Source organism: Schistocerca nitens, chromosome 5, assembly GCF_023898315.1.
Source record: "Schistocerca nitens isolate TAMUIC-IGC-003100 chromosome 5, iqSchNite1.1, whole genome shotgun sequence".
Taxonomy (NCBI): domain Eukaryota; kingdom Metazoa; phylum Arthropoda; class Insecta; order Orthoptera; family Acrididae; genus Schistocerca; species Schistocerca nitens.
The window spans coordinates 287,491,153-287,635,331 of NC_064618.1; the positions used below are offsets into that span (position 1 = coordinate 287,491,153).

At 42.6% G+C, this 144,179-nt stretch overlaps 1 protein-coding gene across 1 annotated transcript; it reads right to left on the reverse strand.

Annotated features, from left to right (window-relative positions):
* Positions 1 to 43,736: 43,736 nt before the first annotated feature.
* Positions 43,737 to 106,830, reverse strand: LOC126259268 (nascent polypeptide-associated complex subunit alpha, muscle-specific form-like). Its single transcript, XM_049955903.1, has 2 exons — positions 106,703 to 106,830; positions 43,737 to 48,497 (listed from the first exon to the last, which is right to left on the reverse strand). Exon 2 carries the CDS (start codon positions 48,493 to 48,495, stop codon positions 43,885 to 43,887), a length of 4,611 nt encoding a protein of 1,536 aa, XP_049811860.1. The 5' UTR covers positions 48,496 to 48,497; positions 106,703 to 106,830; the 3' UTR covers positions 43,737 to 43,884.
* Positions 106,831 to 144,179: the final 37,349 nt, after the last annotated feature.

Sequence of the window (144,179 nt, forward strand, 5' to 3'; positions counted from 1 at the left end):
ATTTTGAGATGGAACCGCCGAAACGAAGTAACAATGAGCGATGTGCGACTCGCCGACACGATGATTTTGACTATAAGCTGTTCTTTACTACACGTAAATTCAAAACATTTAAGAATTCTGGCAACGACATTCATCCACAAGCGTGGCTCCATCAATTCTCTCATTGTTTTCCTCCCAACTGGTCATTAGAGCACAGATTGGAATTTATGTGTGGTTACATAGAGAATGAACCAGCTGTAAGAATGCGATCGGTCATTCACGATTGCCACAGTGAAGGAGAATTTTACCATGCCTTCCTCTCAGCATATTGGTCTCAAGCCACACAAGACCGAGTAAAACATAGCATCATGATGATGAAACACTTTGAACAATTCGAATTTTCCAGTCTTGTGAAATATTTTGAAGACATGTTGCACAAGAATCAGTACCTGTCTAACTCATACAGCCCCTCAGAACTCATCCGCATTTGCTTAATCAAGCTGCCTGAACATTTACGACATATTATTTTAGCAGGACGTTGCAAAGACGACATTGAAGCTTTTCATGGACTGTTACAAGAACTGGAAATTGACACTGACAATTGCGGAACGCGAAAACAGGAGCACAACAATTACAGGTCACATCTGTCACAATTCCGCGATGACAGAAATAATACACGACAAGGCTATTCTTACAACGTAAATTGTGACCAAAACAGACACCACCCGTATGACAACCGTTGGCAGAATAATAGTTACAGAGAAAGATCGCATTTCCGTAGTAATCAATATGACAGAGACAATCACAGAAACAGACAATATGGCAACCAGAACTATTATTATCACGGGAGACAGAATAACTTCAGACACAACAATCCACCGTGCAGTGATAATTCAGGGAGAAATTCTCCACCACTTAACCGACAAGAAAGAAACTACAGGAACTACCGACATGACGACAGACGATATAATCATAACGACAGACCTGAATTTCATCAGAACTGGCGGGATTTAAACAGGGCTGGGCCCTCTGGGCAAGGTGAATTTGTAGAAGTTAGGTCTCCTAATCCCTATAACGACTCACGCCAACAAAGAGATAGCAGGCAGTGACTCCCACCGCAGGCAGCCACGTGCGCCGGCTGGCTCAGAGAAAAATAACATACACGCTAACCTCGAGAAAAATTCCACTATTCTTTACCGACATATACCACACGATGATTCTGTTGAAGCTAAAACTCTGCATACTAGGAAGAGTAAAGGTTTACACCACATTTCACATGTAAAACCATTTATTGAGAGATAATCTGCTTTTTAACTTAGTCTTTGCTATAAAATTTTTTCACTTCATGTTACTAGTACTCTTTGTCACACTTAGAAACTTCACATGCAACTATGTTTTAAAATTAACTATCCAGTCTAGAACCTAGGGAACATATTTAGACAATAATTACGAATGCATTGTTATAGTGAACAGACGACACAGTGTTATTGTGTGTGTACATTCTTGCTTGTTAGTTGCACGATTACGTAACGACTATAAGGCTTACATACTTAGAACATATACTGCTAATGAGATTTTAATGCAACATTTTGGTTTATTTGAAAATACATTCTGGATTTCAAGTACTTTCTGTGAGATTAAAGATGACTTAGTATTTGGTTTCTTTGACAGCTACACGATTATATCACGATGCTACTAATATGTGACATAATTTACATTGTTGCTTTTGCGGTGTATCTGTTTTATATCTGCACAGTTTTTCTGTATTATTCTGGAAAGTAAAACATGTTTTCGTAGTAACTTTTGTGGTATAGCTACAATGAGACAGCCTTTTTCGTAGCACAACAATATGTTACATTATAGTACTTTCTTGATTACGCTAAGTTACGTAATAACTACGATATATATACGCAAAGCATTTCACTTTCGTTTATGATGAGGTAAGTACATTGACTTCAGCAGAATTTTGCTTACAGAGGACGATAACTACGACAGTTCCACAAAATTATCTTACAGCGAGACGCACATTTAGCGCTACAGGACACGTATTTGAGTGATTAATTTTATACTTCAAACATTTATTTCTAAAGATTTATAATTGTTCAAAGGGGACGTTTCACAGTGTTCTTGTAAGACCTACAAATCTGCATAGTGTTCACATAAGAATTAAGAATCTATGTACAAAGAAATTAAAATTACTCATATAAAAAATTGACTTTCGTTACTTTATAAACACAACCGGTCGAATTTCAACCACAGGTGACAGTAATTCATTTAATAACACAAATTTCCAAATTCAGGAGACGATTGTACAAGAGTCATAGTCTGTGCCAGTACTTTCTGGGGTTAAGTCTACAAGGTGTATGGGACAAGTAATGAGACTGATTTTTTCTATCAAAGTTTTTATTTTTTCAACCAACAATTTTACCTTCTTCAAAGTAGTTCTATTCGGCAGATATACACCAGTGCAGACGTTGTTTCTAGACTTGGTAGCAGCGCTGAAAGGCTTGAACTGGTAGGGCCTGTAACATAACGCCACATTCTTTTGAACGTTGTCCAGAGACATAAAATGACGTCCGCTTAAGACGTTTTTCAATTTCGGGAAAATAAAAAAGTCACATGGACTAAGATCAGGAGAATAGGTGGAGGGGTCTGTGTAGCAACAAGAATATCTTTCAGGGTCGACAATTTCGTGATAGCAGTGTCTGCGTGACACAGGGCGTTGTCACGATGCAGCAACCACCTGTCTAGAATCCGATTTCACTCACTTCACTCTTTCCCCGAGTGTTTCAAAGACATTTTTGTAAAACACTTGGTTGACAGCGTGTCCTGGAAGAACAAAATTCTTATGGACGATACCCCTACTGTGAAAAAAGCATATCAGCATAGTATTGATCTTTTATTTACTCATACGAGCTTTTTTTCGGTCGAAGAGATATCACAGTGTAGAACTCCTCACTTTGCTGCATTGTCTCAGGGTCATACTCAAAGAAACTCAGGATTTATCACTTGTAATCACACGACTAAACCATTCGTGGTCATTGGCAGTTTTCTCCAGAAGATCGACACACAGATTTCTTCGGTTGTCTTTCTGCTCACTTGGGAGTTTTGTCGGCAACATTTTGGCACATATCTTTCATTATCCTTAAGCAGCAGTCTGATCTCACAAAAGCACGCACACGTTTTTGAAGTTGAATGTCTCCCCGAGCGAAGTTCATCTTGAACGTGTTCTCTCCATTCCAAAAATGATGTGTGCGAGTGAAAAACTTGTGCTCTTGATAAAAAATGTTCCCCAAAGGCCTGTTTGAATTTTTCATAGGTCACACTCTCAGATTCTCCAAGTTTGAGACAAAACTTGATCGAATAACCTTGCTTTAAATTCCGCTGTTCCATTTTCGGCGCTCTCAAAAATCACATGGCTGCTGCACAGAGCTGAAATTCGGACTGTGCATCGGGAATGAATGAATACACCGGTCTACAGTAGTAGAACAACACAGCATTGCCGGATCGTTCGCATTGTTGCCAGTTTCGTTACTTTTCTCGCACACCTCGTAGTTCGGTAGTGGAGTCACTTCCCCTGATGTGTCAGCCTTCCTGTGTAGCTTGCCTGGCTTGAAGGAAGCCTAGCTTGCAGGAGTTGCAACTCACAGCCACAATAGCGTACTCTTTCCAGTTACCGGAGCTCATTTCAGACTAATGGCTGGCCAGGTTAAAGACATTGTTGCTGTCTGAAGTGGCAGTTGTGTGTACAAAATCTTTAACCCTGTATTCGCTATAATTCCTTAAAAATTTTAAAATGTATTGTTCATACTGCGCTGTATACACAACAATAAGGAATATTCCGTTATTTTCTATGCTTCCTCTAATGCCAGTAGTATATTTTCCTCAATACCTTGTGGCATAGTTAATTATGCTGGTTACACGACTTCCGAAAATTGTAGAGATTTTACTGATGTGCTACAGCCTACAGCAGACTGTGCCGACTTCAGAACGTAATTGGCAAAGCGTTTTGGTCTATAAGCGATTCAGAACGCAAGGTGCCGATGATTATGGTGACATAGCAAACGATATTACTATTTAGACAGAGATTGAGGAGAACCATAGACCACTAGCGTACACGTGGATCAGGTTGTAACAGCAGCAACGATTTTTAATTTAAAAAGTGTTGCTATCATCAATAAATATGCTTGGTAGAGTTATTTTATCTTAATGCACCAGTTTGTAATTTTTAGTGATTTGCAGCTACTTAAAAAAACAAGAGAGTAACTAGAATGATCACTTTCAAATACTGTTAGATATAAAGTATCACAGTTTTTAAGGGTACTACCTATCAGTAATGTCCCTTGGATGGCAGTTCGAAATGGGTCATTGGCACATTTGGATGCGTATCTGCATACAGTAAATTTTTATAGTTGTAATGGATGTTTATTCTAGTAGAGATCTTGAGATCACATTTAAAATTTTGAGAAGTGAAACAAATTCAATTGTGAAAGCATTTTGTGAATATTTTTAGGTTTTCTGTGTATTTTAACTAATAAAGGTTTGAAGGCACATTTGCAGGATGGGCGTGGATATATAGCAAAAACGTAGGTTTAAGTTCAGAATATAAATAAAGAATTACATAAGATATTAATTAGTATAAGCGGTTGTATCGATTGTGGCGTGAAACCGCTGAAGCATTTGAATAATTCCGCAGTTCAATTGTCCTCCCGAGAAGACGGCGCCGCTTTGTTCTGGGAGCCGTCCTGATCGGATGCTTATCTTCCATCGCTGCTGATAATTATTTGGAACACCGCATGAGACGCAATTTCACTAGGCCCACTCAAAGTTACACACAGCAGCAGAACTGATATATAGGGTGAGCACAAAGTCTTGCCTGATTATAACAATTTATTACAGAATAACCGTTTGACATAATAAGTTACATTTGACGCCGTTACATAGGTTAGTGTTACTAGTTTTTTTGAAGACCACTTACGTTAGTAAACCTCAACGTGTGCTCCCTTGGTAGCTCGGAGAATGTCGAGGCGGTATTCCAGTTCCCGCCAGGTGTTTCGTAACGTGTGTTCTGTCACAGTACCCACAGCCTCAGCTAGCCTTCAGTTCGTCGACGTCAGCAACTGGTGTGACGAAGACTCTGTCCTTGCTATAGTTCCAAAAAAAAGTCAAGGGGCATAATGTGTGGAGAGTGTGGTCAGGCGTGTTTATTACTGCTTTGGATACTGTGCTTGGTGATGAGTTAGTTGAGACTATTACACATTACGTCGATGATCGTTTGATAGCTACTAAGACTTGGAATGAACATCTTGACACCCTTGAAACGATTCTGGATTAATTTGCGCAAGCTGGTGTAACAGCTAACCTGAAGAAGTAAAAATTTGCTTGTAGTGAGGTTAGGTATCTTGGACACATAATTAATGGACAAGGTACACGCCATGATCCAGGTAAGTTGGACGCTTTTAGGAATTTTCCTGATCCTCGCACCAAAAAGCAACTGAAGTCATTTCTAGGACTCTGTTATTTCTTTCGACGTTTCCTGTCACAACAACTATTGAACAGTAAGCATCTCCAAGATTTACTTGAGAAGAATTAGGTATGGATCTAGTCTGAGCAATGCAAGCAAGATTTTGATAACATTAAGCACACATTGGTGGATGCAAACATTTTAGACCATCCAGACCTTACTTTAAATTTTTGTATGACGTGTGACGCGTCATGCAGTGGCTTGGGTTGTTGCCTATTTCAAGTATTTAAGGACGAAGAGGAACAGATAAAAGTAATTGGATTTGCAAGCTGTACTTTAAGTGAATGTGAACTTACTTATTCAACCACTGAACTTGAAACTCTTTCTATTGTCTGGGCTTTCAAAAAGTTTAACTGTTATTTGTATGGTAAAAACACGAAAATTTATACAGATCACCAAACTCTGACATTTTTGTTAACATGTAAGTTTGTTCATCCTAGCATCTGCAGAATTACTGATTTGAGATTGTATACATTAAAGGTAAAGACAACATCATTGCTGATGCTTTGTCCCATCTTCCACAAAGTATGGACGGCTGTAACACTGATGTAGATAATGTGAACGACTACAGAATACTCCTAACGTGGGATAAACAATATTACCAATATAAGATTGATTTGTGTAGAAATATGGCAGCTTTACAAAAATCTGATCCTCACTGGAACAAGGCAACATGACCATCCACTGTCTAGACGTTATCTGATATATAACGACGTGTTATTCTATCGTCGTCATCGTGATGGCTCTAACTGGTGTTTATGTATTCCCAAGGACTCGGAACACAACTTAATCTGGCCACACACTTACTTTGGGGACATTGTGGAACGAAGAGGCGCCTTGCAAAACTTAGCACGTATTGTTATTTCGCTAATATGAGACGAAAAATTCACAATGTGCTTAAAACATGCATATCTTGTCAGAAATCTAAACCTCAGAACCTATCTTCAAAGACAGATCTACATTCCATACAACCCAGCAAACCTCTGGAGACTGTAAGTACGGACATAAGTGGTCCACATCCAGCAAGTAGTGGTGGTGTGCAGTATATTTTAGCATTTTATGACATATTTTCTAGACATGTTAAGCTGTACACCATAAAATCTGCAACTGCTAACGCATTCATCAGACATTTCTCACGTGACTACATTCCTCACGTGGGAAAACCCTAGGCAATTTTATCTGACAGCACCACGTACTACACAGGGTACAAATGGTGTAAATTCTTAAAAGACAATAGCATTAACGGCATCTTTATCTCAAAGTTTAGCCCACAATTTAACCCTACTAAATGAATTTTCAGAGAACTGAACATATTCATGAGGACATATATACCTACACAGCATTCTAACTGGGTAAGTTATTTGTCACTGTTTGCAGAAGTTCACAACTGACACGTAACGAGCTTATGTTCGACCGCAAAGAATCAAATGAGTGGAGCAATCCGCTGTCAAAGCTTTCATCTCAGCAGCTGTCGCATGATGAAAAAGTAAGAGAAGTACTAACCACGCTGACGCACCATGCTAATGCAAAATCAGATACTACTCTAGGACTATTAAGCGAAAGCAGGAATTCAAGGTGGGCATGCAAGTACTACTGTGTTCTCACGACAAATCTTCTGCACTAACGCGGCGTGCCGTCTGCTGTACGACGGTCCATATGTAATTGTCAACATACCACACCCTGGTGCATACCTGCCGCAGAACCAAAAACAAATAGAATCATTGGGTTTTACGCTAACCGAGACTTAAGAGTATTATCTATTAATAATGAGTAAGTAAACTGTATATTTATAAAACATGCGTACTTCTCAGTACTACTACAAGGAAATTAGGTATCGTAAGAAATTTTATTTCAGCTGATCCAGCCAACAGCAGAAGAAGAACGTACATAAACAACATCAGCCTAAATTTTAACGCAAATGTTATGACGATATTTACGCAAATGTTATGACGACATTTACCCAAGTGTGTTGAAAATATTTTTGAGACACATATTTGATTAACTATAGCGTCGGTCAAGGACTATTAATGGCTGATTGACTTATACACAAAACCACACGAAATCCAAACGCTATCACCTAGGAACGGATTAGATGCACTTCATACTGCATAACACATTTTTATGTGAAGCCAAGGCCATATACACACTCGTAACGCGAGAATCCTGTAGGTTTGATTTTAATGTGTTGCTTTAGACGTTTGTTCATTAGTATATGTGAGCTTGCGCTTGTTTGCTGATGTATCCAGATGTTGTGTCTAATCTTCCCCATTTCAGGTGACATCATTGGGCGATGCAAAATTTGGTTTAAAAATCTGTAATGTCTGTAAAATTATGTAAATACTTGTATTCCATATAAAACCAAAATGTAATATATGTACTTACGTGTAATTTTCTATATTGACGCAAAGTAAAATGTAATATTTTGGTATGTAAATGTGATCAGAATTTGTAATATGTATCAAAATGTGTATAACCATGAGATTTATGTGAAAGGGACTGCTTCAAAGACAATCTCCATACATCGCAATGCCTGTAACCGGGATTAAGTATGTGTGCAAGATTGTTAAAAACTATTCTTTATACATCGGCATGAGAATGATCACTATGAAATATTTATGTAAAAAAACTTGTTAACGAAAATTCATTGTACATCGCCAGGTAACCTGTGGGCGTGATAGAACTGTGCATGTGAAGTGCAATAACATTCGTAGTGCATCGCCTAATGACATTTACTGCAATGCAATTATGCAAAATAAGGAACTGGTAAACCACTGGACCTACGGTCACGAAGCACAAAAGCATTGAAGATAACTCAAGGGGTGGAGGAATTTTGGATGGGACTTCAGGGAATGTAATGGTTTCGGAATACGACGGCCACTCTCACCTGGACAAATCGATGATGGAAGCCAGCATTTTGCCGTCCAAAGTCTTGCATCCATGCCTTCACGAAACTTTTGTTGTGGAATGGAAATCCACTGGTCTTCAATCACGCTACGCATGACCTAGGAAGACCAGTATTATCAGTGAAAATAAACAGTGCAACGAGTGAATGTGCCCACATATCGGTTGTCAAATCTGTGCACAGTAACGTCGACATGAAATAACATTTACGTTAGGCAAACTACCAAAACAATGCTCACCTTTGCGCTATTATTGTATGTATTATGTATATGAACTGCAAAGGACGACAGTCGTACAAGGACAGCTAATCTGAAACAGAAATACATCTTAAATGTTACACTTTCCATGAGAGACAATGACCAATAATGAAATGTATTTTGCTTTAACATGTGTAGTAGTTTTATGATTATTGTACCTGTTTTAGATGTTAGGGCATTTTTTTTTTTTGTAACAACTTCTTGGAATGTCCTGTCACAGTGATGCCTTGCACACACGCACGTACGAACTGTATACAGGGTGTTACAAAAAGGTACGGCCAAACTTTCAGGAAACATTCCTCACACACAAATAATTTCCATGTTAGAGCTCATTTTAGTTTCGTCAGTATGTACTGTACTTCCTCGATTCACCGCCAGTTGGCCCAATTGAAGGAAGGTAATGTTGACTTCGGTGCTTGTGTTGACATGCGACTCATTGCTCTACAGTACTAGCATCAAGCACATCAGTACGTAGCATCAACAGGTTAGTGTTCATCACGAACGTGGTTTTGCAGTCAGTGCAATGTTTACAAATGCGGAGTTGGCAGATGCCCATTTGCTGTATGGATTAGCACGGGGCAATAGCCGTGGCACGGTACGTTTGTATCGAGACAGATTTCCAGTACGAAAGTGTCCCGACAGGAAGACGTTGGAAGCAATTGATCGGTGTCTTAGGGAGCACGGAACATTCCAGCCTATGACTCGCGACTGGGGAAGACCTATAACGACGAGGACACCTGCAATGGACGAGCAATTCTTCGTGCAGTTGATGATAACCCTAATGTCACGTCAGAGAAGTTGCTGCTGTACAAGGTAACGTTGACCACGTCACTGTGTGGAGAGTGCTACGGGAGAACCAGTTATTTCCGTACCATGTAAAGCGTGTGCAGGCACTATCAGCAGCTGATTGGCTTCCACGGGTACACTTCTGCGAATGGTTCATCCAACAATGTGTCAATCCTCATTTCAGTGCAAATGTTCTCTTTACGGATGAGGCTTCATTCCAACGTGATCAAATGGTAAATTTTCACACTCAACATGTGTGGGCTGACGAGAAACCGCACGGAGTTGTGCAATCACGTCCTCAACACAGATTTTCTGTGAACGTTTGGGCAGGCATTGTTGGTGATGTCTTGATTGGGCCCCATGTTCTTCCACCTACGCTCAATGGAGCATGTTATCATGATACTCTACCTGTGCTGCTAGAACATGTACCTTTACAAGTACGACACAACATGTGGTTCATGCACGATGGAGCTCCTGCACATTTCAGTCGAAGTGTTCGTACGCTCCTCAACAACAGATTCGGTGACCGATGGATTGGTAGAGGCGGACCAATTCCATGGCCTCCACGCTCTCCTGACTTCAACCCTCTTGACTTTCATTTATGGGGGCATTTGAAAGCTCTTGTCTACGCAACCCCGGTACCAAATGTAGAGACTCTTCGTGCTCGTATTGTGGACGTCTGTGATACAATACGCCATTCTCCAGGGCTGCATCAGCGCATCAGGGATTCCATGCGACGGAGGGTGGATGCATGTATCCTCGCTAACGGAGGACATTTTGAACATTTCCTGTAACAAAGTGTTTGAAGTCACGCTGGTACGTTGTGTTGCTGTGTGTTTCCATTCCATGATTAATGTGATTTGAAGAGAAGTAATAAAATGAGCTCTAACATGGAAAGTAAGCGTTTCCAGACACATGTCCACATAACATATTTTCTTTCTTTGTGTGTGAGGAATGTTTCCTGAAAGTTTGGCCGTACCTTTTTGTAACACCCTGTATAAACTATGATTACCGTGTCGCGAGTTCAATTAACAGTTACTGCCTCACTGAAATACACGCGACTGCGCAAAAGCCGTAGCCGCACTACTAACATTGAAATCTGCTGTGCGCACGTGCCTCATTGAAATAATGTATACCATGAACTGTATTTTAATATGTATGTAAATATTGTAGTGAAAGTGCTTTAGGGTGAATTGCTCGCCTTCAGATGCGTCCTTTCGCCTCGCAATTCAAGGGGCAATTTAAAGGCACATTTGCAGGATGGGCGTGGATGTATGGCAAAAACGTAGATATAAGTTCAGAATATAAAAAATATATTAATTAGTATAAGCGGTTGTATCGATTGTGGCGTGCGACCGCTGAAACATCAGAATAATTACGCAGTTTAGTTGTCTTGCCAAGAAGACGGCACCTTTTCGTTCTGGAAGCCGTCCTGATCGGACGCATATCTACCTTCGCTGCAGATAATGATTTGGCACACCGCCATTATTCTATGAGACGCAATCTCAATAGGCCTACTCTTAGTTGCACACAGCACCAGAATTAATGTAAGTGTCTAAGTAGTGTAATTTAGTATAATATTTTGTGAATACAGTGATTATTTAAGCTTGTGTTTCATTTATATTGCAAGTTATTGTTCCAATTAAACGTCGTCTTGACAAGGCTAAAGGCTCCGTGTTACAAATTATATCAAAGGTCCAGCACGAACCAAAGCTTTGGAATTATTCAATGTACGAAGTCCAATAAAGAAATATTTTCAGAAAAATCTCTCACGATCAAACTTAACAATGATCGGACCTTACGCAAAAAGCCATTGTCAAGAGCGCAAAGTCTGAATAAATTGATCACATACTATTATCATTACTTATTATTGTTTGTTTGTTCTTCGATATTCTCAAACCAGGCAGGAAAAGCAACGATAAATCAAAAGGTTATGCTACACCAAATATCGAACCTTTTATGTAGCAGCACTGCATCACTGCCGCATACTAATATTCATTTCATGCGATGAGGCATGATTCAACAGCTTGATTTTTCTTTGAGCAGCTGGACTACAATCTGCGAACTCATCTATAGATGAAGCCAGGTTACAGCTTAGCAGCGTGCATCAGGATTGAAGGTGGTGCGAGGTGCAGCGAGTAGGGTTGGGTGACACCGTCTAATGACAACGGATCGCGCCCAGCGACGAGGCAGCACAACTGTAGATCCACAGAAGTGTCTGGACAAGCAGAAGGAACCATAACCATTTTCACCCTCTGCGGACAATGTGTGCATGCTACTGAAAGTGTTAACTTAAGAGAAATATGCTTTAATGTTTTTATAAAATTTCTATAAATATTACGCGATAATGAGAGTAGTATTTGGTGTAAGAGCGAAAGTTAGGGGATGCCACTCTCTTATAAAATCATTGAGCGACTGTCCTTCCTTCTTTAGTTCTCAATCCGAGAACTGGAGAGCAGCAGTCTGGTTGGCAGCAAATCTCCCGTCTAGCCTTCTTCTTCACTTCTGTCGCGAAGCTAAATCAGTTCGTTTATAATTCGATGTATGTGCTTGTGTCGTGGTCTAGTTGTAGTTCTTTTGCCATTGACATACACCTCTATTAGTTGTTTTAGGAGACCCTCATGTCTGCACAAACGATCATTTATCCGAAGGACTCCTTCTACAATTGTGTTCCATAAACTCCTCTCCCATCCCAGTCATTAAAGGACTTTACCATTCAGGATCTTAGCAGTCTAATTGATTTCCAGGATGTGCATGTTACATCACATCGCAAAGGAAATCAGTGCCTTCCTTCCCTCTGTCCCCAGAGTCCAGGTCTCACAGCTGTACAATGCTACACTTCTTATGCTTATAGAAACATTTTCCTGATTTAGGCTGTTAGTTTTTGTGGTTGATATCTTCTTTTTATTGAATCCACTTATCGCTTGGACACATCTACTTCTTACTTCTTCCATCTCTGGTGATATTACTTCACGTACCAGTAAATTAGCCAGCATCTTTGTAGCGAACAAGGGTCTTGGAGTAGGAAGCTGCTGAGGACAAAGAAAATCATCTTTAAATTATTTATTTATCAGTCGCCAAATTTAAAATTACAATTTCTATAATAACACAGATTTTAAAAATCAGTCGGAAGTCACTGAATTACATAATCGCCTCAGAGACAATTATTGGAACTCAATAACCTTTTCAACTTAAAAATCAATGTTCCAAAGACCACAATATGCATACACTTTGATCATAAAGCAACTTTCAAGGTAATAGAATATACAAGATAAAAGATATTGCTAGACTGGCTTTAAATTAACAAAGTCTGAGTCAGTAAGTCAACAAGTACAATTATTCGCTACAGCAAGCAAGGACCAGTCCATAATAATGGGACCGAAATGCATGTGTTACCCATGGTAAGATAAATGGCTTGAGCTCAGCTCCACATTCTATACAGATGCTCAGTTTATTTCAGATTCTAAGGCATACACCCAGGTAAATATGTTAAAATTACCTAATATATAAATAGCAAACAGCACGTGGGCACAAACACGACAGAGGAAATGAGGGCAGACAATCGAGTCCTTCCTACCCAAAAGTACTTTAGCAGAGAGGAATTTAAATAAACAAGTAACTACAACACACCTGGATCTTTTAACGTTAACTGACAATGAAAAGCTACAGATAACTGAACTTAGAAGATATTGGCAGTGGTAGTGCAGGTAGAATTAATTTTTCTAGATAAAAATAAACTAACAATGAAAAATTTTAAACGTATCTAAACCCAGAAAGTGCACACACCAGTAGCGCAGGGAAATCAAGTCCCTTTGTATCAAATCTTACAGGAAATGATTTTAAAAAATTATAGATGCTTACAACGAAAAACACAGGCACTAGTAGTGCCGGTAAAGGCAAATCTTTGCACATTAAGGTAAACTGACAATAAGAACTTTTAAAAATATCGAATTTAATAAAATACGCACACCACTAGTGTACATAAAACAAACCCTTCACAAAGAGGCTTCTTCTTACTGGGAGGCCAGTTCACGTAAACGGCGTCCAAATAACGGCCAGTAGAACAAACCAAGATAGCTTACAGCATGAACACCAAATGAAACTCAGTAGCAAAAACCCAGATGTTTCCACATGCCCACCGTTATTCCTGTTTCAGGTCCAGGATAATCAAGCACTGCGTACGTGGGCACATCCACCAAGCAAGGCAGCACGAAGTAGGGCTAGATGAACTCCAGAGTGTGTCTCAGCGCCTCGCAAAACAAAAGGAAGTGGCACCCTCCAGAAGCCATAGGCATGTTCCCCACAATTAACATATGCCATCCAAATGCAGAAAGGGGGTGTCCATGGCTAGAAAGGCCAGGCTGCATTCTAGAGAGACTCCTTCCGGGACCATCAATACTCAGAAAACAGCTTCAAGTGTGAACTGCTCATACTCTTAAATTCCGCTCGAGGCGCTACAAAGGTGCCACCACATGAGACGCCAGAGAAATCGTAGCTAGGCAACGAAACACAAAGAGGTTCCACAAACACAGATTGAGCGCGTGCACGGTTCAATCTAATCTTGTACATATATTAGAGCGCAGAGGTGCCCTCCTTTGTCAGAAACGCTAATCTTCTGGTAGAGTCATTTATTTATATGTTATATTCCTTTCCCGCAACTTTATCCATTATATTTCGCATGGCTTGAAAGTCGTCTTCACATTCAGGCAAAACTGCTAAGTCTTGGCATTACTACATCTCTATATCTCTATTCCTCTGACTTGTATTACTAAATCTGCCTCTAACTTTTTTATGTACCTCGTCAGTATGCAGATTAAAAATAACTGGTGCTGGAGCACATCCTTACTAGACTCCTTTCTTTATATGCACTACTTCTGCCTTGAGCGCCCGCTGGTAACAGCCACCTCATTTTTGTGAACATTGCATATCTGATGTCGATCTCTGTAGTGTACTCTTTATTTTCTTCGATACCCCAAACATATCAAACACTTTCTGTAAATCTACAAAATCCGTATACATTGATTAATTCCTTTCATTTTAAAGTTATTGTTCCTTCTGTGGGTTCTAAGCTTTCTCGGCAACCACATTGATCTGAGAGTGTGACTTCAGATTTCTGTTGCATTAGTTGAGGACGATATTGGTCGTTATTTTCGATACATTTGCATCTAGGTTATGCATTCAGTAATTTTCAGGTTCTAAGGTATTCGACTGTTTAGGGATGAGAATGCTAAAGTTTCTCGCAAAATCCAGAGGGACTTTTATCTGTTCATATATTTTAAACATAAGAGTGTATAACTGATCTCTAATTTCCTTCCCTCCAACTTTCAGAAATTCAGCAGGAATTTCGTTTATTCCTGCAGTTTCCTTAGTTTTCAGAGACAGTTCGGGTTCCTCTTTTAAATTGATTGATAAAGCATTCTTTTTCTTTTTTAATAATACTTACAGACAGTTTTTCCACGTCATACAGTTTCTCTACGTACTGTTTCCATCTTCTTGCAGTTTCATCATCATCATCCTCGTCATTATCCAACAAAACGCCACTTGCGTCCACAACTACTCTGCCTCTGTTTCTTTTGTCTCCAAAACAATATTTTACAAGTTTATACACCCCCATCTAATTTTATTTTTTCGTATTATCTGTAGGGAGAAAAATATTTATTGTAAAGGCGATTTCTATACACTCTAAGACAACGAGGGAATTATCCGAATGGGTCTGAAATAGGTATGTGTCATATATATGTACAGACAAACAAATGATTGCAATTTCAGAAAAACTGACTTATTAGAAAGGAAGTTTTGGGCAAGCCAAGACTCGTTGGTTCACCTCTGCCATCATGTGATCATTCGGCGTAGCATTGGTTGATAAAGTTGTTGGAGGTATATCGTGCCAAATAATATCCAAATGGCGCGTTAGATCGTCAAAATCCCCAGATGGTTGGAGGGCCTTGCCCATAATGCTCCAAACATTCTCTGTTGGGGAGAGATCCGGCGACCTTGCTGGTCAAGGTAGCGTTTGCCAAGCATGAAGACAAACAGTAAAAACTCTCGCCGTGTGCGGACGGCCATTATCATGCTATGAAAAGCAACTAAATGGGGCGTAGAATATCATCGAAGTACCGCTGTGCTGTAAGGCTGCCGGGGATGACAACCAAAGGCCACCTGCTATAAAAAGAAATGATAGAGTTGTCTTCTGTGGTGAGTCTCACTTCGAACTGAGATCCCATGACGAGCACATGTAGAATGAGTTAGCAAGACGCTCTGAACCACGTCCATTTGTACCGACGACCACACAGCAGCTGCAAACAGCAGCGACGGAGGAACAGAAGACCCTACCACAAGAAATCCTTACCAAACTTGCAGCCAGAAGTGTAATTTCTGTTCGTCTCATTGTGTATTTCTTTGAGTTATCTTCTGTACTATAGCGTCGTAGTTCCTCTATGTACGCTCCAATTCCATCGCGTTATGTCACTTGGCAGCGACACTTCATACGAAACTTATTTTCGTCCTTAAGTTTTGCACACCACTGTGTTTGAAAGACCCAGATAAAGAAAAGTATTTAATGTTTTAATAATGTTACTCTCTTCAGTACAGGAAAAACTTTTATGGATACCAAAATAAAATGTAGTCAGTATATTATCAGCTTTATATCTTGATTCATTAGCACAACGACATCAGAACATACAATAATGGATCATTTGTGCTGTGAAATGCCCACGACAGTCGCATAAGGGGAGAAATTACTGGAGTTGAACAGCGTAGAGGTAGTAGAAGTACGCCTAGATAAAGTAGAATTGTAGGGGATCGCGAAATGAGCTACTGAGATTTTCAGAAAGAAAGTGGAAACGAAGTAAACTGGTCGAGATCAGTAGAAGCTGTGGACTGACAAGAAAGATATCTGCTTCGTACTTAAAGTTACAAAAAATTCGAATGTTGTCCAATTGTGAACACAGCTGAATGAGTCATTAGACATTAATTTATTTTGGATACGAGGCATGGGACAACATGATAGAGAACATATGGTATGATGGAGAATTTCAAATAAATACGTTTAACAACCCATACTACGTATGATATTGGATGAATCAAAAGTGATTATTATTATTGACAAGGGATGTAAAGTATCGGTATCGTAGAAAGCATATACGAAAAAGTTAGGGAAGCCAACAGGATCCCAGAATTACCAGACAAGGTGTGTGGATCACAGGAGCGATCAGGGCGAATGTTAAACTATTAAGAAGTAAGTATTAATTCTCTGAGTTTTTCGGGATTTCTGCTGGATGACATAGACATCTTGTTACGATTTTTCGCCTAATCACCATTCAGCCATCTTCACCTGAATGAAGCTGGTTGGTTTTCAGCCAAAATATCGTTGCAATATGTCGAAAACATCTAGCTACAATCCTAAAACCCCATAAAATACTCATTATGCTGGGAAAACTTCAAGAATCACCTGGACGCCGTACCAGAAGGGACTTTGAGAATCGATGTTTAAAGATGTTAATGAAAAGAGGAGGGTTACATTTTGATGGCTGCGTAGTGCCAAAGGGAAGTATGCATATTGAAATACTGAAAGGGCCTTTTTTTTGGGATAAGAATCACCAACACAGAAAAGAAAGAATTAATGGAAGTGCAATCAAGAAGGGGGGAAACATAGATATAGACATTATGGAGAAAACAGCAGATATACATGGGGTTTGGTAGAATGAAAAGGAAGAACTACAAAGAATTTTTAGAAATCATTATGGGCTATCTGAGAGAAACTAGGTCTCATAAAAAGATAAGAAATTTTCTAAATTGGTATCAATTCCCAATTACTTCATATACATTAGACAGGAGGTTGTTGAACATCTTCCCATTAGAGTATATAGTTCTATTCTGAACCCTAGACAAGGAGGCAAAGCCTAGAAGATAATTATTTTTGGGTCTTGTATTATGACCAACTATATCACAGTTCTTCAACTGAAACTGATTTTTTTTATCAGCAGCAGAAACCATTAAGGAGTAAATATATTGAAAGTGAGCTTAAGAATTCCAACGTACTTAAAAAAGCTTCCACAAGATGCACAGTTATCTACTTTACACAATATCCTGACTACTCGCTTCTGCTGAACAAACATGTCATTTACTTAAGGTGCACAGCCCCAGGAGATAATTCCATAAATCCACAGCGAAAGCGTATATCCAGAGTAAGTCAACAGTATTGTCTTCATGTGACAGATGCTTCTAAAGGCATAACATGTTGTGCTGAGAATCTTGATTACTTTAGCCAAATGCTGACCCTATTGTAACTAGTGTTCCAGGTGGACCGTAAGAAATTTTGCACACTGTACTTCATTCAGTGTATGATCTCTGTGTCTACTTGTGGTGCTAGGTCATTAAGGTTTAAAAAGCTGTGAACCACTTATAGAACTGTTCAGCTATCATCTGATCTGTGTCCAATAGGGCTGAGTTTTGAACCTCCGTTAGTATACTTGTGTCACTGGCAGATATTACAGTTTTTGAACTGCTTTTTAAAGTCACTGGAACATCGTTTATGTGGGTTAGAAAGAAGAGCAGTCCAGTAACTATCCCTGTGTCACGTCACATGTTGTGTTCCACATTCTGAGGTTATTTTCATGCCTGAAATGCAGTCTCTTAATGAGAACCTTTGCTTTCTGTTATGAGGGCAGATTCCTTTCATGCAAGAGCATCACCATTGATGCCATAATATTATAGTTTGCTACATAGAATTTTGTGATACACACAATGAATAACTTTTATGAAGTTACATAATATATCAGCAGGAGACTTTTTCTTGTTTTGACCTGCTGAGACCTCATTTGTAAAGTCTTGCATTGCATTCTGTGTGGAGAGACCTTTACCAAAGCCATATGGTTAATATGTTCTGCTCAATTAAGAGTGTCAGTATATTATCAAGGCCTGTTTTTCAAACACATTTAAAAAGACTGGAACGAGTGATACAGGCATTTAATTGGAGGTTTCTTGCTTATCTCCAGTTTTGTAGATGGGTGCTATTGACAGTATATTTGAGTCTGTCAGGAAATATCCCTGAGTCATGTTTGTTTACATGGATGCTTGATGTTAATCCTACTAAATCTGCTTAATAATTTAATGTTCTTCTAAAAACACCATCATAGCCAGCTGAATCACTGATTTATAGTGACCTGGTGAATTCTATAATCTTCTTTGGGGAGTGGTGCATCAAATGTCTGCACAAGTAAATCTAACACATCTATATTTAGCTGTTTATTACTGGGTACATTGTTTGCAACCATTGTGAGGAAGTAAACATTGAAATTGATTGCCAATCATTTGAAAGTTTCACAGTTTCTGCTAGAGCTATTCTCTCGATTTCATTTGAAGGGCCAGTTTTGTTTTTTCTTGCTTAATAATGTCCCAAACAGTTTTTCTCTTATTCTTGGAGTGTTTCTTATTGAGCATGACACATGAATTTTGCTTTCTTAGTGACGATGTCGCTTGTAATGGAGTTTCAAATTATGATTACTGCTTGTTTTCTGAATTACATAGCACAAGATAATCTACCGTAATCCCTGGAGTTATCCACCAGTTATCTTTGCTTCTGTTCAATTTTTGCCCAAATTTACTTTAGGGAAAATCAAGACTCAAAGCAATGTAGGAAGGTGTTTGAGAAAGAGTTAAATTTCCTTTATGAGTTTGTTCCTAGTATTTGTCCCATAATTTCTCTCTAAATGCTAAAGATTGAGTCACTGTTTATAAATGTGCGATACAATACTTTTCCTCTGTGGTCTATACCTAGGAAGTCAGTAAATTTTATTGACCATCACAGTCAGATAAACCACTGACTATTGGTGTTACAGATAAATCTGTACAAGTAGGTTCTGAAAAGAACCACATCTTTCAGTACTCTAAGAAAATTCGGCTGTGGAAAATAATCCACCACTGGACATCAATATCTGTAGGTGCCCCCCATTAGTAGTATATGACAGAAAAATCAATGCTAAAGTCTCCAAAAACAATAGTATTTAATTAACTCTACATAACGCTATTAAAACTGTTACAATCTGCTTCATGGAGCTTAAGATACTTCCTGCTGGTCAGTACTACCAGCTTATATGTTTCCTAATCCACTTTTGTGGCACAGCTTTTAAAAAGTTATAAAAAGCTATTCAACAAAATATTCATTGACCTGAAGGACCCAGGACTTGGTTTCGTTTTGTGCATATATAGCCACTCCATTTTTTATTGCTTCTACAGCAGTTTGATTGTAGCTGGTATCCATCAAGATGAATCTGTCGAATTTCATTGGTTTCCTTGTGATATTCTGATATGCAAAACTAGTCCGCTGAAATTCTGTCCGGTATGGGTATCAGGAACTGATCTTTTTTATTTACAAGGCTTCTGATGTTTTGATGGCAGGCAATAAATACATTCTCTTTAATGTCATTGGCTCCATAGCTTTGTCCAAGCAGCAGTATTTTGTTGTGCTAGTAGCTGTTTCAACCGAAGTAACATTTATTCTGTAGTTTTGTCTTTCAGATGAATTTACCCTAAAAAGCCGTAATGAATCCACTGGAAAATACTGGCACAGGATTGGATGCTGCTTTGGTCAGACTAGATGTTCCCGGCAATTAGCCGTGCAAGTAGCCTCTTACCGGAAGTGTTCAGATGCAAATCATAGCCGTGTATGATGCGACCAAGTGAGGGACGATGAGTGAATCACAAGCCAGCTTCAGCATCCCTCTCTGCTGAGGAATTTTTCAAGTCCTGCATTAATGCATTACACAGAAAGATCCATCCTAGGCTTATCATATCGTTCAAAAATGACACGATCTTCACATTAGTACAAGGAACATTCTCAGCAATGTACTTGATATCATCCCCAGTTGTATAATTGATGGTCCAAACTGTTGCCTGCACCCCTACGATTTTTAAATGATCTTTCCCAAGAGCCCTCCCCAACCAATTCAGAAGTGACATCACTCAGCCCTGCACTTGGCTTAAAAATACTAATTGCCTGGTAATTACTTCCCAAATAGTTCTGGAGCAGTTCTGATTTTCTCCTGCCGTGACTACTACCCAGCAATAAGATGTTCTTGGTCTTCTTCAAACTTTTATTCCTGCATTTGGCTAGCATCTTATGCTCTTTACTGTCAGACTGCTTTCAAACTTCTTGGGATATCTGAATATTTTTTTTTATCAGGCTACAAAGCTTTGAATGTGGAGACAGATAGATTAAAGCAATCATACTTATAATGTATCCTGGAACTTTTCACTGATTTGCATAGCTTGACTGCAATCCAGTCTTCGGGTCTACAACTTGTCATTTCTACTGCAGACTGCAGCACGTGGAATTCCTAACTCTTGTTACACCATAGCAAAGTCAGCTCAAAGTTCCAAGGTAAGCTGATCTTTTTCTAGCACTGTGTAGCGACATTGACATTCACTTTATCTACACAAGTGACCAGCATAATTCCCCATGTAGGTTGCATTACAGTGTCTCATACGAAACTAAGCTGACATTCCTCACATTGATTGCCATTTCTTATGACCATGCAACAGTTTTTACACTTGTCCATAGAGTCAGACAACAGCTTTCTCGAAAGGAAGATAACAACTAATTGATTTCCAAAAATATTTAAGAGTGAGAATTACTGAGCAACAACTGCGGTATGAAATTTGCATGTGCCTATCACTTAAGCTCAAATATTTTTCGTAATGTAATTTATTTACGAAGAAAATTAAAATTATTCACGAAAGATAAGATCATTTACGAAATAAATCAAAAGTATTTACTGAATAGTACTTTCACGGTGCAAAGAAAGAACAATTTATTTGATCTTAAGTATCGACTGTTGAAGCTTTTACAATAGGTGCTAATAAAGATGTAGAGTGTTCACTGCCACTCCAACGGAAGTTAGTTTACTTCACAGCCACTACACAATCGAGATAAATCGTTGTATCTGTCACAATATTTTCAGCTAACTGTTTTGTGAAATGCTGAAGTTAAACAAATATTGTATTTACTCAAATTTACTGAATATTCGTAAAACTGAATATTAAAACTTACCTTTGTCGTACAATAATGTTGCGTCCTATTATCTTCTAGGTTTGGATATACTACTACGGCTTTTGCCGTAAATGTACTGAGATAAAAACTTTGTAACTACGAAACTGTAAACAGCAGCTTCTAAAGTATTAATTTCTTGGCAACAGTTCCTGAAATTATAACAATCACTTTAGTGTAAAGAAAGAACTTGAAGGACTCTTTCCCTTTATTCTTTACAGGATGCTGTAATCCCTACAATAAAGTATTCCTAAAATCAAAGAACATTGCTCCTACCTTATAATTTCGCATTATTCTGGGAGCTACATTTTGGTCAACAGGTCTTTGTATTTTAACCGCCTTGTCTGTAGAGATGTCACTGCATCACATAAACATTTACACAATGAGTAAAACAAATTCCAAGAAACTTTTTGTTGATACCGTACTGTAGTATTTTTGATGAATATGTAGTGGTTTCTTTGATGAATACAATCTTTACAAGTCACTGTAAAATGAATTCGCTACACATAGCCCTCACTGTACATCAGATTAATTAGTCTGATATGAGCACAGAATTGTACACCTTTGCTGCATTCATGTGGAATGAGCTGCTCAAGGCACAGCGGCACAGCGGCTGAATCATAAAACGTTGCAAGTAAGCCATTGAGTAGAAATCCACTTCCGATGCAACTTCTCATTTGCAGTTTTGATATGCTACTAGATAATATATCCTAAACTAATTTACATTGGCGAGCAACCAAGTGTGAGTCAAAGCAATAAATACAATATATTATTTATGCATATCGTGATGGAGCTCAGTTCACATTGTTTCTGTGTTTAATACAGATACATCTCTGCTATAGTTATTGAGTTCTGAAGACAGACCCAAACTAATATTTTAGACACTACCTCTGGTTTGCAATATTGATTTTTTCTATAGATTGTAAGTTAAACATCCATTCCTTCTTTATGTACCATTTCTCTGTGTGTGTGTGTGTGTGTGTGTGTGTGTGTGTTTTTCCGCGTATGTGTTTTAAAATAATAGCAGCTCCATTGGAAAAATCACTGCTCGTCCTCATTTGATCATACTAAGAATCTATGTAACTTCACCTGTTTCAGAAAACACCTCAGCTTCCTACATGCTGGACTATTTGAAACCTGTTTAAAATGAGCTTTTGTGTTAATCTAGATTAATTCTAATAAGTATTGCTTACGAAGTACTGTTCTGCTTCGCTTTTGAATATTTGGGGACTTCCAGTTCCCTGCCTGGCGTATACTGGCAAACTTTTAAAGACTTTTGCCTCAGAAAATAATTCTGAACCCTTGGCAGAGACCTCTAGTGAATGTAGAAATCATTTTTACTTCTAGTGTTATTGTTATGAATTTCACATTTCATCTAATTTTCACTTTCATTACTAGCCAAAAATACTATGAAAGAGTAAATGTATTGACAGTTTAGCGCAAAAATCCTAAGGTCCCTGAAAAGGCTTTTGTTAAATGTTTGGTTTTCGAATTCACATTATTTTGTTACTGTACACTTCTTTGAAATAATTATTTTTGGACCTTAGATACTTTTTCCCATAAGATTATACCATATTACAGTTTTTAGTGAAAGTATCCAAGGTATGTTAGCAATCCATTCTGCAGGTCAACGTAATCACAGACTATTCTGTGAGCAATGGACATTCTGAGCATTTTGGATAGTTTATCCGTGTGCTGGTGCTACCTCAGTTCGTTATGGACGCATAAGAATTTCACTCATAGAGTTTTTAGAAGGGCCAATTGATATCTACTATGGGCTCCTGCAAGTCGTTTTTATTTGTCTGGATTCCAAATTTATGAGTTTGTGTGAGATTAAGTATGAAACTATTTACTGGAATTCATTGTAAACCTGTCACCTTACTTGTTTGTTTGTGTCTGGCATGGATGTGTTTGAGCCTGTACTGTTATCCACAGCAAACATCACAGTTTTTCTAGAGTACCCATACCACCTTTAGGAAATCGTTTTTATACGACCAGGACATGAAGCTTACAGGTCACCATATGCAATGTTTCCAAACTCTGAATTTAGTTTGCATACTGAATCATAGTTAGTAGTAGGGTAAAGAGAATTCTGCCCAACTTTTGATATCAAATTGATATGCAAATTAATTAATTGTGACAGCTGATTGATTTATGACCTTAACCTATTGTTGTGCTAAGTGATTTTTCATATAACCCCTCCCCCACCCTTTAACAAAATGTTATACTAATTGATTTACAATCAGCTGGGAATAATCTGTCCTTCTGAGAAACCAAAAGCCCTTCCCCTTCCCTTAATCTGTTGTTATGCTAATTCATTTCTGTCTCCATGCAGATTAATTTATGACCCCCTCAGGATAATCTTTCTGGGAAACTCCCACCACATACCCCTCTCCTCCTCCTCCACCCCTCTGGGAAATCCTCAACCTCTACCACTTGCCCCTGACTGACACCAGCACACTTTTGATATCAAATTAACTGACTAATTAATTTAGTCGATAAATTAATTAACCTCTCCCCTCAGGCGAACTGTATATACAATATACAATAGTACTGTATATTGACATGCATGGCATGTACTATACATTTTAAGTAATGGCTAATATAATATGGTGGCTTTAACCATTTTAACCCTCATCCATGAAGATGGTCCAAGACTGGAACCAGTTGATATTTGGGCTTAAAATAAACGCAGCTGATGGTTCAAATATGCATTTTATACAAACAGCATTTACAATGTGCCTCTGTGCACACTCTACCAATCACCACCATGAACTGTCAGCTAACAAATACCTTTCAGAACAGTTGCTGCATGGTTTTAACAGCATACTGCTGTACACCTATTGAGTGCATACCAGTTGACTGCTGAGACCTGAGTTTCTCCTGGCGTATACAACTTTCAAATAACTTCCAGGAATTCAGCCAGATAACACTTTCAGCAACCGCCGATATTTCGGCGGGAGAACACCCCGCCATTTTCAAGGCAAACTGCAACGGACAGGCGGCGTACATGCAAATTTAATACCTCGGTTCTCCGACAGAAGCAGGAAAGATAACACACACACACTGAACACTAGTGCCACCAAAGATGACCAAAGTCAGAGCTATCGATAGTGAGACTATGAATTCGCAGGTGAGGCAGCATTGACTCTGTTCCTCTGTTTTTTGACAAGGGAGAGAGCCGGATTCCAAACAGAGTTTAAGGGGCTCCGGAACGCCCTATACTTGCAATGTTAAAATAACGCTTATAAATTACATCTTTCCTCACAAAGTATTTGAGGTAGGAAGTTGAACTTTTTACAGATTATTTATTGGAATATGGGCTACAACTTAACACAGGGATTTTACAAAATTTTAGTTCAGTTATTAAAGATGATTTTTTTTCAATTGTAATGAAAATTCACAACATTCTTTTGCAATTTTTTATTTATATATTCAAAAATATACAGTTTTTTGGAAAAAGGCTGTGTTAAATTATGCAGAAGGTACTGTGTAACATTTACTGAAAGTTTGAAACAAATATGTTTGAAAGATCCTTAGAAAACATGTAATTAGTATGAGAAAATAAAAGTTTTGGGAATCGAGCGACAAAGATTGGATTAACTTTTTAGTGCATTCCAGGTCCATAGGATGGATTATCTTCATCCTCCGCAAACTCCTCCTCCAGCTTCCTCTTGTTCCTCCTCCTGTTTACTCTTGCTTGTATTTCTAGACTCTTTACAGCCCTGTCTGCAGCCCGAAGGCGTTCCTTGTCTAAAGCAAGCGTCGCTCGTACCATGTTAGAACCTATCTTCATTCCCATATTTCTAAATACCTTTGGCTTTCCAACATTTCTCCTTTTCTTAAAAGCCTTCAGAGGATTTCTAATAACTTTACTTTTACTCATTATTATACTTCAACAAAACAGAGACTCAAGAAACAGAATTAATTACGAATATTTTCGAGATAACGACAGAGTAAATAAACATGAAACAATCGACAATCACACCAGCGATATACAGGGTGTTTCAAAAATGACCGGTATATTTGAAACGGCAATAAAAACTAAACGAGCAGCAATAGAAATACACCGTTTGTTGCAATATGCTTGGGACAACAGTACATTTTCAGGCAGACAAACTTTCGAAATTACAGTAGTTACAATTTTCAACAACAGATGGCGCTGCGGTCTGGGAAACTCTATAGTACGATATTTTCCACATATTCACCATGCGTAGCAATAATATGGCGTAGTCTCTGAATGAAATTACCCGAAACCTTTGACAACGTGTCTGGCGGAATGGCTTCACATGCAGATGAGATGTACTGCTTCAGCTGTTCAATTGTTTCTGGATTCTGGCGGTACACCTGGTCTTTCAAGTGTCCCCACAGAAAGAAGTCACAGGGGTTCATGTCCGGCGAATAGGGAGGCCAATCCACGCCGCCTCCTGTATGTTTCGGATAGCCCAAAGCAATCACACGATCATCGAAATATTCATTCAGGAAATTAAAGACGGCGGCCGTGCGATGTGGCCGGGCACCATCTTGCATAAACCACGAGGTGTTCACAGTGTCGTCTAGGGCAGTTTGTACCGCCACAAATTCACGAAGAATGTCCAGATAGCGTGATGCAGTAATCGTTTCGGATCTGAAAAATGGGCCAATGATTCCTTTGGAAGACATGGCGGCCCAGACCAGTACTTTTTGAGGATGCAGGGACGATGGGACTGCAACATGAGGCTTTTCGGTTCCCCATATGCGCCAGTTCTGTTTATTGACGAAGCCATCCAGGTAAAAATAAGCTTCGTCAGTAAACCAAATGCTGCCCACATGCATATCGCCGTCATCAATCCTGTGCACTATATCGTTAGCGAATGTCTCTCGTGCAGCAATGGTAGCGGCGCTGAGGGGTTGCCGCGTTTGAATTTTGTATGGATAGAGGTGTAAACTCTGGCGCATGAGACGATACGTGGACGTTGGCGTCATTTGGACCGCAGCTGCAACACGGCGAACGGAAACCCGAGGCCGCTGTTGGATCACCTGCTGCACTAGCTGCGCGTTGCCCTCTGTGGTTGCCGTACGCGGTCGCCCTACCTTTCCAGCACGTTCATCCGTCACGTTCCCAGTCTGTTGAAATTTTTCAAACAGATCCTTTATTGTATCGCTTTTCGGTCCTTTGGTTACATTAAACCTCCGTTGAAAACTTCGTCTTGTTGCAACAACACTGTGTTCTAGGCGGTGGAATTCCAACACCAGAAAAATCCTCTGTTCTAAGGAATAAACCATGTTGTCTACAGCACACTTGCACGTTGTGAACAGCACACGCTTACAGCAGAAAGACGACGTACAGAATGGCGCACCCACAGACTGCGTTGTCTTCTATATCTTTCACATCACTTGCAGCGCCATCTGTTGTTGAAAATTGTAACTACTGTAATTTCGAAAGTTTGTCCGCCTGAAAATGTACTGTTGTCCCAAGCATATTGCAACAAACGGTGTATTTCTATCGCTGCTCGTTTAGTTTTTATTGCCGTTTCAAATATACCGGTCATTTTTTAAACACCCTGTATATTGAACCATCACAGGTTAGCCACAACACATACTTTATCTCACATCACTAAAATGTACCTGATGAACACGGACGTTAATAATAACACCATTTGACAGCAGTTTAACAGCGCCACAGTGGGTCACGCCCATGTAGAACACATTTCAAAAAAAAATTTAAAAATAGTTGTGGTCTTCGGAATTGAATAAATTATATATCTATTAAAAGGTAATAGTCTGCAGATTCAGAAAACGCAAAAAAGTAAAAATTGAACTTTTCATGATTTTGAGCCTTTCCGGAGCCCCTTAAACAGAAACCTCCATCCCTGTTAACGAGGTTGCTCGCTAATTTAATCTCAACTGCCTCCCTAATGACACTGTCCCAATAGCTGGACGTGCATGCCAATATCTCGGTGTTATTATATAACATGGGGTTACCAGTATCCAAGCAATGTTCGGCAATAGCAGATCTATTTGGCTGCTGTAATCGTGTGTGCCGTTTATGCTCAGTACATCTGTCCTCCACGGTCCTGATAGTTTGACCAATATATGCCATGCCGCAGCTACAAGGAATACGATATACACCCGCCTTACGCAGTCCAAGATCATCCTTAACGGAACTCGCTGAATCAGATAGTAAACGTTGCATCTTTTGTACATAATCATGTTTATTTAAAACATGTCACCATTCGGCTCAGCGTGAAGGGGTACTTCATGTACATGTCGTTTCTGACGCTGAGACTTTGCCAGCTGAGCTGTCCCATCTTGAAGTTACATTTCGTCAAAATGGTTATAGTTATAGACAGATTGAACGTGCGTTGCGCTATCGACCAACTGTACATCGGGTGATTGATGATAATTCTGAGTCAACACCTAAGTCTACTGCCTTTTTGCCTTACGTAGAAAACACATCCAATAAGATCGGTCGTATTTTACGGAAATACGATGTGAAATGTGTTTTCCGACCTCCATCTAAAATTAGAGCACTTTTGAGTTCCGTTATGGATGATCTTGGACTGCGTAAGGCGGGTGTATATCGTATTCCTTGTAGCTGCGGCATGGCATATATTGGTCAAACTATCAGGACCGTGGAGGACAGATGTACTGAGCATAAACGGCACACACGATTACAGCAGGCAAATAGATCTGCTATTGCCGAACATTGCTTGGATACTGGTCACCCCATGTTATATAATAACACCGAGATATTGGCATGCACGTCCAGCTATTGGGACAGTGTCATTAGGGAGGCAGTTGAGATTAAATTAGCGAGCAACCTCGTTAACAGGGATGGAGGTTTCTGTTTAAACTCTGTTTGGAATCCGGCTCTCTCCCTTGTCAAAAAACAGAGGAACAGAGTCAATGCTGCATCACCTGCGAATTCATAGTCCCACTATCGATAGCTCTGACTTTGGTCATCTTTGGTGGCACTAGTGTTCAGTGTGTGTGTGTGTGTGTGCTATATTTCCTGCTTCTGTCGGAGAACCGAGGTATTAAATTTGCATGTACGCCGCCTGTCCGTTGCAGTTTGCCTTGAAAATGGCGGGGTGTTCTCCCGCCGAAATATCGGCGGTTGCTGAAAGTGTCACCTGGCTGAATTCCCGGAAGTTATTTGACGGTTGACTGCTGTCTTTTATGATTTCCTGGAAAATGGAACCATCTGCCTCTAAATTGACATGGATCTGCAGTAAAGGATGATAGAAAGTAGATGGAGTAATCGGTTGAGAGGAACAGTAACATGGTACGATTTATGGGTAGACTGATGATGCATTCTAGAAAGATGGAGATTTTGCAACAGGTCATTCATCACACATTTCACCGCTTTTTCCATTATTATCTCAGGTATTATAACCTGCATTTGACTCGTACACAACTGCGTATTCCATGTGTGACTTAGAGCGTTATCTACCTGTGATGGTTAACAGCAAACCTGTTCATACCACAGTCTGCAGATGACTTCGAGTGCATGTGTGATGAATCTTGCCTGCCAAACTGATGGAAACCTATTTTGGTACCATCCTCTAGACGAACGAAGATGTTTGCGAACTACTCCATTACCCTGCCACATCTTGGACACAAATGACGTCTTCAGTTTCATAGCTGCAGTGAATCTAAGTTAACGACAGGAGTTTGTGAGGTACTGCAATCCCTGTGTATGCATTTGCTTCATAGATGTCGTGCGTGGAAGAGACAGTCTTCTGTTCAAGCAGTTAGAGCAGCATGACGTGTGATTTCACATGTTAAGCGTCGCTTCTATGCATTTGTCTATCTCCTCATAAGATGTCGTTATGTCATGCATTTTTTGGGCTGACAATCATTTTATAGGACTGATGCGAGGGTAGTACAATTTCCTAACTGTAATCAGATGTGACCAGTGGGCGCTATATACCTCTGGAAAGCTATATAGTGCATAGTTCACAAAGAATCTATGTTTTGTTTTTCCTTGATGTAGAAGGTAGTAGTTTTATCGTCTTAAATTTCTCATTATAGTAGACGGATACAAAACTTGCAGGGTGAATGTAAGTCATGTATCGAAAATATACTTCCTGCATTGGAGTATTAACAGTATTTCATTCCACACAACTAATGTAACAGAAACCACACTGCTTTAACATTATAGGATGCTTAAGTGCAGAACCATGTAGCCTTAGGAGTGTGTGTTTATGTTCTACAATCATTTCTCTGTTCCCAGTACCTTCCCTGTTGGTTGGTTGGGATTGGTTGATTTGGGGGAGGGGACCAAACAGAGAGGTCATTGGGGGATAGATATCAGCTGTGCCCTTTCAAAGGAATCATTCCACCATTTGCCTGAAGCGATTTAGCGAAATCATGGAAAACCTAAATCAGGATGTAGGTTTGTACTGTCGTCTTCCCGAATGCGAGTCCAGTGTGTGTTAATCACTGTGCCACCTTGCTTGGTACCTTCTTGGTATGGAATCCATACAGCACAACAATTCCACAGAATTGATAGCTCAAGTGATTTAAGTAAAATGTTTCAAACTTCTTCTGTCTGGAGCTCCATTATGCGTAAATCATAAGTTTCTTCTTCATCTTAACCATCAGTACTATCAAAAGTCTCAGGCTCACATCTACCATACACCAATAAGGAGTGATAAACTCCTAAGCATGGAAGATCATTTGTAATTGGATAGGTGATTGAGTAAGATTGTTACAGAACAGTCTTCACAAAATGGCAGTAACAGTACTGGAACCTCGCAGAATGTCAGTTACAGTATTGGAATGAGAATACCAGTCTAATTCACTAGCATCAGTCACAACAGGTTTGGAACACGTTTTATAATCTTTGTGAAAGCAAATTATTGAAGTGTATTGATTACGTGGAACTGAGCTTGTTCTGTTCCTTCATGAGACGTCAAATGTAGTGGGCAAAGTATGCACCTACTTCTGGTTAGTTTCGAATGAAATCAAAGACAATGCTGCAGGGAGGGTTTGTTAAAGACAGAAGAAGAGTTACAATATGCCTAGAGAGAGGCCATCTAGAGTTTTGCTCGGGGTCCTTAGCTGATAGCTTCAACGAGTGGGCAGCTCATTTCAAAATAGAGGGGAGAGTGCTAGATCTTTGAATCTGCACTTTCTCCTACAAATGTGACAATAATTTGTGCCTCACATACGTATAGTGAATGAGGCTAATCTTAATAAAATCCTACCGAATTTAAAAAAGTGTTTCAACTAAGAAAAAATAGTTCTTGCACCTCCTCTTAGCTGATGGTTATTTCCTACACTAAGAAGCAGTATTTGTGTCATGTGATGTAGGCAGTGTAACAGGATTCACAATATGTCCACATGTACATGATCCTCGCAAGTAATGGAGGGTGTGGTTTAACAATAATACAGAAATTGAGAACCATGCTGCAACATCACTGACTGACAGCATTACGAGATCTATGCAATGAGGCGTTTCGTTAACGTAACAACTCGTCAAGAGTGGTGGTTTGGACTTCGAGTAATTCAGTAAAATGCATTGAAATGACGAAAAATCTGGTAAAATTAATAAAATTGATGGAAAACGCGTAAAATTGATGAAAATACAATAAAAATGTAGAGGGATGAGGCTACTTATATGTTCACCCGGGTGTATGAAAATCAACCATTCCTCCACCAGTAGGATTGACAGCTGATGTTGCATACTATCTGTGCTCTATGGGTTTAAGTCCTGCAGAATACCCTAGTTCCACATGTGATTATGAGCTGTAAGTCATAAAAATTATAGACATACTGTGCAAAGGTTTTGGGCATCAGGATGACTACCACCTAGGACTCCAAAACAGTGATCCATATGCACCACCAATATGAGGAATTAATTCTCTGGGTCTCTTCAAAAACAAAACACCAAGACATCAGCTACCACGTCACTGCAGAAGATGAGGTTAAATGTAGAGATCATCACCTTTGGATAGTTGTTTAGAAGCACCCCACAATGCCACAGAGTCTTCCAGTATCCACATATGGAGCTGTCTGCCGTATTTTTGTCAATAAGAAACGCCACCTCTGTTTTTTATTTCAACCATCAAGTGTGTTGTGGGAGCAACTTGACTTACACCATGTGATGAACAGCTTTCTGTGTGAGTCGATGGACTGAAACATATTAATGTCAGTTCAGCACTTGACACAGACCTCAGAGTCATGGTAGAAAAACAAAATGTATGGTGGTATACAAAGCTGTAGTCATACACTGCTTAGGTGTGTTACACACAAAAAAAAAAAAACGATGTATGAAACTGCTTATGAAAGAACAAAATAGGAACCTTCTCTTGTGATTGATAGTCTGTGGGATATGGTCCTCCTCCAGTATGGGCGATAAAACTTTACACAGGTCTGCGCAAGCAACTTTGATCATTGGCTACCTGCTTCAGTGAACCAATATGTGTATATTTAATATGCTCGACATCAACATGCGGACGGTTTATTTGTTTTCGATGTACCCAATGAGAGAGATATAGTGATATCTTGTAGAGTTCTCTTCCAGATGATATTAGCGATGTTTTTATAGTTCATAGTTTTATGCTATTGGCTGTTATAAAAATAACGAAGAGAGAGAAAGAGGGAGAAACTGTGCTGTCAGCGGAGTCTCTGACACCATTACACTGTGGTATTTCTAACATAGTAATCACAGGAATCTGATGATGGAGATCAGGACATGTGTAGGGTGATATTTATAGACCATCATTTGATAGTGATGAATTATATGTTATGGTTCTGAATTTCTTTGTGCAGTCCACATATTGTCCTATTGTTCATTAGCACCTAGTCAGTGATGGGTGGAGAACTAGACAGCCTTCTAACTAGTAGAACAGTGCTGTCGGAACGAGATGGGATTTCGAGAGAATTAACAGGGGTCTGTGATTTGGTGGGGGACATCTCTTACTCATGAAATTCAGGTGAATTCAGATACTATATTTCGAAGTCTGGAAGATACGTGAGAGAATGTCAGGTAAGCGAGACTGGTATGAAAGGAGAGTTGAGAGGTGAGCTATGTACCACTTCTTCTAAGTGCTGTGGGCGAACATATTACAACCTCTCATATTCGTCTGGCGAAGTAAGTGCAACAGTGCAATGAGAAAATTAGGAGCTAATACGAAGATTTTTACTGAGAGACTATCAGTGGCAGAAGTTCTGTCTTTTGTTTTCTCAATAAACAAGAGACAACATTCTTCAGTGAGTTTTGCGCCTATAAATGGGTGGAACGACATCTTAATAGATAGTCTAAATTTACATTTACATATACATTCTTACTTCCCAAGACATCATACGGTGTGTGGCGGACAGTACCCTGTACTACTACTAGTCATTCACTTTTCTATTCACTCACAAATAAAAAAAAAATGGTTCAAATGGCTCTGAGCACTATGGGACTCAACTGCTGAGGTCGTAAGGCCCCTAGAACTTAGAACTACTTAAACCTAACTAACCTAAGGACAACACTCACATCCATGCCCGAGGCAGGATTCGAACCTGCGACCGTAGCGGTCGCGCGGTTCCAGACTGTAGCGCCAGAACCGCTCGGCCACCAGCGGCCGGCCACTCACAAACAGAGCGAGCCTTATGAGCACTAATTTCTGGTTTCTTATCTTCGTGGTGCTTATGCGAAATGTATGATGGTGGTGGTAGAATCATCCTACGATCAGCTTCAAATGTCGGTTCTCAGTAGTGTTCCTTAGAAAAAAGGAACATCGTCTTCCCTCCAGGGATTCCCATTTGAGCTATCAGGTAAGAGTAATCCGACTGCTGAAAAAAGTTACTCGCCATGCAAAGTGACCCTAATGATCAATTTAATTAATTAGCATATCAGTTTGATGTCAGTGACATGCCTCTGGGTGGGTGGAAGTGAGGGCTAGAGTACCACAGATATGATTCGGAAGTTGTAGCGGCAATAGGGCATTTTTTTGTTGCGGCGATATTGTTTAACGAATTTTCAATCTTCCACCTACACAGGCATAGAGGACCATCGTAATAAAACAAGCTATGCTACCGAATTTATATAGTGATAGATACACTACTGGTCGTTAAAACTGGTACACCACGAAGATGACCTGCTACAGACGCGAAATTTAACCGACAGGAAGAAGATGCTGTGATATGCAAATGATTAGCTTTTCAGAGCATTCACACAAGGTTGACGCCGCTGGCGACACCTACAACGTGCTGACATGAGGAACGTTTCCAACTCATTTCTCATACACAATCAGCAGTTGACCGGCGTTGCCTGGTGAAACGTTGTTGTGATGCCTCGTGTAAGGAGGAAAAATGCGTACCATCACGTTTCCGACTTTGATAAAGGTCGGATTGTAGCCTATCGCGATTGCGTTTTATCGTATCGCGACATTGCTGCCCGCGTTGGTCGAGATCCAATGACTGTTAGCAGAATATGGAATCGGTGGGATCAGGAGGGTAATACGGAACGCCGTGCTGGATCCCAACGGCCTCGTATCACTACAGTCGAGATGACAGGCATCTTATCCGCATGGCCGTAACTGATCATGCAGCCACGTCTCGATCCCTGAGTCAACAGATGGGAACCTTTGCAAGACAACAACCATCTGCACGAACAGTTCGACGACTTTTGCAGCAGCACGGACTATCAACACGGAGACCATGGCTGCGGTTACCCTTGACGCTGCATCCCAGACAGGAGCGCCTGCGATGGTGTACTCAACGACGAACCTGGGTGCACGAATGGCAAAACGTCATTTTTTCGGATGAATCCAGGTTCTGTTTACACCATCATGATGGTCGCATCCGTGTTTGGCGATAACGCGGTGAACGCACAATGGAAGTATTCGTCATCGCCATAATGGCGTATCACCTGGCGTGATGGTATGGGGTGCCATTGGTTACACGTCTCGGTCACCTCTTGTTCGCACTGACGGCACTTTCAACAGTGGACGTTACATTTCAGATGTGTTATGACCCGTGGCTCTATCCTTCATTCGATCCCTGCGAAACCCTACATTTCAGCAGGATAATGCACGACCGCACGTTGCAGGTCCTGTACGGGCCTTTCTGGATACAGAAAATGTTCGACTGCTGCCCTGGCCAGCACATTCTCCAGATCTCTCACCAATTGGAAACGCCTAGTCCATGGTGGCCGAGCAACTGGCTCGTCGCAATACGCCAGTCACTACACCTGATGAACTGTGGTATCGTGTTGAAGCTGCATGGGCAGCTGTACCTGTACACGCCATCCAAGCTCTGTTTGACTCAATGTCCAGGCGTATCAAGGCCGTTATTACGGCCAGAGGTGATTGTTCTGGGTACTGATTTCTCAGGATCTATGCACCCAAATTGCGTGAAAATGTAATCACTTGTCAGATCGATTATAATATATTTTTCCAATGAATACCCTTTTATCACCTGCATTTCTTCTTGGTGTAGCAATTTTAATGGCCAGTAGTGTAGTATAAACCTGATACTTACAACTTGTCTGCACTGTTACCTGCAAAGGCTTCGTATGTGAGAAAGCATTTGGTTACTTTAAGAGAGTTCGAAAGTGAGGAAGAATCCTGTGACAGAGGTAAATCTTAGCATATCATCATGGAGCAAAACTAAGTTTAATATTCTAGGCTGTGATGCAGTACACAAAAGATATTAAACTGATTAGAACAGATTTTTAACTGATGAGATGATACTTTGAGGAAATATAGCATATGCCATACAGTTAGAGGATTTTTACAACAAGTAACGATAATTTAGTGACATGAAAACGCGTGTGTGCTCAGATTTCTTCTGTCTTCGAAAATAACTCGTATAAAAGGGAGAAATCTACATTTAACGTGAGAAATTTGAGATGTGTAGTCAACGACATCCTTGTCTCGGATTGAGTAAAGTGCATTTTTTTTTTTAATTGGGGAAGTCTGTGTCGAGGTGGTATTACAATTATAACTGTATGTTCAAGCCGTGCCTGCCTGTCGCACAGCGCGCTGCGCCCGGCAGCACAAGTGGGCACCAGGTTTTGGTGGACCGGAAGTCACGGATTAGCTTACCCTATGAAGGACAGTAAGTTACAAAGAATTCTCTCCCTGTTGGCACTCGCCTGCGACCGCAATTTTCGGCGGCGGCTCTCCTGGATTACTGATTAGCAAAGTGATGAGTCTGCCGGGAGAGCAGCGACAGAGGCGGACGCGTGTGTTGTGTGGCAAGACTCAATACGATAGGTGTTTGCGCTGGACGGTTATTGCCACCATGTAATTTGATCTGTTGACCGCTTGGAGACGGTCTCTCCAACCTCCGAACATTCACTATGGCCTTGGTGGATGAGCATGCAGCTGGCAATGTGTGTGCCGGTCTTTCCTGACAGGCACCCACATGATGACACGATGTCCCAGCCGGCAGCGCGGCCATGGCTCTCGGCAGTCAGCGGACGGTGTGCTTTTCACAATCACGACTGTGTGAGATTGGTAGCATTTTTTCAGCAGATACGTTTAGTGGAAACGTTGTGATAGAGGATGGTGCTTCTGTTGTCAAATGTAGTTGCATACAGGTCCTCAGATATATTCAGCACTACGATGTATTTGTGGCAGAAATTTAATTACTTGATTTGCAAAATGTTTGTGTGTGATTGTCTAACGTTGAAAATACGTTTTTATTATGATGAAGCATCCTGAAGAGGTAGTGAGTGTTTTAAGCAATCTATTTGACTGCTGTAAATTTTTAACCAATTAATTAGATAGGTTAGTGCAACTGGACAATTTCCCTTTTTTTATTATCCAAATTGCGTCAACTCTTCCTTTGTCCCCATCATAAGCCAATAGGAACACAATATTTTGAGGAGGGACGATAAACTCTGTCTCCGTCTTTGGAGATGTTGAGTCACACCCACAAAGCGGAAGTAGCTCTTGAGAGAGACAGAAACAGGAAGCGACTCAGCAATTTCCCGATCAGCAGAATGCCACCACTTGGTCTTTTGCCTGGGGACGCAAGATTAAAGGAGGCCGACATCTGGTCCGTGCTCAGTGTTATTTAGTGTCGTGATCTGTAGTTAGGACATTTGGCAGCTTTTGTCCTCCAAATGACAGACACACGTGCGGGAGAACTCAAACGGCGGCTACTATACCGCACTTCATTTCATTCCTTGGTGCTCATAGTTATTATATCTTGGGAAGCGGGCATGGAAAGGTGCAGATGTGAGCTCTGCCCGAATGAGGAAATATAACAGTGCAGTGGAATCACAACTGAGCGGCTGAGCGGCTCCGCTGCTGGCTTTTGAAGTGCGCCCGCGATCGTTGATAGGCCACCAGGACAGGCATTATACACTCCTGGAAATTTAAATAAGAACACCGTGAATTCATTGTCCCAGGAAGGGGAAACTTTATTGACACATTCCTGGGGTCAGATACATCACATGATCACACTGACAGAACCACAGGCACATAGACACAGGCAACAGAGCATGCACAATGTCGGCACTAGTACAGTGTATATCCACCTTTCGCAGCAATGCAGGCTGCTATTCTCCCATGGAGACGATCGTAGAGATGCTGGATGTAGTCCTGTGGAACGGCTTGCCATGCCATTTCCACCTGGCGCCTCAGTTGGACCAGCGTTCGTGCTGGACGTGCAGACCGCGTGAGACGACGCTTCATCCAGTCCCAAACATGCTCAATGGGGGACAGATCCGGAGATCTTGCTGGCCAGGGTAGTTGACTTACACCTTCTAGAGCACGTTGGGTGGCACGGGATACATGCGGACGTGCATTGTCCTGTTGGAACAGCAAGTTCCCTTGCCGGTCTAGGAATGGTAGAACGATGGGTTCGATGACGGTTTGGATGTACCGTGCACTATTCGGTGTCCCCTCGACGATCACCAGTGGTGTACGGCCAGTGTAGGAGATCGCTCCCCACACCATGATGCCGGGTGTTGGCCCTGTGTGCCTCGGTCGTATGCAGTCCTGATTGTGGCGCTCACCTGCACGGCGCCAAACACGCATACGACCATCATTGGCACCAAGGCAGAAGCGACTCTCATCGCTGAAGACGACACGTCTCCATTCGTCCCTCCATTCACGCCTGTCGCGACACCACTGGAGGCGGGCTGCACGATGTTGGGGCGTGAGCGGAAGACGGCCTAACGGTGTGCGGGACCGTAGCCCAGCTTCATGGAGACGGTTGCGAATGTTCCTCGCCGATACCCCAGGAGCAACAGTGTCCCTAATTTGCTGGGAAGTGGCGGTGCGGTCCCCTACGGCACTGCGTAGGATCCTACGGTTTTGGCGTGCATCCGTGCGTCGCTGCGGTCCGGTTCCAGGTCGACGGGCACGTGCACCTTCCGCCGACCACTGGCGACAACATCGATGTACTGTGGAGACCTCACGCCCCACGTGTTGAGCAATTCGGCGGTACGTCCACCCGGCCTCCCGCATGCCCACTATACGCCCTCACTGCACATACGGTTCACGTCCACGCTGTCGCGGCATGCTACCAGTGTTAAAGACTGCGATGGAGCTCCGTATGCCACGGCAAACTGGCTGACACTGACGGCGGCGGTGCACAAATGCTGCGCAGCTAGCGCCATTCGACGGCCAACACCGCGGTTCCTGGTGTGTCCGCTGTGCCGTGCGTGTGATCATTGCTTGTACAGCCCTCTCGCAGTGTCCGGAGCAAGTATGGTGGGTCTGACACACCGGTGTCAATGTGTTCTTTTTTCCATTTCCAGGAGTGTATGTAACAAGCGCTACAGCGGCGGTAGCAGCGTTCGCAGCTTAGAAACGTGTCATCTAGCAGTCTTTATCGAGATCCATGCCTTCCGGCAGTCTTTCAGACTTCTTTCCACAGTCTCCGCTTATCTCCTCCTCGCCCTCTCTTAGTCCATCTCATCCTCCTTCCCCCTTCCCGCTCTCCCTGTCCATCACATAAAAGTATATGTAATTCGAAAGAATAAATTTGTAAAAAAAAATTGGCTAATGGTTTGAATTATCCACTATCGTAGTTAAAATTGTAACTTGGTGGTAAGATCTTATGGGACGAAACCGCTGAGGTCATCGTTCCCTAAATTTTCAGACTACTTAATCTAACTTACGGTAAGGACAACAAACACAGCCTTACCCGAGGGAGGGAGCCATGGGGACCGTGACAAGACGCCCCAGACCGCTCATTTTTACAGCAGAGCATTTTTTTCTCACAGTCAGTTTCACAGAAAATCTGTGCAACGTTGTTTAAAAAATATTTAGTCTATGTCTGTATGAATGTTTAACAGAGTATCGTCTAAAATTTGAAGTATATCGATCACGATTTTTTCAAGCTTTTTGCTAGCAAAATTTCACTATTGTGTGTGTGTGTGTTTATTAGAGTAATGTGTAAAAATCTGAAGAAAATTGGTCAAGTACATTTTGAAATTTTTGGTAAAAATGTTTCCATTTGTACAGGGTAAACATTAATAAAACTGGCAAACTGAAGGGACGGATTTCTGATTGGCAATAGAGGAAAAAAGGTCCTGTGAACATGTGTCCGGAAATACATCGTCGCCGCCGTAGATGGTGTTATGAAATGGAAGTTCCTCTGACCAGGTGACATGTGTTCCTTGTGTGCTGCAGCTGTCTTGATGCAGCATATCGTAAGCAGTAGAATGGTCCGGTATTCATGTCGGGAAAAAGCTGAGATGGTGTTTGTGTACAGCCAAGCAGATGGAAACGGTCGAGAGGCAGCACGGTTATACCAAAGCAAATACACTCACAACACCAATCACATCACATAACATTTCACACAACATTTGAAATGTTCTGTGATGTGGTTGGTGTGCGTCAGGGTTCTTGTTTTGTTACAGCCGTGCTGCCTCTCGACCGTTTCCATCTGCTTGGCCGTACACAAACACCATCCCGGGTTGTTCCCGACGTGAATACTGGACCATCCTGCTGCTGCTGCTTGTACTACTCTGTCTATCAGACAGCCTACAACACACAAGGAACACACGTCACGTGGTCAGAGGAACTTTCATTCTTTAACGCCATTTACCATGCCAATGATGCATTTCCGGACACATATTCATAGGACCTTGTTTCCTCCATTTCCAGTCAGGAACATTTCCTTCCTGTTTGTCGGTTTTATTAATGTTCGCCTTATAGCCAACTGTCGCCATTGTCTGTCCAAATGTTCATTTGTGGTTACAAAGTTTTCCCTTTATAAATTACATATTTGTTTATATATATTATATATATTTAAAAAGGTGTATAAAAATACGCAGATACTTGCATGTAACATTACGACAAAATTGCAAGGCAATTGGTGAAGAAGTTTAAGAGATTTAAGACTTTGAACAAACGAATTTTTGCTAAGAACTTATCCCCTTTATATATTACATCCATATTTACATACATACGGCGCTCCCGTAGGTATTCGAATGCAACATTGTGTCAAAATTACAAAGCATCGACGATGAACTTTCGGAGATTTAAGATTTTGAGCGAACAAACATTTACATTTTTATTTATGTAGATGAGACGCACAATTAAGATGTGGCCCTATTCCTGCCTTGACTTCCGTAAATTTTTAGTTCTTATATTAACATTTTATTACCCACACAGTCGGCGGCCTTAACAAAGTCTCAGAAAATACTAACAGGGCATTTTTTCTTGTTCCGTTCTTCCAAAACCGAGTTTGCAAGATCATATTATCACTTTTCTTCTAGGGAATTATTCATGGGAGCTTCAATGAATAGTTATGAAAATGTTATTGTCAGCAAAGAGATTCAGCTTTCTGATGTAAGCTAACTTGAGCAGAAATGAAAACTGATCTCTGCTGGTGGAGTGTACTGTGCTTGTCTCAGTAAATGTAATGAAACTGTTTTTATAAAGTATATTTTAATTGTGTAGAGATTCTTGTGATTATAACATTGGTTTGGACAATATTTTCGTGAGACAATCACATTTAGAATTTTGTTTCAAATGTTTCATATGGTCATCCTCATATCAGTGTGCAGAGGAGTAGCCGCAGCCACACTGAGGACTACGCATTGTCAATGACAGACAATGAGACTATGCTACTATGCTGCACATTTAAGACCATTTGATACAGATTTGATTCAATCTGCTTTTAATAGCCCATCTTCTGTTTCACTGTTTTCTGTTACTGTTTGAAAGACCTCATTGAATTTAGTGACACATGACTTGGATCCAACATTGTCCATCTTACAACTGCTGTCATCATGGAGATGAACATCACACAAAGAGAGCCCATGACACACTTCTTCCCATTGTTCGTCCAATGCAGTCTTTCTGAACATTGTGCCTGAATTAACGTTTATGATTATGTAATTGTGTTCTTTTACCTTATTACTCAAACCGATTGTCGTGGATGTTTTAATGCTATAATTTGACCATCAAAGCAATAGCATTAATTGTTGTATTCTCATCTGCTACGTGAAAGAACTGGGTTTAGAAATAAATTTAGTTGCTGTTGCATTATGTCCCTTTCTTGTTAATAAATTTACTACAGGGCTCTGGCTCTGAGCACTATGGGACTTAACATCTATGGTAATCAGTCCCCTAGAACTTAGAACTGCTTAAACCTAACTAACTTAAGGACTCCACACAACACCCAGTCATCACGAGGCAGAGAAAAAGTTTATTACAGGGATAGAAACAAAGTTAGCTGTAATTAACTTTAGGTGTCCTTGATCAGTGCTAGTCAAGATGAAACCTATATTCATATTCAACATACAATGATTTCCCAATCGTTTCTGTCCCAATTTCTGGGATGGAGTATCGCGGAAACGGAGAAGCTGATAGACTGATCTTATACTACTGTACTGAACGTCAATGGAAAGCAGTTGAGGGACAGTGAACCGACTAGCAGGCAACAGCGTCCGCTCTTCATCACAGAATGTGGAGGTTGGATTCTTGCCCACTCTGTAAAACATAATAGACATTACATAACAATGCTGCTGCAGGCACAAGTTTCTCGGAACACTTCGTTCAGCTCACATTGTTGAACATGGGATTGCGCAGCAGATGACCTATCAATGTTCCCTTTTGGATACAACGATGTTGTCTGTTACGATTGCAGGGGCACAGGCTAATCGAGATTGGACCATGAGTCATTGGAGGGGTGTTACCTGGTCAGATGTTTCATCAGGTCGATGGTCGTGTCTGGATACGCCATCATCCAGGCGAACAGCTTCTCAAACTGTGAACGCAAACTGGTGGGAGAAGTATTATGCTTTGGGGGACATTCACTTGGATCTCCATTAGACCTGTGGTAGCAGTCCCAAGGTACTATGACAGCTGTGGACAGTGTACACGCTATTGCGACCATCTGCATCCATTTATGTTTTAAGTCTTCCCCGACATCGATAGCATCTTGGAGCAGAATAACTGTCTGTGTAACAAGATCAGATTAGTGCTACAGTGGTTTGAAAAGCATCATAGAGAACTCACGTTAATCTCTTAGCCATCAAATTCGCCTGATCTGAAATCGATGTAAATTGTCAGTAGCGCTATGGGGCACCAGCCTGTAATTCACTGGAATTCGTGATCTGTGTGTAGACATCTGATGTCGCATACATCAGGAAACTTACCAAGGACTCGTCGAATCCTTGCCACGTAGAATCACTGTCATATTGGATGTTGGTCCAAATCAGGGCCAACACGCTGTACATGGGCAGGGAGAGGGGGATTAAGGTTGTTGGATTCTGCTTATGGCGACAATGTATAGGAGGTCGAGTGGTCAGGAGTTGTGAGTGGGGATCCAGGTCTGCCGTTAAATGACAGAACAGAACGTCGCCGGATTTCTTTCTGTAGGGAAAATTGAAGGGTGTTTGCTATTGTGATCCACCGACAACGCCTGACAACATGCGCCAGCGCATTGTCAATGCATGTGCGAACATTACGGAAGGTGAACTACTCGCTGTTGAGAGGAATGTCGTTACACGTATTGCCAAATGCACTGATGTTGGCGGACATCATTTAGAGCACTTATTGCATTAATGTGGTATTTACAGGTAATCACGCTGTAACAGCATGCGTTCTCAGAAATGATAAGTTCACAAAGGTACATGTATCACATTGGAACAACCGAAATAAAATGTTCAAACGCACCTACGTTATGTATTTTAATTTAAAAAACCTACCTGTTACCAACTGTTATTCTAAAATTGTGAGCCATATGTTTGTGACTATTACAGCGCCATCTATCACAAAGCGAAAAAAGTGGTCCAACTAAAACATTCATATTTCTTTACGTACTACACGAATATGTAATTAAAATGGGAGTTCCTATTTTTAAAAACGCAGCTGATACCCGTTAGACCTATGGCAGGGCCATCTAGCGGGCCAATCATAGCGCCATGTGGTTTCTCCCTTCAAGGTAGACAAGTTTCGTTCTTTGTAGTTTTTTCTTTTGACGCTTATTTCGTGAGATATTTGGCCCGGTCACGATCAATGGACCACCCCGTATAATAGGTAGTAGTTTATTTCGTTAACATTAGGTGGGTAGTGGCTGGAGGCTGATCCCGGTACAGTGTATCTCTGTCTGTGGCCGTTGCTAGTCTTATCGTGATTCGAAGTGCCTACTTGTAACCCTATGAAGGACTAATTTTATGATATCTGTTTCTTGATTATCGTCCACGTGTGATGTCTCCTGGGCCGAGTAAAATTACTGATTTGGAATATATGGATGTGTTAGAACAAGTTTTTTATTATTACATTTGTGTGCCCATCGTAAGCAAGAATGATTCCTGGGCAGAATGTTGCTTATTTCTGATTTTATCTGTTTAAGATATTTCTGTTGGTGTTGCATGAGCATCAATGTTATAATGTATGGCTGTAAATAAATTATTTAAAAATACAACCCCCAGCCCAATGGCCACTCCACCCAAATCCCGTGCTACACAACCAACACTTCGACGAAACTGTGTATGTATCCTTTATAGCTAATCCTGCCACTTGGTTCACATGTCTGTGTCGTTCCACAATCTGGTAGTCGCAAGTAACCAGAAGGTCGAATAAGCTGAAATAAAAAAAAACTGTGCATCATGTGCATTCTGCTAAATTATTCGAGAATATGTACACGATGAGTGTCTGGTAGTAAGTGTCAAAATTTAAGAGAAATATAAAACCATAAAGCGGAATGTTTTCTTCGTTCTTTTAGTGTATGAAGCAGTATGGGTTGGGAAATTGATCTGGAAGTGGAAGAATATTTAATACTTCATACGAATCTTAACCAAGTTTTTACTGTGTAAGACATAAAGGAGCATAATATAAAAAGCAGAGAGATACCAAACTAGTTTATTTTTCCAGAAACATGGAAATACTATGTTTATATGTGGCAAATGCAACGAGAAATGAATGTAATTACAAACAGCATTGGATTGATGGACTGGAATGTCAACACGTTTGTTTAACTTGCTTGACACGATTTCATTGTGCAAGCGATGTTGCTATCATTATGTAGTAGTTCTTGAAGATGACGGGCGTGACGTCATCGCTGGCGAAGTTTCTATTAGGCCTGAGACTGCGGTACGGATTCTGCGAGGGTGGTAAGACAAAGTTCAATGCCCTATGATGCTGCAGCCTTTCTGCATCCTTGAGTACTTCCTCCGCAGTGTACGACGTAACCGCGACTGGGACACTAGGATCTTTCAACAGCGCTGTCACAGTGTCGGACCAGGAGTCTATATCCTTGTGACCATTCGGCCTGTACAGTCCAGCGTTGTAAGCACAGATGATGGTGGGCGGGATGTAGTCCTGCGAAGCCACGTACTCGTGGTAAAAGGTCTGTGGAGGGATTACCATTTCCACGGTGCGGCCTTTCTCCTGACACTGCGGGCACAGTGTGGATTGCTTCTGCAGTAGACCCCGCGCTTCCGGTGGCAGACTGCACACCTCAGGCCCGACGAAGACGAGGACTAGAGCTTTCAGGCTGGGAATTAGGTGCAGCAGGAATGCCTCCCACTTGTCGGCTCTTTCCATTTCGAACGACCACTCTGCGCCCACGAAATGGACTACCAGCTTCTCCGTAGTTCCGCTGATTTTATTCGACTTTTGAAGTGCGAAGAGAGCAGTGAGTGGCCCGGTGGCAATTTCGGAGAGTACTGCTCGCTCTAAGGGACTGGCGTCCACACCGCCGGAAAGCTTCAGCAGGTCAGACTGCATGTCACTACTGAGCGGCTGGAAGCTCTCGGGGAGAAACACTGGTAGCTGTGGGTTGATGACACCGTTTCTGCTCTGGTATATAATTAAACTTTTGAACAGTTGTAGGTCGTGACACCACACGTCGTGGTTTGGCGGCCTGTGTTCAGGCGAGCAGTAGCTCACCATACTGCACGACTCACAAGTGTGCAGATTGGCAGCAGATGGCAAACGGCAAGTATGGCACACATTAGGATACAAAATAATTTCCTGTTCGTATGGCTCCAATTGACGGTTTAGAATAGCAGAACACTCGAGGAGTGCGTTCATTCTATATCCCCTATATTCTTCTGCGGAGAGACCCACAGCTGGAGCGTAGAGATTATCTGTGCCTCTTTCTTTGCACATTTCGCTGACAGCTTGACAGAGATCTTTGTGCGCTGACCAGTCAGATTTCTGATGCTCTTCAGAGCAGTAGCTCATTAAGTGGCACTGTTCACAGACCTTCATCACCTCCCTCTGCTTTGACTCTTTGCAAACGTGGCACGTTGTTGCGAGAAAGGTATTTCTCTGAACCGGTGTGTATTCGTAATCGAATTCTTCATCGCCTGGTTGTTGTAGGACATCTTCCAGTCTTGATGAACGCAGTTTAGTCAGTTCCCGGAGGTTTTTTGTTATGGTTTCTAAGTATTTCTCCGATTTCTCCACTTCTGACAGAGCATTAGATTCAATTTGTTTTTTAATCTTAAGCTGTGCTCGTTCTGCCAATTTCTTATTTAGCATCTTCTGCTCTCTGGCTTCTTGGCTAATTTTCGGTGGCGACACTTTGTTCGTCACTTCTTTCACAGAATCGCCACCAGCATTTTCCGTTCCCTTGTTGCTCTCACTGCTACTGACGCTCGCATCTACAATGTTCTCAGGGCCAATTTTTGACACATTATTAGACGAGGAGAGAGATCTAGCACTATCCTCCTTTGCCTCTGCCGAATCTAGTTTCTTTTTCTTGTTTCTCTTATTCTTCGATTTAACTTCTACGAAATTTTCAGATTGGTCTTCGGTCCCCTCAGAGAACTGAGCATCTTGTTGCTGAGGTTTCTCGGGCTTAGTTGTTGGCTTTGAATCAGTTTTCTTTTTATTGGTCTCGTCCGTTTTCGTTTGCGTTGATGGAATATTAACTCTCGGTTTTTGTTCTTCTGGTTTGGCGACTGATGTTTCTTTTGATTCTGCAGACTTGCTCTCTGGCAGTATGCTGGCATCACCGTCTTTCTCTATCCCTGAGGCCCCCTTCTTCTTGCGGCGGTTCCGTTTCTTAGCAGATGCTGTTTGGGTGGTTGTACCAGAGGCTTGTTTTGCTGGAGTTTCATCCGACGGTTCACCATCTTGCGTCGTTGTAGGAACTGGCTGTGTTCCCTTACTCGCCTTTGTTTGGCCCGGCTGGGAATCTTTTTGTTGACCTTTCGACTTATTTGTTGGCGACGCGGTAGTTTGTTGTTTCTCCTTTGCTTTGCGTTCGCCGCCGACAGCCGTTACATTCGTATCTTGCTGTTTTCCTCCCTCGACGTTTGCATCGGTAGAATTATCTCCAACTTTGTTCTTCTTCTTATGACGATTTCGTTTCTTTTTCTTTGAAGCCTCTTGTTCTTCGGATTGTGACTCAGCATTTATTACTTGTGTTTTGTCTGACGAGTCTTTCTCAGCAGTTACCGGAGACTTCTCTACCGTGGGCGACTTCCCTGGTGAAACTTTAGGTCCTGTACCTGCACTTTCACTAGACACATTCTTTCGATTCTTCTCCACAGGCGCTGAAGCAGTGTCGCGGTTTGACTCCTTTTCCTTGGATGGTGAAGCAGGTGCCGGCTTTTTCTTTTCATTGTTCTTGGGCTTGGCAACCTCTTGTGGTCCCTTATTGTCATTCGCCTCTGACGGCTTAGCGTCTTCTGAAACCGATTTCTTCTGCTGACGATTCTTCTTCTTGCCGCTCGATTTAGATTGTGCGTCATCCTTAATGGGACCTTCTTTGCTGTCTTTGGGATCCGTTGCGATCTTAGTTTGCTGATTCACTTTGCTGCCATCGTCTTTGACTTGGGCCGAGTGATTAGAAGCAACTGCTTCTAAAGTTGGAAGTTCAGTCTCAACGAGTATGTTAGAGGAAGATTTTTTCGAGTTTTCCGTTGTTATGGACAAATTAGGTGCTTCCTTCACTTCTGGCGAAATCTCAGCACCGGTAGCCGTTTTAGTGGCATCCTTCTTTCCGCCTTTGCTTGCTGGCTTCACTTCCTTCAAATTTGGAGCCCCTTCACTCTTGGACACACCCGTCTCGTTTTTCTGTTTACTTTTCTTTGAAGGTGCATTTTTATTAACTTTCTCGTTGGGATCGTTTTTTGGTGATGGTGGCTTCTGCTGATTTCCTGGTGCTGCTGGAAATTTTTGTTCTGACGTCTTTCCATCAGCTGTTTGGTCTTTCGATGTTTCGCGTTTCTCTGCCGATTTTATGTTCTCTGTCGCGGGGGCAGTTGAATTTTTGTTAGAGTCCTTCGGTTTTGGTGCCTCCGCATCCGTTACCTTTTTGGAGACTTCGTTCGTATTATTTTGCTCAATGAGCGTCTCCGACGTTGCTCCAGCAAGCTGATTTTTGTTTGGTTTGTCTTTTACTTCGTTCACTTTTTCTGCAGTGTTGTCTTTCGTTGTTTTAGGTTCACTACTAGACTCTAGTTTTTCTGTTACTTTGTCCTGAGCGTTTTGCTTGTTATCTATCTCCGACTGCTTGTTGGCATTAGGATCTCCTTTCTGTACAGAATTCGTTTGGACGCTTTCCTTAGCCACTTGGCGCTTGTTCTGTTTCTCTGCATGCTGTTTAGAGGGCTGTCCATTAGATGCTGCCTTTGCTGCATTTGACGATACCTTTTTATTCTTATCTGCAAGTTCTCTTCCAGAATCTTGTACCTTGGGTGGAGCAATAGGCTGTGAGCTCTTTTCCGTCTGAGATTTTTCTATGGGCACCTCTCGCGTTTTATCACTGGGTGTAGGACTGAGGGAGGGGTCACCGATCAGTGGTTGTGGTAAAGGCTGACTGGTAGGCTGAGGAACTGTGGGCTGTCCCTTCGGAGGTTCACTTTGTACTGGAACACTCGGCTTTGGTTCACTGTTTGAAGCAATATCCTTCTTGGGTGGTGGAGGCTTTTCCGCTGGAGAACCAACGACTCCCAACTGCGGAGGTGCCTGAGCTATAGGAGGCTTATCTGGTGGGGAGACCATGACTCCCAACTGTGGTGATTCCTCGGTAGTAGGAGGCTTTTCTGGTGGGGAGCCCATAACTCCCAACTGTGGAGGTGCCTGGGCTGTAGGTGGCTTTTCTTGTGGGGAGACCAGGTTTCCTGTCTCAGGCGATGCCTGAACTATTGGTAGGGAGCCAACAGCGCCCAACTGTGGAGGTGACTGTGTTTTAGGAGGCTTTTCTAATGAGGAGCCCACGACTCCCAACTGTGGAGATGCCTGAGCTGTAACAGGCTCTTTTGATGGAGAGTCCACTACTCCCAACTGTGAAGGTGACTGATCTGTAGGAGGCCTTTCTAGTGGGGCGCACATAACTTCCAACTCAGTAGGTGCCTCGGATCCCATCACAGGCTGCTCCGAGGTTTTGGATTCGTCGCTCTTGGCGTTAGGTGGAGCTGGTGTGGGGATGGCTGCAGCTGCAGCTGGCGAGTCCTTCGGCTTGGCCGCCTCTGGTGGCTGTGGCGCCGGCCCTGCTCCTGCTGACGTGGGCGGCTGCGGGGGCGCAGCAGCATCTGCTTTTTGGCCACTGTCAGGACCTGTGCCGGGCTCTGTAGTCTGTTTCTCGGAAGGCGCAGATTTCGGTGGCGCCTCATCACTTTTTGTCTTGCTCTTCGCCTTCTTCGTCATTTCTGCAAAAGAAAAATTCGTATCGGTCAGTCTCTCATTCAAATATTATTAAAAATGAACATTTAATACATGGGTTTCACAAGCTGCGACATTGTCGCGAATGAAACAGTGACCTGTCTATACAATAAGTTTCCTTTAATTTACGTCTATGGTTACAAACTTTTTGTTAAAAGATTACCGGTTTCGGTCTATAATGACCATCATCAGATCTGTTTTATAAAAACAAAGTCCTAATGTACTGCAGTCATAGTGGCACTATGGCTGCAGTACATTAGTACTTTGTTTTTATAAAACTGATCTGATGATGGTCATTATAGACCGAAACCGGTAATCTTTTAACAAAAAGTTTGTAACCATAGACGTAAATTAAAGGAATCTTAAATCATGGGTATTCTTTCAAGCTTGTGATGGAATATTCTCAGTTCCCATTAAAATGTATGTACATCAACGGTGGGCATTTGCAAGTTAATCAGCTGCGTAGACCTGAATCAGTGGAAGTGGAGATGTTTTGGCAGATAATCATTTGTTTTTGGTTGCAGTCAACGTTACCTAACTGACAATCTACTTCGTACTGTTTTCTTTCCTTGTGGTAGGTGAACGTAATTGTTGCAGGTAGGATCTTTATCTAACATTAGCTTAGCGCCCACTGCTTTTCTCGTGTAGACTGTATGGCCTGCGCACATTTTTTTGTTATTCTTCAATTGAAATTTTATGTCGTTCATAAATTGCAACACCATCTAAGCTTCCTACACTAGCTGAAGCCATAGAAGCACGGTCATTTCCAATTTTACTTCTGGCCAAAAACCAATTCTGGTAGCTGGAGTAAAAAGTTTTTGTTCGTCATGCCTTTTGTGTCCTTTTCGAGATATTTCCATAGAATCTTTCACTTCCTAACACATATTTCTTTATATCTAAGCGAGAAGTGAAATTTCATACATTTAGCTTTGAGATTTTTTAATATATGTAAACATTTTCTTACAAATTTCCATGCCCTATTTCACCCCCTTAGGGACAGTATTACCAAAAGCAGCAAAACTCACAATGTTTTATTGCTAACAGAGAAGCCAAATACCTTCGAAAGTGCTTTCATAATGAAAACATTTCATAAAACTTTTCATCCTCTACTTCACACACTTAGGGCGTTGAATTTCCAAAACCAGTGAAACACATGTTTTTTATTTCTAACCTAGAAGTCAAGTATCAATTTTTATAGATGTAGCTTTAAAAATCCTTTAGTTGTTTCTTTAATAATGATTTCGTTTCAAAAAAACTTTCACCTACTATCTTGCCTTCTTGGTGGTTGAATTTATAAAAATGCTGAAGCACGTACTGTTTTTTTTTTTTTTTTAATTTCTCTCCGAGAAACCAAATACCAATTTCCGTAGTTCTAGTTTCAAAACTGCCTTAATAGCGACATATTTTCAAAAAGCCTTTCATCCACTATTAAATCCCTTAGGAGTGGATTTAGAGCACTCTCTCCTTAAATGATGCCTACAGTAAAAGATCCACACCCTTTATAAATTTCTACTTAAAAACTGATACCCAGTAAAAAAAAATAAAAAAGTAAAAGTTGTTTCACGAGTAGGAATAAAATGATATTGTGTTCATTAAAGTTAACACTAATCATGTATACATATACCGTAAACTGAATCGTTTCACATCATTTCGATAAAAGAATCGTTCAAATGAGCGATGGAATATGATGTAAGTTACTAACTAGCCGGAGGGTGGAGGAGGGAGGGGGTGGCAAATGATATGTTGGTCGTGTGGAAAAATGCTGTCGAGTCCACCCTGCAGATACACCCCTTGATATGTAACATGACAAAAGAAGGCCATGGCAAACCAACTCCACTAGTACCTTGTCTAGAACGGTGATGAAGGATTCCTGCAACTGCTCCCCCGCCGGCCCTTGTGGCCGAGCGGTTCTAGACGCTTCAGTCTGGAACCGGGCGACCGCTACGGTCCCAGGTTCGAATCCTGCCTCGGGCATGGATGTGTGTGATGTCCTTAGGTTAGTTAGGTTTAAGCAGTTCTAAGGTCTAGGGGACTGATGACCACCAATGTTAAGTCCCATAGTGCTCAGAACCATTTGAACCATCTGCTCCCCAACTATATCAAAAAAGTTTTGCATCCCCCGGTTCCTAGAACTCCTGAAGATAGACGTTGACTGTGGATATTGCATCACAGACACAGTCAGAGGGACTGTTCAGAGATGTCACTAAACCCGCCCAAAGATGTAAGCAACCATGCATGAGCAGCGCCTACTAGACGGAAGGAGTCCGACAGCCGATCAGTTCCAGTCATTCCACCAAGAAAGAGGTCCACGGCTCGTGTTATCTGTAGTTCAACCACTCCTAGACGGTCAATACCACGGTTCGATCGCGTCTGCGTTGCTACTTTGTGCCAGGAAGAGCTCTCAACAGGGGAAGTGTCCAGGCATCTCGGAGTGAACCAAAGCGATATTGTTCGGACATGGAGGAGATACAGAGAGACAAGAACTGTCGATGACATGCTTCGCTCAGGCCGCCCAAGGGCTACTACTGCTGTGGATGACCACTACCTACGGATTATGGCTCGGAGGAATGCTGACAGCAACGCCACCGTGTTGAATAATGCTTTTCGTGCAGCCACAGGACGTCTAGTTACGACTCAAACTGTGTACAGCAGGCTGCATGATGTGCAACTTCACTCCCGACGTCCATGGCGAGATCCTTCATCGCAACCACGACACCATTCAGCGCGGTACAGATGAGCCCAAGGACATGCCGAATGGACCGCTCAGGATTGGTATCACGTTCCCTTCACCGATGAGTGTCGCATATGCCTTCAACCAGACAATCGTCCGAGACGTGTTTGGAGGCAACCCGGTCAGGCTGAACGCCTGTGACACATTGTTCAGCGAATGCAGCAAAGTGGGGGTTCCCTGCTATTTTGGGGTGGCATTATGTGGGGCCGACGTACGCCGCTGGTGGTCATGGAAGGCGCCATAACGGCTGTACGATACGTGAATGCCATGCTCTGACCGATAGTGCACCCATATCGGCAGTATATTGGCGAGGCATTCGTCTTCATGGATGGCAATTCGCGCCCCGTCGTGCATATCTTGTGAATGACTTCCTTCAGGATGACGACGTCGCTCGACTAAAGTGGCCAGCATGTTCTCCAGACATGCATCCTATCGAACATGACTGGGATGGATTGAAAAGGGCTGTTTATGGACGACGTGACCCACCAACCATTCTGAGGGATCTACGCCGAATCGCCGTTCAGGAGTGGAACAATCTGGAGCAACAGTGCCCTGATAAACTTGTGGATAGTACGCCACGACGAATAGAGGCATGCATCAATGCAAGAGGACGTACTACTGGTTATTAGAGGTACCGGTATGTACAGCAATCTGGGACCACCACCTTTGAAGGTCTCGCTGTATCGTGGTACAACATGCAATGTGTGGTTTTTACGAGCAATAAAAAGGGCGGAAATGATGCTTATGTTGATCTCTATTCCAGTTTTCTGTACAGGTTCCGGAACTCTCGGATACGAGGTGATGCAAAACTTTTTTTGATGCGTGTATTTTGGCTATGATATGACAACTCCTGTTTGGCAATGTTATGTTCCAGCGTTGAATGCAATGTAATGGACAGACTCATAAATCGAGACGGAGGACTGAATATAATTCGAAGTTCAATACATGGTGACAAACTAATCTTGACATAAGAGAGAAGCCGGCCAGAGTGACTGAGCGGTTCTAGGCGCTACAGTCTCGAACCGCGCGACCGCTACGGTCGCAGGTTCGAATCCTGCCTCGGGCATGGATGTGTGTGATGCCCTTAGGTTAGTTAGGTTTAATTAGTTCTAAGTTCTAGGGGACTGATGACCTCAGAAGTTAAGTCCCATAGTGCTCAGAGCCATTTGAACCATAAGAGAGAAGTAAAAGATAAACAATATCCCAGCAAGGAAAAATCATTGAGAAGCATTGCTCCAGCACCTCACGGATCAGGTCATCTGGTGCGGATTTGAAGGCAAGTCCAACGCCCTCACCACTACACCAGCTTCCTTAGCTAATATTTCTCTATGATACTTCGTCATATGTGTTTCCGATGGCTGAAGCTACCAAGTAAATACGCCTATTGTTAACTCTTTTATCTGGAACGCAATACTAGTTGTCAGAGACTTTCCGGTTCCATTGATACGAGTTCAGTGGCACCGAGACGTCATCGAGACCCGAGAGACAGTTTCACTCGACGAGTGTTCAAGGTGTGGGGTCGTCGTAATTAAGCGCGAGCTGTTTAAGGAGAGAGACATTATTGGCGCCGAGCAGCCCCGAGCCCCGGTGTCAGCGTCCCAAGAATAGCGGCGCTGGCAGCAGGCGCAACCAGTGGCGCAACCCGCAGCGCTCGATTCGCCGAGATACGGCGACGTCACAGCCTCGGGCCCCACGGCTCGCGCGTACGGCCGCTTTTTATATCTCACCTCCGACTCGCGCGAGCCGCTGTCCGAGATACTGCAACCAGCGCCTTTCAGGCTTCCGACACGTTTTATCATATGTGCATGTTTCTCTAAAAGTTATAGACTTTCGTTACGGTGTGTAACGCACCATACACAGTTCTTACAGTACTGTTAAAAGAATGATACTCCTTCTTCTTTGCTAGGTCACGACTGGACTGTCTCCACGCTCTTCTTTTCTGACTTATTCCCTAATCTGTTGGTAACTTCGTCCTTTTTGGGCTTCCATGTCTCAATCGGTAAAAACCGGACCTTTATAGCAGAGCGGGCCACAGTGTGCCAAACTTTACGTGGGCCGAGTGTGAGGACCGCGTACAGGCCAAGGTTCGGCCTGTGTCGGCTTTATTCGTTCCTTTCCGGAAATACTCCGTACAGAGCGACATTTCATTCAGTATTGCAGTGTGGCACTTCTCGATCGCCACAACTCGCTTCACTTCGGCAGAAACGAGGTGTCAGAACTGCTTATCTTTGACTATATGTTCATGCTATGAAGGGTGTTCAACGGTCCACTGACTGTTGCACAAAAAGAGGCTGTCTAGCTATCTGTCGTTACAAGCCTTTAAAAATGAATGGAATGACAGAAGAGAGGAATGAGAAAGTCAATACATATGCATCAAAAAAAGTTTTGCATAACCTCGGTGCCCAGAACTCCTGGAGATAGACGTTGACTGTGGATAATATATCACAGACACAGTCTCTTTGACTGTTCAGAGATGTCATTCAACCCGCACAAAGATGTAAACAACCATGCATGAGCAGCGCCTATTAGACGGAGGGCGTCCGACAGCTGATCAGTTTCAGTCATTCCAGGAAGGAGGTACACGTTGTCTGCAGTTCAACCATACCGGTGTGTACAGAAATCTGGACCACCATTGCTGAAGGTCTCGCTGTATGGTGGTACAACACACAATGTGTGGTTTTCGTGAGCAATAAAAAGGGCGGAAATGATGTTTATGTTGATCTCTATTCCAATTTTCTGTACAGGTTCCGGAACCGAGGGGATGCAATATATATATATATATATATATATATATATATATATATATATATATATATATATATATATATATATAGACAGGTGCTGAAAATTTTCTATGAAACGAGCTTGAAATAGCATGCAAAAAATTTTAATGATTTAGTTGACAATGAAAGAATACAAAATTACTTAGATTGACACACAGGGTTCATTGTTGTGTCACCAAGAAGTACTTCGTGCTCAATTTGCAGGCTTGTAGCACGGGAAGAAATTGATGATATGAATAGTAAAATTTCTGAAGCCGCGCACATTACTCCATTGTCAGTTGCAAAAGAAGTTCTCCACGGAGCAGAACCAAGAGCATGGAGACTTCATATACACTGAGTCACCAAAGAAACTGGTATAGGCATGTGTAATCAAATACGGAGATATATAAAGAGGCAGAATACATAGGTGCTGCTGTTCGCAACGCCTTTTTTTAAAACATATGTGTGGAGCAGTTGTTAGATGGTTACTGTTGCTACAATGCCACGTTATCAAAACTTGAATTTGAACGTGGTGTTATAGTCGGCGTACGAGCATCACCAAGGTAGCGATGAAGTGGGAATTTTCCCGTACGTCCATTTCACGAGTGTACCGCGAATGTCAGGAATCCGGTAAAACATCAAATCTCCGACATCACTGCGGCAGGAAAAAGATCCTGCAAGAACAGAACAAACGACGACTGAAGAGAATCGTTCAAAGTGAGAGAAGTGCAACCCTTCCGTTGACTGCTGCAGATTTCAAAGCTGGGCCATCAACAACTGTCAGCGTGCGAACCATTCAACGAAATTTCATCAATATGGGCTTACGGAGCCGAAGGCTCACTCGTGTGCCCTTGATGACTGCACGACACAAAGCTTTATGCCTCGCCTGGGCCCGTCATTGGACTGTTGACGACTGGAAACATGTTGTATGGTCGGACGAGTCTCGTTTCGAATTGTATCCAGCCGATGGATGTGTACGGGTTTGGAGACAACCTCATGAATTAATGGACGCTGCATGTCAGAAGGGGAATGTTCAAGCCGGTGAAGGCTCCGTAATGATGTGGGGAGTGTGCAGTTGGTGTGATATGGGACCCCTGATACGTCTAGATACTGTTCTGACAGGTGACACGTACGTAAGCATCCTGTCTCATCACCTGCATCTATTCATGTCCATTGTGCATTCTGACAGACTTGGGCAATTCCAGCAGGACAATGCGACACTCCACAAGTCCAGAATTGCTGCAGGATGGCCCCAGAATCACTCTTCTGAGTTTAAACACTTCTACTGGACACCAGTCTCCCCAGACAAGAACAATATTGAGCATATCTGGGATGCCTTGCAACATGCTCTTCAGAAGATGTCTCCATCCCCTCGTACTCTTACGGATTTATGGACAGCTGTGCGGGATTCATGGTGTCAGTTCCCTTCAGCAATACTTTAGACATTAGTCGAGTCCATGTCACGTCGTGTTGCGGCACTTGTGCGTGCTCGCGGGGACCCTACACGATATTAGGCAGGTGTACCAGTTTCTTTGGCTCTTCAGTGTATTTCTGCAAAGTACGTTGTTTAAGTCAAGGGGCATGCCTGAAAAGATTTTTCTATTTAAAACTCACTATTGTTGAATTTATGAAGAAAATGTAGTGCAGGCGTATTTTATGTGAACATTACTGCACCTGCTAGGTCAGAAACGATTTTTTTCTCATTTGATGGAGGTGCATGTAAAAAGAATATCGCGTTTTGGAAGGGACACATTCCGACAAACACAGTCCGGTTCCCTAAGCTCACTGCCGTTAACAAAGACATGAGGTTTGAGTAACTCATTGTGGCCTTAAAAGAATTACAAGGATCGTTTCCTAAACATTTTGAGCACACTGTCAAACTTACATTTAAAAAAATTTGGATGGTGCTGAGCCACAGTCATGAATATTTTTTGAAAGAATAAACCGCCCTTTGACTGTGTAGTACTGTATTTGTCGTCTGTGCTATCTAGATTTCAACTCTTATGCCATTATCGATTACAATGCTAAAAGTTCTTAGACCATTAACATATCATATCTGTTACGGCAGTCCTGCTTTGGACTGCCTTAGCAGCTAAGACTTGTTAGTGGTCTAAGAACTTTTACTCTGTGTCGATAATGGTATAAAAGCGGATATCTAGATAGTACAGAAGAGAAACAGTAATATACAATCAAATTGCGGTTTATTCTTTCAAAAAATATCTTACGACTGTTTTGAGAGCGTTCGACGTTTCAGTTGAAAGCGCCCCTGCAGATATGCAGAGGTAACTGATCATCCAGCTAGGTAATTGCCAATTTAATTTTAAATCCGTTTTCGCTAAAACTGTCCAGGTCATCGACATTGCTTCCCTCAGGTAGTTTCCACGTCCCCATAATGAGCGTTCAAAAGTGCTTCAATGTTTCGATCGATATAATTCTGTGAAGGACCTTTTTCGATAATGAAACTAAATAAGTCATAATTACGTGGCGACCCGAGTGAAATTGTCTGCGTCTGCCGATATGCTAACAGTTTGTACCAGACAAAAATTATATCTTTAGGAAACAAAGAACAATTAAATAATAAAAATGTTCAAATATGTGTGAAATCTTATGGGACTTAACTGCTAAGGTTATCAGTCCCTAAGTTTACACACTACTTAAACTAAATTATCCTAAGGACAAACACACACACCCATGCCCGAGGGAGGACTCGAACCTCCGCCGGGACCAGCCGCACAGTCCATGACTACAGCGCCATAGACCGCTCGGCTAATCCCACGCGGCCAATTAAGTAATACTGAAAATTTGTTTTCTTTGTGCTCTGTACTGTTAAATGCGAAATATAAAGCCAAATGATATGCAGTGGAACTGCATTGCTACAGTATTTAAATAGGGCGCGTTCATAATTTCCCCCTCATACACCTCCACACTTTCAGACAGCGTGGTGTGGCGGTGAGGGAAGTGTGCAGCAAGACTGCTATGGCACTCATGCTAGGGCACGCCTCGTGCGGCGAATTCTTGTCCACTCCCTGCCTTATAGGATCACTATTTTGTCCGTCTGCCTGTCAGCCTGTCAAGGCCGCTTTTTCTCAGGAATGAGTGGACGTGCCATGGCCATTTATGTCACATATTTTGATACTCATAAACTTATTCATCAAAACCTATAGGGTATTTCCCACAGACCTAGAATCATGAAATTTGGCAAGATGCAAGGTTTAACAGTATAAGTAAAGGAAAAAAAATCTGAGAACTGCTAATTTGTAATTACATCACATAAAAACATTTTTTTTACCATTTGTTGTCTGTTGGCTGTCTGTCCATCCGCCTGTTAAGACACCTTTTTGTGAGGAACGGGAAGAATTATAAGTTACAATTTATCGCAATTACTAAGGTCTACAGTCCCTAGGTGTTGTAAGAAACTTAACCTTCCTACGTTGATGCAGTTTATATCACTTATATCGATACTTGCAAACTCAATCATCAAAATCTATAGATGAACTACCTGTTTACACAATTAATATTGTACGGAATATAGTTCCTGTCTTCTCTGCGATCTTTCCATCCGTGGCACATAGTTGCAGGCAATTTCTTCGCAGTATTTGCCCCAGCTGTGTGATATCCTCATTACTGTCATTCCTATTAATTTTCTTCCCTCTCATTTTTTCTAGAAGTACTTCTTCCTGCACCATCTATTCAAAATTGCCCATACATTTATTAGTGGACATTAATATGGCGTTGCCTCGGGTTCGATTCCCGGCCGGATTGGGGATTTTCTCTGTCCGGCGACTAGGTGTTTGTGTTGTCCTCATCATTTCTTCATCATCATCATCATCATCACCATCATCATTCGTGACAGTGGCTGGACTGGACTGTGTAATAAAAAATTGACTGTGTAAAAACTGGGGCTTTGTACGGGCGCCGATGACCGCGCGGTTGAGCGCCCCCAAAATCAAACATCATAATCATCATTATTAATATAGGATGAGTCCACCCTTCGCCTTTAAGACAGCTTGAACTCTGCTGGAGACACTTTCAGTGAGATTTCTGAATGTCTGTTGTGGAATCGCGGCACATTCTTCCTCAAGAACCGAAACCAGAGAAGACAGTAGTGACATTGGGCTCTGGGATCTAGAGCGAAGTCGACGCGTTAATTTATCCGAAAGATGTTCCATTGGCATCACGATCAGTCTCTGTGAAGGTCAGTCTGTTTAAGGGATATTGTTGCTCATAAATCATTGCCTCACGGATTTTGCTTTATGACAAGATATATTATAATGACGATACAAACAATCAATGTTTCCGAAATGTTCTGCTACTGTACGCAGGACGCAATGCTGTAAAATGTGTTTCCTTGATATTAAGTAAAATAATTTGTTGCTCGCTACCGATTTCCTTTTGTTTTGTAGAATATTGTTTTGCGTTGTGACGTTAGCTGAGTTGTGATGCTTGAGACATGTGTGTCGATTGTGGTTTCAACGAGTCCAGATGACACACCAAATAGTCGTGAAATATGTGTTCAGTGCATTGAAAGATGGTATCTGTCGCACTACACACAATGCTGTAAATTTCTTTCACCCTTGATAACGAACTTAAATCATTAGGCCGCAACTTCATGGTTATAGATACATGTAAGTATGCAAAGAAATAGTTGTATTCAATATTAATTTTTATTTGGCCCTCTATCATACAGTAACGTTTGCTTAAGCTTCATTCATTTGCATCCGTAACCCTGAGTAAGGTGTTAATCAACAATGTATGCAGTTTCATCCTCTCTCAATCTTGATCTTTTACTTTTTCTGCACTAGCCGCCAAGTGTGCTAATGATCGGCCTAAATTTTGGGTCAACCTTGTCATTTCTGGATATATTTGTTTTATTAGTGTAAGACACAATTGGTTCCTTGGCTGGAAAGATCGAGGCCTTCTTCCCTTCCTGTTTTTTTGTCTCGGTTGTGTTAGATGAAATGCCCTAGTTCCAAGGCTCCAGGAACTCACTTCTCTTGCTCGTCTCTTCGCTTCCCTTCCTACAGAATTCACTCCTCAGCGACAACGTAGCTTTCGCATTCTTGGACGAGACACGATATTTTCTGGGGTGGGAAAGAAGCAGAACTGAGAGGAAAGATGAAGGAAAAATACAGGCAGCTGAAATGGAGTTACCGAGGTTTCTTAAGGGCTGTAGACGGAGAAACACATTAGAAGTCAGAATCTCCAAAATGAGCTGCACATACAACCGTTAACTGAACTTGTACATGCAAATGATTTTGTTATGTAAGACCCGTGTATTGCTGCAGAATATCGAAAGCCAGCTTGGAATAAAAGCCGAGTGGCAGAAGTAGTGCGTAGACAGCCATGGGCGTCAGCACAGCTCGTCTAGAATAATCATTTTTTGAAAGACGCTGGATGGCTCAGCTCCTGTCCGAACAGTTCAAGCAGGTGCGACAATTGTTTTTATTATAATTCATACATGGGCAAAGCGAAAGGCTCTTGACGAGACTGCGAAGACTACTTTTAGATCAATAATGTGTGTATGATAATAATAATAATAATAATAATAATAATAATAGTGAAAATGTAGTAGCGGACATAATTATTAAAATCGTATGAGCTCACTTTTGTCCAACGACTTCCGAGTGAGCAGATTCCATTCTTGAATTACATTTCTACACAACCTGCAAAACGCCTATCTACGGCTATAACTTTGCTCTGGACTGAAAAGTTTTCCAGCCACAGTTGACTCTAGATGTGGGAATACTTGGAAGCCACTGTGTGCTCCAGTGCGTGTATCTGGTTGTTGTTCTAACAATTGGTACTTCAAATTCGTGAAGAAATTTCTTTTCGTATTCTAATCTGGAGCTCTGCTCCGTACTTTTTCATTGTTGGTTCTTAAGATTCGTTAGTGGTCGCCAGTTATTGTCTCATCCATTATAAGGTAACAGTTCGGGGAACGCCTTTTTCTCCCAGTAAACAATGCCCACATTCTTTTCGGAAGATGAAATCGATGTCGCCTGTTTTGGTGTAGCTATCTGTTTCGTTTCTGAATCGCTCAGTCCATTTCTCACTCATAGTAACAATTTGGCGATTGATATCGGTTTACTTTCTTTTCAGACGATCCTAACTTACAGGGATATTTGTTTTCACTTTTGGTGTTGGTCAGCTTCCAGCAAATTTGACACGCGCCTTGCGTAAAGTTTACTCACGATTAGTTATTCCTGTGAAAGGAAACGTAGTCTTTCTTCTGATATGCCAGTGGCGTCATTTGTTTCATACAATTTCAACTGACGAACATCCAGTACTTTATTGCACACTTTCTGGCTTTTATTCTGCAGTCGTTGTTGTTACGTAGATCATCTTATAGAGATCCAATGAAGAAGTAGACAAAAAAACTACCGAAAGCAGAAAAATTTAATTAATGATGCCTTCGTATCTAGTTAACTCATTTCGATGAAATTCGCACAGTATGACTACTCTAAAAACGAAAGTTTTTCATAGATCGTGTTTATGCAAGATGTAGAAATAAAACAAAATAAAATTTCTTTGATTCCAACACCATCTCAGTGCCAGCCAAGAACTTATCACTTTTGTGTAGTAAAATACAGTCACTGCCTCCAAATAGTTTTAGCAACTTTGATAATGAGTTACAGTTGTCTGCCCTTTATTGGTCGCTATTGGACAAGGCTGTAAAATTTTAAATGTTTTCTGTTCTTGGAGGAGAAGGATAAAAAAGAATGCGCTGATCAAGCAGTTTTCGTTGAATCAGAGGAAAAATTGGAATTTCTGATGGTGAGGATCGTGAATGTGAAAAAAGAGTATTTGAGGAAGATCACCAGAGGAAAGTGCAAAATCTTTGGAAAGCTTTGGGAACAAGTAACATCCGTTAGAAACTTAGGTAATGTGGTGACAGAAGAAGGGAATCGTGTGGAGGAAACTAGAAGTAGGATATCTATGGGCAAATGATCTTTTGAAAAGCTGAAGGTTTGTTAACAGCAAAAAAGATAGAATTACGAGTAAAAAACAAGTTCGCCATATGTTTTATCTGAAGTGTGGTATTAAACGTCAGCGAATCAAGGACAGTCAAAATGAAACGGGAACATTACTTGGCTGTTTTTGAAATGTGATTGGAAGAAAGGTATTAAAAGAAAAATGGACTGGCGGAATGACGCACGCTCACTGTCTGGTCGAAAGTATCCAGACACATGTATGTAATGAGGAATTGACCACTAGATGTCACAAAAGGTGAACCCGCCAGTATAAAATGAGGCAGGGACTTTGAGACTTCTGTTGTTAGTAGCAACAGGATGGGTCGGCCAGATGAGGTAGGTGATTGCGAACGTGGAATAGTCATTGAGAGTCACCTGAGTAACAAATCCAACAGAGACATTTCAGTCCTTCTACAACTGCCCAAGTCAACAGTTGATGTGATTGTGAGGTGGAAATGCGGAAGAACAACCACAGCTAAAATAAGACCCGGCGTTCCTCGTTTACTGATATAAAAGGTTCGTCGATCATTGCGGAGGGTGTTGTAAAAATAAATGGAATAAATCACTCGTGAGTTCCAAAGCGCTACCTGTAGTCCAGTTAGCACAATGTCTGTGCGTAGCGAGATAAAGAGAATGGGCTATAATGTTTGAGCAGCTCCTCATAAGCCACAAATTATTCGTAGTCAATGCTAAAATGCCTGAGGAGGTCTAAAAAGCGACGCCACTGGACAGTGGGTGACTGGGAACGAGGGATTTGGTGTGATGATCACGCTGTGCCCTGTAGAAATACGATGTTAAAATTTTTAAGTGCAGTACTTCAAGATCTAATAAAATCGGTAACATTTTCTTTAGAAGGCTGAGGATTGTTGTGTTGTAAAGGTATGTAATGGTCATGCCCAGAAGAGGATGGGCAATAGGTTGAGGAAGTTGAAACAAAGTTTGAGAGAGAAGAAACATTCTGATGGTAAAAGCTTAAGAGGTTGGCTGACAGATAAAATGATTGATGAACTACAGCAGTATTATGGGATGGCCACTAGAAATAATATTGAGGTTTTTTTTTAAAATGAAGTAGGCAGTATGGACTACCTTCTCCCACAGATTGTCAACTGATGAAAAACCAGTACACCACCTTTGCCCTCCTGTACCTGATTCGTGGTGCGAGTACCGCAACCCCCAGTACTCAATCAGTTCATACAGCCATAAAAATTCCACCACAGCAGCAGTCGTGGACATCATAAAACCTATTTACAGAGGTTTCATCCTTCGTCATCGAACAAGTTTGGTCTTAATTTGGCTACACTATACGAGGCGATGTCCATCTGTATGATATTATTGTGTTGCGAGTGAGAGCACTGTACATCAACATATCAAAATTCACTGTTACTTCAGTTTAAAATTAGACTGTCATGACAGTTCATTGCCTAGAAATCCATATAGTTCTGACATATAATTTCACCAGTTCGCGCTGAGAATGAACCGAAACTTTGCCTTTTGTAGGTATTCAACATTAATTGACCCGTTCACCTAGAATAAAACGAGAAAGGGCGCTGCAGTATTACAGCTGTGGGTGGGGGAGACAAGACTGTTCAGAGACTGGCGAAACCTTTTTCATGAAGGTAATTATCCTAGACCATGTCCTTAACCAGTCAGGTTAACCATCGAGGCAAATTTCCAAACCAGTTCACATTTCCAAACTTCAAAGAAAAACAGATAATAATTACACGCGTAAAAAAACATTCGCCTGTGTTACTTCTGCGGATCTAGCTAATAACTTTCATTGAAGGAAGGCTCTCAGTTTGTCTTAAATTCACGATTAAGTGTTGGCCCACTACAGCTGACTGTACTCATTCACGTCCGAGATGGGTTTGGTTACGTCATTCCGTTTGAAAAGTTGGTCCCTACAGACGACACGTGGCGAGCGTGTTCGTTGGCAGCGCGCCACATGTGCCAGAACTGAAGGAGCTCTCGTAGTTCCTCGAGCATTTCAACATTGTAAAGTTCCCTCTGGTTTATTTTTTTAATAGACAACCTGTTGATAGTGATGTCATTAAATACTTTGATATAGTTCAGTTGTGACCAGGAAATCGGTTGCGGCTTGTTGAAAGCATCGGCTAATGAGTCGCCTGGATTGGTTTAGACGAGTGACTAAAAATATGAATCAGGACACACGAACTGTGTCTGAACCTTTTCCAATGTAGACCTCTACGCCGTTACTTCAGACTTCTGTGTTCTATGAAGTGATTTTGTTTGTTTGTTTATTACGGGTAATTACATATTTTTCGTCAAGGAATACTTACAGTCCTTTACTGTTGTACAAGAATATTTACCATGAGTAAATGTTTACCGGATGCATTCGAAATTCACTGTTCTGATTGCCACAAAAGATTACTTCTAAAAAAAGTGAGACGGCTTTTCATTGAAAATGCATCCTCAATTACTACTTAACGTAAACATTTAGAACATAGAATTTGGATCGAATTTATCAGTTACACCGGAGATTAATATAATTAGTCTTCGTATATCCATAATTGAAACGGACGTCTTGGGACGTCAGCTAGTATAATATATGTTAAAAAATGACGAAATTCCTCCAGCTGCATTAAGGTGTTGGTTTTATTGGTAACTAGTTTCGATGTTGTTACAACATCATCTTCAGACCCTAAATACAACATACCATACATAAACAACCAATGCACCAACAGTAATTTATGAGTTGTTATGCAAAACAATTCTATTATAACCATATTACATAATGGATAATTTTAATGAAACTAATTATATTTTTGGTCATTTCCGTTGAAATGCCCTCACTCTGGACATTAGCCATTTGCGTGGTATCACTAAATACAAATGAAGCTGTATATGCACAATCGTTTTATTACAGGTTAATATCAGGTATTAAAAAATGGGAGTATATAAAAGTTTAAGCGACAAGCCGTTATTCTAATGGAGACTAATATAGGCGTGGAACATAGTAATTTTTTTAAAAAAAATAATGACCTATAAAATGGAGAACATACGCATTGCCAATCAGACATATCTTAGGTAAACTTCATTGTTTACTAGTAGTGAACGGTGGGCAAGGTGGACTAGAGTTACGTTTGCAAAATTCTATACTGTCGTCATACTAAAGTAACAGCGGCGTATTTTACTTAGACAACTTCGTTCCTAACACCACGACAGAAGTGGTAAGGGACCGAAAAAATGGTGTGAAACCCAGTTGATACAAGGTAGTCAATAGTGTAAAATACATGCTAATCAATTTAAGTAACTATTCATTCCAATAAAAAATAAGTTAACACGTTGCTGAAATAATTTCTATGTCGGTGTCTCATCGAAGGCTGTGACCAGGGTCTAAAATAATCAATTCCAGTAAGTTTACATGGTCAAAAGTACAATCAGGTACATGGCAATGCTCTAAATATAAGCAATCTAGGTAATGTCAGCTGAAATACACGGTCATATATGTAACCTATTTGTTGTTCCTCTAATAAATACACACAAACACAGCTACTCAGTAAAATACACGATGTGTAACTCTTGTATTAAGTATGTGATCTCGTCGAGTGTCAATTCGAGTTAATTACGATCAATAATGTGCTTAATCTCTATTTACTATGGGCAAATAGTCTACTGGAACAATCACTACAACAACATGGGGACTCGTTCATTTGACTTATCTTTATAATTCAGTTGCATAGAATTGGTAGTTGAAGCATATCGGCTACCCATTGATTTATGAGAAACGAGGATGAAAGTTGGAAGCACAATTATTTTGACTATAAGACCAATTTACTGATTAAGATAAACTGACTCTAATAACGCAAGTTGATAATGTACCAAGTATAAAATCTGTCTAAGGAGGGTAAGTCACAGGTTCGAATCCTGCCTCGGGCATGGATGTGTGTGATGTCCTTAGGTTAGTTAGCTTTAAGTAGTTCTAAGTTCTAGGGGACTGATGACCACAGATGTTAAGTCCCATAGTGCTCAGAGCCATTTGAACCATTTGAGGGCAAGTTATTCATCGAAGTGACAACATATTGAACTATATAGTAGGTATAAGCGGATATAAACACGTGAACTACTATCTTATAATCAGTACTAAACAGAACAATCTCTACACGTGGGGGAAACAGTTCAAATATCGTCAAGCAAGTTGACATTAAATCTACAAGGAAGCTAAGTCATTCTAAAAGTGATGTAACAGTAACACGCGGTAAGCGGACGGGAAACGGTCGTGCTTCGTTATTACGACGTGTAGGACGACTAAGTAGACATCATTTTACAAGTAACTCACCATACTTGTGGATAGCGATCATAAGTGGCTAACACTGGTAGTCGGTGGTGAGATGGGCGTGTTCCATGCCGAAGGCATGTAGTGACTAGTATGAAATCAAAGCTAGTGGTTCACAGATAGTAACCAAGATTACTTCAGCCACAAGGATACAAAGTCGTGGAAGTGTTCCACTTACAGTATCGAAAACCAGACTTTTCGACGCATACATACACTCATCGAAGTAATAACATATTGCACTCCAACGTATGTATAATCCGAGTATAAACACGTGAACCATTAACTTGTAATTAGTACTAAACAGAACAATCTCTACACGTAGGGGAAAACAATTCAAGTATCGTCAACTTGTTGACATTAACCTTAAAAGGAAGCTACGTCATTCTAAAAGCGTGATACTTTTACATCGCTTTTAGAATGACGTAGCTTCCTAAAAATTTCTGACGCGATGATGTGTAGCAGTTACGTAATACTACTGAGGAGATGCGTTAAACCTGTTTCCAATGCACATGATACGCTGTCGTTGCTGTGTTATTCGCCTCAGATACTAGTTTGATGCAGTTTTCCTAGCTACTTTATTCTGTACAAGTCTCTTCATCTATGCATAACTACTGTAATCTACATTCAATTGCAACTGCTTATTAAAGTCGAGCCTTGATGTACAACTTTTATCTCTCACATTTCACTGCATTCGCAAACAGGATTGCTTTATGCCTCAGAATGGTTCTATCAATCGATCTCTTCTTCTAGTCAAGTTGTGCCACAAATTTCTTTCCTTCCCAATTTGATTCAGTACCTCTTCATTATTTGCCAGATCTACCCGTGTAATCTTCAACATTCTTCTGGTTACCATATTTCAAAAGCTTCTATTCTCTTCTTGTCTGCTACACTCCAGACAAACATGTTCACAAAAGCCTTCCTAAATTTAAATTTCTCTTTCTCTTAAACTTTGTTTCTATTCCCAGTCAACATTTTAAATTCTCGCCACTTCAGCCAGCCTCAGTTATTTTGCTGTCCAAATAACAAAACATATCTACTATTTTTAGGGTCTCATTTTCTAATTTAATTCCTTTCATTAATCAGTTAAAAGGTCACTTTTGAAATGCTTCTTTATTCCATGGGCCATCATACGAAATGTAGTGAAGGGCATACACGAACTTGTGCATCAGTATCAATTTTACGTGTAAGCCCCAGTCACATTTATTTTGACGTCACTGCCATTATGCAAGATGTATGTGAGAAATAACTTCTTGGAATATTCAGTCTGTGGGTCGAATTGGAATCTTGCCTTTCTTAATGACTGAACAAGCCAGTTACGACTCACGGCCAGTCCTCACAGCTTTACTTCCGGCACCACCTCTGTGTCTCGATAGCTCATCCGGTTACAGAATTCCCGCGAAAGGCAATGTCCCGGTTTCGAGGCACCATCCGGCACACGATTTTAATCTGCCAGTTCGTTTCAAAACAGCGTACACACTTGCTGCAGAGTGAAATATTTATCCCGAAAATACTCCTTGACTGTCACTATTTTTAGAGAAACGTTTCAGTAAGCATAAGGTCTGTCGTGTAGTTTCATCCAATGGATTTTGTTGAGCATTACAGTGTATGTGTTTGTGTGTGTGTGTGTGTGTGTGTGTGTGTGTGTGTGTGTGTGTGTGTGTGTGTGGATGTAAGATGTCTGTGATAGCTTTGGAACGCCTGGAGCAACTCCAACCGAAAGTGGCACATATACGACTTCTGTCTGAAAGAAAGGACTTTTGAGATAAAATAACCCTAGCTTCATTTCGGGTAGGTAAGGGAGGTGCTAATCATTTAAAACGAACTACATTAACGTCCATCCCATCATTTTCGGAAATGCTGGTCTCACTGGCGACATTCGTGTTGACATTTAATCCCTTTGTAGTAAAACGATTCATCTGCAGCCATACTCGTCAAGCCACCGTACGGTGCATGGCGGAGGATACTTGTACCATTGCACACGTCTTCATTACGGTTACTTGCGTCCCATGACATTAGTGGCATATGGACCACTGATACAGCATCACGTAAAAGAATGTTTTCGGTGGGTTAGAGCATATACATTTCTACTTTGTAATTTCCTGTCACATCTACGTAAGCGGTAAGTCAGTGATTTCGTCCCATGCTCTTCTAGCACTAAAAGTGGCATAGTTGCATTTGTTAACAGATCCTGTGACTAGTGATGATGCCAGTTTCAAACGTTTCCAGAATGAGATTTTTACTCTGCAGCGGAGTGTGCGATGATATGAAACTTCCTGGCAGATTAAAACTGTGTGCCGGACCGAGACTCGAACTCGGGACCTTTGCCTTTCGCGGATAAGTGCTCTACTAACTGAGCTACCCAAGCACGATTCACGCCCCATCCTCACAGTTTAATTTTTCAGGGAATTCCTCGACAGAATAGAATAAGTGGACCACGAGGAAACTCTTCAGTTTCGATTTGAAAGCGCGTGAATTACTGCTAAGATTTTTTAATTCGAGTGGTAGCTTATTGAAAATGGATGCAGCAGTATACTGCACACCTTCCTGCACAAGAGTTAAGGAAGTCCGATCCAAATGCAGGTTTGATTTCTGCAGAGCATTAAATGAATGAAAGCTGTTTATTCTTGGGAAGGAGCTAATACTGTCAATAATAAATGACAGTAAGGAATATGTATATTGAGAGGCCAATGTCAAAATACCCAGACTCATGAACAGGGGTCGATAAGAGGTTCGTGAACTTACACCTCTTATTGCCCGAACCACCCGTTTCTGAGCAAAAAATATCCTTTTAGAATGGGAAGAGTTACCCTAAAATAAAATGCCATCGACTTAAGAGAATGAAAATAAGAAAAGTAAACTAATTTTCGTGTCGAACGATCACTCACTTCAGATACCGTTCGAATATTAAAAATGGAAGCATGAAGTCTTTGAACAAGATCCTGAACGTGGGCTTTCCACGACAGTTTACTATCTATCTGAACACCCATAAATTTGAACTGTTCAGTTTCACTAATCATATGCCCATTCTGGGAAATTAAAACGTCAGGTTTTGTTGAATTTTGTGTTACAAACTGTAAAAACTGAGTCTTACTGTGATTTGGCGTTAGTTTACTTTCCACTTAGGTCGTGCATTGCACTATTTGAAGCCGAGCCAATATTGCACACAACATCCTTTTCTACCAAGCTAGTGTCATCAGCAAACAGAAATATTTTAGAGTTATTCGTAATATCAGAGGGCATATCATTTATATAAATAAGGAACAGGAGTGGCCCCAACACTGATCCCTGGGGCAGCCCCCACTTGACCATGCCACATTCAGACCCTACATCACAGCCATTCTCTACATTGCGAATAATGACTTTTTGCTATCTGTTTCTAAGGTAAGAGGTGAACCAACTGTGAGCTACTCCCAATATTCTGTAATGGTCAAACTTTTGGAGCAATGTTTCGTGATCAACACAATCAAAGGACTTAGTTAAATCAAATAAAATGCCTAGCATTCGAAACCTTTTGTTTAACCCATCCAGTACCTCACAGAGAAAAGAGAATATAGCATTTTCAGTTGTTAAACGACTTCTAAAGCCGAAGTGTACATTTGATAGCAAATCGTGTGATATAAAATGATCAATTATCCTTACATACACAAACTTTTCAATAACTTTAGCAAACACTGATGGCATAGAAATAGTTCTAAAATTTTCTACATTATCCCTTTCGCCCTTTTTATAAAGCGGCTTTACTACTGAGTACTTTAACGTTCAGGAAACTGACCATTCCTAAAGGAAAAATTACAAATATCAATAAATACAGGGCTAACATGTGCAGCACAGTACTTCCATATTCTGCTAGGCACTCCATCATAACCATGAGAGTCCTTTGTCTTCAGTGATTTAGTTATTGACTCAATCTCCCCCTTATCAGTATCACAGAGGAGTATTTCAGACATCAATCTCGGAAAGGTATTTGCCAAGAAAGTTATATGATTCCCTGTAGAAACCAAATTTTTATTTAATTCATCAGCATTGCTCATAAAATCATCGTTAGATACTTTACATATATCTGATTTATCAGTGACAAAAATATTTTAACTACTAACTGACTTTTTATATCGTCGACATTGTGCTGCTGGCCAGACACTTCCTTCACAACTGACCATATGGTTTTAATTTTATCCAGCGAATTCGCTATTCTATTTCCATACCACATACTCTTTGCCTTCCTAATAACATTTAAGCACCTTATAACACTGCTTGTAATGAGCTACTGTAGCTTGATGGTGACTATTCTACCCTTTTGATATAATTCCCACTTTGTTCTACATGATATCCTTATCCAACTAGTCAGCCACCCAGGCTGCCTATTACTGCTAGTACCCCGTTTAGAACGTTCTAATGGAAAGCAACTCACAAAGAGCATGATAAATGTGTTAAAGAAAGCGTTATATTTATCATCTGTGTTATAGACACTATAAACATCCTGCTACTCTTGTTCCTTGACAAGGTTTTAAAAACTCTCTATTCCTGTTGGATTAACTTTCCTACATAGTTTGTAATTAAATGTTACATTTGTTTGAGTACAAAAGCCTTTTAGTGTTAAAATTTAAGCATCATGGTCTGAAAGGCCTATAAAAATATTGTCCATGGCTGTGCTACTGTCCCCCTGCACCCTAGTTGGAAAAAACACAGTCTGAATCAGATCATATGAATTTAGGAGATCCACCAACATCCTTTTTCTTGTACCATCATATACAAAATTTATATTGAAGTCATCACATATAACTAATTTCTGATACTTCCTACAAAGTGAATCAAGAACCCTCTCTAGCTTGAGCAGAAATGCTCTGAAGTTAGAGTTAGGGGACCAATAAACAACAACAATTAGAAGTTCAGTTTCACTAAATTCAACTGCCCCTGCACAACATTCAAACAGTGCAGTGCAGTGCTGTGCTGTGATACGTCTACGGACTCAAATGGAATACTGTTTTTCGTGTACATAGCCACTCCCCCACCCCCCAAGGAACTCCTTGAAGAACAATCAGCTAATCTGTATCCTGGTAAAGGAAGCCTCTGAACTGTCAAATTATTTAAGTGGGGCTCCGACATACCAATAATTTCAGAGTCGACATCTATAAGAGTTCACTAACTTTATCTCTAATACTGCTTATATTTTGATGGAATATGCTAATTCCTTCCCTATTTGGAAACATGCCATCCTCTGAAGGTGAGCCCTTAGTTAGAGGGACTTCTTTTAAGCAGTTATACCTATCAGCTAACTTCAGTCTAAAAAAAGTGCAGCTCTAGCACCAACCACTACAGGAATTTTTCAATGGAACTTCTTGTGCGTTTATTTATGTTGACTTCATTCTAATCCCTCGTTCCCCCGCCAGTAAGAGTGAAATGTCGCCGAAACGGTCACCAATGACCCCAAAGGGCTTTGGATGTGACATTAATTTCAGTCATCTTCGATTATTTTTCGTCACCACCCTCTTACCACCACCCAAAAATAATCCCTACACCTAGGGCTGCTAGATATATTTTTGCTTTACTGTTTTTCCAGATATGAAATTATAAGTATGTCAAACGTCCTAATCCGTCGCATAGCCATTTCGCCAAAATCATGCAACGGCTTCAAGAAAGAGGCATCTTCACCTTCAGCAGGCGTGACTGTAACGGTCCAAGGAGACGCCGTATATCCCAGCTGGAAGAGACTATACTGCATCATGCCGAAGAGAACCCGTCAACGAGTATACGAGCAATTCTGCGTGCGATGGATGCTGCTCCGAGCACCATCTGTTATGTTGTGGATGACCAATAACCACATACGTACCACCTCTAATGCTCCATACCAGCTCTAACAGTCACAAGGCACGCGAATAAGGCACGAACCAGGTGAGAGAAGTAGGATAGACGTCAGATGACATCAGCCAATCCGATTTAAGCTATCCCCACCGTGACCACCCAGTTGCAAACATGTTTTTAAACGGCTGTTGCACAGGTATGGGTTCCTAGTCAAAATACAGGGTGTCCCAAAAAGAATGTCCCGATTTTAACTTGTAATAATATTGAGATAAATGTCACTAGGTAACTGAAACAGCGCTAGATGTAATTGGCATGGTCTAGAGTTTCAGAAAAAATCCGCTAGATGTCGCTTTGAGAGCTGACCCGGAGCGGGCAACCAGTCTCGCGCAATATGGCGTCCGCCCAACAGAAGGCGTATTGCGTTATTGAGTGCAGTCGTACTCAGTCAGTGATCGGAGTTCAGTGGGCGTTTCATATTCGATTTCGTGTTAAGCCACCATCACCAAAGAACATTCGACGGTGGTATAAACAGTTTGACGAAACAGTATGCCTCTGTAAACGCAAAAGTCCTGGCCGGCTACGCGTTCCTGAACAAACAGTGGAACAAATCCGACGAGCATTTGAGCGGAGCCCCCGCAAGTCTACGCGTCGTGCCAGCCGAGAACTTGTGTTACCGTGCAGGACAGTGTGGCGTGTGTTATGGCGTCGTTTAGCCCTCAAACCATACCGATTACAACTTGTACAAACTCTTCGAGATACTGACAAAATGAAGCGAGTGGACTTTAGCGATGCTATTCTAGAGGACATGGAAGATGACACTTTTATGTCACGGTTGATATTCAGCGATGAGGCAACTTTCCATATTAGTGGTAAGGTTCACTGTCATAATGTGCATGTATGGGGGCTCGAAAATCCTCATGGAACAATTGAACACGAATGTGATTCACCAAAAGTGAATGTTTTTTGTACTGTTTCGCAAAGCAAGGTTTATGGACCCTACTTTTTTGAGGAAGAAACCTTAAAGGGACAATCATATCTTGCAATGCTACTCAACTGGTTATTCCTACAACTTGACTCTGACAATTTCATCTATCAGGAAGATGGAGCACCACCGCACTGGCACAACATGCGCAGTTTCCTCAGTGTTAAAGGTCTCCTGACTTAACACCGTGTGATTTCTTCCTGTGTGGGTATGTTAAACAATGTGTTTACGTTCCTCCCTTACCTCGTGACATTGATGAACTAAAAACCAGAATATCAGCTGCTGTAGCTTCAGTGACAGAAGACACCTTACACTCAGTTTGGAATAAATTTGGCTATCGGCTAGATGTCGTCTGTGCAGCCAATGGAATACATACTGAAAATTTATGATGGATTTTTATGAACTTCTGTCTTTTCTGAGTAATTTAGTATGCAATTTGTTAGTGTGAAGCCCTTCTTCCTAATAAATAATTCTATTTAAAATCGGGTCATTCTTTTTGGGACACCCTGTATTATGTACTTCCAAGTCCTAGAAGTTTGTATTATAAATTTTCGAACACCCTGAATACCTTTCTTTTCTTTTAAACTATGTGAGCACTCGTAAGCAAATGCATTCAGTGATGTGTAGCTACAGTTCTGATACTGCAGAGACTTCCATATGAACTGATTAATTACTTTGTTTAGAAGTCACCGTTGTGATGCTGGAGACAGCATTTGCTTTCAATGAATCTCATTATTGGATGAGGTGTCGCGTAGTGGGGCCATCAGATATATTTTGTTGTTTATGTAGTCTATAGGCGAAGCATGAATCTTCTTGGAATATCAGTGTAATTCTCCTCTTCGAGAGAACTAGCCTGTATTCCTAGACACCCAGAAGCAGCTAGCAAGCAGAGCCAGGGAGACGCGTGTTATTTTAGAGGGGCTCGTAAAAAAGTGGGCGTGTTGTAGAGCGCAGCCTTTATTGCCCACACGGGTTTTGAGCGTGTGACAGCGGCTGGCGCCCCTCCAAGCTGACAACGAGGCGGCGCAGCTCGCGATCTCCCCACCTACCTGCTGAGTCACATTCCGCCCTGTGCACAGGTCCTCCGTCACAACAACAAACACGCCGTACATGCCTAAGCCGGGCAGTGACAAATGCGGGCGGCTTCTCGTTGAAGAGCGGCCAACGCTGCAGTGCGCAGTACGTTACAGCAAGAAGTCCGAAAAATGTACAGGTCTTTGCTCGGTGCCTTACAAGGGAAACACATGGACTTCTCTTCACCGATTTGATTCATATTTACGGGCTCTGTAGGCCACGACTAGAGGTTCAACAAATATAAATAGCTACATGCAACTCTCAATCGTTTTCCAGAATATATAGTTTTTACATTTTACATGTGCTTACATACACTGAAGAGCCAAAGAAATTGGTACACCTGCCTAACATGGTGTAGAGCCCCCGCAAACATGACTTGGCATGGACTCGGCTAATGTCTGAAGCAATGCTGGACGGAATTGACACCATGCATCCTGCAGGGCTGTCCATAAATCCGTGAGAGTACGAGGGTTGGAGATCTCTTCTGAACAGGCGTTGCAAGGCATCACAGATATGCTCAATAATGTCTGGGTGGTTTGGTAGCCAGTGGAAGTGTTTAAACTCAGAAGATCCTGGAGCCACTGTGTAGCAATTCTGGACGTGTGGCGTGTCGCATTGGAATTGCCCTACACCGTCGGAATGCACAATCGACGTGAATGGATGCAGGTTTTCAGACAGGATGCTTACGTACGTGTCACCTGTCTGAGTCGTGTCTAGACGTATCAGCGCCCCATATCACTCCAACCGCACACGCCCCACACCATTACAGAGCCTCCACCATCTTGAACAGTCCCCTGCTGACATGCAGCGTGCATGGATTCATGAAGTTGTCTTCATACCGTATACGTTCATCCACTCGATACAACTTGAAACGAGACTCGTTCGACCGGGCAACATGTTTCATCAACATTCCAACCTCGGCGTTGACGGGCCCAGGCGAGCGTAAAGCCTAGTGTCGTCACCAAGGGTACACGAGTGGGCCTTCGGCTCCGAAAGCCCATATCGATGATGTTTCGTTGAATGGTTCGCACGCTGACACTTGTTGATATCCCAACATTGAAATCTGCAACAGTTAACGGAAGGGTTGCACTTCTGTCTTGTTGAACGATTGACTTCTGCCGTCGTTGGTCCAATTCTTGCAGGATCTTTTTCCGGCAGCAGCGATGTCGGAGATTTGATGTTTTACCGTATTCCTGATATTCACGATACACTAGTGAAATGGTCGTACGGGCAAATCCCCACGTCATCGCTACTTCGGGCATGCTCGTGCGCCGACTATAACACAAAATTCAAATTTACTTAAATCTTGATAACCTGCCATTGTAGGAGCAGTAACCAATCAACAACTGCGCCAGACACTTGTGTCTTACACAGGCGTTGCCAATGGTTCTGAGCACTATGAGACTTAACATCTGTGGTCATCAGTCCCCTAGAACTTAGAACTACTTAAACCTAACTAACCTAAGGACATCACACACATCCATGCCCGAGGCAGGATTCGAACTTGCGACCGTAGCAGTCGCGCGGTTCCGGACTGCGCGCCTAGAACCGCTAGACCACCGCGGCCGGCACAGGCGTTGCCGACCGCAGTGCCGTGTTCTATCTATTTACGTATCTCTGTATTTGAAAATGTATGCCTATACCAATTTCTTTGGCGCTTCTGTGTACTTCGTATGGTCGCTAATGACCAAAGATTCCGCAGCCAAGCGAGGAAGCGCTTACTTTCATAAGCGCGAGGTCTGTGGCACGAAGCTCGCTTCCGGTGCTGTTTATTATTATTATTATTTCATTCATACGTAATTCTAACAACAGATATGCGTGGTACGAGGCGAAATTGTGTGATGACCAAGAACCACTTACGAATGTACCATGCACAAGCACATATTCGGCATTAACTACAAGTGCTGCATGTCGTAATAATTATTGTCTCCTAAGCTTCTATGATCAGTATCATCCTGATACGTACAGTGCTTCATAGGTTACACATTATACTTGCCACTCATATAAATAAAATAATACACACATCAGAAACAGTTTTGCATGACCTCGGTTCCGAGAGTTCCGGAAACTGTTCAGAAAATTGGAATAGAGACCAACGTAAATATCATTTCCGCTCTTTTGATTGCTCATGAAAACCACATATTTCATGTTGTACCACCATACAGCGAGATCCTCAGAGGTGGTGGTCCAGATTGCTGTACACACCGGTGCCGCTAATACCCAGTAGCACGTCCTCTTGCATTGATGCATGCCTCTATTCTCGTGGAATACTATTCACAAGTTCATCAGGGCGCTTTTCGTCCAGATTGTCCCACTCCTCAACGGCGATTCGGCGTAGATCCCTCAGAATGGTTGGTGTGTCACGTCGTCCATAAACAGCCCTTTTCAATCTATCCCAGGCATGTTCGATAGGGTTCATCTCTGGAGAACATGCTGGCGATGTCGTCATCCTGAAGGACGTCATTCACAAGATGTGCATGACGGGGGCGCGAATTGTCGTCCATGAAGACGAATGCCTCGCCAATATGCTGACCATATGGTTGCACTATCGGTCGGAGGGTGGCATTCACGTATCGTACAGCCGTTACGGCGCCTTCCATGACCACCAGCGGCGTACGTCGGCCCCACATAATGCCACCCCAAAGCAAAGAGAAAGTGATACCAATCCTGAGCGGTCCATTCGGCATGTTGTTGACCCCACCTGTACCGCGCTGCATGGTGTCGTCGTTGCAAAGATGGACGTTGGGAGTGAAGTTGGGAATCATGCAGTCTATTACGCACAATTTGGGTCGTAACACAACGTCCTGTGGCTGCACGAAAAGCTTTATTCAACATGGTGGCGTTGTTGTCAGGGTTCCTCCGAGCCATAATCCGTAGGCAGCGGTCATTCATTGCAGTAGTAGCCCTTGGTGAGCCTGAGCGAGGCATGTAATGGATAGTTCCTGTCTCTCTCTGTATCACCTCCATGTTCGAACAACATCGCTTTTCTTCACTCCGAGACGTCTGGACACTTCCGTTGTTGAGATCCCTTCCTGGCACAAAGTAACAATGCAGACGCAATCGAACCGCGATATTGACTGTCTAGGCATGGTTGAACTACAGACAACAAGAGCCGTGTACCTCTCTCCTGGTGGAATGACTGGAAATGATCGGCTGTCGGACCCCCTCCGTCTAATAGTCGTTGTTCAGGCTTGGTTGTTTACATCTTCGGGCGGGTTTAGTGACATCTCTGAAGAGTCAAAGGGACTGTGTCTGTGATTCAATATCCACAGTCAACGTCTATCTACAGGAGTTCTGGGAACTGGATGTGTGTATAAATAAAATGGCTACACTGATTTGATTGAAACTTCTTGTGCTTCTTCGTGGCGGGACACGGGCAACAATATGATAGGGTATTGGCGCTGCTTGGAACTGCTAATCAGATCCACTCGGGTCCCATACACCAGTCATAGTGGCCAAGAGGCAATAAACGACCCACCATAAGCAATCAGGTGATGCGTCGGTAAAAATAAGCAACAAGTGAAAAAAAGTATCCTTACGTTCGTATCATCATAATTGACATTCCACTATCGAGATGGCTGAATGGGCACGTCCCAAAAGCCTATTAAAAAAAATAAAACCTAACAGTAATATTGTGGAGTGATGTACCAACATCCTGCCTTCATGTTGTAATCTGAGTGACCGACTGTGTATGCATGATACCATTGTAATGGTAAAACTGGAGAAGAAAAAGGAAGAGTTTAACAAATTTTATAGAAATGCATAAAGATAAAATTGAGAATGTTATTTCTCTAAAATTTCAGGTTATTTCGAGCCCATGAATTCGATACTTTCAGAAGCATTGAAAACTTCTTATTAACATATATATGTTGTTCAAGATGATTAAAGTACACCGATAATATTCTTCGACATGATTCCGGCCAGTGTTAAAATTGTGCGGTGGCAGTGTGTGGATAACTACGGCGCCAAAAGCACTACGCGAATAACACGTGGAACGTAACAGGGGTGCGAATTCCTACACGAGTTGCCGGCTGGTAGTGATATATTGACGGGAGCCAAAGCCAACACACGAGATACCGCCTGCTGGCACTCTCTCGCGGTCTTGGCGCTTTGATGCTCGCGGCTTCAACACCAGTAGGTTGGCAGCGCCAGCGCTTATCCGTTCCAGACATCGCTACTTGCAGTTCCGTAAACGATGTTAGCACCAATGTTTTGTTTAGTGTCCTGGACCATTACCATTAATAGAAAACTCGGGGTTATCTAGTATTTTCTTTTTTTCTCTCTCTCTCTCCTGTGCCATCCTCTTCATCTCAGAGTAGCACTTGCAATCTACGTCCTCAGTTACCTGCTGGATGTATTCCAATCTCTATCTTCCTCTACAGTTTTTGCACTCTGTAGCTTCCTCTAGCCCTGATTTCCTAACAGATGTCCTATCATCCTGTCTCTTCCCCTCTGATTCTGCGCAGAACCTCCTCGTTCATTACCTTATCAGACAACCCAACGCCTCGATTCTCTCGCTTCGATTCTCCTCTGTTCGGGTTTTCCCACAGTCCATGTTTCACTATCATACAATGCTGTGCTCCAAACGTATATTCTCAGAAATTTCTTCCTAAAATTAAGGCCTATGTTTGATACTAGTAGACGTCTCTTGGCCAGGAATACTCTTTTTGCCAGTACTAGTCTGCTTTTGATGTCCTCCTTGCTCCGTCCGTCAGTGGTTATTTTACTGTCCAGGTAGCACAATTCCTTAACTTCATTTACTTCGTGACCATCAATCCTGATGTTAAGTTTCTCGCTGTTCTCATTTCTGCTACTTCTCATTACCTTCGTCTTTCTTCGATTTATTCTCAATCCATATTCTGCACTCATTATACTATCCATTCCACTCAGCAGACCATGTAATTCTTCTTCACTTTAACTCAAGATAGCAATATCAACAGTGAATCGTATCATTGATACCTTTTCACCTTGAATTTTAATTCCACTCCTGAACCTTTCTTTTATTTCCATTATTTCTTCTTCGATGTACAGACTGAATAGTAGGAGCGAAAGACTACATCCCTGTCTTACACCCTTTTTAATCCGGGCTTTTCTAGGACGTCCATTGTTATTCTTCTCTCTTGACTCTTGTACATATTGTATATTATCCGTCTCTCCCTATAGCTTACCCCTATTTTTATCAGAATTTCGAACATCTTGCACCACTTTACATTGTCGAACGCTTTTTCTAGATCGACAAATCCTATGAATGTGTCTTGATTTTTCTGTAGTCTTGTTTCCATTATCAACCGCAACGCCAGAATTGCCTCTCTAGTGCCTTTACGTATCCTAAAGCCAAACTGATCGCCACCTAACACATTTAATATTGATTTTGTGGATAAAAGCCGAGGCCGAAGTCAATCTGGGTGTATTTGCGGATGTTCGCAATAATGATTACTTTGAGGTTCAGTGTTAAAGGACATTAGAATATTACGATTTTCGCCTAATTGCTTGACATGCACTTAAATGATTGTTGATATAAAATTAGTGAATCTATCAACGTTTGTCATAAATATATTTACATGTACGCGGCGCAGCGCTTGTTACACTGACAAATAAAGCACGTTAAATTATTTAATACTGTAGTTAATTAACGTGCGTTTTAATAACGAACCATATGACTAGTAATTAACAGTACCCAAGATGTGATAACAAGTTTTAAGACGACTTAATTTGACTTCCCAAAATTGTGGAGATTATTCAAGAAATTTTATAAATTCCGTTTCAGTAATTGCGACAAATCGTTGTATTTCATTGACCGTATCAAGATTTTGACGCGGTATGTTATTATAAAATGTGGTCGTGCTTGGCCTCTAGTTTCTTTAACCATGGCGTGTGAATCACAGGAGCCGGTCGTGGTGGCCGAGCGGTTCTAGGCGCTACAGTCTGGAACCGCGCGACCTCTACGGTCGCAGGTTCGAATCCTGCCTCGGGCATGGATGTGTGTGATGTCCTTAGGTTAGTTAGGTTTAAGTAGTTTGAAGTTCTAGGGGACTGATGACCTCGGATGTTAAGTCCCATAGTGCTCAGAGCCATTTGAACCATTTTTTTGAATCACAGGGTCGTCTTCATTACCTCAGAAAACGAAAATTCTCTTGACAGAGGCAACACTACCGTCAGAGTCCCGGTGTACTGAACAGGTTAAAGCCGTTACAAACAGTTAATTTCTACGATTATACGATTTCGATGAAGACAGTTATCAAGACTAACTGCAATATGTCGTGTAAACAACACTAGTCCCACATTTCCTGAAGAAACACGAGACTAACTATCGACTTAGACGTTATTCAAACAACAAGAAGCCATACGCCCTCATTCACATCGCGTCGTTAACCAAATCGCACTATCCCAAATGTGAAATGTCGTAGCTGCATACGCATAAGGCGCGAAACAGAGATGCGAAGTAGCCCACATATTCTGTCCACCTCTGAACCGCAACTGCTAGACTTATCCAGAATCGAAGATATTAATTGTTTGTAAAACATTAGATACAGTTAGGGAATTCTGCTACCTAGGCAGCAAAATAACCTATGACGGTCGGAACAAGGAGGACATCAAAAGCAGACTAGTATTGGCAAAAAGGGCATTCCTAGCCAAGAGAAGTCTAGCCAAGAAAAGTCTAGCCAAGAGAAGTCTACTAGTATCACACACAGATCTCAATTTGAGGAAGAAATTTCTGAGAATGAAATTTGAAGAACAGCAGTCTCGGTTGTGAAACATGGACTGTGGGAAAACCGGAATAAAAGAGAATCGAAACATTTTCGATGTGTTGGTTCAAATGGTTCAAATGGCCCTGAGCACTATGGGACTTAACATCTGAGGTCATCACTCCCCTAGACTTAGAACTACTTAAACCTAACTAACTTAAGGACATCACACTCACGCATGCCCGAGGCAGGATTCGAAACTGCGACCGTAGCAGCAGCGCGGTTCGGGCACAGCGGCCGGCGAGATGTGTTGCTACAGAAGAATTTTGAAAAGTAGATGGACTGATAAGGTAAGGAATAAGGAGGTTCTTCGCAGAATCAGCGAATCATGGTACTAGATGGAGGTGTAGAAGGTAAAAACTGTAGAGGAAGAGAGAGATTGGAATGCATCCAGCAAAGAATTGAGGACCTATATTACAAGAGGTTGGCACAGGCGAGGAATTCGTGGCGGGCCTGTCACACCACTCAGAACACTGAAGACGAAAAAGAAATAAAAGTTTAACGCGTTCAGTACACCGGAACTCTGACGGTAGGCTTGCCCCTAACAAAAGAATTTTTGTCTGCTGGAGTCAAGGAAGGCGGCCCTTGTAATTTACATTCCATGACTAAGAAACCGCTTTCGTGAACTGGCATACGACCGGGAGAACGGTGTGCTGACCACGTACCCCTCCATATCCGCATCCAGTGATGCCTGTGGTCTGAGGGTGACACGAAGGCCGGTCCTTCGTGGCCCGTTTGGGCAGAGTTTTTTTATGATTAAGAAATAGAGGCCAAATACGACCACATTTTAAAATAAATAACATATCCCATTATATTCTTGACACGACACGTAAGTTACAACTTCTTGTGGCAATTACTAAAACGGAATTTATGAATTTTATTGAAAAATGTCCGCAATTAGAGAAAGTCAGATGAACTCGTCTTAAAACTTGTCGTCACATCTTGCATACGTTAGTTCACAGTAATGTTTATCATACAAAAGTGCTACACTTCTCAGTGTAATAGGGACTGTGCCGTGTAAATATTTTTAAGAGAAGCGTTGATAGATTGTACATGTACGGCAATTATGCGAAAATCGCAAGAGGGCAGTGTCCCTTAACACTGATCACAAAATAATAATTATTGCGAGCATCCGCAGATATTCATATCGACCCAGGCTTATATCCGCAAAGTCAATATTATTCCGGATATCCGCCAATTTCCCTATCTGCGCAGCATTTACCCCGCAGTACTGGTCTCTAAAAACTACGCTAAGCCATATCTGTACACTGAACTCTTGAAGGCAGGAAGCTTTGTTACAGGAGTGTAAAAAAATACTGGATAACTCCGAGTTTTTCATTAATGGCAATGATCCAAATGTTACATATGACAGGCTCAAACCCAACGAGCAATAAAAATTGATGCAGAGCTCCTTGAAGAAGGTTTTTATATACACTATAAATGGGAACAGATATACATCAAGCAAGCACAACAGCAGAGCAAACCTACATAACAACCCGCAGTAAAGAATCAGTTTTCGATTTGCCCCTATGAACGTGGAAGATAGATGATAGAATCTGCACAAATCACAGAGTGTAGAAGGACTTTCTTTTCAAATGGGAACAAAGCATTCCCGACACATCGTGCAGTTGCGGTGAGACACCTCAGAGCATCCAACTAGTCGTGGAGACTTACATTAAATGCACAGAACTTTTCGACACTGACATAGTGTGGTGTTGACTAGATTGAGAAATTAAGTTCGGTATCACAAACTAAGCACCATACATATAAGATGCATTCACTCTGTGTTTTGTCTGTTTTTCCCTCATACCACTGTTTTACATCTTCACGTAAGTCTGGCACAATTGGGACAATAGTGTTTGGACGTCATGGAATGCGAAAGTAACTCTTATGCTGTCTGCAGTGGAGTGCCTGTTTACTGCAGAGTGTCGTTTGTGCTCGAGGGAAGTGTCAACAGAACTGTAAGTAACATATCTTTGGTTCAAAAATGGTTCAAATGGCTCTGAGCACTATGGGACTCAACTGCTGTGGTTATCAGTCCCCTAGAACTTAGAACTCCTTAAACTTAACTAACCTAAGGACATCACACACATCCATGCCCGAGGCAGGATTCGAACCTGCGACCGTAGCAGTCGCACGGCTCCGGACTGCGCGCCTAGAACCACGAGACCACCGCGGCCGGCAACATACCTTTCTCGAGGAGAGACACCTTGATATTAATTTTGTAAGGAACACCAAAAAATCTACCCCCCTCGCTATACTGAAATGGATGACTGATGATGTGCAGTTCCTTGATGAGCAAGTTATAGCTATTCAAAGTAACAGTGCTGTGAATTGTATGAATAGTACATAAATAAACAACGAAAACTGTGAAAGAATAGTCAGAAATACCGGTGGTAGCGTAAAACTGAAGCATTATGATAGATCAGTCAGTACAGCTTCAGAAACTTGCGCAGGTATCGGCTTGCGATCTGCGTGAGTCTGTAATTTGCCGTACATATTGATGCTCGAAAAGATCAGAGAAGACCTTAGTTTCTTACGAGACAACCTACGGTTTCAGGGAAGTAGTGTGGTCTGAAAACTTTTGACATGGCAAGTTCAACGGCAAATGAATAGCCCAAGTAAAACTACAAAAGCACATAGCCTCTTTTGTGGCTGTATCCGGGTTCGATTCCCGGCGGGGTCTGGGATTTTCTCTGCCTTGTGATGACTGGGTGTTGTGTGCTGTCCTTAGGTTAGTTAGGTTTAAGTAGTTCTAAGTTATAGGGGACTGATGACCATAGATGTTAAGTCCCATAGTGCTCAGAGCCATTTGAACCTTTTTTTTTTTTTTTTTTTTTTTTTTTTTTTTTTTTTTTTTTTTTTTTTTTTGGCTGTATGCGATCATAGGGCGTATGTTGTGTATGAAAACAAACCCGCATCTGCCCCATATGCAGGTCACTTGATCATTGTGACCGTAGCCCTCTATGGGTAAGTCGGGGCATGTAAGTAGGAGAAGTGTGAATTGGAAGAGCATATGGAAATGGAAGCAGGTGTTAGTGAAACTATCGCTGCTCAGCATGGGAACGGAATGGAGCGCATCATAGAAAACTATAAAAATAAATCAATGGAAGCTGCTATCATCATCACTGACAACATGCGAGATGAGAAACATCGGAATGCACCTACGGTAGTGGAAGAGAGGTGTAGAGACGGCAGCAAGCGATGGTGAAAGCAATGAACAATTGAAAAAAAGTGGAAATAGATAGCTATTTCCGCACAACGCAAATGCTACGAAATATCTATGGCAGATGAAGGCACTATGCTGCAAAATCCGTGGAAATTGGGCCCACTAACAAGACCGCGTCTACAATGCGACAGACTTCAGTATATTCTTCGCAAAAGTACTAACCAGCATCAGTACCCTGTTTATAACACATTAGGCAAGCAGCGAGGAAGCTGAGAAGAATCCAAACTCCTGTGTCAAATATCAGACATCGTAAAAGGGAAAAGAAGGACAATGAAATCGCGCCCATCTCTATATTGCGTGACAAAGAATTCCATGAGCTCCAAATAAAGGCTTGAGAGAAAGACATTGTATCCTGGGCAGATGACCGAATGCACCCGCAGAACGAATCCTAACATCGACGGTACAGTAGGAAGTAATGATTAGCTGACGGAAAATGACAAAAACTATCTGTCTAACAAAAAGAACTGCCAAACTTAATGAAACAAAAAGTAAAAGTTTTCAGAACTATCTAAAGCCGGCCGCTGTGGCCTAGTGGTTCTAGGCGCTTCAGTCCGGAACCGTGCTGCTGCTACGGTCGCAGGTTCGAATCCTGCCTCGGGCATGGATGTGTGTGATGTCCTTAAGTTAGTTAGGTTTAAGTAGTTCTAAGTCTAGGGGACTGATGACCTCAGATGTTAAGTCCCACAGTGCTTAGAACCATTTGAACCATAACTATCTAAGGATAGAAAGATGGAAAATACTACAGAATCCGAAACTAGCAACAATACACAACCCATACCTCTACACAGTTACGTAGAACCAATAATAACGAGAAATATCAAATACAATACATACGTAAAGCACACCTAACCGCAAAAGACATTTTAGGTTAACAACATAACGACACAAAGAGTGTTAATTGAGATTTACACTTACGCTGGAATACGAAGTTATCATTTACAGTTATCATTCTTCAAATATTTTAATCATTTGCACTAAATTTCTCACAAAACGTGGGGATATAAAATTCAGCTCGTAAAGGGGACGTTAATTTTAAATTTACCTTCCTTTAAATTTTTTCCGCTTTAGAAAGTGTTATTTGCCTTAATGGTAGAGAATTGTTTTTAAATTTATTCCCTGTGAGGCGCAAACTTAAATGTAATCAGAAGAAGGATTATAATTCTATCAATGTACGTATCCTTTTTTTTTATTACTCCAATTTCTAAAGGAGAACACACAATTGTAAAGTACTGACAGGCAATACCGGATATTTTTATAAAATATAGCGATGAAGCTCGCCGATGAAGATATAACTGGAAGGCGAAAGGAGGGACTAGAAGAGGTGGTATGAAGGCCCGAAATAATGAAATAAAAAAATCAGGCAAGGGTAAGTTACTTTAAAGGCTGCACGAAGGAAACGACGTACCACCTCCAACAGGAGGGTGATCCCTAGTGAAGCACTGTGGTACTCAGTCTTACTTTGTGTGTTCGCCATGCGCTAAATAAATAAATAAGGTCCTCTGTCGTCGACGACGCGCAGCGATCAGTCATTCCACAGATCAGAATCTGAATAGCGTCCTAAAACACATTCCAGCATTCGTTCTACAACTAGACACGTAAATCTCACGGTGGCTTGCGGTTCAAGGACATCCTACTACATCACAAATTTGTTCACTAGGTCGCATAACAAGAGTTCTCTTACACTATGAAATCGAGTTCAGACCCCTTACCGTTTTCTTGGTGTGACGAACTGTGATGTTACCGGCGTTACAGAGCTGCACAATGGTACTGAGTATGCAACACAGAAACGGCCGAAGAATCTTCTGGACCCAACACTGTACTCTCTCCTTACAGGCAACAATATTAAAGTTTATAAGGAGTGCTATCTGATTCAGAAACGATAATAAATCGTGTCAACACATACTACGCTCACGCATGGCGCTAGATTGTACGTTACGGCGGAAAACTTAATCCGTGTGTCTTGTGTACCAAGATTGAAGCGATATTAGTCGACCTACACAATGCGACGACGTTCTTGCGTCCAACTGTACCGGTAATCACAAGCCGCAAGATAGTACATGTTCTCAGGGCAGAAGATGCCCTGCACAGAGGCGAGAACACATAAGCAGAACATTCGTGGCAAACTACATGGTGGAATGGGAATCGATTCCTTGTACTGGTTTTCCGAATATTGCTCTTGCTGACACATTTGTCAAGACATGAACCACAGTTCCAATCCGATAGTACGTCTCTCCTACTTCCCAAACCCTGGAGATACTTTCCTGCATCGCAACACTAGCAGCTCTTGGAGACGGTACATAGAGAATAATTGCTGAGCCAAAAGGTTATTGCGGCTGTAAGAAGGTTCGAGGGTCGTGCCTGCATTGTACACTCGGTAAGAGTTATTTCCGTCGAAGGACTCGATTGTGGGGTCGAATGGTGGTACAGCGTGTAGTTTTAATGTCTATGGAAGTTGTCCGCCTCGCGGCATGAAGGATTGCTCTGAATGAAGCGTCACTACTCTCTACCAGACGTCGACTGTGTGCAACCGTCTCTATAGCCAGCCTGGGAGTTTTGCTGTGGAGAAGGGGGGGAGGGAGTGGCAAGGGGGATGGAAGGGGGAGGGGGGAGCAACAGAAGCGGACTGCGAGGGGAAGAACGGGGAAGAGGAGAGGGCGAGGGGCTCACACATAGTCTCCTTGAAGTGCGACAATCACGTGTCGTCGCTAATACTACGCGAACGACGGAACAGCTTTACATCAAGTGGTGTATGATGAACCGACAATACACTGTTGTTCAAAAAAGTGTAACTGCTGTTAATTATCTCAACTGCAACACTGTGGAAGATTTGCCGAGAGTCGAAACTCGTATAGGTCCACCTCGCCAACCGTTTTATGAAGGTGGGTTTGAAAACGAGCTCACTTATTTTCTTGTAGCGGAAGAGCCACTGCCTCGTTCGCTGGGCACTGTCTGGAAAAAGAAGCGAAGCCCCTATAAAAGGGTAAGTGATGTGATTTCAGTGATTACAAAGTGGACTCAAATTTACAAAGATATTGGCAATATGGGCCCACTTACCAGCATGGCTCTGTCATACAACTTTTATATCCTAGTAGCTGGATATCCTAAAGAGAACATATCTGGGGAGCTTGCTGGCCACGGGAATAGCTCAACATCACGCAGACAGTTCACAGAGACATGTGACAAGTGTGGACGAGCATTGTCCTGTTGAAAAATGGCACGACGGGACTGTCATACGAACGGTTATGCATGAGGACGCGGTATGTACGTGACGTACTGTTGTGCCGTCAGAGTTCTATCAATCACTACCAATAGAAGCCTGAAGTCTTCGTCATTCCCCAAGTCACAACGCCAGGAGTAAAACAGCTATGCAGCTCCAAATAATGAGACTTGAGCAGCCGGTCGTGTTGTGGCGTTAATGGCAGGCTACGCCTGGGATGGTAATTGCTTAATCCGGCTGCTACTAGTCTCCGACCAATGGTGCTGGATGACACAGAACTTAACAGGGACCTCAATACTTGTTCTACGATGGCAGTTTCAGATATGAAGGGGTCAAGATGTGCATGGTGCACAGTTCAGCTGTCCTCCCTTGTGGTGGTCACACATGGTCGACCAAAGCCTTGACGACGAGTATGCCTGTCCTCACGATCCCTTGCAGTGTAACATTGGGCCACTGCCACATTCGAATGCCGCATAAATATGAATACTGCAAGATTCGACAAGACGGCCAAATAAGGACCTACAATGAAATCCTTTTCAAACTGTGTCAGGTGTCAATAACACTGTCTCACACGAGTCCTTCACAGTGACCACTCAGCTTTTGAAGCTGTTTACTCCCCTTATACCCTGCCAGGTCTGATAAGAACACTACACACGTACAACACCAATTTACTCTGGTGGCCATTCTGCCTATCACAGAGAATTGTAGCTCTAAAACTATTTCAAACGCTATTTCGGTGTGAATCTATATGAAATTGCACTGACGTCCGACCATATCTTCTGGGTGCTTCATTTTATGTCAGGGAGTGTACATACAGTTAACGGCGAACTATTTCCAGCTATATCAGTGTTACCAGAGCACAATGCTCGAATTTAGAGTGCTGTATTGATGTGCGTTAAGCAGTGTAAGTTGCTGGGCCACAAATACATTTTCACTAGGCCTACCTCAAAATGTCATTAGTATTAACTCCACGCAACTTGTCGAAGATCCTAAACACTTTAAAATTTCAATACTGTGACCTGTCCCCTCACCAGTAACCATAATAGATTTGGCAAGTGTCGTCGTTTAGGGGTTGCCTAACTCGTGCTCTTCACATACGCTATCCTTAGTATCAGAAATTCAAGCATTTATATGGATTCTGTCAACTAAAGAAGTCGAATTTCGAAATCCGCAGAGCTGCTGTTATAAACCTTTCTTAATTACCAGCGTCAACCAACCAATTATCATAGAATTATTTAGACCAGCCTGTATGGCAACATTCTTAGCTTAGCAGTTAATTCCCATAAGATTTCACACACATTTTTTGAACATTCTTAGCCCGCCCGGCTAGCCGCGCGGTCTAACATGCTGCTTCCCTTGCGGGAAGGCGTGCCGGTCCCCGGCACGAATCCGCCCGGCGGATTACTGTCGAGGTCAGGTGCGCCGGCCAGCCTGTGGATGGTTTTTAAGGCGGTTTTCCATCTACCTCGGCGAATGCGGGCTGGTTCCCCTTATTCCGCCTCAGTTACGCTATGTCGGCAATTGGTACGCAAACACAGTCTCCACATACGCGTACACCACATTACTCTACCACGCAAACATTTCGGGTTACACTCGTCTGGTATGAGACGTTCCCGTGGGGGAGGGGGGGGGGGCAGGGGGGGGTGGCTGGAGGCCACAATGACCATTGGTTCGGTGTGGGGCAACGGTAAGGTGGGTGGACTGCTGTGGCCTGTTGTGGGGTTGTGAACCACTGAGGGCTACGGCGGAACGAAGCCTCTCCGTCGTTTCTAGGCCCCCTGTTTAACACATACAATACACAATGACACTGTGGCGTAAAAATTATGCGTTAGTATAGTCAACAGTATGCATTAGTATGGTTAAGTAATCTTCTTATACAGCCATATTCAGTTTCCATACAAACTTCAGTATGCAGACTGAACGCAGGTAGATGGAACCTGAATACAGGAGATGTACGACAATTACTTAACTATTCCACGGTATTTTACTGTTGACTGTACTAACACATTTTACTACTCACAGACAGTTTCGGTGACACACGATGGCTTTTTATTTTATTTTTTACCTCACTGTGAGATTCGTTGCCATATTGGCTGATGTATGTAATTTTGTGGTATATGATGAACATAAATAATAAATATTTATTTCAGCAGCAACGCTGGCTGATTCTAAAATATTGTGGGATTCTGTGTATCTCAGTTTTCCATTCGACGCTTCTCAGTCAGATATTTTTTTCCCAAATGTATCTCCCGCAATAGCCTTTACATCCCGCATCAAAATATCTTTCGTGCTGCATGTAGATGCAAAAGACTCAGAGCTTACCCTGCTGGTCTTGGGTAAAGCGTAGTTACACATGGCGTACGATGCAGGAGAAACCTCTCTCTTTTGGAAACTGATCTTATAACGTGTCATTCTCACACTTCATTCTGATCGGTGAACGGCAGTCTCAACAGGCACGTTGCTCTCACCACCTCCCTGGGTAACAATATGTCCGCGCCCTACTATTCAATCTCCATTTCGTCAAGCGTCCTTCATAATGTCGGAACTATATTTGCATAGAAGGCTTATCTAGGTTCGTGGACTTCAGTCCTTCCGCTTCGGGCAACGGTCCATGCGCATGATGACGAGGATTATCTTTTCCTGTAGTTATTTCCACCCGAAGACAATACGTCTACGAGTGTAGAGTAGTTAAACAGACACGACACTGATGCCTGCTACATGACATACACTGATCGACTTGGCGGCTTTTCAGATGCTACCTGAATGGTGGTGAACCTCTCGTGTACATTGAGGTACTACGATAATGTCTCTACTGCATCCTCTGAGCTAGTGACGTGTTAAATGATGTTACTTATGGCCTCACATTCACAATGTGCAGCTTGTTTCAGAGAAGGTGTTACAGGAAAAATATTCGACTGGATGTTGATAACACTGCAGTCTGGATAATGGACTTGAATGTAAAGCTGTGGGCTTCGTTAAATATAAGAATACTGGACAATATATTACGCATTCCATTAAAAACCACACTGATCAATTTGGAGCGCGATAGATGGTGTGGATCTGGTACCAGGAGGTCACTGAACTCCCATTGATGGCTTAAGTCATGGAATTGAAGTGTTATGTACGAAGTGAGATCAAAAAGTAACGGGAATTTTTTTATTTCGCGGGCTTTTACACAACCGATTAAAAAAAAAATGACCTCGTTGGTAAACATGTTCCTGACGTATGTGTACATTTTCCGAAGTTTTGAATACTCAGTTTATTGTTGACAGTCGAATAGGTTACACGTGATTTCGATTGCTCCCAGAACTTTTACTTTCAAAAAACATGGATCAAAAAATTTGCTTGAAAAATGGAATAAAGTGCAGCACCGTATTCGTAATGTTGATTGTGGCTTTTGGAGAATCTACTACGAATAAGACAAGAGTTTACGAGTGGTATAAACTTTTAAAAGAGGGTCTAGAAGACGTTGAAGACGACGACCGCCCTGAACGGCCTAGCACATCAGTTACTGACGACAAAGTGGAAGAACTAAAGAAAATGGTTCTGGAAAATTGCCGAATCACTATTGGAGATGTTGGTGTGATGTTGATCTATCCTTTGGCTCATGCCAAGCAGTTTTGGGCAAGAAAATGTAGCAGCAAAGTTTGTTCCCAAATTATTGAATTTTGACCAAAAACGACGTCGCGTAGACACCGCTCAGGAATTGCTGAATGAAGGCGACAATGATCCAGAATTTCTAAAGAAGGTTATAAGAGGTGAAGAAACAAGGGTATACGGGTATGAAGAGGAAACCAAGATCCACTCATCCCAATGGAAACTACCTGAACAGCCAAGACAGAAAAGAATTCGACAAGTTCGATCACATGAGAAGGTTCTTCTCATTGTTTTTCTCTATTACAATGGAATAGTACAACATGAATTCCTGTCTTATGGTCGTACGGTTAATAATGAATACTACCTGGAAGTGATGCGCCGTTTGCGTGAAGGAATCCGAAGAAAACGATCAGAATTGTGGCAAGATCACTCGTGGAGACTGCATCACGATAATGCTCCCGGTCACACCTCAATGCTAGCTCGTGATGTTCTGGCAAAAAAATTAAAAACAGAATCACTGAAGGAGCTAAACACCACAACGAAAAGTGAGTCCCAGAAATGCTTCCAAGACTGGAAAAAGCGCTCGCACAAGTATATCTATGGTGGATTACTTTCAAGGGGACAGAGTTGATATTGATGATTAAATAAAGATTCTTTAAAAAATGCCATTACTTTTTTTATCACCCCTTGTATGTGGCAGTCGGTGGGATGGAATCAGTACAGGGAAATGGATCGACGTGGACACACAGCACGATGGCAGAAAAGAGCGATCGTGTTTTGAGGACCACACCGTCTATGAAGTTGCCCGATTATCCAACGTGCTTCGAAGTGATGGAGTACTAATCGCAGTTACAAGAACAGTGGTCGTAAAGAGATTCAGTAACCGGATTCGAGCCTTTTCAGTAACCGGTTTCACATTCGACAAGAATCGCAGCTGTCAGTGCAGTGAATAAAGGCCCATCTCCTGCAGTTTCCGAGCGAATATTGTGAATGCAGTGTGAGTTTGTAGTCGGGTACCTCCCAAAAGGCACTTGTTGACAGCAGCACATAAAGCAGTACGCCTTCGATAGGCCAAACAACACAGAAGCTGGGCAATGGAAAACTCGAGGTGTGTAGCACGCTCCGACGTGTCGAGATTTTACCTCTTCTCAAATGATGCGAGGCGTCGAGTACCACGGTAGCCCATTGAGGTGTTTAACAAGCAGCGCTTACTTATGCCTGGGGGTGGTTCTTTGATGCTTCTGGGATGTTATCGTTCCATGACCTGTTCCTAATAATTGCGGTTAGAGCAAACATGACCCAGAATATTTATTTCAACACTCTCATTGACCCAGTTCACTGAGCCAACCTATCGCTCCTCGCTAAATGGTTCAAATGGCTCTGAGTAATATGGGACTGAACATCTATGGTCATCAGTCCCCTAGAACTTAGAACTACTTAAACCTAACTAACCTAAGGACACACACAACACCCAGTCATCACGAGGCAGAGAAAATCCCTGACCCCGCCGGGAATCGAACCCGGGAACCCGGGCGCGGGAAGCGAGAACCTCGCTAAATCACCCGATCTTAATCACCCAGAAAATGTCCGAGCCTATTTGGAACAGCGAATGGTAGTTCTAAGAGGACCTAATCATCAACGAGTGGTTCAGCTGAATCTGGCATCCCTGAAAAAACTTTTAGACGCTGCTCCTCGAAGAATTGTGATCATTACCAAGGCTGTAGGCGGTAAAATAAAATGATCGTATGAAATTATTGGTCGGAAGACCCCGTTTGGGGTTTTCGGGCGCCCAGTCCAAGTCTTTCTATTAGACGCCACTTCGGCGACTTGCACGTCGCTGGAGTCGGTGTCACACGATTATCGTGTTGTCTCTCAGAAGTCACTAATTTCTTGTCCTGTTTGTTCATAAGGCGGAGTTACGTCTGATCACCATTGTAACTACAACCAGTGGCGTTCAATAAGTAACACAACGCATTTTCATTCTGAAAGGAGGTTGGTTTTATTCGGCATTCCAATACATCATAGTATTCCGCACTCTTTTGGCTACAAAACCCAATTTTTCAACATATCCCCTTCACGGCGACGGCCTTACGCCACCTTACTGGGAGGGCCTGTATGCCTGCATGGAACCACTCTACTCATCGACGTCAGAGCCAACATCGTGCTGCGTCAGTAAGTTTCCCATCATCAACGCACTGCTTCCCACGGAGTACATCCCTCATTGGGCCAAAACACATGTTGCGAACTCCTCTCGGGTGTAGAGTTGTGAGAGGCCTTGCGTTGTCTTGGAAAAGGAGAAGTTCGTCTGCATTTTTGTGGCTACGAACAAGCTGAAATGGTTTTTTCTATTTCCTGAGGGTAGCACAATACATTTCAGAGTTGATCGTTGCAGCACGGATCTGACCGCACGGTTCGAGACGGCACGTAACGGATTGCGCGGCTCCTCCCGCCGGAGGTTCGAGTCCTTCCTCGGGCATGGGTGTGTGTGTTGTTATTAGCATTAATTAGTTTAAGTAGTGTGTAAGTCTAGGGACCGATGACCTCCTCAGCAGTTTGGCCGCTTAGCAATTCACACACACAGTTGATCGTTGCACCAAGGGAGGACATAAACCTCTTCATAGTCCCAGAAGACTATCGCCACATTACTGCGGCTTTGAACTTTTTCTCCGGAGAAGAGGTGTGTGACGCCACTCCATGGATTACCATTTTGTTTCCGGTTTGAAGTGATGAGCCCGTGTTTCAACGCGTGTGACGATGTTCCAACATAAAACTGTCACTATCAGCCTTGTAACGCGCAAGCAGTTCCGCACAGACGGTCTTTCATTACTCTTTATGGTCTTCTATTAGGCGGCGAAGAACCAGCGGGCACATACCTTTGAGACCTAACTGGTGAACCAATGTGGCAGCACTACCGAGAGGTCTGTGATTGTGTATACATTTCCATGCACACAATGTTGAACAAAATTCTTTACACAGCATTACAATACCTTCCTGCAAACGATATTTGGCGTAAAAATGTTTCGCCCTGCCGCTTGTTTTTTGTTTATAGCGATCGCAAATGAAGTTTTAATGGGTTCAAATGGTTCAAATGGCTCTGAGCACTATGGGACTTAACTTCTGAGGTCATCAGTCCCCTAGAACTTAGAACTACTTAAACCTAACTAACCTAAGGACATCACACACATCCATGCCCGAGGCAGGATTCGAACCTGCGACCGTAGCAGTCGCGCGGTTCCGGACTGAGCGCCTAGAACCGCTAGACCACTGCGGCCGGCTTTTAATGGGTTCAAATGGCTCTGAGCACTATGGGACTTAACTGCTGTGGTCATCAGCCCCTAGAACTTAGAACTACTTAAACCTAACTAACCTAAGGACATCACACACATCCATGCCCGAGGCAGGATTCTAACCTGCGACCGTAGCGGTCGTGCGGTTCCAGACTGTAGCGCCTTTAACCGCTCGGCCACTCCGGCCGGCAAGTTTTAATGGGCAACTGTCTTCTTGTCAATTGAAAAGGCATGCTTGGATCAGATGGTGTTACGTTTTCCGTGTCAATTAGCTGAGCATTAATTGTATAAAGAGGACCCGCGCGAAACTTTCACAATTTAATAGTCATAAATAACGCTCGTATTTGGAATAAGTGTAGCCGTTCGGATAACGGTAGTTGTGGTAATGAAGAGGAAGAATTTTTAAAAATGAACCAAACAATGTGAAATAATAATCACGAATTTATGATACATGCTTGTATATACATTTGCATGCATACAATGCCGAACAAAATTCTTTATAGGGCACTTCAATCATCGGTATAAACGATACTTGACGTAAGAATGAAATATTCGTGTACTTTTTATTTTTCATTTTCTTCAAGGATATTTGTGGTCACGATCTATGACAATGCTGTGTACACTACAGTTTATCATGTTATTAAGTACTTTAAAACAAAAAAAACGGTATATGTAATAAAACGTCAGAAGCTAGTTAACCTCCCTAACGGTACCTCATTCATTCCTGTACGATAAGAATATGTTGAGATTTTGACTTGAGAGATAATATAATGTGATTATAATTATGGATGTGACGCATTTTTGAAGTTGATAGTCTAAAATTACATCATTTTACGATTATATTTAACATTGATCCAACAAAACGGTCAATAAGTAGGAGATAAAGCAGCCAAATATTTACAAAACCTATTTTATTCCTATAGCAATAATGTGGAAAGTATGAAGTGATAAATAATCAGGAGTGAGAATACTGTTGGTTATAAACAGAAATAACCAATTATAAAGAGACTTTGACTAATCTTCCTCGAAAAAGTGGTAATGCGTAAAGAACACATTTTAATGTACAGCGGAATTCAGTCGCGGTACCACACATGGCATTCTATGAAACTAAACAATGTTCCAGGGATCTCCGCATGTAGTTGTTGTTGATCACGTTAGAAGACTGATTCCACAACAGTTGTGAAACGGCTTGCAGCCAACTTTACAACAATACTTCGAAAAAGGCAATAAAAGAAGTCGGAACGCCACACAATGTTTTTTACGGACCTTGGGCTTTTACGGCCTTCTTTTGATCCGCGCAACAGTGTAGAGCTCATTGTTAAGGAAAGCAGAGCGACCTACAAGGGAAAGATGACACAGCTCCATAAAGAATGTTTGGTGTTCCATTTTACGAAGAGAAGATGGTAAATGCCATAGCACAGCGATCAGCCAATCACATAACGCTATAGCTGGCTAGACAAGAGGTTTTGCGAAATCACGGAAATTACTTCTGGAAGTGTATGGGAATTCTGCAGTGAATAATGACCCTCTTGCCCAGCCCCCTCTCCGAGGAAGCCTATGACCGGTATAATTTCCTAAGAACGTCTACATCTACATCGACATCACTACTCCGCAAGTGAAATGAAATGATTGTATGCCATTTTTTGCCGGGCTATCCCCTTCGGGTTTCGGCCACCGTATTGCAAGTCTTTTTAGTTGACGGCACTTCGGCTACTTGCGCGTCAATGATGATGAAGGACACATAACACCCAATCCCCTGCCGGGAATCGAACCCAGGCCCCCTTGCGTGGCAGGCGGTAACGCTACCGCTGCGCTACAAAGGCGGACACTCCGCAAGTGATCTGACGGTGTGTAGCGGAGAGCAATTCTGATACCACTAACTGATCTCCACTTCCCTGTTCCACTGCCGAATGGCGCTTTGGAAGAATGATTGTACACTCCTGGAAATGGAAAAAAGAACACATTGACACCGGTGTGTCAGACCCACCATACTTGCTCCGGACACTGCGAGAGGGCTGTACAAGCAATGATCACACGCACGGCACAGCGGACACACCAGGAACCGCGGTGTTGGCCGTCGAATGGCGCTAGCTGCGCAGCATTTGTGCACCGCCGCCGTCAGTGTCAGCCAGTTTGCCGTGGCATAAGGTGCTCCATCGCAGTCTTTAACACTGGTAACATGCCGCGACAGCGTGGACGTGAACCGTATGTGCAGTTGACGGACTTTGAGCGAGGGCGTATAGTGGGCATGCGGGAGGCCGGGTGGACGTACCGCCGAATTGCTCAACACGTGGGGCGTGAGGTCTCCACAGTACATCGATGTTGTCGCCAGTGGTCGGCGGAAGGTGCACGTGCCCGTCGACCTGGGACCGGACCGCAGCGACGCACGGATGCACGCCAAGACCGTAGGATCCTACGCAGTGCCGTAGGGGACCGCACCGCCACTTCCCAGCAAATTAGGGACACTGTTGCTCCTGGGGTATCGGCGAGGACCATTCGCAACCGTCTCCATGAAGCTGGGCTACGGTCCCGCACACCGTTAGGCCGTCTTCCGCTCACGCCCCAACATCGTGCAGCCCGCCTCCAGTGGTGTCGCGACAGGCGTGAATGGAGGGACGAATGGAGACGTGTCGTCTTCAGCGATGAGAGTCGCTTCTGCCTTGGTGCCAATGATGGTCGTATGCGTGTTTGGCGCCGTGCAGGTAGGCGCCACAATCAGGACTGCATACGACCGAGGCACACAGGGCCAACACCCGGCATCATGGTGTGGGGAGCGATCTCCTACACTGGCCGTACACCACTGGTGATCGTCGAGGGGACACTGAATAGTGCACGGTACATCCAAACCGTCATCGAACCCATCGTTCTACCATTCCTAGACCGGTAAGGGAACGTGCTGTTCCAACAGGACAATGCACGTCCGCATGTATCCCGTGCCACCCAACGTGCTCTAGAAGGTGTAAGTCAACTACCCTGGCCAGCAAGATCTCCGGATCTGTCCCCCATTGAGCATGTTTGGGACTGGAAGAAGCGTCATCTCACGCGGTCTGCACGTCCGGCACGAACGCTGGTCCAACTGAGGCGCCAGGTGGAAATGGCATGGCAAGCCGTTCCACAGGACTACATCCAGCATCTCTACGATCGTCTCCATGGGAGAATAGCAGCCTGCATTGCTGCGAAAGGTGGATATACACTGTACTAGTGCCGACATTGTGCATGCTCTGTTGCCTGTGTCTATGTGCCTGTGGTTCTGTCAGTGTGATCATGTGATGTATCTGACCCCAGGAATGTGTCAATAAAGTTTCCCCTTCCTGGGACAATGAATTCACGGTGTTCTTATTTCAATTTCCAGGAGTGTAGGTAAGTCCCTGTATTACCTCTTAATTTCTCAAATTTTATCTCACAATGTTGCAAACAAAAAGATCCAAAACTTATAGTGTTTGTTAAAGTCACAGTATTTCCTGTCAGGCAAGCAGTGCTAAATCAGTAGAGTTGCTGATTACCATTCCTAGAAAGTGTGAGAATTCTATAATGAATAAAAAGCTTGCCCGAGGTTCCAGGATGAGGCGAGCGCACCCTCCTGCATCCCCCTTCCCCCCACCTCGCACACCCTCCGAGCAGCTACAAGATTGAACGTTACGGCTGGCAGCAGTTAAAAACAGGAGCAGAATTAGGGTACAAATTGACACTGCTATGGGGGCAAACGATATCACCTGTTGTTTATATCAAGTCTTATGGTTTTTACTGCTTTGATTGTATCAGTATTTTGTAAAACCTACTGATTACTCATTGTAAGTTTCATCACAAGTTTTGGGCGTTGGGGGGGGGGGGGGGGGGCGTTGTGTGGTAAAAGAGGTGCGTTCCGGCACCTAAAAGCTTAGAAATTAAGCACTGCTTTCAGGGGACCATATCTTTTCAGTATTTTTTCCGACGTCATGGAGGGCCAATGGAGAATAGAATTCCGTCGACATCTATCTTCTAGTTCAATTAAAAGAAGCAAGAGAGATTAGCGAATAGAACCCATTTACGCCGATGTCACTGTAGACGGGGCAGGCTCGGATAGGGGAAGCCTGATGGTACGGAAAGACAAGTCCCCATGGAATAAATTAAAGAAAAAAAGGAATAAATGTTATTATAAAGAACAACAACTCAAAGAAGACTGATATTACGCGACAGACACGACATTACCTCACGGAAATATGTCGTTCTGCGAGAAGATTGAAGTTGTGTTCATGGTGGAGTTCGCATTCTGTGCGGACGAAATGTCAAGAAAGGCCATTCACTAATAAGCACTGCCAACAGGATGAAAATGTAACTTAGAATCGCTGAGTTATTTGCTGTCGCTCATCTGCTCAGTACACCCTATCGCGAGCGAAATAAATTCACGTCGACGTTTCTACGTGGTACGAAAACCGAACAGCAATTACTTACAGCAAAAATTAAGCTGGGCACATTCCACACCATGATTCCATTCACATTGAAAACAGATTGCCGAAGAAGAGTAAAATATAAAACGAAACATTCAAAACAGTAGCTAGCTATTGCTATAGCAAATATTTTCCAGCATTACAGGGTTCCCTAAGATGTTATTTCCAAAATCGCACTGACGAGCAAGGCTGAATAATTAATTACGGTAAGTAACGCATTCATCGTTAAGTGAGATATAATACTGCCTATAACAGACCACTTTATCAGTCGTTATTTGTGACGGCTGCCGCTACAAGTTAATTCATATCATTTTACTTAATACCTGCTCAAGTGGGTTTCAGAGTACACGAACATTAACTAAATTTGTATATGTTTAGTAGCTCTTTTGGTCCCATCAGCTATGGATCCTTTTCGAAGCACAGGACTCTTGCTTTCCTAAGTTACAGACAGATCCCTTCAGTGTACCGAATTTTCGTAAGAGTAGCTTTCTCTGGCAACTACGTTTAATTTGTCCACGTTTCTGTTAGAATCGTATTAATACTTGTGAAACATGGCATATTACCAGTGATTTTCGAAATAAAAATAATTTACAGATGAACCTTGATTTGGATCGCCACAACACCAAGCAAAAGAATAACTTCCATATTGCATGAACCTTTTTCTAGGGGTGAAAGTGGGGTACTGTATTGCGGTACAGGCGTTTGTAATAAACTGCCGGCAGATTTCAAGAAAGTGATATTTTGAGGCCCAATAATTGTGCAACATCATCCTAGAATTTCATTCCGATTTACTCCAACCCTCAGTAAAACATTACGCATTTTGATGAAATCGTTCCGCTGGATGAGGTCTCCACACTGGCCGATAACAATGAACACTGTTGTTATGAAAATAATACTTCGATATTGCCGCTATTTAGGCGCTTCTCTTTAGGTTCAAGTACAGAAGAAAATACTACCAGTCCGAAACAGAAGCGTCTTTTCCCTTGACGTCTGACATATACATTTCAACCACATATATAAAACATTAGGCAATGTTTTCAGAGGTAGGGAAATATTTATCCCAACGAACAGGGCGGTGAAACACTGTAACAATAGCGCTGTGTCTTTTGAAATTCTCTGGAACTTGTCCAGGATCGGAAATAGTCGAAGGCCCCCAGTGGCTGAAACAGCTGATGATGACCATGAGGTGATGCCATCCTCAGCACACTTCGGCGAGACCTCGATAACATCAGGTGAAACTCGGAATGATTGCACAGGAGTGGCAGCTGCAGACGATTCTCATCCAACTGATGAGACTTCCTGCATCCCTTCGGCAAGAGCTATGGGAAGACAATTTCGTATTTAACACACTTATAAAGGCAAAACTGCTGCCATAATCACTCTCACAGAGTGGTCGAAGTGATTCCTTCGAATATTGTTCTGCCTGTAGATATGCATTCCCAATATGGCAATTGTTCCACTCCCCACTGGTTCAGACGTCGAAGAAAACAACCAGAATCGTTCTGTCTGCTTGGGTAAGGAATGAAAATAATGTGAACAGGCGTATCGTCTAACGGATTGATTTTCTAGGGTAACTCATCACTTTGGAAAGAAAGTATCGAGTGTAAAAATGCGAGCAATAAAAGTAATACGTGTTGTTAACCTGCTGTCGTCATATAGATACCCATGCAAGAAGTAAACCATTTTAACTTCACTATTACAGTTTGTATGTTCGCTAATAAAAATCGTCATAAATAATAACCCACCTCAATCTGAGACGACCAGTGATACCCATCCCTACAACACTGGAGGAAAAAATGCCCTTGATTACCTGTTATTAAAATGTCAGTGGCTCGGAAAGGAGTTCAATATGCAACAACAAATATTTGTGAATATTTGTCCAGTAACATAAAATGTTTTGACAGGTAGCAAAGCAAGTTTTAAGTCTAACGTAAAATCATTTATTCTGAACAACTCCTTCTGTTCCAAGGACGAATTTTTGTTTAAAAGCTTGTAATCTATAAAAAAATCTTCCTTAATGTTAACACTAGCCACGTATACATATCCTGTAAAATTACTCGTTCCACATCATTTCGATGAAAGAATCGTTCAGATGCTTTATGGAACATGTAACTAACTAAAAAATAACTAACTATCCTTCTCACTGAATGCGTTGCGGAGGGTGAAAAGAAAACTGGCAAGGATTATGCAAGTCTTACGGGCCAGCTAAATGACATAATGCGTCAATTACAAAACACGAACAATTAAATGAAACAAGTTTACTGTTCCCAGTCGTTATCAATGACTGGTAACAGTAAATTTGTTGTTTCATTTAATGTCAATAATAGTCACGGTAAAGTCTAACCTAAAATGTTCGCATTTAAAGAACAATTAATATGTTGTTTCTTCACGACAATGAACTTTTCTACAATACTTTGATAGTAGCATAATGAAAGAATTTTAAGTGTAAGGCCGGGCGATGTGGCCGAGCGGTTCTAGGAGCTTCAGTGTGGAACCGCGCGACCGCTACGGTCGCAGGTTCGAATCCTGCCTCGGGCATGGATTTGTGTGAGGTTAGTTAGGTTTAAGTAGTTCTAAGTTCTAGGGGATTGATGACCTCAGATGTTAAGTCCCATAGTGCTCAGAGCCATTTGAACCATTTAAGTGTAAGTAGCTGGAGCATTCTAATTTATCAACTTCTGATTTCCATTTATTTCCATATTTGTGCCGGGTCTGTGTTTTAGTTCAGTGCAGATGTTATGACAGCTGTAGACGAATATTTTTTAGATTGTAGAATCTCAACAAGATATTCATATTGAGTGCCATAACCACAGATTTATTAAAAGAAAATTCATTTTCCACTTTCGCTGTATTATGATCCTAGCTGATTTCGGTGATGTGACATTTCCAAATGCTTATTCGTATTCTCGTCATTTTACACCATCGGCCTGTGTGGTGTATTTAATATACGGATATCATTTAAATATATAATTACTAACGTTTTAGATACGAGCAACGTTCCATACTCGTCAACAATTTAAGTGACACTAATGTCGTCGTTGCAAATTAAATAAACATAAAAATGCATGATACATTGTACACGGGTTTTTTTTTGACACTATGGTTTGGTGTGTGATGTGCCAAAACAACGGTACCATAAGGGGACACTTAACTGCATGAAGTACAAAATTACGTAGGGAGTCAGTCTTCTGTACGCTCTATGTATGAAACGGGAAGAATCTTCCGCATTAAACGTAAGGGGAACGTAAACAGCCGAACAATCTCATTTTGTCTGAACATGGGTCACTTTTAGAGTTACACGATGGCGAAGAACGACTCTGGAGAAGGAAAATTCAGAAAAATTGTTGAAAATTCCAAGATCCACACAGAGTTGTGATAACATGCGAAGATGAGTAAGAGAAGTTACATTCCATTCGAGCGTTGAAGTCACCATAAGAGATGAATAATCTACAAACGCCTCTAAAGTATTAGCATGTCACTTGGATGATCGGGGAATTACTCTGATTTAGTGAAATTAATCAATCTTGACTCATACGCGAGCGGAACGAAGAGTGACGTTCGTATTGTTGTCCGTCCATCCCGATATAGGTTTTCCGTGTTTACCCAGATAATTTTAGGTTGTACCTTCGAGAACTCTTCGCTCGATTTCCTCCTCCGGTTAATGCTATGCGTTCGCTGTAAACAAACGGTGGAGTTCTAACCTTCCTCCATTCTTCGGTCTCAAGCACCCGTAGTTTGTAATGGTTAGACCACTTGTGTTTCTCCTCGTCCATTCACTTCTTTGCTTTGCCTTGCGTCATTCACTGAATATCTAAATCTGATTTTCATGTCTTAATCGAAAATCCTGGGGGGGGGATTCACTGTCCTTAAGCTTCCTGTACCTGCAATGCAACGTCAGTTCAGGAATGTTTCAGAGACGCTTTCTTGTTTATGTGTTTCTGAAATGTGTATCTGACGTCGAGAACACCAAAAAACCTTGCGTTAACACCAACATAAAAATGATACAGACAGCTACTGTGGGTGACAAAATAGTATTGCATGCGATGTATACATTTACCTATACATTTTGAGACACAAGTTTGGTAAGTAACCACCAGTTCACATAAAGACGTGAGTTTATTTAAACTAGGCATACATGTTGCACACGAACCTCACATACACCTGTGTCACACTGTTTTTAATCTTAGGTTTCAAAAATTGCTCCTAATCTTCTGCTGCTTGGTAGACGCTGGAAAAAAATCACCACTGTCGTAAAACTGCCTTCTCTTATTAATATTTAATCTGATTCTTCCCACAGTGATATTAATGGCAATCTGCCAGTTGCATTGGAATGTGAAGGACAGATCCGCTCCAAACTCCAAGCACTCACGGTGCTTCTCGTGAATCGTAAATTACATTCCAACGCCACGTGCATCGCCTCTCTCTCCTAATATCTACCACCTACAACACAGAAACAACTACCCACTGAATATGTCACGGTGAGCGATACTATATTTTGTTTGTATCTGATAGACAGAAGACCAAACCAGTGGTAATGGCATGTAAGCACAAGACCTGAAACGTAAATAATACCTCGATTGTGTAGTAACCACTTTCTACAGCTTCCAGTATCTTGAAGAGTGAATTAAAGAAAATGTCGGTTTGAATGCTCCTGTTGACTTCTGGCCTATAGAGTCTGTTCACTTATACAGGGTTTACATCAAGTCCGGTAACACTTTCAATTGTTTATTGCACAAGAACCAAATATTGTACAGATATCATACATATGTCATATTGAAGAGAAACCCTAAAAGTTTTTTCATATATACCGCCACAGCGTAGTTTGCTAATTTGCCGATAGTCAGGGCATGGCGAGTTCAGGTGCGGAGCGAGCTTTCTGTTGCTGGAGTTCCGACATAAAAAGTGTGCTACAGCGGATGCCTCAAATGCAATCGGACTTTCCGTTCATCTTTCAGCAGGATGGGGGTCCACGCCCTTTTTATCGTGACGTTAGTGGGTACCTGAACGCGAAGGTGCCGCATCGATGGATCGGCCGTGCTACAGAAGGGACAGCTGTTTCATGAAATGGCTTCCCCGATCATCAGATCTCACTCCATGTGATTTTTTTCTGTGGGGACACATTAAAGATCTGGTGTACGTACCGCCTCTACCACGTGATGTATCAGAGCTCCAGGAGAGAATACGGGAAGCGACTGCCACAGTCGACGATGCCATGCTGGGACGGGTATGGCACGAATTCGATTACCGTATTGACGTCTGTCGGGTCACTCATGGTTCGCATGCCGAAAAAAAAAATCTGAGTTTCTCTTCAAAATGCTATATGTATGACATCTGTACAATGTTTAGTTCTTGTGCAGTAAATAATTAAGTGTTCCCGGACTTCATGTACACCCTGTATTTATTGTGGCGGTAATTCAGCACGACAGCCGTGAATCGAAAGCGTTGTATTTAAATTCATGACAACGTAGTTGTACATCACTGATCATCGCTGATATTTTCTTTACATGTCATGTAGAAACCTTAAGTAAGTTTTCGCCTGGTATGATCACACAGCAAGTGGTCTTCTAATTACATAGCAAAACGATCTAATACATTTGGCAGCAGGAATAAAACTGCGACACTCAGATTTTAAACTAAGCAAACAGCTAATTTCGTTACAACAGCATTTTCCGTATCTCGGACGGAATAATCACAAGTATATTATAAGCGACAGTAAAATAACAAAGTGTCAAGTTCTTTATGCTCAAAAATCACCTATAGGTACAAATGGCAATGCGACAATCTGTCAACAAAATTTTGAGTGACCTTGAGTGACGCCATTCACCGTGTCTCTTTCTAGCCATACAACTGACGAAAACGACGCGAAACTGTTTGCTGCCGTCACTGAGCAATACAAAAAAATCATTTCGCAGTACATTTACTCCTTAATTGTAATTGCCGCTATCAGTAAAAATCTTCGTTGAACAAACTGTAATAAAGACAACCACAATACAAGACACAAAAATAACTTCTGTGCAGATTTTTCCTCCTTATCTAGGATTTCGAGGGGGAGAAGGGGGTTGCTGTATTCCAGTGCAAAAATGTTCAAAGTCTTCGCTTGTAAGCGATATCAAGCTCGATTAGCAGTTCTGTAAGCTTTGCGCCCTTAGAGTTTCAGTCTGATAGGTACTAGTCTCAGTACAAGTGGGTGAACTAAACGGTTAGATTCCCGCACGTGAGGGTCTCTCCAGATAGCTTGAGACGACAGACATTATGTAGCTTTTATAAAGGTACATCTTTTACGTGGTTGTTCGAATTCTTGCCTTACACCGTGTCGCATTCCAGTCATCTGACTGACGAAGAAACACATTCATGGCTACAGCAACCTCTTGCTGTAGGTTTGCCCGACTTGCATGATTACCTTTTGTTTCGACCACTGATAAAAATATGATTAGTGTTAAGAAAATCTGATTTATTATAATTATGGACACATATGAAAGACACTGACACGAATAAGGGGCAGGACGACAGGACATGTTTGAAGTCATCAGGGAATAACTCCACGGTATAAGAAGGGACTGTAGAGGGTAAAAACTGCAGGGGAAGACAGAGGCTGGAATATATCCAACAAATAAATGAGGGCGTATGGTGCAAGTGTTACTCAGAGATGAAGAAGTTGGCACAACGGAGGAATTCGTTGCGGGCCACATCGAGCCAATCAGAAGACCGATTTAAAAAAAGAAAAAATGACGTCAGTGCACGTTGTTTTAAGGACTGTAATGTAATTGTGTGGAAGCGGGCGGGTGATGCACGCACAGCTGATGGATACAGAGGGAAGGGGAATGTCTACGAAGAGCGGGAAAGACTCAACCATGAAGAGCGGGAAAGACTCAACCATTCCAAGAACACAAATACTTGCGCGGTAAACACATTCCTCCTTACATGCAGTCATGAACTATCCCATTACGAATCTATGACAAGTTGCACAACATCAACAACTGCCCGCATCTCGTGGTCGTGCGGTAGCGTTCTCGCTTCCCACGCCCGGGTTCCCGGATTCGATTCCCGGCGGGGTCAGGGATTTTCTCTGCCTCGTGGTGGCTAGGTGTTGTGTGCTGTCCTTAGGTTAGTTAGGTTTAAGTAGTTCTAAGTTCTAGGGGACTGATGACCATAGATGTTAAGTCCCATAGTGCTCAGAGCCATTTGAACCATCAACAACTCCGAAAAAAATGTTTTTCAGCTCAAGTTCTTTGGAGGATTCAGTCTGTTCTGACATCGAAATTCTGTTATTAGCACTGAGAAATATTGGAATCCACTAATGAATGTAAATCTTGGGCTAAAGACAACATTACAGTTTGTCTCAGAATCAAAACAGTCTGACTATTATATACGGCTGTACTTAGATAGGTCGATCTGCAAACAAGAGGCCACCCAAATCAAACAAAAGGGGCTGGAAATATGTTCGATCTTGCGAAAACAATAGTTTGGTTCCAATCATAGATTTTTTTAAAGGTTCCTGTGAATGAATGTGGGTAGGAAACAGTTGACAATGGGCTTGCCTTGTTTAAAAAGCTAGCACAGCCATGTATGTGGGTTCCAAACTTTGATCATTTGCCACTGCGGACTTCTACATTGGGATGCGGCTGTATAGCACAGAAATGACTAGCTTGAGATTGGTTTCTGTATGGCTTTACATGTTAGTCAGGGGAAGATTTGCCTGTGTTCAATTTCCGCGTGATACATTCACTCGAAAACGTGAAAATACAATTTACCTTACACAAACAGCCGTTCTGTCCTACAAGCGTATCGATGCAGGTTTAGACAATAATCAACCGAGGCAGCCAGGGGGAATACTAACAGAAAAATAAATTAAAAGTATCCAAGACAAGGAGTTTCTTCAGTCCGAGCGTGTGTTCCTTCGACAGCACGTTAAGCCATGACCTTGCTTCCTTCATTAACACAGGAAAAATATTGGTGATGGAGCATGATAGAGGAGAGTGACATACTGCAATTTTTCTGTAGGATGTCCATCGATAGCTCGAGAATACGTCCATTCACACGAAAAGTATCACGCCCCACACTGATTTTTAAACTAGATTTGTTCTTCAGTTAAAAGATGATAAATACGTCATCGGAGATATCCCTAAGTATTTTGAGCCACATAAAAACTGTCCAGTCTTAGCTTTAAACTGCAAAGATTCCATTTTAAAAAGTTCATGGATCGCTGAGTTTGTAATGTAACGAACTTCTTGGCAGTCACACGCACAATCAAGCCATAGGTATCTGCACTTCCTGTGCAAGGCACTGCACACGGATGCAAATGAGACTCCGTGTAGGAGCGCCGATGTTGATGACTTTTCGAAACACTGAACACTCTGCATACGAAAGCCACTTCACAACAAGCATTTTGAAAAGAAAATTTTGCGAGATATACGACCTTGCCTTAAGTCGCAGGAAATGTAAACCAGAGTGTAGCGCAGGAAACAGAAACATGACTATAATTCGAAATAACTGTCAGGAAAAGTTGCGATGAGGAAGCAAAGCCCCTGTAACTGCATGGCCTCGTTTATAGGAAGCAAATGATATGGAACTTATTTCTGTGGCAAAACCAAGTGATCACAGTGTGAGTGTACCCAAGCTCAGAATAACAGCCAGAGCTCGATGGGCCTCGATGGCGGACACGTGAATGTTTGCGTCAACTCTACACCTCCGAACTGCAAAACCGGGTGTCCTTCGACGTAAGTAAAGACAGCTGAATCTCTTTGCTAATGGTTGGCGTAAGATGGATCAGTTGTTGCACCAAGACCAAAAATTCAAATATCGGTTGCGCACTCCACGTTGTGTATTTTCAACATAGGTCTGGTGAGTGTCAGTGGTTCTCGCTTTGATTTGGATAAACGACGTCGAATCTCGAAAGTGGTCAATTTATCTATCGAATCTACGGAGAGACTCTCGAATGTGGAAAAGTGTAAACTCGGCCATCGCCGGTGTTTAGTCTGCGTCGAAAGGTGTGGAACAGACACTCTCGTTGTAAACGATGTACGAAAATAACACACGAGGTGTGCAGCTGCCGGAGGCCTTCTGTCGCGAGACTTACTTGCGGCGTTGCGGCTGCTCGTCCTTCGGCGTCGTCGGGAACAATGAGGAGCGGGGTGGCACGCGGCTGGCGGACCCAGTGCGCATGCGCGCAGCGCGGCCGCCTATGATGGTGCGTGGGCCGCGATGCCAACAATCTAGACGCGAATAGAGCGCGCCCAGATGCTATTGTCCGCCTGCGCTTGATTGGTGGCCGGAGAGCGCCAGAGCTGGACCGCCGCCACCAACGACGCCGGTCCCGCTTTGCGACACAACTGAGTGCCTCATAGTGCTTTACACTGTCTGCAGTAATCTTCACACATTTGCACATAGCGGATGCTTCGACTGGGTCCGCAGCTGTTTGGCGGTTCTTCTTTCTCTACAAAATGCCCGCTGTGAGATTAAAGAACCTCCAAGCTGCGGCCGGTGTGGCCGTGCGGTTCTAGGCGCTTCAGTCTGGAATCGCGTGACCGCTACGGTCGCAGGTTCGAATCCTGCCTCGGGCATGGATGTGTGTGATGTCCTTAGGTTAGTTAGGTTTAAGTAGTTCTAAGTTCTAGGGGACTGATGACCACAGATGTTAAGTCCCATAGTGCTCAGAGCCAGCCTCCAGGCTGCAGAACATGTCAAAAGGACAAGAATAATAATACACAACAAATATTTACAGTGAGAAACAAACGCGAGTATGCTAATGTACCTTCCACAGATCCCAAGTGGAATGATCGTCATGGATGTGGAATGAGTCACAAAAATTTTAAGCAGATTTTGATTTATGAGATAATAAACACTGAATAAAGAATCATTTTACAACACTTATTTACAATGATCGCATTACCTCTCTGATTTTGTGCAGAAGTCAGTGTGTACAAATATTCACGTTATTTTGTGTTGCCGGCCGAAGTGGCCGAGCGGTTCTAGGCGCTACAGTCTGGAACCGCGCGACCGCTACGGTGGCAGGTTCGAATCCTGCCTCGGGCATGGATGTGTGTGATGTCCTTAGGTCAGTTAGGTTTAATTAGTTCTAAATTCTAGGGACTGATGACCTCAGAAGTTAAGTCCCATAGTGCTCAGAGCCATTTGAACCATTATTTTGTATTAATAGCAACACACGCACACACAGATCAGTTATTTCTACTAAGAAATTCATGAGTGGCGTAGGAATTGACCACCGATAAATCCTTTCGGCTCCTCTTAAACTGAACTGTATTGATAGTTAAACTTTTTTATGGCTGCTGACAAGTTATTGAAAATGTGTGTTCCTGAATAATGGAGAGCTTTTTGGACCAAAGAAAGTGACCTTAAATCTTTGTGCAGATTATTCTTTTTTGTAGTATTGATTCCATGAACTGAGCTGTTCGTTTGAAAAAGAGATAAATATTTTAATGTCAAATTTTATGAAGGAATAAATATACTGTGCAGTGGTGGTTAATATCCCTAGTTCCATATACAGGCCTCTGTAGGATGTTTGCACCAGGAATAATTCTTATTACGCGTTTTTGTACCCGGAGAGCTTTAGCTTGGCTTGATGAATTACCTCAAAAAATAATCCATACGACATTAGGGAATGAAAATAGCGTACTATGTCAGACTTCTCGGATTTGGAATCAGAACTGCAAATATACATCACGCCTTTAGTTAGAGAACAAATGAAATTCAACTTAAATTTCGGATGTTTATGCTGTACTTTTTTGTGACGAATACGGACAACTATTCAAGTTGCAAGAAATAAATTTTTGGGCAACAATAATCTGCTTCACTGGCTGTAGTGGCTTTTTACTACTTCACATTTTCGGCTAAATAGCCATTTTCAGGAATCTGAAACACATCAGAATATATCATGAAATATGAAACAGAGGCGATGTAGTTGACAGAATAAAATTAAAACGAAGTAAAAGATGACGGGTATGGTGCATGGTGGTATGTGGGAAAAGTACAGTTTTCAAATGAACAGTAGTATGCTGATTGTTAAGAAAAAAACTGCAATTTATGCCAAAATTAGACCAAAAAATGTCATCCAAGTGGCGCTCATTGTACTGAATATAATTTTCGACACTGACATCTGTTTCCTGTGGATCATCGTGTATAACCTGTCAAACTTATACAGACGAATTGTTGTGTTACACTCACAATGAACGTCGGTCCTACATTGTGTACTGACGTTGTGAGCGTTAAATCACACAGCAAAATACCATCTTCGTCGTCACGGAAACTAAATAATTTCATTATACGCTCTCCCTTTGTTTCTCTCAATGTTTTCTTAATAAATGCTTTTGCTGGTTCCTTTATGAACACGAGAAAGAGAAACTAGCAAGAAAAGTTAGCAGAGATCAAATTCTTCATCATATCATACAGTGAAAGCTTTCTCAGCCGGATGTCATAGTTGCTGTTGAATATTCCTGGCTGTATGACCGTGGTCGGAGAAACTTTTCGGTTCCTGATGTTTCGTCCACAGCTGCGCTGGACATGCCCGGACGCTGAGTCTAACTCCAGGCACCATTCCCAACAAAAGAGAGGTTCATTAAAAGACTTGTTGACAGAGCCAAAAGAATTTGTGCGCCGGAACACCTGGTCGCCGAATTATAACATCTAAAGCAGGCTTTCGAGAAGAATGAAACTTCCTAGCAGATTAAAACTGTGTGTCGGACCGAGACTCGAATTCGGGACCTTTCCCTTTCGCGGGCAAGTGCTCTACCATCTGAGCTACCCAAGCACGACTCGAGAAGAATGGCTTTTCAGACAAAGAAGTAAATAGGGTTCTGCGACAGAATAACCATAGTAAAAGGGACAACGACAGAACACAGCGATGGAAGAACGCGGTTTGTCTCCCTTTTATCAAAAGAGTAACAGATCAGGCCGGCAAGATTTTACGGAAACATGACACCAGACCGGTTTTTAGACCAGTTAAGAAAATATGTCAAATCCTCCGATCTATAAAGGACATACTCCCTGCTCTGTCAGCAAGTGGAGTATACAGAGCGATTTTTTCCACCGTGTACAAACTCTATGGGTTGATCGATGAGACGATACGGAAAAAAAGGTCTAATAAACTTACGCTCGGAAATGCATGGTTTCCATGCTAGAGACCATTTATTCAATTACAGTTTGTTACACAGACTGCGATCTAATAAGTGCTGTACCGTGCAGCCCAGTTACGGTATGCATGGTTTCCTCCTGGATGGTGGTACTGTTCCTCATATGTCATGCCCTAACGCCCTCTCCTGCCATAGTAATTGGTAATATTGTGTCCGATTCACTTCTATTGCTGAGTATCCATGTAGTGGATGTGATACAGAGTTGCACACAATGGTTCCGTTTTCGAATCGAGAACTTGCCGACATGATGTTTACGTGCCGAAAGGTAAATGGCAACGAGCAGCGGGCAGCAACGTTGTATCAGAAGACGTATTCCCGCCAACAACAATCACAGCAATCAGTGTTTGCAACAGTGTTTCGTTGTTTGTCTGAGACAGGGTCGTTTCATAAAGCAGAAAATCATGAAGGACGTACGCGAAATGTTCGGACACCAGACTGGGAAGAAAATGTAACACTATGGAAGGCGACCGCCGTGTCAGTACTAGACAGTTGGCCCGCCAGTATAGCGATGTCAGACGACTTTGTGGAACATTCTCCATGACAATTATTACTACCCTTATCACTTATAGCGTTTGCCGGGCTTACTAACGACAGACTTTCCACATCGGGAGCAGTTTTGTCACTGGCTCCTTCACCGAGCAACCACGATTCGGGGATTTGTGTCATCCATTGTATTCCCAGACGAGACCACCTTTGCGTGGAGTGGTGTCTTCAACTTTCATAACAGTCATCTGTGGGATCGTATGCAGAACCCCTATAGTACGGTGGTAGTAAATCATAAGCATCGGTGAAGCCGGAATGTGGGAACTGGGATAATGGGCGACCGAATTCTGGGACCAGTCGTCCTTCCACGTCACCTGACAGGCAGGAACTAACGTAATTTCTTGCGGGTAACTTTGCCTCCACTGCTGGAAGAAGTGCCATTGATGACTCGTAGGGTTATGTGGCTGCTCCAGCCCACTTCGTCGTTAACGTCCGAACGCATCTCAATCGTGTCTTCCCTGGTCGATGGATCAAACGAGGGGGTCCAATTGCATGACCGGCTCATTTGCCTGAGCTCAAACTGTGCGATTTCTGGTTATGGGACCATGTCAAAAGTATCGTGTATACAGAGCCCATTCCAGATGTGGAGACACTGGAGCAGCGCATTCACGCTGCCTTTGAAATTGTCCGGATGCAGCCTGGCCGATGTGAACGTGTGAGAACGTGCTATGGCGTGTACACGCATGTGTTGAGGCGCATGGGAACCATTTTCAACACACACTATAACCGTGGCTGCATGGTACAGCACGTGTTACACTACAGTCTTTGTAACAATGTATGAAAACATGTTCATTAGACCTTTTTTTCCATATCCTCTCATCGATCAATTCCTAGAGTTTGTACCATATGGAAAAAATCACTATGCATAAGATTCCGCGTACTTGTGGAAAGGTCTGCTTTGGAACTACCAATAGAAGTATGAATAAAACTCTGTAAGTACTTAAAAATCTTTGCCGACTAGGGGAAAACAAGAAAAATCGGCTGTTGCGAAGTAGGCACTTCAGCCAGGAAATCATAAAGTGAAGTTTTTCGAAACCAAAATTTTATCTACTACGACAAACTACCATCCACGACTACATAGAGAAGTCATCGAAATATATAAACAAAAGAAGAAGCCATGAAATTCAATGATATACAAAGTGGTCCAGAAAAATATAGTCAGTCGTTGATAGTTTTAATGGAACAAAACTACGTACCGTTTCAGTTCTCGCACACAGTGGAGGAAGGTAAGTTACTTTATGTGTTCAAAGTAACCCCCATTAGCAGCCAAACAACATCGACGTCACTGAACCGTTGACCGTACTACGGCTGTCAGTGTTGCCGGTTTGATAGCCGCACAAGACACCTTGACGGTTTCCCATAGCTCGTTCAGCGCAGCTGGCTTCTGTTGATCAACTTCATTTTTCAAAGTCCGTCAAAGATAGGAGTCAAGAAGTGTAAGGTCTCGAGGCCGTTTTGGGTACTCAACAGTTCCATTTCGACCTATCCATCTCTCAGGTAGATTTTCATCCAAGTAGGCTGGACATCTCTGTGGTAGTGAGGCGGAGCGCCATTTTGTTGTAGGTAAAATCTTTCATTTCCCAATACCTATTGGATGACAGGTAAAATCGATGTTTGCGGCTTATGAAGATACACTTCACCAGTTACGGTTCCTTCAAAAAAAGAATGGGCCAATCAAACCGCATGAAACCAGACCACGCCACACATTAACACCCGGTAAATTGACATGTTTGTCTACGTGAACGTTAGGATTTTCCGGAGCCCAGTAAACACAGTTGTGGAGGTTTACAGTACCGTTTAGTTTGCATTGCGCCTCGTCAGATCAGATTACCATCCCTGCAATCCGTTCATCCTCGCGGACCATGCTTTCAAATCACTCGCATCCTTCTATCCGGGTCGTCCTCGTTCATAGCATGCAGCGATCTTGGAATGTATACTTTTCACTTTGCAGCCTTGAATTCTTCGTACGATTGGCGGATTCCCCGGTTTCACGTGCACCCTGCTTCACAAACTTTTGATGTGACCTAGTAAGATGTTGCAACACAGAAACGCTGGAAGATGGACTTGTTGATGTTTTTGGTCGGACAGACCTTTCCTTATGCACGTCCTGAACAGTACTGTCAGCGTCAAATTTATCCCGAATACGATAAATTGTTGTACAGTTTGGTGGCTGAGATCCGTACCGGTACGCATTACGCCATTGCCACTGTACCTCCACCATGTTTTCGTACTTCCAGTACCACTTCAACAAGACCTTGCGTTGCGCAAACGACTAACTTACTTCATTCGTTGCTGCACTGCCATTTGCTGCAAAACTCGCGCCATGATCTGATGAGAAAACAATAACTACGCTACCACACAAAACTGCAACGATATGTCATTTTGTTCCAAAGATATTGATTATCAAATAATGTTTATATTTTTCTTGATTCTTACGTGTGGGCAGTGGCTCTGCAGAATCGATAGATAAGTTTTTATCCTTGACGGGCGACAATCGGTTGTTAAGTTTTATCTCTGACAAACATTATCTCTGCTGATCACATATGAACTCGACCACTACCACAATACGCAGTATTTATGTCACTCTCCGACGTCCAACTCGTGAGTCGGCAAGTCTCAGCGTAGCCAGAAGCACGTCTACAGATATCCAGCACAGCCCTGGACGAAACGTCAGGAAGCGAAAAGTTTATTCGACCATGGCCATACAGCCTCTTCAGTACACGTTGCCGTCACTTGACTCAAAAATGTGCCTCAGATAATCAAAAACATATGTATGTGAAATGCTTCGGAAAATTCTCAATTGTAAAATTTTTCTCTCACACGAAAATTTGACCAGGCTCTCCACCAAAAATCAGTTTTCACTTCCAGTTAAAATATACTGTAACACTTACTTTTTGCAGCTTGTAAAAATATAAAATAAATCAGTCGCTAGAACTGACTTTTGTAATAAGTCTGAGATAATCTGAAGCTGAGAAATTCTTTAACTTCACAGATATCTTGGGATCTACATGGGCTTCTATTAACATCGACGTAAAGCTGACCATCGCACAGAAAGATTACAGCAAGCAATAAAATGTACAACATCGTGATTAGAAAAAATCGTCTTCGTTTTCCATACGAACGGAGCGTCTCAGGACGATACGCGAGTACTCTTCCCAGGGGCAGGCAACTCGGGATATTTGTTCGGGGAACCAGAATTTATGGGCGCCATTTTGGCTGCAAGTGTGCGAAGTATATTGATACGTTAAATATCCAGTAATAGAAAAATATTATATTACATAAAATGTAATTTGTAGTCATGAGGGTGGTTTCCGTTGCGTCGGTTACCTAAATTTTCGTTGTTATGATGACGCCTCTCGCTGCGCAGCCTTTTGCTGCGCGGTCGAGAGCGTTCATTTGATCTTCACCGCTCCGTGCGATGGCGAAGGTTCCACTCGCTCCGAGACACGATTGTCACAGTTATGTCACCTATTGTTATGTGGCTTGCATTAAGCCAAGTGCCAGCTGTGTGCCATTCGCATAAGAATCGCCGTAGGAGTAAAAAGGGACTTCTCACACGAAGCACGAGATAAATCCATCAAAGAGCCAAAAGAACAATACAGGATACTTTTTTTTTTTTTTTAATTTGACTCTCGATCACGCATTTAATGTACTGGATGATAAATCTGAACAACTTAGTAATCATAGTAACTACACTACTGGCCATTAAAATTGCTACACCAAGAGGAAATGCAGATGATAAACGGGTATTCATTGGACAAATATATTATACTAGAACTGACATGTGATTACGTTTTCACACAATTTGGGTGCATAGATCCTGAGAAATCAGTACCCAGAACAACCACTTCTGGCCGTAATAACGGCCTTGATACGCCTGGGCATTGAGTCAAACAGAGCTTAGACGGCGTGTACCGGTACAGCTGCCCACTCAGCTTCAACACGATACCACAGTTCATCAAGAGAGGTGACTGGCGTATTGTGATGAGCCAGTTGCTCGGCCACCATTGACCAGACGTTTTCAATTGGTGAGAGATCTGGAGAATGTGCTGGCCAGGGCAACAATCGAACATTTTCTGTATCCATAAAGGCCTGTACAGGACCTGCAACATGCGGTCGTGCATTATCCTGCTGAAATGTAGGGTTTCGCAGGGATCGAATGCAGGGTAGAGCCACGGGTCGTAACACATCTGCAATGTAACGTCCACTGTTGAAAGTGCCGTCAATGCGAACAAGAGGTGACCGAGACGTGTAACGAATGGCACTCCATTCCATCAGGCCAGATGATACGCCAGTATGGCGATGACGAATACACGCTTCCAATCTGCGTTCACCGCGATGTCGCCAAACACGGATGCGACCATCATGTTGTTGTAAACAGAACCTGGATTCATCCGAAAAAATGACGTTTTGTCATTCGTGCACCCAGGTTCGTCGTTGAGTACACCATCGCAGGCGCTCCCGTCTGTGATGCAGCGTCAAGAGTAAACGCAGCCATGGTCTCCGAGCTGATAGTCCATGCTGCTGCAAACGTCGTCGAACTGTTCGTGCAGATCGTTGTTGTCTTGCAAACGTTCCCATCTGTTGACTCAGGGACCGAGACGTGGCAGCACGATCCGTTACAGCCATGCGGATAAGATGCTTGTCATCTCGACTGCTAGTGATACGAGGCCGTTGGGATCCAGCACGGCGTTCAGTATTACCATCCTGAACCCACCGATTCCATATTCTGCTAACAGTCATTGGATCTCGACCAACGCGAGCAGCAATGTCGGGATGCGATAAACCGCAATCGCGATAGGCTACAATCCGACCTTTATCAAAGTCGGAAATATGATGGTACGCATTTCTGCTCTTTACACGAGGCATCACAACAACTTTTCACCAGGCAACGCCGGTCAACTGCTGTTTGTGTATGAGAAATCGGATGGAAACTTTCCTCATGTCAGCACGTTGTAGGTGTCGCCACCGGCGCCAACCTTGTGTGAATGCTCTGAAAAGCTAATCATTTGCATATCACACCATCTTCTTCCTGTCGGTTAGATTTCGCCTCTGTAGCACGTCATCTTCGTAGTGTAGCAATTTTAATGGCCAGTAGTGTATTTTCGCTTCATACATAATATATACGAATTAATGCCATGTCCAAAGAAATGCTACTAAAACACTGTAAGCATTTAGAATGTATTTTAAGTGATAGTGCTTCTGTTGATATAAATGGTGTATAATTAGCAGAGGATATTTCAGCGCTATCCGCCCTTTTGGGCAAAAAAAGAAAGCCTAAGCAATGTACTGAGTTTAATTACAAAGTTAAATTTTGTTCCAAATCTTAGTAATCCTTTAAGAATATTGCTACCGACACCAGTAACTGTAGCAAGTGGCGAAATGATTTTCTCTAGGTTAAAATTAATTGAAAACTTTTTATTTTCGACTGCAGAAAATCGTCTTAATGGTTTGGCCATTTCGGCAATTGAGCGTGAAACTGCTGATCAAGTATATTTAGAAGATATAATAAAAAAGTTTACAGAACTGAAAGTAAGGAAAAATTCATTTTTTGGTACTGTAGCGTAGTTGTCGCCTTGTTTCATTTTCAAAACATGGGATTTAAAAATGTAAAAGTTACATGGTTAACAATTTGCAGCTAGGTACAGCTATTTCTTAGTTAATTTCTGTTATTTTGTGCTGCTTGATTGTAAATGTTATGCTATATGTTTCTATCTAAGAACACGCTTCTATTAAAACTGAAGTAAAATTATTTCATTTTCATTAGAAATAAAAAAATATACTTATATATGTATTAAAGAGCTGCAGTTTGTGTTCTTGTCGGGCAACGTAACCGCTAGAGAAGAATCTGACCCTGTCCTAGGCCTTCCACCACTGAAAAATCCATGACAGTGCCGGGAATTCAACCCATGTCCTCGGCACATCAGTCAGACACGCCGATGAATTAGCTACAGAAGTGGAATACAAAAATGCCGTCTCTACAAATATTGCTCACAGAATAAAACAATGAAAATTATTCCCTACGACCCTGCTATTCATTCGTATGCTGTGCCACTATCGTAGACAAACAAAGATCATTTAAATTTGTTCGATACATATAGCATTACCTTGCAGCTCCCGTCAGTTTTACCTCTGACTAGCTGGCCACAAGGTGTCGCTTCAGCGCCGTACGCTATTATGTTTGTTTGTAAGTTGTGCTTTACATCACTGCTACTCAAGGAACACCTGGCATCATGTCTAGGGTTCCTATATCTAGCTGGGACCTCGTCGAGACACTTTGATATGGAAGTGTGGAAATGAAGTAAAAAATGTATTTAATATAAATATTTAAATATGTAATGTTTGTTATATATGGAATATATAATATATGGAATATATAATATATATAAATATTTAATATAAATATAAAAACACATTTACATGGAACTTGTTGCGGTAGAAGTAGTGCCCGCTCTAGCATAAAGGCCGCCCCGGACGAAAAAGTTAAAATGCCGCCCCCCTTTATTATTATTATTATTATTTATTATCATTGCTGTTGTTATAGTTGTATTCTTTTCACACAAAATGGCTATTCCGAATCATGACCATCTCAAAACCGAAAGCCTGGATGGTGACCTTTCCCATCCCGAAAACCTCCATCCGCGCCTGCCCCTTGTAATTAGGTAATTTAAATATTTTATTTATTGAAATAAAATTCAAGTCTTTTAAATAATATAAAAATTATATATTTAAATGGATACAAGTTACAAAATTACATTATTTGCAAGGCAGAAAGTGACACATAACCAGAATAAATGCGTACAGCATAGTATCATAGTTACACAATTTACGAACGTTGGGTAAACATACAAATAACACAGAAGACTTTTAAATTAAAACAATTTACAAAGTTACATTCTGTGTAAGACACTAAATGATGCATCATTAAAATAAACAAGTAGTGTACTCTCATTACTAAGTTTCTTAATATCGACGTTTCTCGCTTAGTAAGTCCTTTCTGGCGACCACCTCATTTTTATTGTTTCCCACTCAGCTACACAGAACAACGCCCTTACGTTGATCTATGTGTGGAAGCAATATGCCCCAAAAGCACGGAACACTGCCAAACATTACGAAAGAGCGCCGGCCGCTGGTGGCCGAGCGGTTCTTGCGCTATAGTCTGGAACAGCGGGACCGCTACGGTCGCAGGTTCGAATCCTGCCTCGGGCATGGATGTGTGTGTTGTCCTTAGTTTAGTTAGGTTTAAGTAGTTCTAAGTTCTAGGGGACTTATGACCTCAGCAGTTGGGTCCCATAGTGCTCAGAGCCATTTGAACCATTTTTTTGAAAGAGCGAAAAATTGAGCGGAAAACTGTTGCGTGAGTAATACACACACCAAAAAAAGTTTTGCATCACCCCGGTTGCCAGAACTCCTGAAGACAGACGTTGACTGTGGATATTGTATCACAGACACAATCCCTTTGACTGTTCAGAGATGTGACTAAACCTTCCCAAAGAAGTAAACAACCGTGCATGGGCAACGCCTATTAGCGGTGGGGGTCCGACAGCCGATCAGTTTCACTCATTCCACCAGGAAGGAGGTACACGGCTCGTGTTGTCTGAAGTTCACCCATGCCTAGACGCTGTGTGGCGGGCTACCGGCGCAGCTAACACATGCGGCAGCCGCTTACCTCTGGCGTTGAGTAGGGACACTACGTCTGCAAGGCTGGGCGATCGGACGCCGGGGCAGCAGATTCCGGCATTGGCAGTGGCGCTGACCCAAGCAGGCACGCCGTGCGGCGCCTTCACCGGGATCAGCGAAAAGCCGGCTGTGTACCTTCGATACAATAAAGTTAATGACACACTTGTCGGGGTTACTCTGCACGCTTCAGCGTGAGTCACCCCTCTCTCCTAAGACACACTTCCCGGTCTTTCTGACATACTAAAACCACTGAGCTCGGTGATGGAGGGGGGGGGGGGGGGGGGGGGGGGGGTAACACAACAAATCTAGTAGACACCGCGGCTCTGAATCGCCTCGATGTCTTCCTTTAACTGACCTGCTGTGAATTACAAACATCTGAACAGTACTAAACAGTGTACCATCCTAGTGTACTGAAAGCGGTCACCTTTGTAGATGAGCTACACTTTCCTAAAATTCATCCAATAAATCGAATCCGACCATTTTTCTTCCTTACAACCGACCTCACATGCTTATTACATTTCATATGGCTTTGCAACATTACACCTAGTTATTTAATTGGGCTTAGCTGTGGCAAAAAGCGTACCTCTTACACGGTGTTAGAACATTACAGGATTGTTTTTCCTACTCATACGCATTAATTTACATTTTCCTGCTGCCATTCATCATACCAAATGTAAATTCTAAGCCATCCTGTATACTCCTACAGTTACTCTACGATGATACTTTCCGGTACATTACAGCATCATCAGCAAACATCTCGAATTGCTGTTCACCCTATATTGCTGCTCACCGTATCCTTCAAATCATCTACGTACATAGAGAACAAGAACGGTCTGTCACACTTCCATGGAGCACTCCTGAGGATACGTTGTCTCTGATAAAAACTAGGCGACGAGTACAACCTATTGGGTTCTATGACTCCTTTTTTGAACCGAGAGTGCTACAATCTCTGCATCCTCAGCATTTTCCGAGTTTTCTTATTAACGCTGGAACGCCCGGTGAAGGTCAATTGATCATTTTTTTCATTTTTAGATGCGAATTTCTTCGGTGTATAAAATACATTTGTATGATTTGACCCATTATAAAACACATTTGCTATTGGTTCCCGATGGCGATCAATTGTCAGCTTCTCACAGAAATGTGTTTTGCCTGTTTTATTTGGCTCCTTTGTTAGCCAAAAATGATGAATGTCATACAGTGTTGCGTGCAACAGTTCTTTCGCCTCTGTTGTTGCTAACATTTCCGCTGGTAACTGTAATGGATCGTTGTCGCAGTCTTGGCCTTTCTGAAGCTGAAACTAAAGTATTGGCTGCTCACAGACGCTAGATACGTTCTGTCTCGTTTTCCTTACTTGGGAGAAGATGAAACGAGACACGCGGATATTAGCTTTGGACAACATATTATAATGCTACGTTCATGGAACCTTTCTTACGAAAGGGGTAGAAATGTTACAACACACAGCTCCTTGACTTCTCTCAAGCCGGCAAAAGTGCTCAGAAAGTGGGATACAAGTACTGATGTAATTTTGAACTGCAATCGAAGGGAACTGCCACATGTGTGAGAAAAGGACAAAATGCACTTTATTCAAGTGTTTCTTTCAATGTTGATGGCATGACTAAAGGGGGCATAGAAGCGGCAGATCAAACGTCACGCAAATATAGCGTAAAAGCCATGGCGAAGACCAAGCCCGTACCTGTATCTATGACGTTCTTTATCTCGTTACAATCACTTTCCACGCCTTGTAGAATTTGATAACTGGCTCTACCATCTCTAAACGGTCTGTTGTAATGAAAGTCGTGGAAGAATTAGTGGTACTAGGCAGAAATTCTCGCCCTCAACAGTTCCAAGCTCCATCCATTTTGATTGACAACAGAAAGAAGGAACATTTGGTACTAAACGAGAAACTTGCCAAGCTGGATTGTGTATTAAAAATAATACTAGAGATACTTGTTTTACATATAAAAAGCTCTCATGCAGTTCACATCTAAGCAGAGGGATGTACAAAAAGTGTAATTGTGCTTCTCCGAATGCAGAGTTTTCCAGAGTTGTCTAATAAAACGTTACTTATTTGTTACAGGATAAAAGTATAGTTAGTGAATAGGTAATAAGTTGTGATGAAAACATTTGTTACCTTTTGTTATATTATGTACCATACAAACACTGAAAATGTAAGCAATTTTATGTAGCTGTAATACACTGTCACTTGTTTTTGTGTGGTGTAACATAAAAATAAAATATAACAGATTCAGATAAAAATGTGCCCACGTAATTATTATTCGTGAAAAAAGTAATAAAAGCAGGTTTAAAAACAGTATATACGAAATGCTGTTACATTTTGAAAAAAAAGTTTAAATGCATAAAAATCCTTAGTGGACAACAGAGCTCCATCAGCAATTCTAGGGGATAATTCAAAGCCGGGCATTTTAGCCTTAAACCACTGTGGGTCTTTTCTGTGCCGGCCGAAGTGGCCGCGCGGTTCTGGCGCTGCAGTCTGGAACCGCGAGACCGCTACGGTCGCAGGTTCGAATCCTGCCTCGGGCATGGATGTGTGTAATGTCCTTAGGTTAGTTAGGTTTAACTAGTTCTAAGTTCTAGGGGACTAATGACCTCAGCAGTTGAGTCCCATAGTGCTCAGAGCCATTTGAACCATTTTGGGTCTTTTCTGTACTTAATCCACTTACTCGACACATACTTCTGCACAGCACAATTTACAGTCAGTCTGAACTTTATACATAATTCCTCTGCGTCCATCTTACTGGAAATATATGATGTCCATACATTGTCTACCTAAACTGCTAACAATAGCTGTTATATACCGCGAACTTAGCCAGACGATATCCCTTTGTACGACATGGTTTCACTGGTCGCACAATCAGCAGTCTCGGCCGGCTCATGAAGTCACTGCAGCTGACGGAACAACAATGCGATGCCTTCGACAGACGCCAATCACCCATAGTATGACATCATGTTATGCGGAGGGCCAATGAGCAAGTAGCCTGTCATCCCGGCCGGCGGCAGCCAACTACTTGGATTGGCATGGTAATATAACTACTGCTGCCGACCTCTGTAGTCAGTCTACATTCAGTCCAGAATGAGATCACAGTGCATTCAGAGTGCGACCAGTCCACATTGGAGTCTACACTAAGAAGGTAGGAACCTACCGTTTATGGCAATCATCAGAGGATGGTGCCATTTCCAGTACAGTGGACCTCCAGGAAGTCATCTCAGAATATACCTTAAGATAAGGACTTGCGAGAGGGACTATCAGACTTGTACTACATGTCAAGTTGCGGATTTCGTCCTTGGAAGTTACCTGTTTCAGGAAGTACTTGTTACACTGAGGCCCGACGCCTGTGGTGTCAGCAACCAACATCACATCAGTGCTTCGAAGATGCCTAACATACAGGTGACAATTTTCCGGAAGATAGTCTATCCACCAGGAGGTGGCCCAAGCACCACTCAAGGCCACGGGCTGCACCAAACTATACTCTTCCGCAAGACACGTGATCGAAAATTGGCCCGGCTGCATCCTAGTGCCGAGTGGTACTTAGGGCAGGGCTCGGGCCAGACCAGACCAGTTCACTCCGAGTGAGTTTCCTACGCAGGCGACCGCCTCCACAACGTCCTTGCCATTCACATCTGACTTCGCAATCCTGGTGCCTCCAAGCCAAAGAAGACAGGGACTGTGTCGTCGTGGGAGACTTGGTGGCTCCTAAATTTATTCCCATTTCACTTGAAATGGCTACACGCCAGACTTAGACGATTTTGCCCCTACAGGATTTTGACTTTTATGAACTGTGTGTTTAAGGGGCTCCGGAACGCCCTATACTTGCAATGTTAAAATAACGCTTATAAATTACATCTTTCCTCACAAAGTATTTGAGGTAGGAAGTTGAACTTTTTACAGATTATTTATTGGAATATGGGCTACAACGTAACACAGGGATTTTACAAAAATTTTAGTTCAGTTATTAAAGATGATTTGTTTTCAATTGTAATGAAAATTCACAACATTTTTTTGCAATTTTTTATTTATATATTCAAAAATATACAGTTTTTTGGAAAAAGGCTGTGTTAAATTATGCAGAAGGTACTGTGTAACATTTACTGAAAGTTTGAAACAAATATGTTTGGAAGATCCTTAGAAAATATGTAATTAGTATGAGAAAATAAAAGTTTTGGGAATCGAGCGACAAAGATTGGATTAACTTTTTAGTGCATTCCAGGTCCATAGGATGGATTATCTTCATCCTCTGCAAACTACTCCTCCAGCTTCCTCTTGTTCCTCCTCCTGTTTACTCTTGCTTGTATTTCTAGACTCTTTACAGCCCTGTCTGCAGCCCGAAGGCGTTCCTTGTCTAAAGCAAGCATCGCTCGTACCATGTTAGAACCTATCTTCATTCCCATATTTCTAAATACCTTGCACCTTACAATGTTGCCATCATTGAAAGTCGCAACAGCATCATACACACCAAAGTGAAGTGTTTCTATTCCAACAAATACAGTCTTGGGGATTCTCGACCATATAACACTATTTACACTTTCATTGGGGTTTTGAGTTTTTCCGTGAATACACTTTTTCAACAGTTCAGGTGCTGCTAAGTCTCTGAAAATAGGTTTTATCACCTCCATTACTGCATGAGGCAGACTATGCTTATGAGTGTACACTTCACCAGTTAGCAATCCTTTGTTATATTTACACCAACTGTCTTCTTCTTTGGGACACAAGCTATGTTGGGGATTTTCATCGTCTTTATTGTTTACAGTAATAACGGATACCTTTGGCTTTCCAACATTTCTCCTTTACTTAAAAGCCTTCAGAGGATTTCTAATAACTTTACTTTTACTCATTATTATACTTCAACAAAACAGAGACTCAAGAAACAGAATTAATTACGAATATTTTCGAGATAACGACAGAGTTAATAAACATGAAACAATCGACAATCACACCAGCGATATACACTCCTGGAAATGGAAAAAAAGAACACATTGACACCGGTGTGTCAGACCCACCATACTTGCTCCGGACACTGCGAGAGGGCTGTACAAGCAATGATCACACGCACGGCACAGCGGACACACCAGGAACCGCGGTGTTGGCCGTCGAATGGCGCTAGCTGCGCAGCATTTGTGCACCGCCGCCGTCAGTGTCAGCCAGTTTGCCGTGGCATACGGAGCTCCATCGCAGTCTTTAACACTGGTAGCATGCCGCGACAGCGTGGACGTGAACCGTATGTGCAGTGAGGGCGTATAGTGGGCATGCGGGAGGCCGGGTGGACGTACCGCCGAATTGCTCAACACGTGGGGCGTGAGGTCTCCACAGTACATCGATGTTGTCGCCAGTGGTCGGCGGAAGGTGCACGTGCCCGTCGACCTGGGACCGGACCGCAGCGACGCACGGATGCACGCCAAGACCGTAGGATCCTACGCAGTGCCGTAGGGGACCGCACCTCCACTTCCCAGCAAATTAGGGACACTGTTGCTCCTGGGGTATCGGCGAGGACCATTCGCAACCGTCTCCATGAAGCTGGGCTACGGTCCCGCACACCGTTAGGCCGTCTTCCGCTCACGCCCCAACATCGTGCAGCCCGCCTCCAGTGGTGTCGCGACAGGCGTGAGTGGAGGGACGAATGGAGACGTGTCGTCTTCAGCGATGAGAGTCGCTTCTGCCTTGGTGCCAATGATGGTCGTATGCGTGTTTGGCGCCGTGCAGGTGAGCGCCACAATCAGGACTGCATACGACCGAGGCACACAGGGCCAACACCCGGCATCATGGTGTGGGGAGCGATCTCCTACACTGGCCGTACACCACTGGTGATCGTCGAGGGGACACTGAATAGTGCACGGTACATCCAAACCGTCATCGAACCCATCGTTCTACCATTCCTAGATCGGCAAGGGAACTTGCTGTTCCAACAGGACAATGCACGTCCGCATGTATCCCGTGCCACCCAACGTGCTCTAGAAGGTGTAAGTCAACTACCCTGGCCAGCAAGATCTCCGGATCTGTCCCCCATTGAGCATGTTTGGGACTGGATGAAGTGTCGTCTCACGCGGTCTGCACGTCCAGCACGAACGCTGGTCCAACTGAGGCACCAAGTGGAAATGGCATGGCAAGCCGTTCCACAGGACTACATCCAGCATCTCTACGATCGTCTCCATGGGAGAATAGCAGCCTGCATTGCTGCGAAAGGTGGATATACACTGTACTAGTGCCGACATTGTGCATGCTCTGTTGCCTGTGTCTATGTGCCTGTGGTTCTGTCAGTGTGATCATGTGATGTATCGGACCCCAGGAATGTGTCAATAAAGTTTCCCCTTCCTGGGACAATGAATTCACGGTGTTCTTATTTCAATTTCCAGGAGTGTATATTGAACCATCACAGGTTAGCCACAACACATACTTTATCTCACATCACTAAAATGTACCTGATGAACACGGACGTTAATAATAACACCATTTGACAGCAGTTTAACAGCGCCACAGTGGGTCACGCCCATGTAGAACACATTTCAAAAAAAAATTAAAAATAGTTGTAGTCTTCGGAACTGAATAAACTATATATCTATTAAAAGGTAATAGTCTGCAGATTCAGAAAACGCAAAAAAGTAAAAATTGAACTTTTCATGATTTTGAGCCTTTCCGGAGCCCCTTAATAAACGTAGAATCAGTGACAATACAACCGGCCTCCAGTTGCCAGAGGTATTTTTGTTCTAATTCCAGAAGTAACTTATTTCATGTTTTGTTTCAATCAAGGTCGGAGTAGACTTGATAGAAAAATGTGGTCAATGATTGCTACCTGCGCGGACATACCAGTACTATTTGTTATTCGTGTTCAATTATACCAGAGGTCTATGTTCTATTTGAGTGTTCTAATTGAAAGATATATATAGATAGATAGATAGACAGATTGCAACATCACAACTAATTATCTGGTCCGTCCAGCTCAAAAACTCTCCCAGACTTCTTGATGGATTTATTAACTTCATTACCCATCGTCGCTATGATGATATCGCAGTCTCCTCCACTCGTCCAAAATAGCAGAAATAATGACTTCCCGCACTCAGGCGGAACCGATGGAAGGAAACAGCATTTCCCTCCATTTACTCGCTCATACAACCGAGGTTATCACACCAGTGTTCACAGTCGCAGTGCTAAGTAAAATATTGATAATGCTTTGATTTTATATTGCGTAAATTCTGAAGGTGTAAAAGCTGTGAGAGTTTCATGAGTGCAAGATTAAATTCTTCACGGTCGTAATTATCTGTTCCTAAAATAGAAACCTCTAGCTGGAAGTATTACAAAATTCAGTAGATATGTGAACTATGTTAAATGACGATTAAGGCGACACTTCGTTCGACGTAACTTTTAAACAGCGTTTATTCCATCAAATGGGGTTCAGTGTGATCATTCGAAAGCAGGTAGAATCGACTTGATACCTCGAACGTAAATAAATGTAATATATTGCGGACAAGTAGGCGAAGAAATCATTTACTGCACAATTACATTGTTGGCGATAAATAACTGGAAACAGCAACTGTCGAAAAATACGTAGGAGCGATCTAACGTGACATAACCACACATCATATAACACAAATCGTTGGGAAAGCAAATGCTAAGCTGAGAATCATTTGGAGGTTATTAGGAACAAACAATTCATCCACGAAAGAAGTGGCTTACAAAACACTTGTTCGACTGATTCCTGAGTAGTGCTTATCAATCTGGAACCTTTACCAGGTTGAATTTATAGAAGAGATAGAAAAGATCTAATGAAGAGCGACACGTCTCGTCACGGGATCGTTTATTGGGCGCGAGACATCACAGAGATACTAAACAAACTCCAGTGGCAGAAGCTACAAGAGATGCGTTGTGCAACACGGAGAGTGTGTCCTCTGGGAAGAGTCGAGCAACATATTACTTCCATATAGTCTCATGAAATAACCATAACGAGAAAAACCGATAATTTAGAGCTAATACGTGGATTTCCTAACAATCACTTTTCCCACGCACCGTTCGCGAGTAGAACAGGTTCTGAAACTTCCTGGCAGATTACAACTGTGTGCCCGACCGAGACTCGAACTCGGGACCATTGCCTTTCGCTGGCAAGTGCTCTACCATCTGAGCTACCGAAGCACGACTCACGCCCGGTACTCACAGCTTTACTTCTGCCAGTATCTCGTCTCCTACCTTCCAAACTTTACAGAAGCTCTCCTGCGAACCTTGCAGAACTAGCACTCCTGAAAGAAAGGATACTGCGGAGACATGGCTTAGCCACAACCTGGAGGATGTTTCCAGAATGAGATTTTCACTCTGCAGTGGAGTGTGCGCTGATAGAGCACTTGCTCGGGAAAGGCAATGGTCCCGAGTTCGAGTCTCGGTCGGGCACACAGTTTTAATCTGCCAGGAAGTTTCATATCAGCGCACACTCCGCTGCAGGGTGAAAATCTCATTCTGGAAACATCCCCCTGGCTGTGGCTAAGCCATGTCTTCGCAGTATCCTTTTTTTCAGGAGTGCTAGTTCTGCAAGGTTCGCAGGAGAGCTTTTGTAAAGTGTGGAAGGTAGGAGACGAGATACTGGCAGAAGTAAAGCTGTGAGTACCGGGCATGAGTCGTGCTTCGGTAGCTCAGACGGTAGAGCACTTGCCCGCGGAAGGCAATGGTCCCGAATTCGAATCTCGGTCGGACACACAGTTTTAATCTGCCAGGAAGTTTCATATCAGCGCACACTCCGCTGCAGAGTGAAAATCTCATTCTAGAACAGGTTCTGTTGTTCGGGCATCAGTCACAGTCCTTTGAATACTGTGACTGACGCCCGAACAGCAGGGAACTAACATGCATCGAGATTAAAAAATAGTGCATTGATAATGGCTAGGCACTAGTCGAAATCTGCATTTGTGTAATAAAATCTGCAAAAAAAGGACGACTTATTGCTGTGCTCTATAATTTATACCTTTTATTTCTGACGAATAGTTCTCCAACGTAATAGGTAGAATCATCATTGACACATTTATTCACAGCGTTGTTGGAAGCGGCTACTGTGTGGTATGACAAAAATGGGAACTGCTCTGTCGACAGCTGATTTTAAATTATCAATGACTGAGGTCCGGCTGACGACGTGTTTTGTAACCCTGAATTTAAACTCACGCCCTAACTTAACCACAAACCCGTGATGTGCAAAGTCTAAGAGAAAACGGCGGTCAACAATCAGTGGCAGTATAAAAATCACGATTGCTTTGTTCACGGCATTTAAAGCTAACCTCTAAAAGCAAACTCAAAACAGAAAAATTTTAGTTTCAGCGCTAAAAGAAAACGATAATTTCTCGCTGTCATTAGCTATCTGAACCTATCCTCACACCGGCTGCATGAGCTGTTGTACTGCCAGTCAATGAGCATTCCTGGTTGGCACTTAGTTGCAGATTATAGACAACACAAACAGATTCCACATGAAAAAGGAATAATAGGAAGAAAAATATGAGCAAATAAAGAAATCAATATGATGATGAATATGATGCAGCAAGTATTAGAAGTTAAAAATAACGTTTAAACCAGTTAATTGAATAAAAATAATAATCAAAGTCTTTTCACAGGATTTAGAAACACAAAAAATTTCAATGCAATTGGCGAGATTCGGACCTACGACCTTCCACATATGAGGTTTATACGCTAACCACCGCGCTACGATGTAACGCTGTGAAGACTGTATTTTTGACTCTGATGAGTCAGTCGCAACGATTAACATTCAGCCGTCAAAAATTGATGCCTATATCACTCAACAATGACGTTGGTATCCCGTATTTCGGAATAATGCTCTTGCCTAGCATTCACGCGATATTACTCTTTTCCTGTCTGGCTATGGTTTCTTCCACAAAAAATCTTGCCAAGATATGTCCATTGCCTGTATTTGATTGGGAAAGGGGACCGACAATTTCCACACTACATCTCTCAAATATGAACTCTGAATTGGGTGTTAATTATGGCGCTTGTTTGGTCTTAGCTTGTGTAATTTTGATTTTCTGACATCTTCTACACTCCCGAATGAGCTTTGCAATGTCTGCCTTCATCCCCGAGCAGTTACAGTACTGCTTTATGTGCTCATATGTTATACCCACCACTTGAGGTCCTCTAATTGATGAAAGGTACATTTGTGGTATAATGGCTAGCTTTTCTTCCGGAATCCGACAATAGCAGCTGGAGAGATCTATCTAGATCAGAATGTGGTTTTTGAAAAGGCTGCCGAAGGCTAAAAAATAAAGGCTCTGAACAGATTCATTATGCAAAAAATTGCTTGTTAAGCGTGAAACGCCCCCTTTTGAACAGTTATACACGACTGTCCTTAAACTGACACACAATATTTTTTTCAGCGCAACGCAATCTGACTTTAAATAATCTCTACAAGAGAATGGCCCTGACTAACATTAACCTGTGCTTTTCACAAATCACTTACCTCTAACTACTGATAGGGGTGGTTAGCAAATGAAAGATATTAGTAGAGAACAAACGTTGTATTTACCTTATTAGTCACCATATATATATATATATATATATATATATATATATATATATATATATATATATATATATATATATAGCAGTTCATGACAAATTTCAAAATTCCGCCATCTCTCTCCCCACATCCACCACTGCTGGCGGCTCACCTCCAACTGCGCAACGCTACGCGCTGTTCACAGCCAGCTGCCTAGCACTACAATGGCGAGTATTACAACAATGCAAAGCAGCCACAGACTGCACACAGCACAGCCAGTGATTTTCATACAGAAGTGGCGTTACCAATAAAAAAATCTAAACAGCCTACTTACATAGACCCCATGCTCCCCACAAAAAAATTTTACAAATTGGTTTGGGCAGTGGCCAATACAGATTTCAAAAAATTTTTCATAATTACAATAACAAAGAAATCAAATGCAGACACTTATTGATACAATGGTGGTCAAAAGCTAAAATTTTCTCACAGTCCATAAAGACAGTCCTGATCATTCATCACATTGCAGTGTTTTTCTCAAAGTCTGAGCAGTAAAAGAAAATGCACACGGAAGTAGTGGATTTCCATGCAATCTTGAAGAAGTAGCGTTGTCCTTCCAACGGAAAGACAGTACTGACTCTCGACATGCAGACAGGTCATGGGCCACAACAGAGCAAACCCACAGCGGAGTCAATCGAAGTTTTGAAGAATATCGTTTGGTAGGTCATCAAAGAGCAGACCCACTGTAGTCCTGGTAGAGATTACGGTATTGGTGGGCCACCAGAGGCGCAGACCCACTGCAGTCCTTGCAGAAATAATGGTACTGGTGAGTCATCAAAGATGCAGACCCACTGTAGTCCTTGTAGAGATAATGGTACTGGTGGGCCACCAGAGGTGCAGACCCACTGCAGTCCTTGTAGAGATGGCCAGCAGCCATCTGTTGTGACTGTGCAGGTGCACAATCAACATTGAAGAGTCTTGCGGATAATATAGCAAGTCCATAACCACCACTTGTGCACTCACAGAGTTTTTGGAATTGTCCTTAGAACCAGCAATGCTGTTATCCAGTCCCTTGCTGATTTATTAACACACGTGCAAACACTAACAGTCCCTACTTCTCACATATTGTCCATATACTATGACCAACAGAAACGTGTGCAGTGAAATGGAACTTACAAGTTACTTAATTTGATGACCTGGTGTCAATTACAATTTTATAACATAAGAATACAATTACAAAGGTACAAAATACATCATTAAAGAACATAACAATACAGATAACATTTGTAGTACAGGCTTTACAAAAGAATCAAAATAACATGTACAACAGTGTTACAGGAATTATGACATAAGTAAATACATAAAAGATCAGAATAACTTTTGAAACATCAACTTTACACATGAGCATTAAAACAAAACAGAATAAATAATGTCTAAACATCTTTACAAAGAAAATAACATATTATCAGAAAAATTCTACAACATAACTCTTATTAGCTAAACACATTAAGACAGGAAAAACACAAATACACATAGTGTAATAACACAAAAATACAGGACAGGGTTTGTTTTCAGTGTGATATTTGGTGCTGCAGTCCAACCCAAAACTTCATTCCATAGATCTTTCGTCTTATTTCCACATTTGTTTCCACCAAAAAAATCCTATTCAAGCATGCTTTCTGTATATATATGTTCACATATTTCTTACCTCATTATTTGTTTTCCATTATCTTACTTCATCATTTATTTCCAAGAAAATCCTACCTAAACCTGTTGTCCCTAAACCCTACTTTTTTTGGTTCATATCCTCTTTCAAAATACTGTTTTGGCCAAACCATTTTCTTATAGATTTTCAATGTATTTCTTCCAATTCATCACAACTTGTTCTCTTATATAGTCTACCCCCTCTTAAGCTAACTTAAATCTACTGAGCTCAGATGCTAAACTAAGGAACGAGGCAATGCAGCAGCAGAAAACAATTAACACAAACAGCAATAATAAAAAATATAAAAGGCAAAGCAAGCAGCATAAATTACAACTAATATAAGGCAATGAGCAGCAAACAAGAAAAATAAATCAGTAGTAAAACTAGCTTAACAGAATAATACAAAGTGAAATTTGGTAGCACTATGCATGGTAAACAGCAGCAGCAAATGCTATAATTAATACCTAAGCATGGCAAAGATCAAGCAGAAAAAAATAGTACACTAAAGACAACAATGCATATAAGGGAAATGTCTATTCACATCTTAATGACTATGTAATTAAAGTGGTGCACCACAACAACTTATTGTAAAAAAATATTACCATATACTTGAAAAGAAAATTATGTGTGCAGTTACTGTTACTAGTCCCTTCTTATTATTCTTTCCTTTCCAAGTGCTCCTTTTTTTTAAGAATGTGGATTACAAAATTATTATTTAATAGATCTGTTGACAGAAAGTGTTCACATTAGCAAATGCATTTTATTTTATAAAAGCAATGCTGCAACACAGCTCGAAACTAGATATCAAATGAAATAAGCAACTATGAAAAGCGAAGCATAAAAATATCATTCAATAGTCATGTGACATTTCATAAGTTAGTAGAAATTCTCTCAATTCTCGTAGAAAGATGCTTGTCATAATCAGGTGTGCAGATGTAAAATATTTCTCGTCATTTCATTAGGCATTCCAGTAAATATCGTAAATTAAGAGCTCCACAGTGTAATCATATGTTTTCAAGTTCGACCGTGTCGTTTTTGCGATGCTTTCTACAAAGGAATGTCAGAAGCGAGGTTAATGGCCTCCTTTTTTTTTTTTTCTACCTGTGCCGCTGAAAAGGGCTCGCAATAATGGCTTTTTCTCCAGGCGTCTGGCACACCTGGCCGCTCAGCTGGGTGCCCACGACGCATTACGTGCAGGTGGTCACTGAACTTTCTTACCGAAATATTTACGACACCAGTTTCCGCTACAGTGACAGTCTCATATAAAAAGATTTCACAGGTCAAGAATTTGGGTTACAAATCTGTAGAAACAAAATCCTATAAATATAACAGCGTCCAAAAAATTTTCGCCAGCATTGTGATACATTCACGCATATACACACATTTCATAACTCTTAAAGTACGATTCTTGGTTTCCAACAACCTTCTTCACAAACCATAGTCCCTAACTTCTATTCATTATTCATATACATATAAACACGTAATCACATTCCTTATATAGCATCAGCTTATTGATCATAAACATACCTCAACAGCATAATACACATCGTCGTCGTAATAATAACATCATAACACCTCAGTCAAATCTTGAAAACGTCGTAGCTTTCTGCAATAATTAAGAAACCAAAAAAAAAATTCTCTGCTCATTTCAATAGTGTCATCTACCTCAAACATACTTTAAAAATCATGATCCCATACCAAATACATCATTCAAAGCTCTCATAGTATCACAATGGTTCTGAAAAAATGTGAACAGTTCACAAAGTACAAACAACATACAATTTCGTAAGTGTGAAGTTATCCAACGGTGTAATTACGTAAACGTCTGTCACAGATGTAGTAAAATAAATGTTTATCTCTGTCAAATAATCAGATAGCTGTGTAATTCTGTGTTAGAGAAATATGGTACCGATGTGTAAAGTTGTATAAGCAAATACCATATTAGCTAGGGCTCCTTGTGCTTGCCAAACACATGGTACACAAAGTAGGCGTGTACCCCCCTGAGGATTAATGTAATTATACCCTCAGGTGTTACAGATTACAGGAATGGAATGAAATGTATCACGGAAAAACCTTGGTATCATTGTACTTCAAATATCTTTAAAAAATAAATGTTTTAAGTACAAAATTAATCACTCAAATACGTGTACTGTAGCTCTAAACTGTGCGTCATATTGTAAGATAATCTCTGTGGAAGTCTCGTATTTATCGTCCTCCGAAAGCTAAGTTCTGCAGAAGTCAATGTACTTACCTCATCATAAACAAAAGTGAAATGCTTTGTGTATAGATATCGTAGTTATTACGCTTATTGTTGTGATGAAGAAAGTACTGTACTGTAACGTATTGTTGTGCTACGGAAAACCCTGTCTCATTGTAGCTATACTACAAAAGTTACTACTAAAACCTGTTTTACTTTCCAGAAGAATTCAGAAAAACTGTGCAGATATAAAACAGATACAGCGCAAAAGCAACATTGTAAATTGTCACTCATTAGTAGCGTCGTGATAAAATCGTGTAGCTGTCACATAAACTAACCTCTGTGTCATCTGGTATCTCACAGAAAGTACTTTAAACCCAGAATGTATTTTCAAGTAAACCAAAATGTTGCATTAAAATCTCATTTACCAGTATGTGTCCTATGTAAGCCTGATAGTCGTTACGTAATCGTGCAGCTAACAAGCAAGAATGTACAAATACAACACTGTGTCGTCTGTTCACTATAACAATGCATTCTTAATTTCTGTTTAAATAAGTTCCCTTGATTCTTGACTGGATATTTAACTTCAAACATTGTTGCATATTAACAGATTCTAAGTCTGACAAAGCCTACTAGCAATGTAAAGTGAAAAGTTTTATGGCAATGACAAAGTTAAAAAGCACATTATCTTTCAATAAACGGTTTTACATGTGAAATGTGGCATAAACCTTTATTCTTGCTAGTACGCAGAGTTTCAGCTTCAGTGGAATTATCATGTGGTGTATGGCACATCGGTAAAGAATGCTAAAAATTTTCTCAAGGTTAGCGTCTATGTTATTTTTCCCTGAGCCAGCGGCCGCACGCAGCTGCCTGCTGTGCGAGTCATTGTCTGTCTCTTTGTTGGCACGCGTCGTTATTGGGATTAGGAGACCTAACTTCTACAAATTCGCCTTGCCGAGAGGGCCCAGCTCTGTTAGAATCCCGCCAGTTCTGATGAAATTCCGGTCTGTCGTTATGTCGGTAGTTTACATAGTTTCTTTCTTGTCGGTCATGTGGTGGAGAATTTCTTCCTGAATCGTACCTGCGCTCTGAACTGTTGCGTCTGAAGTTATTCTGTCTCCCTTGATAATAATAGTTCTGGTTACCATATTGTCTGTTTCTATGATTGTCTCTGTCATATTCATTACTACGGAAATGCGAACTTTCTCTGTAACTATTACTCTGCCAGTGGTTGTCATACGGGTGGTGTCTGTTTTGGTCACGATTTACGTTGCAAGAATAGCCTTGACGTGTCCAGTTAATATTTCTTTCATCGCGGAATTGTGGCGGATGTGACCTGTAATTGTTATGTTCCTGTTTCCGCGTTCCGCGATTGTCAGTGTCAATTTCCAGTTCTTGTAACAGTCCCTGAAAAGCTTCAATGTCGTCTTTGCAACGCCCTGCCAAAATAATATGCCGTAAATGTTCAGGTAATTTGATTAAGCAAATGCGGATGAGTTCTGAGGGGCTGTATGGGTTTGAAAGATACTGATTCTTATGCAACATGTCTTCAAAATATTTCATAATACTGGAAAATTCAGATTGTTCGAAACGTTTCATCATTATGATGCTATGTTTTACTCGGTCTTGTGTGGCTTGAGACCAATATGCTGTGAGGAAGGCATGGTAAAATTCTCCTTCACTGTGGCAATCGTGAATGACCGATCGCATTCTTACAGCTGGTTCATTCTCTAAGTAGCCACACATAAATTCTAACCTGTGCTCTAACGACCAGTTGGGAGGAAAACAATGAGAGAATTGATGGAGCCATGCTTGTGGATGAATGTCATTGCCAGAATTCTTAAATGTTTTGAATTTACGTGTAGTAATGAACAGCTTATAGTCAAAATCATCATGTCGGCGAGTCGCATATCGGTCATTGTTAGGTCGTGTCGGCCGTTCCATCTCAAAATTCGGTGCACATTGCCAGTTTCTTTCATACCTTCCGAAATGCCCTGTGTTATTATTTTGCGTCTTTTCCGTATTTCTAAGTCCCTCTTCCCATGTTGGGGCGCGAGTGTCCTCTGAAATACGTAATTCTTGTATTACCTGTGTCAGCTGATCTTGTACTTCGCGGATTTCTCTTTGGTGTTGCGTATTAATTTGATTCAGATTTTGTTTCAGTTTCCTAATTTGTTCGCTCTCTTTTGTGTCATTAAAGACTACCGGTTTTGTGTCATTCAGATTATCATCTACCTTCGTAGATAAGTTAGTGAACTGATCCGAAAGTTCGGCTACTTTCTCCGATAGTGAACACATTTCCTCAGTGTGTTTTTCTGAACCAAGTTTCAGAGTATCTACTGTGTCCTTTAAGTTTTCCTGAGTTTTTGCAAGTTGCGTAACCGAATCGGTAAATGCAACTGAGTCAAATTTAGCTTGCAAGGTCTCATGATTTTCGTGAACAGTAGTTTGCAGTTCTTTTATGGCTGCTTCGTGATTCTGTAGTGCATTTTCATGCCGCGAAAAAATAGGTTGGAAATGCTCACAAATTTGTGTTTTTACGTCATTACAGACTTTTTGACATTTCGATTCAATGTTATGTAACTCAGTAGTTAAATCTTCACGTGTTTGTTCAAGAGTTTGTTCCAATGAGTCTAACTTTTGAAGCTTTTGCTCCACTGTGTCTAACTTTTTGAGATTTTGTCCCATTTGTCTCTGATTTTGTTCCATTTGTTGCATTAATTGCAATAATAATGTATTAGTGTCTGGAATCTGTTTCTCTATGCTTTTTGGCAGAGCATTTTCACCGGCAACATTCACATTTTGACAAGCAGAAAATGTGTCTTGACTCATTTGAGAAAACGGTGATGACCCAGAACCTGAATCTACAGTATTTGCGAAATTGTGTCCTGTCATTTCGGATTCCTGAGGCGAGCTGTTGCCGACCGACCGATCGATAATGCTTCCCTGCTCACTAATTGTTTCACTGTCTACGCCATTGTTTGCCGCCCGCTCCATTTCCCTATGCACAATTACCAAATTATTACTTTGAACATCAGTTAATTCATTACTCGGTGGCGCTAACACACTGCTTTCGTCTTCGCTGTCATTTCTCAGTTTACTTTGGAGCCTAGTGTTACGTTTTTCACACGCCATTATTGTCACAATATTTCACACGATAACACAGAAAAGCACCATTTGAAGAGCAAAAATAAGAGAACACATTAACATAGCACTGAAAATAATATGTAGTTAATTGCAGCTGCGAAATACTTGGTGCAAATCTACATGCATGCCACAACTGTTTTACTGTACAACAATGAAAGACTGCAACTACAAAGGAGATTTTCTCTACAATTACGCGTTAGCAATAAACAAAAGCTACACTAATTACACAAACTACAAGAAAAAAAATCAGAAGATTCCAGTGAGGTATCCTGGCAGTGTCGCCATATGAAATGTCCCCTTTTGAACAGTTATACACGACTGTCCTAATCTGACACACAATATTTTTTTTAGCGCAACGCAATCTGACTTTAAATAATCTCTACAAGAGAATGGCCCTGACTAACATTAACCTGTACTTTTCACAAATCACTTACCTCACAAAAATCTTGGTTACTCCCACTACTGCAATACAGCAAGCGCCACTACTGCCAGCTAAATAAAAGATTCAAACTATGGAAGGCACTAACTACTGATAGGGATAGTTAGCAAATGAAAGATATTAATAGAGAACAAACGTTGTATTTACCTTAATAGTCATCATATATATATATATATATAGCAGTTCATGACAAATTTCAAAACTCCGCCATCTCTCTCCCCACATCCACCACTGCTGGCGGCTCACCTCCAACTGCGCAACGCTACGCGCTGTTCACAGCCAGCTATCTAGCACTATATGGCGAGTATTACAACAATGCAAAGCAGCCACAGACTGCACACAGCACAGCCAGTGATTTTCATACAGAGGTGGCGTTACCAATAAAAAAACCTAAACAGCCTACTTACAAGCGATTCAACATTTACAAAATTACAATGTGTATTGCTCGTTATGCGAGCCACTCTTGTTGCTTGTTAAGCGTGGTTTTACTGTTCTTTGTTCCTCGTGATAGTAATATTGATGTCAACATTAAACTATTTCTACTTGTGCGTTTTCTGTTATCTCATTGTCAGTTCTTTCCAGCGTTGCCAACCGTACGATATGGAGGGTATATGTAGGATAATTTAAGATGGAGCACGAACATGTGATTCACACTTCGGATCGCACGTCTGTTGTACTGTGTTTTGAAACGCTTACTATCATTAAGATTTCATCTTTTTACTATTTCAATTTTTATGATTTATTTAATTTTTGCCAGTTTATTTCACATATGCGATTCTGAGCAGCCCACATGCAAGTCTGTTCTACCGCGATATTTCCGAATTTCATTGCGCTGCAGCCGCATCAGTCAACTTAGCTTATTTCCCTCTGGGGAAATTCACCGTTTTGACTGTTTTGCATCCTGTATGGCGTTCATACATCAGTGAAAACGTTTACAGTTAACTTGTTAGCTAAGGTGAGGACAGTAAGCGATTTGTAAGGTGTTAATTAGTGCAAAAGTGTTTCAATGGAAACAGTAGACAGTGATAGTGGTCCTAGTACGCCCAAGAAATCTACAGCTGGCGTGTTTAATGTAAAAGGCGAAAACAAAGATAAGGAAAAGTCTCGGAAACTAATCCTGAATTTAAAGGTTGGTTGTGTGCTGATGAATCGAACTCAGAAAGGCCTAGATGTAGAACTAGTAATGTAACTTTTGTACCTGAATTTGGACGCGTTAAAAAAATTCTAAAAGTGAAAATCATGTCAAAAAAGTGGAGGTAGTGTCATCTCAAAACTAGACAATTTCAAGTAATTTGTGAAATCAGCTACATTTCTGAAATTAAATTGGCAGAATTCGTTGCAGAACACAATCTTCCTTTCAGTGTTGTAGATCACCTGGAGGTCGTAGTTAAGAGTTGCTTCCTGATTCTAAAATCGCTGACGCTATAGATCTGCGTTGAACTTAACGTTCTCTGATCGTGAAGAACGTAATAAGAGAGAGACGTAAGAATGAACTTGCAGAAAAACTGAGACATACAAAATCCATTGTTCTCACTGATGAGTCAACAGACGCAGGATCTGTTAAAACGTCGTGTGACGTTTTTCGGTATTTTGATAAAGACAAATAAAAGTGAAAGTAAATTTTGGAATCTTTGTGAAATTTTTTAAGTAGGGTGTACATGATAAGGTAAACGAAGGTACAACAAGTAAAAAAAAACCTTATTCTAATGTAATGCTTTAATTTTCTGAGTACAGTGTTTCTGAAAACAGTATTATAGGATTTGCTTCTGATGGTTGTAATTCTATGATGGGGTCAAGAAACTCTGTTCCTACTCGATTAACTGGAAAACGTTCTGGACTGACTATTCTCAAATATGTATGTCACTTGCTTCACACAGTTGCCAGGAAGTTTGTAAATGTCTTCCCAGACGTTGTGCAGATCTAGCTAGGAGTAGTTGGGAGATGACGACGCTACGACACTTTTTATATCAAATTGATATACAAATTAATTACATTGCTCAATCAATTATCCACCCACCCCCACCCCACTCCCAGATGTCATGTGTTTTCCTCAGCCAGCACGCAGATCCCTGCCCCAATACCCTCCCCCCCCACTCTCCCCCCCCCCCCACCTAATCTATTGGCAGGAATTTCGAATTTTGGCAGGAACTTCGAATCTTGGCGGAAATTTCGAATATTGGTGGGAATTTCTTCACTCCAGGGCTGTAATGACGTCCCACCCCACAAGGAAATTGGTGGGAATTTAAAGTTAGCGGTGCACTTTATGCGACTCGAACCCTGGTTCTTCTGGACAGAAAGCCCAAGTGCACCCCCAGCACATGGAAACTGACCAGATGCAGGAGAGGACGGTTAGGTTAGTGTAATTTATTAATTTTGTTGGGAAACCAAAGTAAAGACTGGTCCTATTTACACAACTATATGCATAGCGCTACACAAGGAGTGACTAAAATCGCAATACAGCGCAAAAATTGACGATACCACACTACAGGTAGTGGAAAGTATTATCTTTATTTATTTGGTGGAAAATATGTTCAACTCACAAGATGCTAGTGTTGGACAGAGAGGAGTTTAATATCTGTAAACGTACAGCTGAGAATTTTATCTGTCGCTGTTTGACATCAGACTTAACTAGAGATGCCTGCTCGACAATCACCCTCCATCCCAGGTAATCGAAGCAAATAAATGCTACCACAACTGATGGAAAATGCTTCACTGTTCTAATTACACATCGAAATTGTCGTGAAAAAAAAAATAGCACTCGTAATCGGCTGGTCATAATGCAACACATATATGGGGAAAAACATCGGCTCAAAAGAATGCGTCAGGAGAGAGGGGCAGCAGTTGCAACTGTGTCCTCCCCAATGGGCTCTTATGAATTACCCATCTTAGAGGCAGTTTTACACTCCCCCCTGGCACCCGTCACTCCTCCCTCTCCCCGCTGCCTATTGGGATAGAGAGAGGCCTGTTCTATCTTGTCGCTGATGGTCCACAGAGAGATCCTTTTGGTGGCATTGATATACTGTCTACGGTCTGCGGAAATCAGTAGCAGATATACAAAATACCAGAACAGGACATTCATGCAATCCGTTAAATGTATTTCTCAGAAAGACTGGAACCCCCTCTAACAACAACCAAATTCCGAAGAACTCACCAGATCGCTTTTTCAAATGGCCGCTCCAAGTGCATCTTCTTTGTTTGTCTAAAATGTAGCAGCATCACCCTGCCCCACACACCAGCCCCTGACCGAAGCACAGCTACCTCCAGTGACGCGCAATCTTGCAGTCCTTCTGCCCCTCTCAGGACTCGTCAGTGGGAAACGAGAGGATGAGAAACAAATTTGGTGTCAGACGTTGGGTAAGGGTGGAGAATCAGCAGAAATTGAGTACAGAAATACGAAAAGGGGCGTCGCATCGCGCCAAGGCAGAGACAGATGGTGGACGCAACGCAAACGCAGAGCCAGAGGGTGAACCAACTGCGACAATACAGGTGGTCGTCGCATCGCGCCAACGCAGAGCCAGAGGGTGTGAATGCACCGCGTCTACGCAGAGGATCGTCGGATCGCGCCAACGATGAGCCAGAGGTTGTGAACGCACCGCGTCTGTGCAGAGAGTTGTCGGATCGCGCCAACGCAGAGACAGAGGGTGGACGTACCGCGTCTACACAGAGGGTAGTCGCATCACGCCAACGCAGAGCAAGAGGGTGTGAATGCACCGCGTCTACGCAGAGGGTCGTCGGATCGCGCCAATGCAGAGGGTGGACATACCGCGTCTACGCAGAGGGTCGGAGCATCGCGCCAACGCAGAGCCAGAGGGTGGATGTACCGCGTCCACGCAGAGGATCATCACATCATGCCAACACAGAGCCAGAGGGTGGACGTACCACGTCTACAAAGAGGGTCGTCGGATCGCGCCAATGCAGAGGGTGGATGTACCGGATCTACGCAGACGGTCGGTGGATCACGCCAACACAGAGCCAGAGGGTGGACGTACCGTGTCTACGCAGAGGGTCGTCGGATCGCGCCAACGCACAACCAGAGGATGGACGTACTGCGTCCACGCAGAGGGTCGTCGCATCGCGCAAGCGCAGAGCCAGAGGGTGGACGTATCACGTCTACGCAGAGGGATGTCACATCGCGCCACCGCAGAGCGAGAGGGTGTGAATGCACCGCGTCTACGCAGAGTGTCGTCGGATCGCGCCACGCAGAGCGAGAGGTTGTGAACGCACCGCATCTACGCAGGAGTCGTCGGATATCGCACCAACGCAGAGCCAGATGGTGGACGTACCGCGTCTACGCAGAGGGTCGTCGCATCGATCAAGCGCAGAGCCAGAGGATGTGAACGCACCGCGTATACGCAGAGGCTTGTCGGATCACGACATTGCAGAACCAGAGGCTGGAAATACCGCGTCCACGCACAGGGTCGTCGCATCGCGCCAACGCAGAGCCAGAGAGTGTACGTACCGCGTCTCCGCAGAGGGTCGTCGGATCGCCCCATTGCAGAACCAGAGGATGGATGTACTGCATCCACGCAGAGGGTCGTCGCATCGCTCCAACGCAGAGCCAGAGGGTGTGAACGCACCGCGTCTATGCAGAGGGTAGTCAGGTCGCGCCAACGCAGATCCAGAGGATGGACGTACCGCGTCTACGCAGAGGGTCGTCGCATCACGCCAACACAGAGCCAGAGGGTGTACGTACTACATCTAAGCAGAGGGTCGCTGTATCGCGCCAATGCAGAGGGTGGACGTTCCGCATCTATGCAGAGGGTTGGTGCATCGCGCCAACGCAGAACCAGAGGGTGGATGTACCGCATCTACGCTGAGGGTCATCGCATCACGCCAACACAGAGGCAGAGGGTCGACGTACTACGTCCACACAGAGGGTGGTCGGATCGCGCCGATGCAGAGCCAGAGGGTGGACGTACCGCGTCTATGCGGAGGGTTGTGGGATCGCGCCAACGCAGAACCAGAGAATGGATGTACTGCGTCCACGCAGAGGGTCGTCGCATCGCACCAACGCAGAGCCAGAGGCTGGACATATCATGTCTACGCAGAGGGTCGTCGCATCGAGCCGAAGCAGAGCCAGAGCGTGTGAACGCACCGCGTCTATGAAGAGGGTCGTTGGATCGCGCCAACACAGAGCCAGAGGGTGGACGTACTACGTCTACGCAGAGGGTCGTTGTATCGCGCCAATGCAGAGGGTGGACGTTCCGCATCTATGCAGAGGGTTGGTGCATCGCGCCAACGCAGAGCCAGAGGGTGGATGTACCGCATGTACACTGAGGGTCATCGCATCACGCCAACACAGAGCCAGAGGATGAACATACTATGTCCACGCAGAGGGTGGTCGGATCGCGCCAATGCAGAGCGAGAGTGTGGACATACCATGTCTATGAAGAAGGTCGTCTGATAACGAAAACGCAGAACCAGAGGATGGATGGACTGCGTCCATGCAGAGGGTCGTCGCATCGCGCCAACGCAGAGCCACAGGCTGGACATATCACGTCTAAGCAGAGGGTCATCGCATCACACCAACGCAGACCCAGAGGGTGTCAACGCACCATGTCTACAAAGAGTATTGTCGGATCGCGCCGACGCAGAACCAGATGATGGACGTACCGCGTCTACGGAGAAGGTCGTCACATCACGTCAACACAGAGCCAGAGGGTGGAAGTACTGCGTCTAGGCAGAGGTTCGTCGGATTGCGCCAACGCAGAACCCGAGGACGGACGTACTGTGTCCACGCAGTTGGTTGTCGCATCGCGCCAACGCAGAGTGAGAGGGTGTGAATGCACCGCGTCTACGCAGATTGTCGTCAGATCGCGCCACGCAGAGCGAGAGGTTGTGATGGCACCGCATCTACGCAGGAGTCATCGGATCGCACCAACGCAGAGCCAGATGTTCGATGTACCACGTCTACGCAGTGGGTTGTCGCATCGCCAAGCGCAGAGCCAGAGGTTGTGACTGCACTGCGTATATGCAGAGGCTTGTCGGATCGCACCAATGCAGAACCAGAAGCTGGAAATACCGCGACCCCGCACAGGGTCGTCCCATCGCGCCAACGCAGAGCCAGAGGGTGGACGTAACGCGTAGAGGCAGAGGTTCGTCAGAACGCGCCAACACATAACCAGAGGATGGATGTACTGCATCCACGCAGAGGGTCATCGCATCGCCCAAACGCAGAGCCAGAGGGTGGACATATCACGTCTATGCAGAGGGTCGTCGCATCGCGCCAACGCAGAGCCAGAGGGTGTGAACGCACTGTGTCTATGCAGAGGGTCGTGGGATCGCGCCAATGCAGAGCCAGAGGGTGGATGTACCGCGACCATGCAGAGGGTCGTCGGATCGCGCCAACGCAGAGCCAGAGGGTGGATGTACCGCATGTACACTGAGGGTCATCGCATCACGCCAACACAGAGCCAGAGGATGGACGTACTATGTCCACGCAGAGGGTGGTCGGATCACGCCAATGCAGAGCCAGAGGGTGGACATACCATGTGTACGAAGAGGGTCGTCGGATAACGCCAACGCAGAACCAGAAGATGGATGTACTGCGTCCACGCAGAGAGTCGTCGCATCGCGCCAACGCAGAGCCACAGGCTGGACATATCACATCTACGTAGAGGGTCATCGCATCACACCAACGCAGAGTCAGAGGGTGTCAACGCACCATGTCTACAAAGAGGATTGTCGGATCACGCCAACGCAGAACCAGATGGTGGACGTACCGTGTCTACGGAGAGGGTCGTCGCATCACGTCAACACAGAGCCAGAGGGTGGACGTACCGCGTCTAGGTAGAGGTTCGTCGGATCGCATCAACGCAGAACCGGAGGACGGACGTACTGCGTCCACGCAGTTGGTTGTCGCATCGCGCCAACGCAGAGTGAGAGGGTGTGAATGCACCGCGTCTACGCAGATTGTCTTCGGGTCGCGCCACGCAGAGCGAGAGGTTGTGAACGCGCCGCATCTATGCAGGAGTCGTCGGATCGCACCAACGCAGAGCCAGATGTTCGACGTACCACGTCTACGCAGTGGGTCGTCGCATCGCGCAAGCGCAGAGCCAGGGGTTGTGACTGCACTGCGTATATGCAGAGGCTTGTCGGATCGCACCAATGCAGAACCAGAAGAAGCAAATACCGCGACCCCGCACAGGGTCGTCCCATCGCGCCAACACAGAAGCAGAGGGTGGACGTAACGCGTCGACGCAGAGGGTCGTCGGGTCATGCCTATGCAGAGGGTGGACATTCCGCATCTATGCAAAGGGATGGTGCATGGCGCCAACGCAGAGCCAGAGGGTGGATGTACCACATGTACGCTGAGGGTCATCAGATCATGCCAACACAGAGCCAGAGGGTGGACGTACTATGTCCATGCAGAGGGTGGTCGGAACGCGCCAATGCAGACCCAGAGGGTGGACATACCGTGTCTACGAAGAGGTTCGTCGGATCGCGCCAACGCAGAAACCAGAGGATGGACGTACTGCGTCCACGCAGTGGGTCGTCACATCACGCAAGCGCAGAGCCAGAGGTTGTGACAGCACTGTGTATACGCAGAGGCTTGTCGGATCAAGCCAATGCAGAACCAGAAGCTGCAATTATCGCGACCCCGCACAGGGTCGTCCCATCGCGCCAGCGCAGAGCCAGAGGGTGGACGTACCGCGTCTAGGCAGAGGTTCGTCGGATCGCGCCAACGCAGAACCAGAGGATGGATGTACTGCATCCACGCAGAGGGTCATCGCATCGCCCCAACGCAGAGCCAGAGGGTGGACATATCACGTCTATGCAGAGGGTCGTCGCATCGCGCCAACGCAGAGCCAGAGGGTGTGAACGCACTGGGTCTATGCAGAGGGTAGTCGGATCGCGCCAACGCAGAGTCAGAGGATGGACGTACCACGTCCACGCAGGTCGTCACATCACGCATACACGGAGCCAGAGGGTGGACGTACTGCGTCGACGCAGAGGGTCGTCGGATCGCGCCAACACAGAACCAGAGGATTGACGTACTGCGTCCATGCAGAAGGTCGTCGCAGTGCGCCAATGCAGAGCCAGAGGGTGGACGTATCACGTCTACGCAGAGGGTCGTCGCATTGGGACAACGCAGAGCCTGAGGGTGTGAACGCACTGCGTCTATGCACAGGGTCATCGGATCGCGCCAACGCAGAACCAGAGGATGGACGTACTGTGTCCACGCAGAGAGTCGTCGCATCGTGTCAACGCA

What these genes read in the sequence shown, in the direction of transcription:
- LOC126259268 (XM_049955903.1), bottom strand. Translation starts at nt 48,495, where the DNA reads ATGACGAAGAAGGCGAAGAGCAAGACAAAAAGTGATGAGGCGCCACCG.